The following is a 142,609-nucleotide window of genomic DNA, read 5'->3' as shown; positions in this document are numbered from 1 at the left end:
AACTCATTTTCTCTTACATGGTTTGCACAACAACAATGCCTTTTAGTCCAAGTTAACTTGAAGAATTCAGTAAGGAAAACTCCTGCTTAAGTGTAGGTATTAATGACTAGTAAGAAATGAGGACTTTGCAAAACCAGTGAAATAAAGTAAGATGGGACAGTTTCATAAGCTGAGCTACATTCAGCATATTCCTCATAGTGAGGGATACTTGAGACCTATGGACCTACATTGCCTGAGGAAATAGAGCACATGTTTCATAGGCAGCTATGGAACATATACTTTGCATGCCAATGGTTGACAGATTTCACCTCTAGTATCTTAAAATGATTTTGGGCAGAAGACTGGGGGAAAGCCTCGACCTGGGACCTTGAAGCACTGCCAGCTAGAGTAGGCAATATGGCTATAGTAGTTTGCAAGTGTGGAAATGTAAATGAAATTGAGCTGTCGTTGTTAGGCTCCAGTATTTCAGTCTTAATCATCTAGTTGAAATGCTAACTTTTGTATCACTTTAAAATATTGCTTCATGAAAGAATAATCAATAAAGAAGTAATATCCTTTAGGGCAGGCATCCCCAAACTGCGGCCCTCCAGATGTTTTGGACTACAATTCCCATCATCCCTGACCACTGGTCCTCTTAGCTAGGGATCATGGGAGTTGTAGGCCAAAACATCTGGAGGGCCGCAGTTTGGGGTGCCTGCTTTAGGGCACATATGTTTCTAACCAGGGAACTGACCATGGTACTGTATGCACAGTCAGTTTCTCTGATGTGACAACAGATGTGAGGAAAGAGCCCCTGATTATCCAGGAACTCTTTTCATCTGATTTCCTAGATTCAGTGATGGAGGGCGGGCAAAGAGCAGGTGGGGGCATGGCTGGCGCATGTCCCGGGGGCGTGGTGCGTGTCCTGGGGACGTGGCATGCTGCCCGCAGGGCACGCAGCGCGGGGGGCAGCCATGATGGCACCCCACTTGGGTCGTGCCGCCAGGGGCGGTGCGCTTCCCCTGCACCCCTATTCCTCTGCCAGTGCCTAGATTTGGTCAGATGGACCTTAGAATTGAGAGAAGAGTTCTTTCAAAATAAACGATCTTGTAAACTCATTCTAAGGGATCCAGAAGTTGTAATCATTGTGTAAATCTTTCCACAGGAAAGAAAATGTAACCACTTGGTTTAATAATAATAATAACAGCAGCAGCAGCAGCAAACAACTCAAAGGGGAAATGCATATTTAAATAAATAAATAAATCCCTAGACTTCTGGTTTGAAAAACTATTAGCTGGAAATAGAAAGTTGTAACCTGACATGGTATGTTTAATAGCAATCACTTGGGGGGAAAATCTAGTTGAATATTTATATCAACTGAATATATTATATCATCAAACTAAAGCCTCATTGCAAAACAAATGAATGGGGAAATAAAGTAGTATTATTGGACCAAGCCACTTGCATGAGTAATCCCCCTTGAAGCCAATGGGGTTGTTATGAATAATGTATGTAGAATGAGCTGAATTTCAGTCAATCTCCTTTGCTATTTTGTGATATCGATAGATAATGGTAAACATGTGTAGTTACTTGTATTGTTCTCTCCTGTATTAGTCCCTACAGCCACTGCAGGTGCTGTAACTTTCCAACAGTTTGACTTCAACCCCAAATCCAAATCCAACCCAAACTCCTCCATTGTCTCCCAAGACAGACGGATGCCAACAGAAATGTCTTGTTCTTTTACAAGCCAGTCCTAAAACCTGGGAGATACGATTTTCATACTGAATGACAGTAGGGTATTACAATCTGGTGTAAACTCTCTAGACATTTGATGTTATACTTACTCCAGGATGTCAAAGGAGATATTTATGCAGATGTTTTTTGTTCACTTGGCCTTGTACACCTGGCTTCTGCAAAGCCTATGAGCTCCATAAACTAGTAAGTTTCAGCCATAAGTATCTTCTGTTAGCTTTGAGGTGATTCAGAAGAAGGAACAGGTAGGACTCACAGAAAAGAAGACATATTAAACAAGGAGTTTTAACTAGGTTTCCCAACTGTCAGAAATCCCTTTGACATGGACATGAAACATATTGGGATGTAAATCTCAGCGGTTGTGGAAGCTGTTCTAGTTCTCATGCAAAATCTTGGCAATAGAACAGAAAACTTGGAGATACTGCGTATTTGCTTCTAAAATGAAATGTAGAAACCCAGGAGATTAAAATGGGAAATTCATCTGCTGAAACAAAGAAAAGGGAAGCCAAAGGCAATGGCATGGAGTTCAGATAGATACCAAGAGCCCCTCAGCTGATGTCTTCTGGCACCAAGGGAAACATTTCTCATTGGTATTAATGAACCTGAGGGCATGATGGCAGATGGAGGACAGATTAAAACACACACACACACACACACACACACACACACACACACACACACACACACAACCAAAATCACTACATGTTTCATAGGGGCAATTCAAAAGAAGGTAAAGATTTGCTGTGCAGCATTGGCAGCAAAGAAAGAGTCACGTAAAATATTTCTTATGAGTTGAGTGTTCAACCATATAATCACAGTGAAAATGAACATATAGAATCAGTTGCTATCAGATTTAGGGCATAGTAAAAAGAAATTGATTAATTTCTGGACTAGATTAACTTTCTACAGTATAAAATGGAGAAAAGTCTGAATAGCCCAATTCTATGCCTATTCACTAAGGAGTGAAAAACTAAGTTTTAACTCCTGTTTCTCATCTCTGAATGCCATACTGTATATCACTATTTTACTATTTCGGACATAGGGAGGGTATAAGAGGCTGAGCAGCTTGGATAGCGTATGGTTCTGAGAGAGAAAAGTTGTGGAGTCGATAATCTCGTCTCCATTCAAACATAAACCTACCATTCTTTGCTTTCCTTCCAACTCACACTAGCCTGCAATTATTCTGGGTACTCTGGAATTCTGCTGGGGTCCTGGATTGGGCCTGTTATGAAGCAACCTGTAAGCTGAATACAAAGCTTCTTTTGAGCATGACCTCAGCTGGTGAAAGGATAGTGATCAGTCCCCATTATGCAAACATAGGTTGGACTTTTCACTACTAATCAAAGTTCACCCATTACTCCACTTATTGGCAGTTACTCCTGTATTCTAATCTTGATATATGGAGAACATTAAATCAGGCTATACACCATAAGTTAAATGCGCTTTGAGGGCTTCTTGACTTCGTGTACATTGAGAGGTTTGAGACATATAAATGTGTGCAGGCACATTTGAAACAAGCCAGATCTGCTTACTTTTCCAACTTAATTGCAGAACGGGCAGACTGCCCTGCTCTCCTGCAACTTTTTAATGTAGGGAAACTGTCAGACCTGGCTCTTCCTCTTTCAGCAGAAATGTGTGAGCTGCTCCCATCCACTTTTAGGACAAAATTAAGATTACTGGTGCATTTTTTAAAAATCTGGTACACAATGATTATATAAACATTATCTGTAGATTTTAAAATGCGGGCACATCATGAGATGCTGCTTTTAGGACACCCTTGAAAAACCAAAGATGCTCTTCTGTTCATGATAGGGTTTCTTCTGACCATGCATAAGAGCACTGGGTGGAAACATGGCCCTGAATCCAAAAAAGTTGTTCCATTTGCACAAGATCCTGCATAACACATTGCACAAGGCTTTTCTGAAGACCCTTTTTTGGCTCACTGGGGTTTATATGTTGCAGCCTGTGTCATTTCACAGGCCCAAAGCCTTCCTTTTCTTACACTCCCTGCAAAAAAAAGGGAAGGAAAATATGCTACTGTCATGGATGCTTTATTTGAGATTTCTGCATTACAGAGGGTTGGACTAAATGACTCTTGGAAGTAACTTCCAATTCTACAATTTTATGATTCTATGATTGCTCAGCCCAGAAAAGTAATTGGTTCACTTAATAATAATAATAATAATAAGGGACCCAGGTGGCGCTGTGGTTAAACCACTAAGCCTAGGGCTTGCTGATCAGAAGGTCGGCGGTTCGAATCCCTGTGACGGGGTGAGCTCCCATTGCTTGGTCCCAGCTCCTGCCAACCTAGCAGTTCGAAAGCACATCAAAATGCAAGTAGATAAATAGGAACTGCTACAGCGTGAAGGTAAACGGCGTTTCCATGTGCTGCTCTGGTTTGCCAGAAGCGGCTTTGTCATGCTGGCCACATGACCTGGAAGCTATACGCCGGCTCCCTCGGCCAATAATGCAAGATGAGCGCGTAACCCCAGAGTCGGTCACGACTGGACCTAATGGTCAGGGGTCCCTTTACCAATAATAATAATAATAATAATAATAATAATAATAATAATAATAATAATACACTAGTTTTCTTCAGTAGGACAAAATGAGCTTAAAGCTCAACTGGTGTCTAAATTTGCTTGCTTTCTTTTTCTCTCCTAATCCCTTTCTCCTTTTGTGTCATGTCTTTTAGATTGTTAGCCTGAGGGTAGGGACTGTCTACTTTGAAAGCCACTCCAGGACTCTTTTTGTCAGAGGTAAAAAAAGAGCTTTTAAGTAAATAAATTGTTTGTGAATATACTTAAAGTTAGGCATGAAATGTTGCATTTACACCCACAGGTATGTGAAATATTTGTAGAGCAAAGTGAACAAATGTAAAGATACAATAAATCAGATATTACAGGACTGCTTTTAGAACCCAAATGTTTTAAGATTGATAATCCTGTTTAGCTCTCCAAATCCCATTGGTTCATTTACCATGCTATTAATAGACCAAGTGATTGCCATCATTAATATCTCCCACTTATGTTATCCATAAATATCCAGACCCATTTAAAGAAGTTTATAGCCCCAGGAGCAGAAATTAAAAGCATAGGTTCAGAAAAATATATAAGGTTCAGAAATAATATACAGTATATATAAAATTCAGAAAAATATAGGAAGAAACACCTGTTGAGAGGAGGAATAAGTTCAATCAATCAATATAAGTTTATTGTTCTAGCCAAAGGCCATGACAGACCTTCAGTAACAGTATCAAGAAAACAATATAGATCATACAACAAATAAGACTAAAACTATGTAAGGATGAGAAGCATGGACAAAAAATATTTTGAAATATGGTGTTGAATAATATTGTGCAATGTGGGTTGGCAAGAAGGGTACCGGTAACAATAAAATAACTGCATAGGTTTTAAAAGGGATAAGGCCTGAAGCAAAGTGGGAAGAAGAATTACCAAGTCATATAAGGAAAATTGTAACCACCTACATAAAGCAAAATGAATAAGACAAAATGGCATGCAAAAGATAAAGAGAAGGGTGTAGAGTTGTTGGAAACCACCAAGCTGTGGATTTTTTAATACATATATTTTATAGTAGACATCCAGGCAGCTAAACAAAGAACAAATAGGTGCATATATTAGAACAAGAAGCAAAATCACACTGTCACCTTTCTGAAACCTGTAAGAATGAACTATTAATTTCAGTGGAGTTGGGACTATACTTCATACTGATTCTCACAGCCATGTTGAACTAAAGGTAATTCGGTTTCTTCCCCAATGGTTTTGTTTGACTCCTTCCCAAATCCAGGGATTCATCCCACTGAAAAGTAACATTTTGACATACATAAAAATTGTCATATTTGGAGGTCTCCCATTTCAGCTGTGCTGATAATCATATTGAGCTTTAACATACCTGTGTTCTGCTTTTAGATTTTACAGATTTGCAAAACCAACTGACCCAGTTTGGCACACCCATTCAATATATGTACAAATATTTCCCCCAAATTCTCCCTTCCACTTAGGGAGCCTCCACTGAATAAAACTGTATGCAATAAGAAAAAAGGCATTTTGGATTCTCCTTGTTAAGCATCCAGCAGTGCAATCGTGCACATCTTTACTCAGGAGTGAGTTTCACAGTATTCATTGGGACTTACTCTATAGTAAATGTGTTTCGAAGTTCTTCAACCTTGTTTTCAAGTTCTTTACTGCCAGGTCATCTCATGCTGCAGTTCTGAAGGAATCCCTCTCTCTTCCCATGAATTCTTTCTCTTGGTGTATTCCATTTACCTTCACTACAACTTGTTCCTTTACCCCTGTCTTGGGTATCTATTTTGCATTTTCTTTATTCTCTTCTCACAACTGCATGTTCCTGTGTGTTTCATTGTACATAAGTTTCCATTCCTTTCCACAGAGGCAGCAAATCTGTCTGCACATGGATCAGATGTCTAAGTTGAAATAAATGTGAAAAACCATTTTGTGTCCTGGGGGACGTTACACATACACCTGAGTTCTTGCACCGGTAGGAAATGTGCAAAAATCCAGGTCTATCTACGTGTAGGGTTTTACCATTTGTCAATCTCATACATTGGAATCCTATACATAAACGGAGAAGTAAGTTCAGTGGGACATTCTCCAGCAAGTGTGTTTAGGATTGCAGCCATTAAAAGCTAATTTCCTTATTTGCATTCTTCCTAGATGATTTTGGATTGACCCTGAAAAGAGAGTGCAATTTTTTTTGGGGGGGGGAATCATTGTGCTACAGACATTGAATAGGTAAGAGATTTAGATTTTCTCTTCCCCCCACCCCTAAACTTTTGGAATTGGTTTGTACTGTGTGTGTTTTTTAAAGAGCTGCCAAAATGCTGATTCATTCCACTTTGTAGATTAGATTATTTTAAATGTCTTATAGAGTCAAGCCCTCTTTATGTCTTCCTCAATTTGCCACAATATTTTGAAATTGTCCGGGACATTCCTATAAGTGATCTGAGTTTCATCAAGCTGAAAATGAAGTCACCAAAGCAAAGCCATTTCAGTGTTCTTTGGGGTTTTAGGTTTTGCCTTTCTTTTCCTTTTTTTAATCAAATCACAGTTCCAGCCAGGTTGTTTCATTCTTTCCCATACATACCACAAAGGATACACAAAGTTAATCAAGTGTGGCCAGATGAAAAGCTGCTTATGTTGTGTGTAGGAACTGACATCAAGCATTATTTCAGTGACATCATGAGAGATTTTTAGAATTGGCAATTAAAAGGGGAGAAAGTGGTTCTAAATAATTCTGGAAAAACGACATGTGATGTCGTTCTTTTTTATAAAAAAAAAGTTGGTGTTTCTAGGTCAAATTTGCCAGATCTAAAATTACACAGGCAATTTCATTGCACCCCCTTTTCACCTCAACCGATCCCAAACTTGATATTTGAAAGCTAAACTCTGCCTTCATTAGGCACTAAGCAAAATCCAAAGAAAGCTAAATCAGATTAAGGGTGCTTCTAAGTGGGAAACCGCTTAGGTAGGTATACTGACTTAGCACACTTGATACATGCAAGTCATTCATGCAGACCAAAGAATTAGCAGCAGGACTGTACCAGTGGCACGGCACTGCATGGGGGAAAGTGTGTATAAGGTCCAGTGTGATAACTGGTAGGGTAGCATTTTCCTTGTACTTTCAAAGAGGTAATAAAACATGGAGCTGGTGGTCCTGAAGAACAATATATAGCTGCATTTTGAATGCCCATGAAGCCAATAGCTTCAATCTTAAATTGCTCCCTTTCATGTAAGGAGAGCACCTATTCCACAAACACCCACTCCATCTGCATCCCCTGCCCCGCAACATAACCCAAGCATTTGGAGGGGCAGAGGGAGCTGGTGAGTGCGGTGCAGAAAGCTGTATCCTGAAAAAATGAACCCAGTAATATTCATGGGAAAAGTTAAGATCAAAGCCACTTAATTTCCTCATTCAAACTTAACTTTACCTGTATTGTGTCCACCCTCTATAAAATGTAATAATTGTTTAGTAACACCAACTTAGTTTTAAAATACATTTTTTGTGCTCATACTTGGAGGATACATCCTTTTTGCTCTTCCTCATGTACATGAAAATGTTTGCAGATCTTCCCTTGGGCCAATTGAAGAAGTTTGAAATGATTTGCTAGGGAGACCGCTTTGTAGAAAGACACTCTCAAGTAGAATATATATCCTCATTTTGTGATATAATCAAGTGAATGTTGACAATGACTTTTAGGCGACTGATCCTGGTCACTGGTAAATCTCTGACTTTTCAGAGAGTTACAGTACATTTGTTTGGGAGATATTCACACAACATTTACAAGAAACTGTGAACATTAGCATGTGAATAATCAAATTTGGACATTCACTGTATATATGTATGTATGTGTGTGTGTGCGCGCACACACACATCTGTAGCTGCCAACTAATGCAAGAATGGGTTATATTTACATGACTCCATTAGTTTAACTATAAACAGCTGCTTTAATTCATACCATATTCTCTTCAATTCAGAATTGCATTAGTTTTAAGGAGATTAAATGGTCGCAATCCAGAGAATCAGCTCTTCACAGACAAACAGGTGTCTGCCAACGAGTTCATGAGATGTAAGAAGGGAAATCTGCAGTGCTTCAGACACCCAGCAATGTTTGTGGTGTTCAAGTTGTGCCTGCTTATAAGTACATATTGTCCAAATATTTTCTCCTTTTAAGTTTCTAGGCTACAAAATCATTTATTCTGGAGCAGTACCAGTCCACTAATAACCCAGTCCTTGTGACACCACTTCAGAAGTACTTAGGTATATTATTAATAAGTTTTCGATAGATGCACAACTTCCCAAAGATGACATTATGCTGGCATTATCTGCATCAAGGCAGATAAATTTAACTGCAGTGCCATATTTTCCAGTCTGAATTTAATGCGACTGCCCTTTAAAATGTTATTGAGCTAATTGACATGATTCTGTGGTTTTAGGGCAAAAAGAAGCAAAGCAGATGTGTATTATTAATCCTAATCTAAAACATTGGTTTTCAAATGTTTTCTTACTTGTAAGCACCAAAATATCTCAGAACATATAATAAAACAACAAGAAAACAGAAATCTGAGATGGGAGAATGGAGTTGCTGGAAACAGACCTTTTAGCAGAGCAATTTTCCTATACATTAACCACATTTTAGTGATAGATAATGTTAAACAGGCACAATTGTGGAGGGAAAGTACAAAACAATGGATTTTAATAGATTCCCTCCCACAAGCAAACTGATAGGTGAGTTAATTTAAAATCATGCTGCTCATAGAATTTCTATAGTGGTTCTGGCTACATTTCTCTGACCAATGAACTTCTGGGAAGGCTGTCTATGGGGCTTCCCAGATTATCAGGGTTAGTTCAGTAAGGGCATGATTTACACATGTCCCTGATGCATGGGCCATTTTCTATCTAGTTTTCACAAGTGAGCCCTGGCAAGGCCCAGACTTACCTGAAATCCAAGCAAATGCTCTCTTTCTGCAAAAGTGGCTATAACTACCGGTAGTAGAAAGAACCATGATAGCCTCTGGCTGGATACTGGAAATCTGAATAGAGAAATGCTTCACAGACTGCAGCTTCTATATTGTAACATACTAGCACAACCTTCACCAATCTGGTGCACTCCATATGTTTTGGATTACAGCTGCCATCAGCTGATAGGGTGTATAGTTGAAAGTAGCTGGAGGGCACCATTGGTGAAGGCTGCATTAACATGCGATCTTTCAGCAATCATTTCGTTAAAGTGGTCCGCTCCAGCGTGGTTACTCTCACAAACTTGCAGCAATGCACCACTGTTTTGTGGGATATTAAACTCATGTTTAATATCCCACAAAGGTCCGTATAGTTAAAGCTATGGTTCTCCCAGTAGTGATGTATGGAAGTGAGAGCTGGACCATAAAGAAGGCTGATGGCCGAAGAATTGATGCTTTTGAATTATGGTGCTGGAGGAGACTCTTGAGAGTCCCATGGACTGCAAGAAGATCAAACCTATCCATTCTGAAGGAAATCAGCCCTGAGTGCTCACTGGAAGGACAGATCCTGAAGCTGAGGCTCCAATACTTTAGCCACCTCATGAGAAGAGAAGACTCCCTGGAAAAGACCCTGATGTTGGGAAATATTGAGGGCACTAGGAGAAGGGGACGACAGAGGACGAGATGGTTGGACAGTGTTCTTGAAGCTACGAACATGAGTTTGACCAAACTGTGGGAGGCAGTGCAAGACAGGAGTGCCTGGCATGCTATGGTCCATGGGGTCACGAAGAGTCGGACACGACTAAACGACTAAACAACAACAACAAAACTCATGTTTTGCCAGACAGGTGCATGAAGGGGCTGAGGCTCACAGAGCTTTGCTGGTGGTGCCTCCTGCTGCTGCCACCTCCAAAAGTGGGAGAGTGCTTTGACCCCCTCTGCAGGAGGAGGAGGAGGAGCTGGCCACGGAAGCTGTGCCGCACTCAGCTCCGCATTTGGCATCTTCCTCCTCCCCCTGGTCTTTTGGGATATGGGGGGCCTGGCCCCTCAAAAAATATGGGGGGGATGCCAAAAGGGCTCAGCCCCCAGGAGTTGGCAGCCCTGCTTGAGGCACAGGTAGTATTGGTGGCTAGTAGTCCCTTTTACCAGCTTCAGTTGGTAAGACAACTACAGCCATTCCTGAACCAAAAGATTCAGCCACAATATTTTTGATGTGGATAACCTCAAGATTGGATTACTACAAAGTGCTCTATTTATAGCTTCCTTTGGGCTTAACCTGGAAGGTGCAACTGGTGCAGAATGCAGCAGTGAGATTGTTGACTGGGGTAGCCCACCACACCATATAACCATATAACACCCCTGCTGAAGGAACTGAACTGGCTGCCAACGGCACAGTTAAAGGCCCTGCTTTTAGCATTTGAAGCCTTAAATGACTTGGAACCAGGATATCTAAGGGGCCACCTTGTATACTATATCCCTGCCCGACAACTGCTCTTCTCGGATTGAGCATGGCTGAGAGCATCATATGCCCCAGAGGTGCACTTAGCCTGCACTAGAAACCAGACTTTTAGTGTTGCAGCTCCAGTTATCTGCAATAAATCATCAGCTGAAATCGGACAGGTGCCTAGCGCAATGATGTTTAGGTGCCTACTGAAGACATTTTTGTTTAGGAAGGCTTTCCTTGAGGTGCAACCCAGTCATTTATGGATGATCAATTTTATATCTGATGAAATGGTTTTGCTGTTTTTAGAGTCTGTATGGATGGTTTTATTGTTTTAGAGTTTGCGGAATTGATGTTCTTGTTCTTGGAGGCACTTGTGTTTCAGTATTTGATTCTCTTGTTTTCTTTTTCTTTTACTGTGTCCACTGCTTTACACAAGCAAATGTGTGCAGGATTGGGGGCAGCAACTGCTTTGACAGCAGAACAGCACAATCTGTGGCTTTGCCAAGCAAAGATAAACCTGTATTTGGCAACAGTGCATAGCTGATAGCCCTTATTTCAATATACTGTAGTATTGCAGTATCAGGATTGCCATGAGAGTACAGAAATGGGAAGAGGTGGCAAGCCTATAAGGTAAAAGGTAAAAAGGACCCCTGGACAGCTAACTCCAGTCAAAGGTGACTATGGGGTGCAGTGCTCATCTTGCTTTTCAGGCTGAGGAAGCTGGCATTTGATCACAGACAGCTTTCCGGGTCATGTGCCCAGCATTACTAAACTGCTGCTGGTGCAACGGGACACCGTGACGGAAGTCAGGGTGCACAGAAATGCCAAATACCTTCCCACCACAGTGGTACCTATTTATCTACTTGCACTGGTGTGCTTTCGAACTACTAGGTTGGCAAAAGCTGGGACAGAGCAACAGAAGCTCACCCCATCTTGTGGATTCGAACTGGCAACCTTCCGATTGGCAAGCTGAAGAGGCTCAGTGGTTTAGACCACAATGCCACCTGCGCCCCTGGAAACCTATACCTATACTCAGAACTAAGTCCCACTATCTCCAATAGTGGGATTAACCCCCAGTGAACATGTGAACATGTGAAAAAGGCTGTGTACACATAAGTGGCTTAAAACACAGATCATTCTTTTTCTCAACTTGGAATACTGTGTTTTGATATGGTTTTCCCCGAATCAGCATCAATACAAATTGAGAAAAAGAATACCCTAGCTGGGTTTTAAGCCATTAATGTGTACACAGCCACTGTATTTCATGAGAACCTGCAGGTTAGATACAGGATAGATAGGGATTATAGCTAACATTGTGTGTACACTTCTTCCCAAACCAGTAGTGGGAGTGCACTGAATGCAAATTAAATGACAATGTGTGCACAGCCAAAGTCCCAGGGGCTTAACACTGAAGTAAACATGCATAGAATTGTCCTGTGCAAGTCTTTTGGCCTTCTCCCCCCATGCAAGTCAGTTATGTCAGTGAAACACTTCACACCTGATATATCGTTGTAACCTTTTTAAAAAATGGATTGCCACTAGAGAGCTGCATAACGAGATGTGTGTCTCTGAATTTGGAGACACACCATTTCCCAAAGAATTAAGGTGGTTCAATAGAGCCTACATTGCTCATAGTGCACACACTGTGATTTATTTTGCCATGCCATAAGCTCTGGTTGAACAGTTTGCTTTTCTTTCAAGTACTGCAAGAACGTGGAAAACCTGTTTGATCAGGGATGGGTATGGGACAGAAAGAGAAATGAGTGCATGTATATGTTACAAGCAACAGTGAACATCAGAAGAGACAGCTAGATCACGCCAATGGCCCATCGAGTTCAGTATCCTGTTCTCACAGTGGCCAACTCATACCTCTGTCTCACACCATCTCTCGCCAGCCTCAATTGCCTTACATAAGATGTTACTGAAATTAAGCAAGCGAACTCAATGGATACCAAGAGGACTAAGCAGCAGCTATAGATTCTCAGTGCAATTAGTTCTGGCCAAGTTTCCTTTAACTCCAGAGCCTGCAGTTAACTTGCTCATATCCTGAGCCCCTGCTCATTTGCATTGTCTCTTTGCCAACTGAAGCAACGAAGAGGACGAGAGAGAGAGAGAGAGAGAGAGAGAGAGAGAGAGAGAGAGAGAGAGAGAGAGAGAGAGAGAGAGACCTTTGCAAGTTGCAAGGATTATGCCCTTAAGACGTGCATGTCTGATCCCCTCTTTGCCCACTTTTAAGACTGCTTTATCTGTTGTCATCTTTTATACAATGTGCTTTTTACTGCTATTTGTTTAATGCATTGTATTGCTGTGCTTTTTTATATCCTAGATTTTGATTATGTCTCAGAAGGATGGTGTATAAATGTTGGAATCTAATAAAAAATTATTTGAAGATAGTTTTCACTGAATTTAGAGCCCTGGTTCACACATCCATTTTTGTCTCTTGATGACTACAAACATGTGAAACAGCCATCATAGATGAATCAAACCAAAAGGAGGGGTTTTGTATTGACTACCGTACTTCAACTCAATACTTTGCAGTGGAAGCAGTTCATACATTCAGGTTTGTGTCACTGAGTTGTGAGCTACCAAGTGATGAACATGCATTGTGTGAATAAGCCCTTAAGAGTCCTGATTCTTTGAATTACGTGTTTAGGAACATCATGCTGGCCATTATTTATAAATTCAACTACTGTTCCTCATGGTTTCCACAGAAACTGAGTCAGATGACCAAATTCAACACATTTTCATCAGGCCAGTAAACCTAGTGAATGGTGAAATACTTTTTCCCCCTTCTGTGAATCAAAATAAAACAAAATGTGTTATCAGTGTGTGGTTGCTATTCCTCTTTTGTGGGCAATTATACTATGGGGAAAAGGTGTATATAAAAAGTAATGATGATTCTGTCATTTCTTTAGGCCATTTTGTTTCAGCTAAGGAGACATTTCCCTCCTATTAAATTGCTATTTTAGGGAATTACACTAGTCCCCAGGCATGACTTAAGTCTCTATTAAAATGATTTCACGGTGCTTGTGTTTAACTGTCTGATACGTGCTTTTCAAGTCTACAGTTCTCTTGTGATTCCCAGTTAACGACAAAAAGAGAGGAAAAATATATGCTTCATTAACCTATTAAGAAGGCAGGGTTTTTATTTTATTTTTTATTGTCTTCATGAATACTGGGCAGGATCAGCAATATGTTGCTTTGGCATTCATTGGATAGGATCAAAACCAGCCATCAATATATGTGCTGTTAGTCAAGAGAGAACTATAATAAAGTGTATCGTGCAGGAAAAAGGAGAGACAATTACACAGCAATTGGCTCTTGGAGTGACAGTGGGGACATGCAGTGCTAACTGAACAAAGATATTGGATCAGTCTTTGCCAGCCTAGATGCTGTGGACAACAACTCCAAGACTGATGAGCGTTATGGTCAAAAAAATCTGGAGGGCACTAGGTTGGTGAAGGCGAAGGCTGCCAGTTTCCACACCCATACTAGCATTTTTTCCCTTTTACTTCCAGGTACCTACCTGTTCCACCCTAAAATAATCCAGTTGTAAACCCTAGGTATGGGCATAAGGAATAATTTTGGATATGGGGAAAAACTGAAATGATAGATGGGCAGAAGTGTGTTTAAGATAAAGTGCAAGGTTCTCTGTTCTTCCTTTTCAGGTGCTGTGCTATTGTTAATGCCTAATGTGTCATTTTTAATGACATCACCAGAGCCCACCCATGACATCACCGGGGCCTGCTCCCAGGTCTTAGGTTTGCACCTGGAAATATCAGGATCTGGGATGCTCCTGACCAGAAGGGCTGTGAATCGCAGCACAGCCAGGTCAAGCAGGTGAGGGCCCCTTCCAAGCCACTAGGGCACAAGTTAAACCGTATTGTCAGTTAGATAGATTTTCTAGTAATCCAGATAGGTCTGGACAGAGGGAAGGAATTAATCTAGTTTTTCCAGATAAAGCACTGAATATTCCTCCCACAAAGTTCTGTTACTTTTCCTTCCTGACATCAGCTTCCTCTGATACCTCTCCTTTCCAGGCCAGCAAGTGGTTTCAGAAGGGGGGGGAAATACAATTATGAATGTGGAACAATATATAAAAGATTAGTTCTACTATTTTATCATTTAAAGACATGCCCTAGTTACAGCAGTCATCAATTTCCTGTTACTGGCTGCTCCCTTATCACATAAAACCAGCCATTTCAGAATTAAAACAATATTTGATGCACTGTCACAGAATCAAGAACTATAACATGACAGAATCCAGTCTCCACAAAGCATATTAATAGATAAACACCCCAAAAACTGCTCTTCTCATTTGAACTCAGTCAACCTTATTTTTTTAAAGTAACCTTTTCCAAATTCTTCAAGATGAACTTAACAGAGGGACACCAGATACCTCCTGCTGCTGTCAGTAAAATTCCTTTTGCATGGCTTTTTGAATATTCTCTGGCCTTCATTTTAAAGGTGGTACTCTCTTGAGTGTGTACAGATGCTCTCCCTCTCTGGTGCTTAAAGAGATGCTAGCAATTCTTTTGATCATGCACGCACAGAATATCTGCAACAGGGTTAAAATGTTTGCCGGACATTATTCTGTACCAGAACCGTCCATGGTATTCCTGGATATTTTGCAGTCCAGAATCTCTCCAGAGAGAAATGTTGCATTAATGTTACTTGCCCTGTCTAATTTAAGTGCAATATTTTGAAAGGCAGTCCCCTGAGGGAAGCCTGGAACAGATTCTTTCTCCCTTTTTTGCTACTGTTGGGGTTGTTTTCACATGAAGATTTGTGAGGAGATTCTGGAAGACAGAATCCGTGAGAAAATTCAGACAAGGAGAACTGAATATTAGGGAAAGAAGAAGAGCCACTGGAAGAGATTGCAACAGCAGTAGCCTTCTGCCCTCACAGAGCATTCATCCTCCAACAGCTCCACAGCCAGAGAGTGACAGAGGCCCAAAGGTGCATTCCTGTCCCACACTGTGTCACAGCAGACAGCTAATTGGTCACTTGCAACTCCTCCCCCCCCCAAAAAAAAACCCTATTTGATTCTTTCCACTTCTAATTTTGTTGCATTTAAAAACTTTTCTTAAATGCCACATTTATCTGAAATGCTCCTCTTCTTTCTTTGCTTCCCCTTTATTTAACAACAATTCCTCGTTGTTTTCGCACTTTATCAAATTGCATCCTGTCCTTGCTTTCAGGAAACATGGAGGCTGATTGGTTGGAAGCACTACACACTATTTGGGAGACAATATTACCCCCTGTCTCCTAAGATCTCTCAAATGTCTATAAGTGTTCAGCTTCCTGACACTAGATTGCCCACACCCAGCTATGAAATAGAAACAGCTAAGCAAATGGCAGTCAGAAGAGACATGCCTCCTCTGTCTACACAGAGCATATCAACCACCCCATTGGATGACAACCACGTGTTATTTATTATGTAACTAATAGAACATGGTGATTTTTACCAAAAGATAGAAGGTTTACCATTAGGTTTGATTTGCACAGCGCTTAAAGCTTGCTTTTGCTCTCACTCTCAGAGATTACTTTCAATGCATCCCTGTTTATGCCAATAAATCTTCTTAAAATGATAGTTTGAAGTGAGTAACTCTACTTGGGGAAAAGAATACTGAAGAAAGCTGGAATGAAATATTTAAAGTCAGTGCTTCAAATCCAAAATAATCTTGATTGCCAAAAACTCATTGGATAAAGTTCCTGTGTCTTTAAAAAACAAAAACCCTCAAATATATTGTTCAAACATCACAGGGTTATCAGATTAGATGGCTTACCATTTACTGTATATTAATTGTATTCATCACTTAGATTTAAGCTGATAGTTTTCCTTGTTGGGATCCATGAGTCAGATTATTAAATTTATCGTAATGATAAACACTGATATTTGAATCTGGTAAGTGGTGGCCAAGGGACTTGGTAATAAGATACATGACCTTTCACCCCTTGGGTCACCGGATCACATCCGTATTAGGTCAATAGTGGCAGAAAGTCATTACTTGACTGGCATCTGTTTGGTGGCCTTTGTGGAATCAGTTGACAGATTCAGACCAGTACCAAGTGAACAGGTGCTCTTCGCATAGATGCTGTACAAGGCATCCTGCAACTCCTTGCAAAACTTCAGAGTCCTTGCTTTGCTAACCCATTGTTACAAGGCATAGCACATTTATGCTGAGAAGATACACAACGCAATCATTTCGTGATTGTACTGCATGAGATTGGATTGCCTCTACATTACTATACAGTACAGGCAAAGAGGATGAAGCAGCTAAACTACTGTTGCCTGGTTCTCACAAACAGTATTGTACTTGATAAGCCTGTTTCTTGGCTGTACCACTTAGTGAGAATTACACCTGAGACATGAGAAAGATAAATCTTGTGGTCTGATGTGGAATATTTCCTTTTGGTTTGAGTTGGGATGAGGAACCCTAGAGTTATATGCACACCCAACAAATCTTGTTTTGCTTCCAAATGTGAATTCTGAAAATGTTGCATGATCTCTAATGTTTAATTCCAAGGACTATGCATCAGTCATGTAAAGAGTTGGGCAGCTGTCCCTCTATTAGCAGACAATATAGCGGGAGTCCATTATCCGATCACACATCATTAGAAAGGATATGGAAGAAAAATGAAAGACTGCTTCCAAAACTGGAACCAAATACCTGATATTAAAAAGAGCAGCTCCATGAGGCTAGCTTGTGCCATTATTGTAAGGAATCATAGTCAAATATGTGAAAATAAATCCTACTGCATGCTTTCTCCTCCCAATTCAGTTGTTGCTATGTGCCTGACCTAGAGACGGAATGCTGGATCCATAAATGTGTCTGCAAATGCATTTTACAGATCATTTAACACACTTCTCAGCTAGCAAACAGTAACCAGATTTTCATTAGAGCAGAATGATTAAAGTGTGCTTTAAAAGAGGCAAGTTTACCTCTCCTTGCAAAGTGCCTTTCATGGGACTTTGCAGTCTCGACAATCACGTGATTTCATCACCTGGTGTAATTGTGACATCAGGTGATCAACAGGTGGGTGGCCCTGCCCACCTGTCAAATCTGGCCCAGCAGTGATGGACTCTGGGCTTTCAAATTTCAGTGGCGCCCTGTACAATGCCAAAATTTGGTGCCCTCTTGCCTCTCACCTTACGTTTTAAATCATTACGGCACCCCTGCAATACATGTACTCTCTTGGCTCGGCACCTAATATGGGCAAACCGGTCATGCTCCCCTAAATCCACCTCTGGGCCCAGGGGTGTAGGGGAGATAAGAAGCTAGCCTACCAGCCAGATCCAGTTCCCCACCCTTCTCCAAGCTAATAGGGGCTGATAGAATCATACAGTTGGAAGGGACCCTGAGGATCATCTAGTCCAACCCCCTGCATTGCAGGAATATGCAGCTGTTCCTTGTGGGGATTAAACCTGCACCAAGGACAGCACCAGGAATTACCAGTATGTACTGTGATCTTGCGTATATCCCCTGAACTGCTGTATTCTAGCACAATCCTAAACATGTTTACTCAGAAATAAGTACCAATGTTTTTAAGAACTTGCTTCCTAGTAAAAATGTACAGCATCACAGACCAGCAGTGCAGTCCTCTACATGTCTACTCAGAAATAAGCCCCACTGAGTTCAGTGGGATTTACTTTCAGGTGTGTACAGAATCCTGTGTTCATTTATTTGTACACCTTGTTAGGTAAAAAGGTACAGTAAAGGTAAAGGACCCTTGATGGTTAAGTCCAGTCAAAGGTGACTATGGGGTTTGGCGCTCATCTCACTTTTCAGCCCAAGGGAGCTGGTGTTTGTCCACAGATAGATTTATCATGGCTAAACTGCTTCAGGCACAAGGGGACACTGTGGCAAGTACCAGAGTGCACAGAAATGCTGTTTACCTTCCTATCTCAACGGTACCTATTTATCTACTTGCACTGGTATGCTTTCGAACTGCTAGGTTGGCAGACCTTGTTAACCTTATGAGGAAAGGACTTGTTAAAAGTTGCTTTTTCACATGGCATTAAATGAACTTTTTAACACAAATGTAAAACACTCTGCTTAGAGACAGTCAAACACCATTTAGAGATTATTCTAAGTAAGTGGTATTTAATTATCCAAATAAATAAATAAATAATATAGATTAGGTAGAATGCATTGATTGGTTTTAAAAAGTCTTCATTCCACATAATAATACAGATCGTGTCATGAGAAAAGCTTGTAAGAACTTAGCATATTGTCTGAAAAAATTAATTGTAATGTCGCTTTTAAAGGTGTTTTTTTTTACTCTTTGGGCCATATGTGTATTTGAGAAGTGTTAAATATCCAAGATAACCTGATCAAACCTTGTTATTAAGTATAATATACAACTTATTCAGAACAAGGCATTCAAACTGTATTTTCTCATTTGTTCCAAGCCAATGTTGTTGTGATTGTTGCTGCTTAGCTGATAATACTGTCAACTGCAATGGGAGTGGTCCATGCAAAATACTCTCTGGGTAAGAAGTCTTATGTAGAACAATTTCTGTGTTCTGTAAAGCATCTAAATTGATGCCTAATATGTAGTTGTTGTAGCAGCAAAAGAAAAAGAAAAACCAATAGTTGTAAGTACAGTAATAAAAAGAGTAGTAAAGCAGTGATAAGTTGTCCTTAACTTCTGGTTATGACAAACACTTTGGAATCAGAAATGTCATCTATCTAAAATTCGCGTGCACGCCCCAGCCTCTCATGCTTCTCTCTTGCGGTGTTTTTTTGTGCCCCCTGCAGCGCAGTGCCCACTGGTCACGCTACCCTAAAACAGCCTCTGCTGTTGGTATTACCAGCCTGCTGCTACCACATGACAAACTTTATTCGGTTACCCTGTGCCCTTAAGTCTGCATAGACAACCCGGCTGTTGCTATGAATGTTGTTAACCCTGAGAATAACAAACTGAATTTGTCCAAGCCTCACTGCATAAGCAGCCATGTATTTGAAAGCAGACAATTTGGTGGGACAGCACCCCTGTAGCCTTAAAGGACTAGCCTCCACTGTGTTGTGGCTCACAGATAATCAAGATGGTGAGGGTCAGGTTCACGCTGCTTGTTCATCCCTTGATGACAACATCGAGTGATAACTGGACTGTCACAGATATAGCACCACAAGCTGCATTTGTTTCACCACTGATGGAAGTTTCATATGAGGTGACATCAACAACTCAAATGCAGTGCTGTTTAACAGAATAGGCTGCCACATTCAGCTGTCAGTCATCACGTGTCCAGTAATTAAGCAATACATATTTATATGCATGTGTGAACCAGTCAGTGTTAGAAACTGAGATATGAAAGCTAGGAGCTAAATGGCACCTTAAACCGAGGTTATGGGTGCAACAACAGAATGTCTAGGTGCACTTTTTATAACAAGAATACAAAGCTGAAAATGAATGAACTGCAGCTAAAATGTTATGTTCATTTTTCACATGGTCAAGTCCTTCCACTTCCCACCCCCCTAGTATTCTTAAGAGGGTCTCTTCTCCAGTCTTGAGAGAGTAGCTGGCCTGGAAGTGGGGAGGCAGAAAAAGGTCCTCCTTTCCTTCCACTCTGCAGTTTCAGTCTGAAATCTTAGGTGCAGTACTGCGCCCAGAGCTCAGAAACTTCTCGCGCTGATGAAATTCCCTGCTGCAAAATGCGCCTAGAATAGTGGGAGTTTCGAACACTGGAACCAGTCTACAGGTTAACCTTTGAATTAGATTCCACAAAGGATTGGAGCAGATTAGCAGTCTGGTTTGGACCAAGGAGGACACTCCCATGATCCTAATATACAATACAAGATACAATGGTACCTTGGTTTAAGTACACAATTGGTTCCGGAAGTCTGTACTTAACCTGAAGCGTACTTAACCTGAAGTGAATTTTCCCATTGAAAGTAATGGAAAGTGGATTAATCTGTTGCAGACGGGTCCAAGGCGTACTTAAACCGAAAGTACTCAAACCAAAGCGTACTTAAACCGAGGTATGACTGTACACCCTTATAAGGTTTTCACTCCTTTTTAAAAGAGTGAGAACGGAACGGAAAGGGAAAAAGTGTTCCTGTATCTGAACAGTTGTGTCAAATAGCAGATTTTTGGAGTGTGCAGTCGGATGAACATGTAGCGGCAGAATTTCCCTCTTTTCCTTAACTCCATTTTTGGGTTACTCTCCTCTATGTAACCTTTTCCTGTTGCAGAATTGTGCACTATTTCATTGATGGTGGCGACTCCACTGTTACTAGATGACTTATATGCCTGGATAGCTCGGTTGGCAACAGCGTAGGGCTGATAACGCCAAGGTTGCAGGTTCGATCCCCGTATGGGATCCCCAGTATGGGACAGCTATATATTCCTGCATTGCAGGGGGTTGGGCTAGATCCTCAGGGTCCCTTCCATTCTGTGATCAGGACGTGCCACATTAGAGGGTCCCCGTCCTCCTAACCCACCAGTTGAAGACAAGGGAAGTTCGATCTCTCCGTGGCCATTTAAAGTACGGTGCCTGCGAGGGAATGAGGCAAGCGATCCTAGATGTGCGCCAGCCGGAGAGGGAGCGGGGCTGGCTTTAAAGCTGGGTCGACGGTCACGTCTGTATGGGGTGCTGAGAAGGACCCGGCATCTTTTGGGGGGCGGGAGTTCTTATCTCCCCACATACACACACACTCCAGGTCCTGGGAGTGCAAGAAGAGTTTCTCTCCCCTAACAGCCGCCTCCTCGCCCCTTCCCTCGAAGAAAACTACCTCTCGGCAACGCTGCGCAGGGGCGCGCGGAATGGGTCGTGAATCGCTTCTGAATAAATGTCTCTATTAATGAATTATTAGCTCGGCTCTCCTGACCTTAAAAGTGGGATGAAGAGGCGCCCAGGGCAAGAAAGAAAAGCTGTTGGAGCCTTTATCGGTCTCCTGTCAGAGGCGCCCGACCATTTGTCTTCCCCCTCAGATTGCAAGAATTAATTAATATGAAAGGAAACTTTTTTAATTGTGTGTCAAACGAAATCAGATAGGGTCTCCGCCCCTCCCAGATTCAATATATATTCTTTAGGATCTTCGCTTCTTTCAGCTTATTTTTTTCCCTTTTCTTTCACAAGGAGAAAGTGTAAGAGGCAAAAAAGGGGTAATGTTGGGGGCGGGGGGGCGGTATGTATGTAATATTCCCAAGGAGGAAAAAATGATGAATTTGGGGGTAGATAATTTATCGATCCTGGCTCCTCTTCCCACTTGTTTTATTTTAGAGGTCATTAATCAATGAAGAAAAACACACCACCGCGTCTCACCTTTTTGCATGTAATACAAACACTTTCCCCTTCCTTATTTATTTCTCTGGGAATGGATTCCTAACAAATATTCGCCGATCGATCCGGTGGAGGGGGCGATGGATTTTTATCAAAGTTTGACCGCTCGCGAAACCGATCGATTTGATTTGTTTCCAGCGTTCGTCCTATAAATAATAATCTTTTTCTTTCTTTTAGGGGAAAAAAATCAGATGAGGAAGACAGCGCGAGGAGGCCAGGTGCGTGCGTTCGTGTGCGTGTTGTGGGCGGGTGTTTATAGGATATAAGCTTTTGCTGCCTCTTTAAACGCAGGAACTAGCGAGAAAGTAATAGCACGCACTGAGAAGAGGCGCATAAAGGAAATCAAGAAGAGGAAAGCGAGGCACAAGGCGCGCACAAAACAGTCTGGCGAGGCAGATGCAGAGCGAAAAGGGTCAAGCTCTGCTCGCGCGCCTGTAGCTGAGCATCCGGACGCAGAACCGGCCTCCTGTTAAAATGTGCGTGCGCCGCCAGGCACTCTCGCTTCAGCGCTGACCCTAACAATCCTAAGCAGCAGTGTGTCTGTGTGTGTTTCGCGTTTTCTCCCCAATTCTTGGGGTGGAAATTCTTGGGGATCTTATTTGGGTAATTATATTCCATAGCTATCCCTTGCCCACTTTTAAGGAGCGTGGATCACCACACCGATTGAATTATGGACCTCTCTGTGCAAAGTAAGAGGGAAAACAATCCCCTGGGCAAAGCGGAATCGATCTCCTTGTCCCTCGCTACATGAATGACAGCGGGAAAGTAGGGAAGGTTGGCTCGGGAACCGGGAGACGTCATCGGGGTCCTGGAAGGGACACACGTGGCCGGTGCAGGACAGATCCAAAGCCGCCGCAAACTTTCACCAGAGAGAGCGGAAAGACCTACACGAATAATTGTAAGCGCCGTCGGTTCCGCAACGTCCGAGGCCTTAATTCTTAGGGAAATTGGGAGGAGGAGCGAAGGGTAGATTTGCACTAATCCGTAATAAACCCCTGTTTAAAGTTCGGGTTGAATGGTGCAGGATCCCCGAGGGAACCCTGATCACCGGCTAGGAGAGCGGATTGCATCCCGAAAGGATGATTCGTTTGATTCGTTCTCGCAAACTGCCTCTCTGCCTCCTGCAAACAGCCTGTAAGACAAATGCAGCTATTGACAATGCATTTAAGCACAAGGAAGGGCGATGAGCAATCCTGCTAGTAACTTGGTGGGTTTTTTTTTCTCCACTCCCTCCTCCCGCTTCTTTTTCTCGCATATGAAGGGTTATTAGCCAAATTAAAAATAAAATAAAAATTACGTGTATTTATGGAAGGAGAAGGCCAATAGTTGGGATCAGAGTGAGAACTGGACCCGGACCTAGAGACCACCTATGGGCCTGCCGTCATTCTTAACGCGTTAAATTATAAGTGATTAAAAGTGATATAGTTACAAAGGAAATGCAGGCAAAAGAAAAGTTGCTGATAGTTCGAATTTGCGCCTGAGTAGGCTACTGGGCAGGAAGTCCCATTCTGCTTCTTCAGTCACTATGCCTAGGATCGTTGCCTAAAAGCGGCTACAGAGTTTAGATCAACGCAGTAATTTTGCGGGAGCTCTTCGAATTATTCCTGGTTTTGTAGCTTCATCGACTATTTCACACTCGAGTTTTAGAAAACTTGTTTTCGTGGGTCCCCTCTCCCTTTCCTCCACCCGCGTGCTTAAAAGAGCAACAGATCAGAACTTTTTCTCTTTAGAAAATGACGACTTAGAAGGGTAGTAGGAGTGGAAATTCGTAATATTCGAGGCGATCGAATTGATCAACGGCAGCGAAAGGACTTTGACAATCAGCCAGTTTAAAATTTCAGAAAATCAGAGACGCTGGTTCCTTCTCGCATCCTTCTCCCTCCCTCCGTCCGCCGCCCCTCTTTAGTTGCGTGTTTGCCTTTAACTTAGGTGTTATCAATCTGTTCCGAAAAATGACGAATGACCTTGTCACAGTGACGCCAGTCAAAACATTCTCTCGCTCTGCCCCGCCGCCGCCTTTTGTCCTAGCAGTTCTGTTCAGATTTGTGTGAAAGTGTATTGCCTTGGACACAGACGAAAACTAAACAGCATCGGCGTTTCCCAGGCTCTCTAAAAAAAGCAAGGAGTGTGGAGCAGTGGGAAGGGGGGGGCAGGAAGAGACACGGGTTCCGCAAACGCTTGCGTGGGTTATTATTCATTGCTAAACGAGGAGCGTGGAACATGTGTCCTCGGACACGCGTGGCGCAGGGAAGCGGGTCTAGAAGCGGAACCATTCATTTCTGTCTGAGCAGAAGCGCTTTTTGACAGGCTGTGCACACTAAAGCCGATCAATGCCCCGCGCAATATATCCGCCTTGCAAAGGAAGCACAGCAGAAGTTGGTTGGAGAAAGTTTGTCATGTGTTTTCTTTTTTTCCTGGGTTAGGTTTACACGCTACACGCAGTGTCCTCATGCTCCGAATTATGAACAACCAAAGGAAAGCGCAGGCTGGTTGGGGTAGAGGAAAATACGTTGACCTCGCCTGAAATCCCATCGTGTTTAACTTAGCCAATGAGATTTTAAGGGGGCAGAAGCGTGTTCGTCGGTGCACACGACCGCCAGTTCCTAACTGCTAGGCGTATATGTGTTGTTTTGAGCAAAGGCCCGGCGACTGCACTTCAAACGCTTAGCACGTTGCTGCATGAGTTATTCTGTAAAAACTGTTTCATCCTGGAGACAGGAGGAATGGATGAATAGATTAGCACCTTCCCTTCGGAGCTGGTCTTGGCCAAGTGATAGAATAATAGAATTTCAGAGTTGGAAAGGACCCTGAGGATCATCTAGTCCAGCCCCCTGCAACGTCAACATAATGGCGGAGTTCACAAAGCGCTTTCTTAGGTCTTGATGCGGCTCGGTGCAGGTTCTCCTGGCACCGACCCAAATGGCTTGTGAATCGCAAAAAAGGGTTTGGTTTTGAAAGAGACCGTGTTTAATTCCCTTTTTCCAACAAGGGGAAAGTTATGAGCCAATGGTTTTATTCGGCAGCTAAGACCTGGGGGATGGGGGTGGAAGAAGGAGAAAGGTGGGACGGGGCGTGGGGAAGTGTCGAAAACCAAGCACTGGAATACCTTTGAGCCGACAGTGACGTCCAGAGGCCAGCAAGGCCGATCTGTCTGGAGGGTGGTGGGGCGGACTCCAAAGCGTTTTGCTCAATGGAGGCTGGGCTCTGGGAAGGGGCTCGCCCTGGGAGACTTTCATTTTTTGTTGTTACGCACCAGGGGTACCAATTTGAATCAAATACAGAGGGAGCATAGCTGTCGAGTTTTCCCTTTTCTCGCGAGGAAGCCTATTCAGCATAAGGGAGTTTCCCTTTAAAAAAGGGAAATAATTCATCACATAATTCATCACAAGACACGGCACACCTTTTGAATGGCCATCCACGGGGGGGGGGCACGGCCACCCCCTCAAATATTTTATTGGGGGGGGGGGGCGCGAAGGGACCTCGACCCCTAGCAGTTGGCTCCTGGGGACGTTTCACCCTCTTCCGGAACCCAGAACCCTGCCCCTACCGCAGATCTTTCCCTTCCCTCCAGCCGTCCGGCAAACGACGGAGGAAGCAGCAGCAGCAGCGTTCTCGCCCTGTTCAGAACCAGGCTGCTCTGGACTTAACCTACGCGAGGTTGCGCGCGGCGGGGAGGGTTGGGGGTGGTGCGAGTTTAACCAGCGCTCAGATCCGCCGCTCTTTCCCCCTCCCTCTCCTCCCTCTCCCTCCTGCCTCCCTCACACGCTTGTGTTTAGTGCTGTCGTAAAACCCACGTGTCTCGCCCGAAGGCTGCCAGAGCGCCGAGCGCAGCGGAGCCCCGCCGCTCCTGCCGTAGAGCGCCGAGGCGAGAGCCAGCGAGGAAGACGCCGGAGATCTCCACGCGGGACAGCCTCCCCACGTCCGAACCCCGCTCGGGCGCCTCTCCCGCTGCTTAAACTTAGCTTTTCTGGAACATCATCTATCCAGCCGCCCCCACTTTCCTTCCCCTCAACGACCCTGGATCTCCTCGGGGCGAGAAGAGCCCTGTCCGCCTTCAGATCCGGGTAGCCCACAAAGAGATCCAGGTAAAGGAGAGGCGGCCGGGCGGGTAGATGGCTGGGGGATCAGGGTATGAGATCTGGCGGGCTCCTTCGTCTTCTGCTCAAGTTACCTCGCCGCTCGCCAACTTCTCTCCGGGACGCCGGGGAGAAAAAGTGGCCTGGCGCGTTTCCCCTTTCGCTGTGCGCTCTTCGGTCTTTGGAAGTCCGTGGGACTTCCCTCGTCCCAGAACTTGGCAGTGTGGGGTGGTCCGGGGTGGGGCGGCGGAAGAAGGTGGGTAGTTCAAACGCGATCCAGAATATTACTGGCCTGGGAGCAATTTGGGAATGGGGTGGGGATGCCAGATCCCTGGCAAGAGGGGCCCTGGGTGCCCCGGGGTCGCTTTCCTCTCCACTCCCCCCCCCCAAAAAAACGCTGAGCCGTCGGCGGGCACCAAATGCGTGTCCTCTTCCTCGCGGAGTGGCTGCTGAGAGGGTCGAAATCCGTCGGGAGTCGCATCCTTGGCTGTCTTCAGACTCTGAGCCACTCACCGCCGGATGCCTTGCGGAGCGCAAAGTCTCGACTGCACCTCTCACGCTCTTTCTCTCCCCTCTCCCTCTCCTCCTCTCTCTCCTCCAGGCTCGCAAAGATGCTGAAGCCCGGCGATCCCGGTGGATCGGCTTTCCTCAAGGTGGATCCCGCGTACCTCCAGCACTGGCAGCAGCTGTTCCCGCACAGCAGCCAGCAGCTCAAAGGCGGCGCCGGGCTGCTAGGTCACCTCCAGGCGCCCGAAAGAGCCGTCGAGCCCCAGGCTGACAGCCTCCGCCCGCTGCCGGCCTCCCTCTCGTCGGCGGCGTCCTCGTCCTCTTCCTTGTCCTCTTCGTCGTCGTCTTCCTCCTCCTCCTCCTCCACGCCGTCGTCCGCCCCGTCTTCGTGCGCCGTCGCCTCCCTGGCCAGCTTGACTGCGCTGCCGGTGGCGCAGATCCCCGTCTTTGGACCGATCCAGAGCTCCGAGTCCCCGACGGGAGCCCCGGTCGCCCTTCTGCAGACCAAGGACCTGAGCGGAGGCAGCGGGGTGGCCAAGGGCGGCGAGAGGGCGCCCGCCAGGTTTCGCTGCACCGCCGAGGAGTTGGACTATTACCTGTATGGGCAGCAGCGCATGGAGATCATTCCGCTCAACCAGCACACCGGGGACCCCAACAACCGTATGTACTCCCCACTCAACCTTCCCGACGCGCGGCAGGGCACGGCTACTTTGGCTAAAGTTTGGGGTGTAAATGTTTACTAGGGGGGCGGGGAGAGAAAGAAGGACCCGCGCTCAAAAGTGAGAGAGCCACTGAACTCAAGAGAGCTTATGGAAGGAGCTTACGCCAAGGAGATGAGTAACTATATAACCTTTAGAAGGCAGCCCTATGGGGAAGCTTTTAATGCGCAATGTTTTGTTATGTTTTTATATATGCTGGAAACCGCCCAGAGTGCCTGGGGCAACCCAGTCACATGAGCGTGGTACTACTACTACTACTACTACTACTACTATTAATAACAATAATATTAATATTAAGTCCTTGACTCAAAACTAAGCCCTGCTTAGTCACAGAGATTTTGTGTGCATGAGATTGCAGCCTAAATTAAGGGCACCCCAAGCAGAATTGGTCATCCAACACACGCAGACTCTCCTAGAATTACCGGTACTAATTGGAACTAAATAAAACACTTCAAGGTGCGGCCTTTAGGCGCCTTCTCGTTGCAGAATGTCCCCCAGTGATCGCTGGGAAACTTTGAAACTTCCCCCAAAGTCTGAAGAGCACACACTCCGAAATAAGTCCCACTCCCAACAACGGGGCATTGCCAAGGCAGGACTTTGTGGTCGTCTGAAGGACTTTGCGCTAGAGCAGGATTGGAGAGTGACCGGCTGCATACCAAATGTTTTCTAGAACTTTACTGAAAATAGGGTGGTTGTTGTTGTCTTTAAAAATTGAACATCTTTTATTTTAATATTGTGTGAAAAGCTAAAATGCGTGGAATATGTTTTTCCTACATTGAGGGGGAAAAAAGTTTTGCTTTTTATAAGGGAACTGCTTTTTTTGCCCCTTTAGAAATACCGTACCCTTTCCCCTTCGGCCCTTGTGCATATCAGTAGCACAACGCCACTGGGTTTGCCTTCCCAGCGTCAAAGGCGAGGCACATTCGTTCCATAGGAAGTTTGTTTTCAAAAGTATAAATGTCAAAAGCCTAATTGGGTGTCAAAACCAATATGCTATGGGGGATTTCAGAATTACTGAAACCGCCACAGTGACCTTAAAATAAAACAAAACAGGGGAGTCGAAAAGCCCACCTTCGTGAGATTTAGGCTGCAACCTCATGCACACTTACCCTGGTGTAAGTTTAAACGGAGTAGGGCTTATTTTTCAGTAGACACATCTAGGATTGCCCTGTTACTTTTCTTTCTTGAAGTGTGGATTTGACCAAATACCCTTTCCCCAATCACAGCATGTTCCTTTACTTGTACGCCTTTGGAATTGCTTAGAATCTTTTCTGCTGTCTTAAATAACATTATGTATTATTATTGGCATAGTTACCAGAAATCAACCTTATCAATAGCACATGTGTAGTTTTTAAACACTATTTCGCCTGGTGAAATAAGTTTTTTTTAGAAAGTATTTTTGTAGTTTCACGAAATATGGTTAAACATTAATATTTGCACTTGAATGAACTTACAACCGATCCTCACACTATTTGTATGAAAACAAATGCTATGAAAACGAGGAGATTTGGAGTAAATGTGCTTTGGGATGAAAGAGGCAAGCGCAGAGACTTTGCAAGGACTGGCGGAAAGAAAACCGCAACTTGTTTAAGCAGAAGTGCTTGCAATCTAAACCTTGCTGAACCTGGACGTAAATGGGCTGGAAATCGGTTTAAACATAACTAGTCCGGTTTAACTTGTCAGTGCATGGAGCAGGAAAAATGCAATTTCAATGTAATTTAGAAAGTTTTTATATATTTTTTTCCAACGAGTTGAGGAAACTTCCCAGTGCTAATGGTAACGCGGGTGGTTCTTTTTAATTGAAACAATGTCACGAAACACAGAGTTCCTTAGCAATAAGCCGCACTGAATTTACTTATCTGTGTTTTGAATCTGGCGAGGATCCGTCGGATCCTATGCACTTTTACTCGGAAGTAAGGACCACTGGTTTCAGCGCGGATTAAGCCCAGGTGAGTATTCATAGGACCAGAGCCCTGCATCAACATCCTCCTGCTTACTCGGCCTCAGAAACCCTAAACGATGCTACCAAGATCTGGCAGGTATAGGATTGCAGCCTTACAGCGCAATCCTATATGCATGTTTCCCCAGATGTGAGCCCCATGGAGTTCAATGGGGCTTACTCTCCAGTTGCAAGCGTATTTAGGATTGCAGCCGGAACCTTTCACATTAAATGTGACATTTAACAGCAAAGTGGGTTTTCGGTTCGCCCCGGTGTCGCAAAGCGCAAAGGTTTCGCGATCCCGCTCATGGACTGTGGGATACCTGAGCGATTCAACGCATCGTTTGCCTCCAGAGCCGACGCAGCCCGTGTTTTCTCGGGCGGAGAGAGAGAGAAAATCTGCTCCCATAAATTACAGACTCATAAATTAATGGGCTCTGAAACGCGCTTTTAATGGCCTACAGTACGCGGCTTACTTTTCAGAGACAGAGCTCGGTAAATCTAGAAGATAAAGGGCTTGCAAAAGCGCAGGAAAGGTAAAACAAAGGGTGACCTCAGAAAGGGCAGGGCTGCTGAGCCAATTCGTGCTTCCCTCCCCAGCACTTAGAGAAAGAGCTTTGTAAAGGCCAGCGGTAAATTACTCCACGTGGTCCACGCGGGATCGCGACGCTGCGAGGAACTGTCGGATTTGCTGGCGACCGCAGCTCCACGCGGGTTCAAGCCCTGTGCGTGCCAAGGAACTGGAGCGCGCCTAGTTCTAGGCTGGGCTCCTAATCTGCTCCACAACCCCAATGAGCCCGTCCCGATTTTTTTGGAAGCAGCGCCGAACTGAGTTCCTTCCCAGTTTCAAACGCACAACCTCAGGGTTTGCCCAGACCATCTCGCCCGAGCTCCAAGGGCTCGGGGCTGTGTCGAGGGGTGGTGGATCGAGCCTATTGTTAGTGAGCCCGCCTGTTTCTCCTCTCCCCCCCCCACCCCTCCACCCCCTGGATGTGCCACAAAACCCTCTTCCCACGCGTCTTGTGGTCTGGTATCTCTCGTTTCTGTCTGAGAACTGAAGTGGTGCCTTTCCAGAGTTCACAAATAAGGAGAGGAGGATCCTTTTCAGAGGATATGGGGACGGTCAAAAGATAAAAGGATTCGGCACGGGAAAGTGGAGATCCTTGGCCAGAGAGTGGTTTGGGACTAGTTTTGATTTGCAGCGGAGATCGCTGGGCTATGGAAGCAGTTATTTGGCCAGGGATGACTGCAGCAGAGGCTAAAGAGAATCATAGAACTGTAGTCCAGCTCACATTAATGCGCCTTTGGAGTTCTTTTCACAGGCTGCTGGTTGTGGAGAGTTGGTTTTGCTTTGCAATTTCGCGCGCCTCCTGTTTTGAATGTGCCCATTGGCTAGCTGTACACGCGACGTGCCCGCCGTAACAGCATGCACAAGTGACGCATTCTACACTAAAGCGAGCTCTCAGCCCTCATCTTGTGAAAGCGCGCTGGTTTTTGGAACGGGTTCCCGAAATTCTGAAGTTCTGCGCCAGAAACAATAGCAGATCTGGAAGGGTGGGGGTGGGAAGTACGGAACACGATGACCTGTTGGAGTTGATTTTAGCTCCATTTGTCCGACCTCGCCTCCCATTAATTTCATGTTGATTGACCAGAAACTCTCTCACATTATTTAAAAAGTGGAGAGTCCAGTAAATTAAAAATGCACAGTTTGCCCTTGTAATCGAACTACGGCAAGTTATTGGATTTTGCACTCTTATCTGAAGCACATATACACATTTCCATGGGTCTCTTGTCCACTGAAGGTTCCAAGTAAGGATAGCAGACTCAGCCTCACTGGGCCCAAGTCGTTTGGCTTAACTGGGACACCTAACTCGATGCTGGTAAACCTTGTTCAGTCCAGATGCCCTGTGGTCCGAATATGTACCATAATTTTAAAGGATAATGAAGTTTGTGTCGGAGACATATAGCTTGCTGAACTGTATCTCACATAACCAGATTCCGTCAACCTTTGACTATCATTATGACTAATATCGACATATGCTAATTGCAAATGGAATAATGCAGAAGACTATTAGTTTCCCCTGAATATCTTTTATTGTATAGTACTGTTTTAAAAGTCATAAAGTAGAGATGATGAGCATCCTAGTGTGAGAATACCTGTGGACATTCCGATATGTACCACGAATGGCTATTTTTTTCTGAATTCATATTGTGCCTAAATGTAAAGCAAAATATTCTACTTTTTCACTGTGTGTTCTGTTTGGGTAGAGTAGGTTTTGACTAATTTAGGACTCCTCAATCACAGATATAGATTATTTGAAAGAATATTCAATAGGTACTAGCCAGGAGTCAATTTTCAAAGAGGATCTGTTTGAGGGTATTTTTTTTTAAGGGAAAAAAAAGGAAAAGTGATTTATGTTATTGTTTCAAGTGGAGACATTTCTAGCTAATAAATTGTCACAGTCTGACTCATTAGGATTGGAAATCAAATGGGATTTTGCTTAAATAAAGCGGCAGTTGTGCATTTTAATGGCTAGATTCACGCCTATGATCCTGACCAAGTTAGGGCGTTTTCACGCCTGAAGCTTGTATTGGTCTTAAAGGCGACTGCCAAATAAATCTGTCTTCGCCAGAATGCGCCTTCCACTTTAAACCTCTTTTTAAGCTTCTATCTTGTATGAACAAACTTCACACGAGGCACAAAAAGAGGCTCAAATGCTTTTTGTGGTCATGTGTGATATGCCAGATTTTTTTTTTTTTTACTGAAGGCTGACATTCAAATCAAATAACTCCAGCTGGGATTTGACGTCAAAGTCTTTGAAATGTCTCGCTCCTACTCACTTTAGGGGGTAAATGTTTCGATGTTTCGATTCTTACCTATTTTTAATTCATTTTTAAATCTCGTGACGTGAAGAATAAAGGATGAAACCTACTCCGCATTAATTAATCCGGAATGGAACTATGACAGTGATTTTGGGTTTGAGGCGACATGATCTTTAGGATCGCAACAGAGACCAGTGTTTTATGTCCTTACGCTGCAGCTTTCGGAACTGGAGGTGGCGCGCCTCTTCTTCCTCCCTTGCATTGAAACGCCGACAACAAAGAAAAGGATCTTTCTGACCCTAGCTGCTCTGAATCGTGTCAAACTAATGCAAGAGAGCAGTTGTATTGTCCGTCCTATTGGATCGAACGACAGGAGCGTTTGCCCGCAGCAACGCTCTGCGAAATGTGGACCGTCCCCTGCCTTTTACGTTTTAAATCCGCATTTTCCCAAATTGCTACTAACGCCTCTGATTTAGCTACTTTCCATCATTCGTTTCGCCGGCGGCGGCAGCAGCAGCAGCACCCTTAAAGAGAGCAGCTCGCGGCCCATATATTAGATTGAGGTTAGAAAAGGTGGTGACTGTTTATTTAAGGTGATAAAATGGTCCATCAGCAGTAATCTCCATCGATATGTGCCACAAGGAGATGAAGGATGAGGGGACAAGGCACAATTAATTGCCCTATAGTTTTGTAGGAGAGAGTGGAGGCAATGCGGCCCTCGCTTCGATCTCCTCTCCCAAAGCCCATTCATCATCTGCACATTGTATATGGGGCTCCCCCAGGGCCAAGGGGGTGCAAGGTTTATCTACACACAATATTCTCCTAACCTTCTGATACCTGACACCGAAATTTAATTCATTCATACGCGCGATCGAAGGAGGCGAGATACACACACAAAATACACACGCGCTCTATCCACACGCATTTCCCCAGCATATCACATGGCTTCGCACAAAAGCCGCTTGAATCGTGGTCTCTCCTCTTCTCATTCATTTCCCTTCCCTTATCCCCCCCCCCAGTAAAACAACTACGGTAAGAAACTAATCAGATGGTTCCTAATACAGTATATATGCACACACTTAAACGGAGGCAGTGGCGTGGCAAGCGCGCAATGGACCCCCCACCCCCACCCCCACCCCCGTTAAGCATAATGATTTAATTTCCTGAAATGGGAAGGCTCACTTATGTTAAAATTGCTTCTCTACATTGCAAATCATCAGCATTTATTTTGATATGCATAACAGTGCCCACAAAAACTTCTCTTACAAAACTTCTCTTGTGTGAGCTACAGTACTCGGATTTGGAGAGAACCCGTCTAATCAACCGCATCTGATGGGCAGCCCGATCAGTCGGTACGGCGGAGGAGGCTCATAATAAAACAGGGCAGATAACTCCCCGCTAGATAACCGACCTTTTCAGCCCAGGGGTGCTGACTTGAATAAAATATTGGGTGGTGGTGGTGGTAATAATCACATAATCAAATATTGGGGGAGAGGTGATAATCGCTCCGCATAATCGATCACAAGAGGCGGCGCGCGCGCACTATTTTTTTTGGGGGGGGGGGGCTCACATATTTCATGGGGGGCCTCCTATGGATCTCTTTCTTCTTTCCTGGGAAAATGTGAATTTTGCATCGCCCATGAGATTCAGGGATCTCTTTAGGATTAGATCTACACCACCTGCGCTCTCCCCCTTCCCTGCCTGCGCGCTGCTTCCGCGGCAGGCCACGAAGCGGGGAAGCACCTGGGGCTCAGGTGGCCAAGAGCAGCTTGACCAATAAGGATCACGTGCCGCCGCCTCCGCCTCCAACGCGCATTCGGCGCGCTCCTCGCGCGGGGTGACTGAGGGAGAAGCCGAGCCGCCTTTCCGGGGTCCCTTCTTCGCCCCTGGGCCGCTGAGCCGGGCGACAGAGTTTCCCCTCTGAGGGCGTTTCTTCGGGCGGCGCACAGAAGGGCACGAGGGCGTCCCCAAGAGGAGCCCAAAGGAAGGCCTGTTTCCCTCGAAAAAGCGGGCCTTGCTTGCGTTTGGGCCTCCGAAGAGGCCTAATGACTCGGCTTTCCTGCCTCTGTTTCAGGTAATGGGGCTCCTCCTCAGGTTTCCCAGAACGGGCCTCCCTGTCCCGGATATGTGGGGCGACACACTGGGGTGCCTCTTTGCCGCCACCCCCAATCTTTTTATTATTTTTATTTCCCCTCGCCCTCTTTTTTCACATCAGTACAACAGCACGAGACGCAAAATAGAGAAGACTTTTTAAACCACAGGTAAAGGTAAAGCGGCAAGCCGTAGGCTCTGTGGTTTAACCCACAACGCCACCTGCGTCCCAAAACCACAGGTACATAATAATAATAATAATAATAATAATAATAATAAATAATAATAATAATAAATTAATTTATTATTTATACCCCGCCCATCTGGCTGGGTTTCCCCAGCCACTCTGGGCGGCTTCCAACAGAATATTAAAATACAATAGTCCTTCAAACATTAAAAGCTTCCCTAAACAGGGCTGCCTTCAGATGTCTCCTAAAAGTCTGGTAGTTGTTCTTTCCACCACCTACATCTGGTGAGAGGGTTGACCTGTTATAAGGTTTGTGTAGGTGTAGGATAATTGCTTTTTTTAGATGTTCAGGGGATGTTGGCCAACCTTGGGCCCCTTCAGACGTAACTTGAATATCAAATTATAAATAAATATCAAACACCCGCAAGTGCAAAATATCAAAGAATAAGAACATGTTGGGTTCCTGTAGTTATTAGCTGGTAATGCGTTATTACATTGCCGTCCGATGGTACCTGAAAACTTTGGGTGGTTTGTAATTGCAAAAAACAATATTGTTGTATGTAGTTGTTAGTCAAGTCATGTATAGGAAAAAGGAAAAACCCATCCCAGATCACAAAGTCCTTTTGAAACTTCCTCAGTTTCAGAAGTTGGTTGGTGATAATGATATTCAGGGTGGGGACTCCTGTTTGAGAAATAATAATTAAAAAAAGAAGCGTCCTTGAAGGCTTGGGTTTTTTTTCATTTACAAGTGATTCATTGTGATTTTTGGAGTCATAGTTTTTCAACCAAATATTAGCAAGTGAAAATACCCTAGAGGTATGAATTGCAAATTAAATCTCTATAATTATCTTAAATCTCTATAATTATCTTGCCATTTTTTGACTACAAGACACATTTCTGGAGATAATCTTGAGTTAACACAGCTAGTACAGAAAACTTATTTGTTAATAAATTGAAAGGCAGGCTAGCCTCAAAGTTTACCTCTTACATAGGGCAGGACTTTGGGAGAGAGGGAAGTTGTTCGGTTTAAGAATTGGACAGTTTGTGGCAAATTATTTTCAACTTGACTGTTCAGAAAAGTACAGTACAGTACATACAATCAGGAGTATGTGTTTGAAGTTGGGGAGCGCTGAGTACAATTCATAAAAAATAAATGAACACATGACACTCTTTGGCTGCTATTTTTGGGTGGGATTCAATCACATTCAGGTTGTGAAGTTATAGTTGATGGTTATAGTCTTGGCAACAAATCTGCTTCCCCAAAAGATCAGACTTTTAGGAATAAGGAAATTGACACCAAGATTACAGGTTCGATCCCCGTATAGGACAGCTGCATATTCCTGCATTGCAGAGGGTCAGACTAGATGATGCTCAGCATCCCTTCCAACTCTACAATTCTATGACAAGTAAAGGCACTGGAGTAATACTTTTTGATTGCAGCATCAGTTAACTGCCCTGCAAACAAGTCAGAATATATTCTCAATTAACAAGTTCTCTCATGAATATGAAGTGCTAGGTATTTGCTTTCTGTGACTAGTGAATAGCAACTTCTTTATCAACACGTTTTAGCAAAATTATCCAGGGTAAAGGAATATGCATGCATACTATCAACAAGGGGGAAATGCACAAAGAATACATTAGTGGCCGTAGGTCAAAGATTTACAGTATCCTGGACCTAAGGGCACCTATGCATTTCTTACTTTTTAAAGACAAATTCAGATTTCTTTTGAGCAACATGGCACATTATCAAGAGGTAACTGGAACACTCTTTTCTTGTTTTCATTTTTTATGGCTTTCACTTTGCTTTCACTCCTTAGTATTGTATTTATGTTTAGTACCGTGTTGAAGTTCAGCTAGTGAAAATCAGATTGCCCAATTCGGGCAGAGCTAGATGATACTTGAAACGTGTGGTTGCATTTCATATCTTGGTGTTTTTTTGTTAGCTTGTTTAAAAAAAGAAAGAATAGACACAGGGGTAGATCAGCTGAAAAACTGTAGGAAGACAGGTCACCAGAAACAGCTCAAGTGAGAAGGTCTAAATCTGGCATGGGGAACCTATGGGGTCCTTCAGATATTGTTGATCTCCAACTCGCAGCAGCCCAGCCAGGATGGCCAATGGTGAGGGATGATTGGAGTAGAAATCCAGTAATATCTAGTTGGGGGGAGGTTCTCCACCCTTACTCTATAGCAGGCATAGGCAAACTCGACCCTCCAGATGTTTTGGGACTACAACTCCCATCATCCCTAGCTAACAGGACCGGTGGTCAGGGATGATGGGAATTGTAGTCCCAAAACATCTGGAGGGCCGAGTTTGTCTATGCCTGCTCTATAGCTATGTCAAGAACAGACACTTCTTGTCTAACACAGTTCCCATGCAGTTTTGTCTTACAAAAATGTATACTTGTGAAAACTAAAGGAGGAATCGCTGATCATCTGATCCTATTGATGCTTTATATAAAAATACCAAGGTTGTTTTGGGAGGCATGATTGAAGGTTTCATTTTGTTTCAGAAGCCGTCTTGCCCCAGATGTCTGACCCTTAATGTTTCCAAAAAGTTGTGTACCCAGTTTTATTAAAAGTAGGAATTGTTCGTGCCCCAAGATGTGATATTGTTTTGTATATTTTGTTTAGTTTTAGCTTCATATTTTATGTACGTTTAAGATAACCTGGCTTTTTGTGTTGAAAAAACTCAACCATCTTTTGCTCAAGGTTTGTGTGAGTTAGAAATGAAGTAAATATATAGATTTCAACCAACTCTTTAGTGTTGAGCAGTTATACGAACTGTTCCAGTGTCTATTAAAAATTTACCCATAAAATTCATTTAAACTTCACAGATGGGACTGAATTGAATTTGCTTTAATTAATACATAATGTACCGTATAAGACACCCCCTACTTTTGAGGACCCCAAATTTAGAAAATGGGCATATGCACTATCCGTGTATAAGACACCCCCAGATTTTTAACCTTATTTTAAAGTAAAAAAACCTAGTCTTACACACGGAAAAGTATGGTTAATATAAAATACACACTGAGTAAAAATGTGTGTTTGATTTTGCTTTCTTTCTTACCCTGACAACATTCATACATGGTATGAAAGAAACTCAAAAATGTAATTTTTTTTGAAATTTTTGTGTAGTATGTGAAAATGCTTGATTGTGTATGTTGCCATAGATTAGCTGACTTTTGTATAACACAACTTTAGATGCCAAACTCTTTAAGATTTAGTGAGTGGTTGGCTCGTTGCATAGCAGTATCACAAGTATTTTCCAAAGGCAGATTGGGTGCTGGTTTCCCTGCACTGAGCTGAGGGGTGACTGCAGGGCATCACAACTATGATGTAATGCACATGCAGAACAGAAGGCGAGAGGTTGGGGGGGGCGCCAAAGTTTGACCTCGCACAGGGAGCTGCTGAAATTCAAGACCAAAGGCCGCCCGTATATTTAGATGTTTTTATTTTTATTGGATGATGGTCTTTATGTACTGTATTGTTGAAAATTGACTGTTGGATTTGAGACTATTTACTGCTATTTATTTGTGCAGGTATGTTCGAACAGTTAAATAACAGATAACACAAGGCATTCCTTGTTTGTGAAATTGGGACGGTAGAGAAACACATTTTAAGACGAAAGGGATAAAACTATTAATGGATAAGAGAAGTTAACATATTTTAAAGGTAAAGGTACCCCTGACCGTTAGGTCCAGTTCAGGTCATGTGGTCAGCATGACTAAGCCGCTTCTGGCGAACCAGAGCAGTGCACGGAAACGCCGTTTACCTTCCTGCCGGAGTGGTACCTATTTATCTACTTGCACTTTGACATGCTTTTGAACTGCTGGGTGGGAAGAAGCTGGGACCGAACAATGGGAGCTCACCTCGTCGCGGGGATTCGAACCACCAACCTTCTGATCGGCAAGCCCTAGGATCAGGGGGTTAGACCACAGCGCCGGCAGCTTTATTAGTTTTATTAGTAGCCAATTCAATGACTTCTAGTGTTGTTGGGTTGTTTTTAAACAAAAAGCACTGGCCAACAATAATGACTTCTATATATATTCTTATTGTAAAACCTTGCCGGTGGGAAGCTCAGTGGAGAGCACCTGCCTTGCGTGCAGAAGGTCTCAGCTTCAATTCCCAGTATCTCTAGGTAAGGCTGGAAGAGAACCCTGCCTGAAACCCTGGAGAGCTACTGGCAGTTGGTGAAACAGCACTGAGCTAGATGGACCGAATGGGTCTGACTCAAATTATGTGGGGTCCAATCCACCTATTGTTTTTAATTCTGACATAGTTGTTATGCTGCGTTTCTAAGCAGTAAAGTATGTAGCACAAAAGTTTGTATGTTTACTGAGAAGTAACTTACACTGAGTTCAGTCAGACTTGAGTTTGGTGGATTGCAGCAGTCCTTTCTTGGAAGTAAAGCCTGCTGAACTCCATGGGATTTACTTCTGAGTAAGCATGCTCGGAATCATTGTGCATATCAAGAACAATTTTTTATTGTCATTAACTGCTATGATCTCTGTTGAGGAAGTGTAATGTTTACTGCATCCAGTTAATTAATTGATTAATTGGTAAAAAAAAAGACAGTTAATCGACTAAAAACCTCTAATTCACTGACAACCCTAATGTATTTGGGTTTTTGTTTTGTTTTGTTTACAACTGATTCTTCCTAAGAGGATCATGTAAGAAACCTTTGTTAACAGTTCCCCCAGGAAATGATAAATTTTCTCTCTCTTTTCATTCTCCTATTGACACAATGTGGGGATTTAAGGAAGAATAATGTGAATTCCTTTTAAACATTTTGGGATATTCCCCCCCACCACCAAGTGATCTTCGATCAAAATCCCCATTTGTTTATGCCAGTAATGCCAATTCACACCAGCAAAATTACTCTTGAAATAAATATATAGTGGTTCATGGCTTTAGTCAAGGCTGCAATTCTATACACACTTACTTGGGAGTAAGCTCTATTGACCTCAGTGGGACTTACTTTTGAGTAGATATGAATAGGACTGTGCTGTAAGTGTAAATTCTTGCATGAGACTTTTGCAGTGCAATTCTGTCTACTCAGAAGTGAGTCTCATTCAGTTTGATGGGAAGTCATCCCTAGGAAAGTGTGTGTATAGGATCGCAGCCTTAAAATGTACCATGAACCCCATTCAAATGCTTGAACTGCAACTTATTTCTTAATTTACAGAGTAATTTCCCCCCAAAATAAAAGTTGCCACTATTTTATTGTCTATCCATATATTGTGACAATCTTCTACCATTTCCTCTTGCTGATTAGGAGCCTGTTCAAAAAGCCTACTGAAGTAAACAGAACAGCTCCTTCTAGTTTCAAGAATTAGTTCTGTAGTCAAGATACAGTGGTACCTCGTGTTAAGAACTTAATTTGTTCTGGCGGTCCGTTCTTAACCTGAAACTGTTCTTAACCTGAAGTACCACTTTAGCTAATGGGGCCTCCTGCTGCCGCTGCACTGCCGCCGCATGATTTCTGTTCTCATCCTGAAGCAAAGTTCTTAACCCAAGCAGGGGCGTCTTGCCCATAGAGGCAAGTGGCGGGGGCACCAGGGCGCAAAGTTCTAGCCGAGTTCTGGAGGGCGCCTGGGAAGAGGCGGAGGCTGGACACAGTGCCTCCTGGCATCAGCTCACTGCTCTCACCTGCCGTGCCGAAGCAGTGCCATGCCCGAAGCCTCCACCTGCCGTGGCGACCGCGGCATGGGCGCCAGGGAAGAGGCGGAGGCTCCAGGCGCGGCACTGCTTCAGTAGGCGAGGGTGCCGAGCCCAGAGCCTCCGCTTCTCCCCTGCGGTCAGCAACTCTGGGAAATGGGGTGGGGCGCCAGAGGGATCTTTGAACCACGGCGCCAGATAGGCTTAAGATGGTCCTGAACCCGAGGTACTATTTCTGGGTTAGTAGAGTCTAACCTGAAGCGTCTGTAACCCGAGGTACCACTGTACAGGGAAGAAGCAGTTCCACATGTCTCTGATTCTTTGTTGCCCTTCATGACAGATCTTCTGAAAATATCAGACTTGTTCTGTTATTTATGTCAAAGTCACAGTAGCAATTTCACATGCACCTTAAGGAACCTCAATACAAATATTCTGGTTTCAAGATTCTTGGATTTCTCTACATCTAACTGCAAGTTTGGACTATTAGAATTTTCTCTTGATAAATGCAGTTAATCAGATTGTGGCCTGTGTTGCAGTTTTCTCTTTATAAATGATTATTCATACAAACAGATAGATTGTTGATCTCTTCCTTTGTATCACTTTGTTTGCTTTGAAATGTAGGTCCCCCCCATTTCTATTTCCTTGGAAATGAGTGGTTTCTCCCTTTTCTTTTTTAAAGGGAAATACTAATCTCTGTCCTGAGCAGTGTATAACGTGTAGATTCTAGTTTCTTGTAAATGGACCAGGGAGCAGATAAATTGCACATCTTTCTGATCTGTATAGCTGTAGCCAAAAGGCTAATTGCACCATTTACACCAAATGTATTTTGTTTTTTTATTTTGAAACAAATATTCACATTGCAAAAAACAGTCTTTATACATCAGGTAAGGAGACTGATTTCAGTGGAACAGACTTATACACTGTGCATGTTAGATGTACATCTGTATAGTTTCTTAGTGCACACTGCTTAGAAGTAGTGTTAACTAAAATTAATACAATTTTTATCCATGCTATGAATTGTGTGATGCAAATTCTACTGAAGGTAATAGGAGCGGCTACTTTACAGTGAGTGGGACTAGGCCACCTTACATTTAGTTTTCAATTAATCTGAATGAAATGTATGCATAAACTCATTTAGAGGTATGCTTGACTCCTAAATACTTGAGCAGAACTATTTCAGTTACTTCCAAATAATGAATTTAGGATTTGAATAGTATGCTTTTTTAAAAAATAGAACATTGTGGTCAGCATTTAAACAGCATTATAAATACTGGGGACACAATAAAAAATAGTGTAAAATTCAGTTTTACAAACCTACTCTGAAATCAAGGCAAACATATATTCAGAAGATAATTATGTACTCAGATAATCTTGGAATGCCTTTTGGAATATAGTAGAATTCAGCAAATTGTAAAGTTGGGTTTATATTACATCATGAGTAATGCTTGTTGCTTAGATAGTGTTCAGAGTAAATAGCCTAGACATTTATAATAATTTTATGACTATATATGCTAGCAATTCTGGCTACAGAAACCGTGTCAGTCTTTCTGGATATGCAGTTTCAGTATAAATAAGGAAAATGCTTAAAGCAAGCACATTCTTTACATAAGTCAAGCAGATCACTCGTTTATTTGTTTATTTAAATTCTATTAGCATAGTTTCCACAGGTGGAATCTACTCTTAGAGCTGTGAAACAATTGGCATTTATGTAGTTACACCCCCCCAAATTGTAATACAGTACTCATCTTTCTTTATTGTACAGGAAAGGAGCAAAGAGTCCCCCCAAAAGCTATTGATTCCAGCATGTATACCTATCTCATATTTTTATGTTTTATCAGAGGTTCTAAAACCCTCATGTATGTGTAAAAGTGAATGATGTTACATATCTAGTGGCAGAGTGCAGAAGTTTGAGCTTAAAGCTGCCTGGCTGGAGTAAAAAAGATGCTTTGGCTTCATTTAATTGAAGCTGTTCAGTAGACATGGTGTCTCCAAGAGAGCCATTAATAATCAGGAAGCTGGGAGGAGGTTACACATCTAAAAGATTGTCAGCAGGGAACAAATTATTCGAGAATCAAGGGTCTGCTGTGAAAAGTAACTGAAATCTTGATCAGTCATTTCCTAAATCTTAAGACTTTCCAACAAGACCCCCCCCCCCAAGATTCATACAGTAAAAGAAATCCTAAACAGGCTATAATGAAAGGTTAGAGGGAGGGTTTTTTTTTGGGGGGGAGAAAATGGTTACAAGTTTAGTTTTGGGGCTAGCCAGCATGAGTTCATTCTTTATAAGGAACAATCAATTGAGCTTATTATTGATTTTGCTTAAAGACGATTAGTATAAATCAAATGATAGTGCCAAGCTTTCCCTGACCCATGAAACCAGGATCTGTTTTTATTTGTTTGAATTCTCTGAAACTCTGTTTATATGCTTTTATTCTATTCTTTTACTGGTTTTATGTTATATTTTTGTTTTAATGATATTGTTTATTGCTCTTATGTTGTATACTGATTAGAGATTTTTAAAACTATTAAGTGGTTCATAAATGCTTTCAAACAAATACTGTAAAATTGCATCCCCCCTCCCCATGGGGTAGGCTTCCTTGAATTTCCACCCCTTTATAGTGGAAAACATGTTATTGAGCTATTTTCCTATCTAGGATGGTGTCCACTCTGGGCTGCATCTTTCTCATCTCACATTTCAATTACAGTGCAGTCCACAAAACACTTAGTTTTTTGCATATGCTCCTCTGTTTTACACATACTTACTCAAAAGCAAATTGTATTGCTTTCAGAGGTGTAAGGATTGATCATGTAACCAAGTGGTATAGTTTATAGAAGGTAATGGAACTAAACCAGGATTCAAGGATCCTGGTTTAATTGATTTCAGGATTGTAGTCTGGCATGTAGTAATGATACCACTAGCAAACAATTGTCCTTGGAACCAGGGCGGGTGTTATCATTAGGCCAACTAGGCAGCTGTGTAGAGTACAGACCTCAGAGGAGCGCAGTACTGACCTGGGGGGCACAGTTTTATACAGATTATTTTTTGTTATACTGTATAACAAAAAAAGGCTAACTTCAATTTCCAGAAACGCATGTTTTGTAAAAATTATTCAATATATAATAATAAAATATCAGAAATTTATATTTTGAATAATGTTATCATTTCTACATGACATCAGTTTTTGAAAATCGAAGTTAGCAATTTTTTTTTGGGTGGTGTAAGGCTTGCCTAGGGTGCAAAATAGCCTGATACCAGCACTGCTTGGAACATTTCTATGTCTGTGTGCTTTTTCAAATATATTTGTGTCATACCTGAAACAGGGTTTAACAAAAACAATGCATATATGTAGTGTTTATATGATATTTTCCAAACCACATCCTATATAATATGCTTCCAAAATAAAAGGAATGGTCCATAGTTTGAATGTGTAGCGGATATTCAGTAGTGAGAAATTTTAGTTTTACACCTGTAAAACCATATCTACTACTCTATGAAATGAAAGGAAAAGGTTATGAGGGAAATAGGAAGAAAGTGTAGACAACAGCCTATCTCTTCTTCAGAAAACATTAAATAAATGCATGGAGCATTAATGCCACTTTTATCAGCGTTAGCTTCTGTGGTTTTCTACAGCACTAGGGAATATATCTGCCTGTATTAACAGGAATTATTATCTTGATCCAAAATAATTTCTAGGTACAAATAAAAGGATTTAAGTAAGCTTAAATTGCATTGAAGCCAACAGAATTAAAGTGATTTCAAGTAGTTCATCTGAGGATGGGATAGGATTGTATATAGGATTTATAATCCTTTTGACCACAGCCAAATGGCTTGTATCTCTGTGGGTTGGTTCATACATAATGTTTCTAGTCCAACAGATTATAGTTAGAGTGGGAGGAAAGCAATGAGTCTGAACGCTCTTTTTATCTTTCACTTTCATACACCTGGCTGCAGAAGTGACTTCATGATTTGTTAAATCACAGTTCGCTCAGGGTGTCTTGACCAGGAATTGTGTTTAAGTGCTGCCTGCAATCCAAGATTGCAGAGCAATTTCAGTTGTAGGCAGTGCTTAAACTAGAGTTTGTCAGTTTGGATGCCTTGGGGAAATGATTTTTTCACAAACCAGAAAGTCTCCTCAGCTGGACATGTAAAGGAAGGAGGAAAGGAGGGAACACTCAAGCTCACCACTCATTCCTTCTTCAACTGACAATACTTTGTTGGGCCAGCAATATTACACCTGAACCTGGCTTTTAGCTGGAATCCCTAACATACTCACTTGAAAGTATGTACCACTCCAAGTAGACCTAATACAGTACCAAGTGATTGTCCTGAATCTAAATAACTATGTCATAGAATCTTAGAATTGGAAGGTAACTAGTTGTTTGTGCCCAAGAATCATAGAATTGTAGAGTTGGAAGGGAACACAAGGGTGATCTAGTTAGTGTATCCTCTGCAATGCAGGAATCCTTTGCCCAATGTGGGGCTCAAACCCACAACCCTGAGATTAAGAGTCTTGTGCTCTATTAGCTGAGCTGTCCCAGCTTTGGGTTCACGTTTCTCGAACACTAGCACCCAGTGTCTCATGGCAAACTGCTGTTGAAACCTAGCACCTTAAAAAAGTAATATGTATAGAGATCTGCTGTTCAAAGAAAAAGTCAAAAATCCCATTTTGTATGCTGCAGTATACTTCAATCAGCTTTTTGGCCAAGGTGCTTAACAGCTGGAGGATAACTGTTTTACTTTGCTGCTTAATGCTGTATTCCTTGCATTTCAAAGGAATCTTCAAATTAACTGTAATATGTATATTCTGATTTACTGTTCATCTAGATGGTTGTAAAAAAAGCATGTAATTAATTATGAGCCTTTGAGCAGTGATAAATTAACTTGAGCAGTGATAAATTGCACCTAGGTGCCATAATATATGTGTGTAAGTTATCAACTGCAGAAATAGAGGCTGCATTTTAGTTATGTGACTCATAATCACATTGAATAGGTAGAAACTTTTCTCTGAAAGATTCTTACACAATATACTGTATTGAAGTTTACCTAACATAAGAGGCAAGAAGGCCGTGACAGTCCTGCTGGGTTTATAACCTGTGGTTTTAGGCTGCTTACTTATTCCAGATTTGTGGTTTAGACCACCAAATCCCTAACCAACTGGTGAATATTTTTGTTTTATTTTTAGCTGCTGGATGTGTATGATGGAGAATTATCAGGGGGAAAGTAATTGCTGTGTAAATAATGTAGAACAAGTACTACTTTTTGAAAATATTTCTGGAAAAGAGTTGCCTGAAACCTTTAATTGTGTTACAATGTACAAAATGTGCCAGGAACTGTAATTGATTCAAAGGGATTCATTTTTATTTTTGTTGCAAAACATATTTCTGAGCATGAACTGTTCTCTTGAAATTCCAGAACCTTCATGTAAAGAATATGTAAACCATTAACATGAAACGGAATAAAATGAAAACTTCTGAAGTACTTTTTATTCATATAAGAAAAAAAGTAAATTTTTAATGTATCATAGGGATGCTATGCATTAGTTACTGTATGTACACAACATTTTCTGGTGTCAGTAAAGATTAGAAACTTATAATACTGAACTGAAATTGAAGGGGCTGATAATGGCACTATACTGTAAGTGGGACATGCACATGGGGAACGAGCTCTGCTTGTACTTCAAGACTTGTCCCTCACTCTCCTCCCCATGTGTGCCCCCTAAACCTGTTATAGGGGTTCCCCGAGCCTTCCAGGGCATGTTTAGGGAGTGCAGGAAGAAACTCCTATTGCATGAGCAGGTCTCATTCCGTGCGCACAGCTTAGTAGAATCCTACCCTGAAATAAGAACGGTCAAAGGTGTAGTTTCATGAATAGCTTGCCATTCATAATGTTCGCATAAACATAACATGCATTTACATTTTACTGTGGTCATGAGTAAACATTTATTCTAAAGTAATTGTGTGAAAATTATTTGACTAAAAGCCTTAAGCGAAATCATGGCTAGCGAAAACTTGGAGATTCGTATTTCTGTACCTTACCACAGTCACTACACATCTTATTTTCATGATAATTTCAATTAGTCATCATTGGTTTTGTCAGGGGGATTCCTTACAGGGACCCTCCCCCAGTCATCCTGACTAGCACTTCGCCCAGTGACAGCACTAGCAGCGGGTCAGGAGGAGGGAATGAGGAATGGAGCAGGGTGAAGAGAGGGCTCTCAGACCCAGCTGGCCAGAGGGGGAAGGACAGCGCAGCGAGGTGCCTGAGCCTCTGCAACGCTCCAGCCGAAGGACGGGAGAAGGAACGTAGCCCCTTCCGGTGCCTGAATTGAGGCGCGCGCCCACACACAGGGCTAAGGGGAGGCTTTGGGGTGCCCAGGCTTTTATGCTGGCCGAAGAGCCGGAAGCAACCGTTGTCGGGTTCTGAATCGGACTAGGCAGTCATGTTTTCCGATATCTCTGCACTGTAAATAATATGCACAATAAAACTCTGAAAGACAGAGCGGACTGGAGCGTCTTTACTCGAGAGTAGCCACAACAATCCCCTGACAGGTTTACTTTGTGCACTACTTTTCCCACAGAAGACTGTGCCCAAAGTATCTTACTTAGAATACACGAGAAGCAAACAAATAATGAAAACAGAAGCAGTTAGTAAAATATAAATGTTGGCATATCAAGACAGTTTACTGTGTCTCATATCAGGACAAGAGTATAGCAACAACATATCAAACATATTAACAAATGCAATAATGCCTTCCATATCAATAACATATTTAAATATTTATGTGAAAGGATGCAGTGTAATCCAACACCCCCACAATATGGATTGCTGGAGGGGGGATGTGTTGAATGGCATGTCGTTGCTTTCTCACAAGCCTTCATTGGTGGCAGGATTGGCACCAGGTGGAGTGGTGGAGGCACCAGCAGTGCCTGTTCAGGTGAAAGCTACAATTTGTGGTTTCCTCAATGGCAGTAGCCAGTAGAAAACCCTGAAATGACACGTTTCAGAGTAGTGGCAGGGCACCAGTGGGTTTAGATCTGCTGGATCCAAAGTCATCGGGATCCCTCAATGGGCTGGGTCCTCAGCACCCTCAGGTACACCAGCCTAGAGCTGGTGTAGCAAAATATGAAGAAAATAAACAAATGTCCTCTAACCTCCTGCTTTTGTTGGTGTGGTCCAGCATGCATTTGAATGTGGTGGTGGGTCCACTGTTTGCCTCAGTCAGGATTGCTCTGTCCATGAACTGATAATAACAATAAGACAACAAAACATAGCAAACCCTAACAAATGTTTGAAAACATGTAAAAATAATGCATTTAAAGCATTATTAACTAACTAGTATCTTGAAGCCCGTTAAATTAACGGGTGCTAGAACATGCAATTCCCCCCGCCCATTCCCCCCTCTCCCCCTCCCTTCTTTTCTCCACCCACACGTGCCGGGACTCTCCTGGGCTGCCACCGTCGCTGCTCCTCTGTCGCTGCTCTGCCTCCTCCTCCTCCGCTGCTGCGGTCCATGCCTAGGCAGGGGAGGGGGGAAGGTAGGGGCAGCCAGGGCCCTCTTTCCTTCCTGCCCTCCCCCTGGGCTCGAGCCTGCTTTTGCGAAGGGTTAGCGGGGAAGAATGAGCAGCATCCCTCCGCTGCCACCGGCTTCTTGCTGAACGCAGCGGAGGCACGGGGTAGCAGAGGAGATGCTTTCCCAACCCACTCAGATGCCACACGCCAGGTGGGGGGAGGGGTTGGGATGCGGCAGTGGGGTGGGGGTGGGGAACGGCGGCGGCGGGAACATGAATGCCCCGGCGGCGGCAGCGGGGAACGCGCGCTCGCGTCTCAATCCCTCACAGTCCCTTCCCCTCTTCCGCTCGCGCCATTAATCGGGAGGCGAGGCGCGGAACGGCAGTTGAGGGAGAGAGAACCGCATTCCGCTCCCCCCCCGGCTCTGTGTGCGTCCAGTCTCTGCGTCCAATCCCTGTGTCCGTGGGGCACATGCTCAGTAGCGCGGAAAACGGGACACACGGAATCTGGATGCAGAGACACAGGGACTTTATTATATAGGATTTTAACTGATAATTCGTTTATTTTTTAAAAAGGATAAAAATAAAGTTTCAAACATAAATGGATGAATACATAGCCTATAAAAATGCAATGCTTATGTCATTGAAGACATCTGTAGAAAATGTAGCTAGAAATTGCCAAGCTGAAGGACAGTCCATTGACTTCAGGATAATGCAGTTTAGGCAGATAAAGGGAAATAGAAGATGTGTGTTAGATATGGAAGCAGTAATGAAGCAAAGTAAAATAGGGTGCTTTAAACAATAGTAGTAAAAAGTGGCACAAAATACTGCCATCACCAGAGAGCCAGTCCACAAGTATGAGAATGGCAGTGGGAGGGAAGATCAGGAGGAACAACTGCTGGAGGAGGCCAGAGGATGCTTCAACTTGGTATCCATGGCCTGACTCATCTACCTCCTTTTGCCTAATGGCAGGGCTGGCCCTGTGTAGATTGAAGTCTTGCTCATTGTGAGCAACGGAATAGAACGGAAAGGTACCTTAAAGTGGCCAGAATGTGAACCTAAGCCAGGGGTCCCCAGACTACGGCCCCCGGGCCGGATGCGGCCCAATTAGCCTCCCAATCCGGCCCGCGACGACCCCCGCCGCCCGCTCTTACGGCGCGCGGCACGGCGGCGATCTTCAAAATCGGCAAAAAGTGCATTTCCGATGCACTTCCGGGTCGGGGGAGGCCCATACGCATGCGCACAAGCGATTTTCGGCGATTTTTTTCCGACCGTGTGCGCACTCCCCCGCCCTCCGGTCCGCTGCGCATGAACTCCCCTGCTCTCCGAAGCCCGGTAAGTCTGGGGACCCCTGACCTAAGCCAATAATAGTTTTAAAAGCCTATGAATGCATGTGAATGTGTTCAGGCTTCACTTGAATGAACCTTCTGTACACCTTCTAATGTCTCAAATAAGTTTTCCTTGGGAACATGATGCTGTTTATGCATATATGTATTATAACGGTGGTTGAGATATGAAAGATAAACACGCAACAAGAGTATGTTTATATGTTCCTATTTTAAAAAATGGTGGATTAATACACATATCTCGGCCATGAGATCTGATGACAGTAGCCCAGCTGTGAGAAGCTAATTCCTTTTTTTTTGTCTTTGCTCTATAGGATGTGACATGTGTGCAGATAATCGTAATGGAGAGTGCCCCATGCATGGCCCTTTGCACTCTTTACGCCGTCTGGTGGGTACTAGTAGTGCCGCTGCTGCTGCCCCTCCACCTGAGATTCCTGAGTGGCTTCGGGATCTGCCCCGGGAAGTGTGTCTGTGCACCAGCACTGTGCCTGGTTTGGCCTATGGCATCTGTGCTGCTCAAAGGATTCAGCAGGGCACCTGGATCGGGCCTTTCCAGGGAGTTCTCCTTCTGCCAGAAAAGGTGCAAGCAGGAGCAACCAGGAATACCCAACACCTCTGGGAAGTAAGTCACAGTTCAAAACATTTTGGTTTTTAATGTCTGATAATGCATTCAATATTTGTTTCATGAGATTTTTATCAAAAGCTCCCGCTATAGCTTTGAATATATAGCAATGCAGGCATATAAATGTTCCTCACATCTTTTCTGTTTGGATATGTCATTAGTAGCAAGAAGCTGCAACTTCCAGTATATATATTTTTAATAAAACAGATTCTTACAGATGTTAAGAAAGATGTACAATAATATTGTTTTTAGTTCTGCAGAACAACTGGAAGTAGGTTTAGTTGAAATTAGTAGGACTCCAAAGCAAACACGATTATAGGGATAACAATCCCTTAAATCTTAAAAGTCATAATTTTTATAGAGTTTTACAAATCATTTTGTTATTAGGCTGTTTTTTTACTATCTCTTCTGACATACCGTAGTGTGAACCATCTGCAGCTAATTCAAAAAGTGAAAAAAGAGTAATTTTTCTATTAGCTTCTGTTTTAGCTGCCAAATGAGGTACTAGTCCTCTGTTGTTCGCTGAAAGAAAAATCAGCTTAGTTCATAAGCCTGTTTTAAATAACAAAGGGTTTTACAGAGCCTTTTTTAAATGTAACATTTCTAGCTTTGTAAACTATAAAGCTGAGAATCAGGCCCACTCTTTCTTCCCCACCTCTCTAATATGCTGATTATGATACTGGATTCCTGGGCTTTTAAAACCACAGTTTCCTGCTTAATGTTGGTTTATTAAGCAGCACAGGATCTTAAACGATGTTTTTATCCTGATTAGTAAACCAACATAAAACCACAGATCCCCTATTACTTTGGAAATGTAGAACCATGGTTCTTGGAAAGCATACACTTAGCACCCTAATCAGTTGACTGGTGCAGAAAGCATGTCTTCAAAGAAAATTGCTGTAACCATTGATCAGCTGATTGGCTGTTACAGCAACTGCCTTTGAACTTTCACCTGTGTCAGACAAACACCTGATGTTGTTATCCCATCTGTTGATTGACAGGTCAGTGATCTGCTCACCTGTTAAGTTGACCCACAAGGATGGGGAAGGATCTGGTGATCCGTCTAAATCGAGTTCCCCACTTCTGCTGTAGCTGATCTGAAAGCTACTCAGGTGCTCACTAAGTGACAGAAAGTGTAGGGCCATGGATTCCCAACTTTGGGCACCCCCCCCCCCCACAGGGGGGCAATTTGATTTTTAAGGAGGCAATTCGAGAATGAGTTATTAACAGTTAAGCCTTTTAGGCTTCCTCCATGTGAATAGGAGTTCACTTTTTGAATAATAAGAATTATATGTCACGGGGGGGGGGGTGGATCAGGATTTTTGAGTTGCTTAGGTGGAGCATGGCCAAAAAAAGGTTGGGAATCACTGGTGTAGGGGGAAAGACCCATGCACAGGGAACACTCCTGATTATAGTTGTCTTCAAACATGTCACATCCTATGAAGTGCTAAATACAGAAGCAAATAGGGAAGCAAATAGGAAGCCATTGTAGCGATTAAGGGATGAGAGCCTCGTGATCTGAATTAAAAGAGTTGAGTTTGTTAAACGGAGAAGGCTGAGGTGTGACAACAAAATTAGAGACACAATTGCAATACTAAAGGCCAGGCAGTTTACCAAGGGGGAGGGGGTATAAGAGGCAGTGGCGAAGGAAGCCGCTCAGGCACCTGGAGTGGCACCCAGGGGCGTGCACCCGGGGGCGGGGCGTCACTATGCAGCGCGCATGTGTGGCATCACCACGCACGACGCATGCGTGCTACGCACATGCATGCTATGCAGTGCCGCTGCCGGCAAACCGCTCCAGTCCCGCATGGGGACAGCACCGAGACCCTCTGCCCACGGCTGCAACTGCGAGCAGAGGACCCCAGCACCATACGCTGCTTGGCTTGGGAGTTGCGGGGGGCGCCGCCGAGTGTCATCCCCTCCACGGTGGTACCCTGGACTAATCGCCCCCATCGCACCCCTTGTTACACCAGTGATAAGAGGAACAGCTGTATTTTCACAATGTGGTATAGAAAGAATCACATGACTTCAAAATGGACTATACATAGCAAAGAAGAGGAGAAAACCAAAGATAAATCCAAAGCTTTGTGCCTGATTTACAAGATGGATTTTGAAGCTGCCAATTAATGTAGAGAGCAAGGGAAGAGAGGAATAATTGGGGGAAATGAAGAGTTTGTTCTTAAGTGTGCTAAGTTTGAGGTGCCAATGTAATAAATATTAGACAGGCAGTTGATGTATTGGATGGAAAGAGAATGTTCTTAGTCAGAGAAATGGAACTAGATACCATCAGCATAAAGCACAAGATTTTTGTGTGTAGAGAGAATAGCAAAGAGCCAAGAATAGGTCCCTGAAGCCCCACAACAGAGAGGAGGAAAGCAGAGGGAAAAGGTGCCCTGGGTTGAAATACTGAATGAGTGATGTTGGAAAAGCAGTAGATGAGAAGAGAATCGTGGACACCAAGGTATAAAGGTAGTTAGCCAGGATAGAATAATTCAAATGCAGCGGAAGGTAGTCAAGCAGGATGAATATCATTTCAGTGCAGTGCAGATGATGGAAGCCAGATTGTAGTGGGTCTAAAGAGGATTTTGAAAAAATACAGGTGAAGCAGTCGGAGTTTGTGGCAGTGGTTTGGAGGCAAATGGTAGGAGTGAAATTCTAGAGTAATGTATATGGAGGGACAGAATAAGTCAAAGGCTATATTTTTAAAATGAGGGTCATTGTTGCAATACAGTACATGTATAAGAGAGCAGAAAATGGCAGCCCAGTTGTATTTATGCTATACAAACTGGTCTGTTAAGATTCTCAGCAAAATCTGTTAAGATTCTCAGAATGAGGATGTTCAACATAATTGGTGCACTAAAGGAGCATCCAGCTTCCTAATCATAGTGCTGTTTATGCACTCTGAAAATGCTGATTCTGAATGGTCCCATAGTAATTTCCAGCATGAATAAAAAACATTGAAGGACCATTGCAAATACAATTAAACACCAGTCCAGATGTGGTGCTCTTTTATTTGCTTTGCTTTGGCAAACATCTGGATTATTGCATTTGATGTATAGTTGGACACTTTGGACATATTTTTTGGCATGCCTGTGTTAGAGCTCCTGCCACACATTCAGTGTTTGCTTTGTATGTAATCCATACAGTTCAATGTACAGCAGTTTGAAGTAAATTAAACACCATTCCATTACCTCACGACATGGCCTGACACCTATGGGTGTTCATTGGGAAATTATACAGTTCTTTATCAATCAGCCAAGTCCTTTTTATAGCTTACCGAAAAGATCATCTCTTTTGAAAGCCAAAAATATGAATCATTTTACTTGTGACTCCTTTAATTTTTCCTTTCGCCATTTTTTTAACCAATGCAGAATTTGCTTGTGTGTTATGAAAATACAATAAACACTGATTTATTTAAAGCAAAAAAATATTGCTGGGTTTAGCAAGTAAACACTGTTCTTTCTAAGACATAAATTGATTCCATCCGAATTCAATAATATTTCTAGAGTTTGTTCATTCCAAGTTAATGAAAACAATTCTTTCCTAACCTTGTTGCAAAGAAAGCAACCCTTTAAAAAAAGAAATTGGGGCTTATTGATGAGAATGAGATAATTTTCTCTTAATGTGTTTTCTAATAAAGAAGTGAAACTGCACTCGCTTCCAACATATATGAAAAGATTATCTCAGTTATTAATGTGTCTTTATTCCCAAGAGAAAAATTAATCTAGTTGCGTAAGGTTTCCACTTTCTGTTTAACATCAAATTGTAATAAGACTAGACTTAAGGAATGCATAGAGGCCACACTTTAAATTCCATTGGAATATAATGCAGACATTTTAAAAGCTTGAATGTTCTTGTTACTGAAGTTTTTCAGACTTTAAGGTTTTAGTAAAATAAAGATCTGGAAAGCTGTGAACGGCAATTTACCCCCCCCCCAAACATTGAGGTAGGGAATTGTAATTGTTTAGAGCACAGAGATGAAAACGTTTGCTGAAGTTCCATTGACAGGTCTATGGAAGCATAAGATTCTATTGACTCTCAATTTTTATGGTCATAAATTGTTCACCTAAGTCTTTGTGCACCAGAAATGAGTTAACGCTTTCCCTCTCTGTGAGATATTTAAGAATCTCTTGTAATGTGTGGCATTTTATTAGATTGCAAGTTTGCAATCAAGGTCTATGTTATATTTAGTCTTTGAACAGCTCCCAGGAAACTTGTTATAGTAATAGTAGTTTTAATAATTAATAATTTAGTAATTAATAATTTAGTAATAATTTAGTAATTATAACAACATCAGCAACAATTCAGAATGTTGGAAGTGTTTATTTTCCAGTACAGTATGTTCTTTAAAAAGATTATATAGTATGTTTTGTCACCTAAAAAAAGTAAAGATGCCTTTACATGGCTGTCTAGATTTTATAGCTTGGATCCACAGATAACTTGACTTGCGTGAAAGTACACCTCCGCTTGTGTAAGGCAGTGTTTCTCAACCACTGTTCCGTGGCACACTAGTGTGCCGCGAGACGCTGGCTGGTGTGCCGCGACTTGCGGCGACGAGAAGGGCGATTTGCATTGTCACGTGCCTGGCGGCCGCCAATAAACACCACTGACCAGCCGGAAAGCAATATTTCTCCTCCTCTTTCCCAAAGCTCAGTGCAAATGAGCCTGGCGGCCGCCAATTCACAGCACTAACCCGCCGGAAAGCAATATTTGGCAAGTGTTTCTTACAGTCATAATTATAATATAGGGCGGCACAGAGTTAAATTTTTTAACTTTTTTAATGGTGGTGTGCCTCGTGATTTTTTTCACGGAACAAGTGTGCCGTGGCCCAAAAAAGGTTGAGAAACACTGGTGTAAGGAAGCTTCACTGAATTATCCCAGTTTCTTAGTTGCACTTCATTCCCATGTGTCCCATTAAATGTAAGGATCCTTTAACTCTCAGGAGGTGGGTGGGGCAGCCAGGAAAGCTCTGCTGTGTGAGTAGAGTTCCGCTTGTCTGTCTCTGGGTCCAACCGAATGGAAATTAAATCAATGGAATTGTGTTTAAGATCTTAACCTGGCACTTGGAATCTAAAATTCAGAGGGAGCGCTCGTTATTTCTGAGATGATTAGTTGTGCTTAATCCCTACTGAAATCCGTGAAGCTAGTTTTCACAACTAACAAATCTTTTCAATTTCAAAGGCACTTAAATACTATTAAAGGCAGACCCTTGTAGTCCCATCCAACTATGGGGGGGAAAGAGACACAGAGGACATTTAAAGCATATTAGTAGTAGCATGAACACAAATTTGTGTTCTCATTATCTCCACTACACTTAAAATATATGCATATTTTATTTTTTATGTATTACATTAATTTCCTACCTTTCTCTTTCTCCCTATGTTATCCTCACACCAACCCGGTGGGGTAGGTTGGGCTGAGAGACTATGACAGGCCCAGGGTCGCCCACTTAGCTTCATGGCTGAGCAGCTTTTTCATCTACATTCTATACATGTGAATATTAAGAAAAGGTGCCTTATTTTGATCAGGGTGCATCTCTCACTTATTGAGTGAAAGCAGTTGAATACAATAGAAATAAAATCAGCTGAGGCAGGGGTCATAAAAATACATTTAAATCCTAGGGAGCCTACACGTTTGACTGTACTGTATGGTCATACCTCGTGTTGCGTCCACTGCGGGTTGCATTCTTTCGTGTTGCGAATGCGGCGGATCCGGAAATTTACTTCTGGGTTCCGCCGCATGCACAGAAGCGTGCTTGTATTCTGCGTGCTTCGCGCAAGCTTCGCTCAGATTGCAGACTTTTTTGGGTGCGAACGGCACCCCGGAACGGATTGGGTCTGCAACCCGAGGTACCACTGTAATTAAATTGGCCAAGGGTCCATTTACACGAAACATTTTCAATCTGCTTACTGTATAGGAAATTTGAGGGTACATTTCTCATGGATACAAAAAAGAGCTGCAATCTTTACCTTTACCCCCTAGTAAGGAGCAAGTTCCAGGTGTACTGATAGATTTGCCTCAAGATTCCCTAAGCTACATTTAAGTCTAGGTTTTTTATGCAGGAAAGCACAAGGGGATAAAATTATGTGCAAACCATAGCTTTATTAAGATGAAAATTATGTTTCTCAGCAATCCATCATCTAGAATTCTAGACTGCTTGTCAGCTCTGTTTCAAATATGTCATGTTCATGAAATTCAAATAATTTTGCCCTGAAAATAAACCTTAGTAATGTTATCATTACATTTCTCAATATGGAGAGTAAAAGAGCTATACTTTATGCCTAATATAGTGGGAAAATATAGTCTTACATGAGACTCCTCTTTTATTACATTTTTTAAAAAAAATGTCTGAGTATTTTGGACTTTTATGTAGATTGTAAAACTGATTCTGCTAGAAACATTTCTGTTCTCTAAGCTGTTGGGAAATTAGTTAGAGTTGGGATGCAAATTTGGTTCAATCTATAGTCTAACACTGTCTACTCAGAAGTACGTCTCACTGAATTCAGCGGGGTTTATTCCCAAAAAATGCATATGATTTCAGCTAAAGTACCATTTCCGTTTCAACATCTCTGCAGGAAAGTAAGTAGTATAGAAGTAATTTTTTGTAATGCAGTTTGCTCCACAACCATTTTAGGGATGGTTGGAATTCTGTTGACCAGATACCATGAGTATTTTAGTTCTCTTGCTTATCTGCAACAAATGAACCCTATCTTATTAATAGTGCAATTTTATGCACATTTACTCAGAAGTAACTCTTACTGGCTTGGATCCTAAGTTGTTGCTTGGTTCATGTAAAGGAGGATGTGATTTTTACCAACAACCCTCCATTGTCAGTCCTGCGTCCCATATTCCACATCAATTTTCATTGATCTGTATCACTAAGAAGCAGATTTTTAGGGGCAGAAGGGACTGCAAAGGGGAGGGGGAAGGTCCTGCTCCATCTATGTAAAACAGTTCAATCTGTGTAGGGAAAGCTAGACTGCAAGGCAATGTGTTGAATGGGACTTGCAGTTCCCAAGTAAGCATGTAAAGGATTGCCTGCTTCACTTGTTTGTGTATGTTTGTTGTTAGGCTAGTATGCAGTTTGAAGGTCCTAGTCCAGAAATATACATGTTTCCATGATCAGTGCATTGCTTTGTGCATACACTTGCGCACACCCAGTTACTTAAAAGATGCTTGACACTGTCAACTGTACCAACAATGGTCACTCATTTCAGAGGAATGGGCCTGCCCCACTCCTGTTACCAGAGATCAGCTTTGATAAAGTTTACTACACCAGCCATATGCTCAATACTCCATGTGCAAGGTCCAGTCCAGTTTGCTGCAACATATGGACCACATTTGTTTGGATAAAATGTGTGTATAAGAGAGTTCGATTTAATTAAGCTTAATGTTGAATTTAAAGGGAAAAAACATTGATACTTAAATTTATATTTGTGTTTTCAGATATTAATGTGATTTAAAACCTAAGGTATTTTATTTGAAATAAGTAAAGTTATTTTCAGAGACAACGCACTGCCTCTGTATCTGAAAGAGACAGTACTAATTTATATTCACTTTATTTTTACTTCAGTTGGCTTAGGTGCACTCTTCTAACAGTTGAAATATATAACACAACAGTGGATCCCTTTGTTTTCTTTCTAACAAATGGGTGATCTTGCATCAGTCATGTAAACAGAAGCAAGATTGAGTCTCCCTAAAATCTATTTCCAAAATAAATAATTTACTTCTCCATTGAAATCCCATTTTCGAACAAGCATGTTTTACTTACATGGGTACTGCAGTGCTAATATACGATTCTGTATGTTATATAGGTGAACGGTCATCCCAGAACTATAACCAGTATTTCAGCAGCCCATGACTCCTCTCATTTATTTACGATTCTCCTTTTGACATATCTCTTTTAAAGCCTTGAAACAATGTTGTTCTGCAATATATTATTGCTCATAAATATGAGTCTTGATACTGAATAAAACCTGGCTTCAAAAGCTTAGAATTATTCCCCACCCCCAAATACTACATTGAATTATTTTGATTTCATCTGAAAGACTAAAGGCGGCACTTTAATAAGATGTATTAATGCCTAAAATAGAGTGCACATCTGATGTCAGTATGCTATTGATGCGATATGCTGATAAAAACCTGATTATTGTGCTGAAATGCCATATAAAACCTGCCATGCTGAAAACATTTCAGAGAGTTTCCTTGCTCCTTCATTATCCACTTTTACATCGTGGGATTTTATGGCCTGCAGATATTCCTTGCGTGGTGAATTTGAATGTACTGTATATGCTCTTGAAGAACAACTTGCACACGCGCACACAGAGAAATATAGTCCAATATTTGCTTTGCTTCTAAGCCAATGCCATCTCCCATCCCCCCACCCCATAAGTTACAGAATTCCATTATCCAAATTGTTACACATGTGTGACAGAGGTTGACCTTTAGTCATGTCAATCCTTTTTGTGTAGGCCTCAGGCTCCAGCTTAATAGCTCAAAGCCTGATTTACTCACTGTAATAGGGGCAGAAGGTCGAGCAATTGTCAGCCTGCCTCCTCATACCCTTCTCAGAGCCTGGTTGAAGGCTGTTAACACAAAGCTTTTCAAAGTGAATTTACAACCACCACCACTGACAGAGGCCAATCAGTACACCATAAATGTCAGGTTAGTGAGATTGAGCAGTAAGTAAAGTACTGACAGCCCACCATTGGCTGAAATCAATTGCTTAAGATTTAACTGAGAATAGCAATCTACGTATAACCATGTCTAAATATGTAGTGAGAGTTCCATAGCAGATTTACGTATTGGCAATACAAATCTGCTGTAACCTACTTTAAAGTATTTCTCTTATTTCAAGGGAAATCTTCTCATTCCATGGTATTGCAGCTTTGCAGAACATAAAATGTGGGTGCCAGAATAGATCAGATCCATAGGACAAATGCCATAGTGTAGCTCCACGGTGCCTCTTAGATTTTTGCATTTTTATCAAGAAACCCTGTTTACTGCACTGAGCTTTTATAATAGCACCATCACCTGTTTGTGATGGGGAAACAGTTCATAGCTTGGCTGTTATATTTCCTCCCTGTACTTCTTCCACTTTTTCTTCTCCTCCTAATTTAGTACATAGCTGAAGAAGGGTGAAGGAAAACAGATACAGCACTGCCAGAGAAAATATATGATGGTTTTTTATCTTGCATCAGTAAAGCTTAATAATTTTCATCTATTAAGTGATACACTCAAAGCCTGTAATTTGATTCACTGATTTGGTCTAAGCTTCATTTGGAAGGAAACTGTGACTCTTCATCCTGCTATTCTGTAATGGAAGACTATCATGAAAGTCGAAAGTCACTAGTGAGTGATTACATTCTGAGGGTTTGAATATCCATGAGATGTAGTAACTAACAAGACTGAATGTTTTTATCATTTTGTGCAATGACAGCTTGGACAACAATTCATTTAGCTTTGATGGCATCAGCATTAAAATGTAAGAATCCATTAAAATGCTGTATGCAAGGATTTATAAATTAGGCAATTTCCTTGATTATTGCAACCATTTACAAAATTGATTGTCCCAGTGTGGCATAGGCAGATTCCAACAATGATCATTGACAAGAGGCATGTACTTGAATATCTATATTCATTGTTCACTAAAATAGGATGCCTCTCTACTATTGCACTTCTCTCCATCACAAGGTCAATCATGCTCTGAAATAAGTCTCTTAATGTAAGAGATCACACATCTTTAAAGAAGGCTCACATGCTATTTATAGACTAGTCAAGATAGCTAGAAAGCTTTTTTTCTTTCACCCTTAATTTGCTTGCTTACAGTCTTAGACATTCGATACCATCTGTACTGAATATTCTCTTTACAGCCTGTTATTGAGAGGTAAATAATTTTTGTAAATTGCAGTAGTAAATATTTATTTGATTAAAGATATAAAAGTCAATAAAGTGTTTTATTTGTTTCTTCTTAAAGTTCTAATTAACCAATAGATATACTGTATGGTAACTTGATCTCAGTCAATTTTTTCCAAGAAGACATAATAAGGATATTATGTCACAAAGTGAGTATGTTCATGAGTTAAGTTCCCTATTTTAGAACCAGTAAAATAAATCTTCTAACTACATAGGCATTAACCACAAAACCACAATTTTCCTTCAAATATGAAAAAGCAGATGTGTGCATAATAATATTTTTTGGGAAAAAACAGTTTTAAAATATCAAACAAAGTCAGGTTTTTTTCCAGACACATGTGGCAGGCAGTAAATGAATATGAGCCAGACTCCATTCACCTTATGGTCATGATATGGACCACTGTTGCAGCTGTGGTTTACGCAAAATTCTTGTACAGGATGGTGCTACGATCTGGAATGGGCGCTTACCCAGTCTCCAGGTGAGCATCAGTTGTGGCCTGTTGTGGCAGTCCCTGGGCTCCACAGAGCAGGAGGCCTTCCCATCGTGAGACCAGCATTTGGGGAATCCCCCCAGCTGGCCACAAGGGAGGGTAGGATAGCCCACTATCTGCTTGATTGCAAACTGGCTTATTAAGTGGCTAGAGGGCCCAGCTATAAAAGGACAGCTGCACCCAAACTAATAACAGGTCAGGGTGAAATGGTTCATCACCCCTATCTCAAACCGGTACGATCACAAGGTGCCCCATTAGAGGGATCTAGTGGGAAGACTCTTTCCAGAAGCCAAGTGTGAGGGCCGACGGGCCATAGAATTTCTGGCAGTGGCTTCAGGGGGCCACCGAGGCAGACCTGTGTCTTGAGGAGGTCCCCTAATCCCTTGAGATGTTCCTGAACTCCTGACTCCCATTGTGCCGGACCATTGTCCCTGCTTTGCTGTGGCTGATGGGAGTTGTAGTCAATTAACATTGGAAGGGTCACAGGTTCCCCACTCTTGATCTAGAGAGATATCCTTTCAGAATATGGAGATGAATTTTTCTGCACTGCTTGAGCTACCTTAGCCTGTTCTTTTAACACTTCTCATATGCTTAATTTTCAATATCTGTGACTTCTTGGTGAAATTGGTAGAGCATTGAGATTTAGTACTCTATCTTTTTACAAGTTTCACATTGCTTAATCAATGCATTGCTCTTGAAAACACTGTATCTAAGGAGGCTTAAATATATTGCAAAAAATGTTTCACTAAAGTTTGTGGATACAAATAGTGTATTTCCAAGGAAACACGTTATTTTGCCCAAATTTTACTTTTAAACATCCCCCTTCTCTCCCTGATGCTGATGAAATATTTAACAAATGTCATGACAGCACAAAACATAAGGCCTCAATTTTTTAAAAAAGTTCATCATTTTAGCAGTTAATTCAATTTGAATTAAGTCACCTTCAGAAGAATGACTCATGCAGGTATTATCAAATTTGTATTTTAAAGAATGATGGATGAGAGCTAATTCTCTAAACATGGTTTTGATAATGTTGAAAAGTTTTCATAACAGGAAGGTTGTTTTATATCTTGGCCACATCTTGTGTTCATCTCTAACAAACCAGGTTCAGAATAGCAGATGATATTTAATTAGCCACTTAGAATGTTTGCTAAGATATTGTGCCCTCTAAAGTGATTTTTTTTAAAGATGGAAATGCATATAAAATGCTCCACCTATGTGTAAATGGTAATTAAAAATTACTGCACAATAAAGAAGACTAATTTGTATTTCAGCTCCTTTTTTTGAAAACAGAAATGGTATACAAAAGAGGCAATTCTGATCTGAGTACATAACTTCTGATCTAAGAAGTTCCACTTAGTTGTCTCAGTCCTGAATATTTCATACAGGTGAAGCTCCTGTGTTCACATGGAATAACCCCATCAGATTTTAATGGAGAAACCAATTCCAGGTTTACATTCTTTAGGGAGGTCATGCACAGAAGTCTGTGACTGGTGTTTAGAATCAGGCTGTGAAGCTGCAAGCTTCTGGAAGCCTAAAAACTCTATGTGTGCTTTTCTACCCGTGACTCTCTTTCTGTAAGCGCCATCCACATGAGTGTCACAAAAAGATATACACTGTCTGTGAGGGACAGGGGATACCGGGAAGTCCCTCCCCTCTTAATTTCCAGCCAATCCCCAAGCGCTGGGGAGAGCAGGGAGAGCTCTGCCTCCAGCGGAGAATCAGGAAGTGGTGCCCGAGGCTCAGGCAAGGTTGCGGAGCCACTGACCCAGGTGGGACAGGAAAGGGGGAGCCCGGGGGGGAAGGCCAATTCCCCCGACGCCGGAATTGCGCAGAAAACGTAGGGGGAAGAGGATGGGTCTCCCAAAGCTTCTTTGCTGGAAGAAAACGCGCCAATCTCCATTCGGAGGTTCTGACACCTGACCGAAAGCATGTATATAGATCGCTCTGAGCACTGTAAATAATCAGCACTTAATAAAAGTCTAAAAGGACTATGCTGCGAGGAGTCGTTACTCTAGAGTAGCCGCATCAGCGCCTCTGACACTGTCATATCAGATAGAAATTGAGTAACTTACCGTAAGTTCTGTTATCAGATAAGGGTTGACACTATTGCTCTCTTGCTTTCCAGTCTTAAATGTATTGCCCAAACCTGATCCAGAGATATTGTGTGTTTTTCTGAATATATGGTCCTGTAGTATGGTATGTATGCTTCTGTGGCTTTCATGTACCTTGTTCAGTCTAAGAGCAATTCCATGTGCACATTCTTCCTCCATTAGAGTGAATGGAGAAGCTGTTGTGACCAAAGGAGCTATCCTAAAGTTTGTCCTACTCCTCTTCATATGAATCATTTGCAGACCATGGAGATAATTACATTTGGGATGGAGATTTCATGTTGCAGTTTGTTGAATATATTTGAGCATAGATTGTTCCTGCCATTAAACTTGATCTTTTTTTAACACAAAGTTTAGGGGTAGAACTTTTTTTAACTGGGATTTATTGGCATACATAATGCACCCCAAACACATTGCTCACCAATATAGAGTCCCCCTCCCCTGTTCTTCAGTCTTTCTATTTCCATTTCCTGAAACTTGGGAACAGTTCAGTTGAAACCAATGAGATTTGCTTCAAATAACATAGTAGAGACTTGGGGAATTTTAATGATCCTCTCTTAATTTTTGTTTTCCATTTTGTACCTCTTTATTTTCCAACCATTGCTTTTAAAGCAAGCAATTATGCCCCCATTATTATGTTAATTCTACTGTTGTAGCTGTAAATTGGGTTGCAATTTAGTACCGTAGTTTGAGTGGTACTAGGAATAGTTGACTTCTTTAACATTTGCACACGCAGTCATAAAAGTGTCTGCTTCTTCTTCACCCATGCAGGTATGGCTATAAGACTAATTATGGCACCAGGCCAGGTGGAATTACATTTGCTGCATGGCAGATCCACCAAAGTCAGTGGGAGTTTTAGTATACAGCAGGTGATTGACTTGTTCAATAACCATAAGAGAGTTCATGGTTATCCAATACGCAACACAGTTTTGTATTTTGTCCAATAGATGGCAGTGACCCGTGTGCACATATGCCTGAACTCACTCACATATGGTCAAGTTGCCATTTAAATTTGATAAATCCATATGATTAATGAATGTTGGAAATTGGATACTGTGTCAAGAAATTGATTCCCAAAGTCCTAGTAACCACACTGTTTAAAACAATCAATGGCAGTACCAGCTTCTGATCAATAGGATTATCTTTCTCCGCTGCACATGAAAGATATAAATAGTATATGGATATGGCCTGATCTTATATAGAACCAGTGCCCCTTTCCCTGTGCTGAGCCTTTAGCTATTTCCATTGACTTCTGCTAGGCACTTCATAGTAACTTACATACATTGTGCAGTCCTTAAGATGTAGATATTAATTCAGATTCTCTCAGAGCCTTATATTGCCACTGAAAAGCAGAAGTGCATTCCATTGAACAGTGCATCTATTGGGAAACAATAAAACCAAAAACTCTGCAAGGTCTGCATAGGCTGCCATTCTGTATCCACTTCCCTGTGAGTAAGCACCATTGAATTCACTGGGTCTTACTTCTGAGTAGGCATGTATAGGCTTGTGCTGTTAAGTGGGGAAGGGCCATGGCTCAGAGGCAGAACATCTACTTTGCATGCAGAAGACTCCAGGTTCAATGTCCAAATAGGGCTGAGAGAGACGCCTGCCTAAAATCTGGGGAAACTGCTGCCCGTCAGAGTCAGCCATACTGAGCTAGGTGGCCTGTCAGCTATGCAAGAGCACATTCATCAACTGTGCCATCTCCGCTGCACCTCCAGCTCTTGCGAGCCAGAGGAACAGAAGGACTTGGTTGACCAGGTGTTCCCCATTTTCGGGTACCTGGCACACGCAAATGTGGTGTTGCCTGTTAATTTTTTGTGTGATTTTCTAAGACTTTATTCAAAAGATAACATGCCCATCCACACATTTATGTTGCATTTGACACTAGTAATTTACAGCAGCTAATTAGGAAAAATACTATTTTGTTCTTAGTTCCTTCAAAACAGAGGCAACATATTTTGATATGTGAACAACTCACTGTATTATGTACAAATCTGAATAATGTCTCACTTGTGGTTTACTTGGCAGAGCACTGAGAAAGGAAGACAAGACTTGGAAGCCTGTTTTGGCTTCAGTTTTGTTTTGACTTAACTGTGTCAGTTTCCCAGTATCCTAATTGTATTTTACTGAGACGGAGCTTACAGTTTTATGAAGAGCTTTACTGTAGGGTAGTAATCATAATAAAAAAAATGACTTGATTACATTTCTTGAAGTTTGGTGTTGACTGTTTTTTGTTGATCATGCTTTAAGAACAATTAACACATTGGAATGTCACTATCGCTTTTGATAATTGAAAGCTCACTTTTGATCACAATTTAAATGAAAAATGTGAAATACTTTAGAATGTGGAATCAGTTAGAGTATAGCAAAAATTATTTTATAAACAAGTCTGGGCAGATCTTTCTTATCCAATCTTCAGGTATTTGTAGCTCTGTAATAGAATTCACAGCATGTATCTTAACAATCTGGATAAAATTTTAGCATTAACTAGAATTTATTTATTTATCCACTTAAGAATTCTATCTTGCTCTAATTGCCTCCTTATGGTAAAGAACATGTAATTTGATTTCGTTTTATCACATTATTTTAAAGACTAGTTGATGCAATAATATATAACATTCCACCACTCCATGTCTCGTTATATGTAAATAACATTCTAATCTCATCAAACTTTAAAACAGGGAATAGTATATAAATAATGGTAGAGTTGTAAATTTAAATGTGTGTACCTCTCTTAATAGCCTAGAGATAAGATAGTTCTGCAGCTATCTGGTAAAGGGATTACTCCTTAGTTTAAGTGATAAAGGTCCATGATTTTGGGATCAGTCTCTATGGATAATACATATGTACCCTTTAGAACATATTTAAGTTGTGTTACATCAAAATAATAGAGGAATTCTGGGAACCATAAGTCAATATGGCAAAGTTGATGTGTATTAAAATCAATAATATTGCAATTAAAATGTTAAAAAGCAAATTCTCCAAAACTCTACCAGTGCAACCCAAATGGTAACAAATCACCTTGAAGAAATTTTGAGGGGTGGATCTTGTATTTCTGTACCTACAAATTCCTTTATGTAACATCACATTTGGATTGGTGGGGGGGATAAATTAATTGATCAGTTCGAGTCCAAAGATTTCTACCTAGAATTAAGTTCCCTGTTAATGTTGTGTGTAAATACATATTTGGCTAGTAATAGTTGACCCTTGGTACCAGTATCAGAATAAAAAATTGCAATGCATTTTTAGAGCAGTAGTAAATTGTTCTTTTTATTACTATATTTCCATTGAAATAACAGTGTGAATGAACTGTGCAGCTATTATTCAGCAGCTGCCACAGCTGTCACTTTGGTGAACCACTTGATAAATTGGATCCTGATATTTACAAAATCTATTAAAATATGACCCATCATGTGTTTGTTTATATGTTGACAAGATGATGTACACACTGCAGGTCAAGGGTGAGGTGAATTGTTATGGTGTACTTGTCAAGGCAGCTTTTAAAATAAAGAGCATTTAAATAATTTGTGGAGAATAGCAGCTCAGAAAACAGTTGAATGGCAACCTACTGAATACTTATTTAGAAAACAAAACACCTCTGTGGATCTGACACAAAAACCTGTGATAGTTATCAATCAAAATACTTCTATAATATGTTTGGCAATTGGCATTTCAGATAGAGAAAATAAACAGCAATATTAAACAGAAGGTTATTGATTTAACTACTTGGGTGGTTTCCCCAGGACCACAAATAACTTTCCATTCTGCCTGGTCACTTGCATACCTTCCCTTATCTTTCTTTCTCCAAACCTTTATTAGGCATTACAGATATAGACCATCTTAAAACATCCGTATACAAAAAGTTTAAAACATATACAAAGAAACAGCCATATAAGATATATAGTAGCAGAAATTTTCATTGGAGTGTCTTCCCGCTAAACAGTGCCATTCACCAATGTAAGAGATAAAATTGTTAGAAACTCAGCCTCCCTTGCCGCTACCTCCAGGTTGATGTCAGACAGGTAGAATCTGATATTTTCATTGTGCCATGATGTTAAACTACAGCATATTCAAATAACACCCGCAATGTCTAACATTTCTAGGGAAGTTTAAATATCTGCCCTTAACAGAAGCCGGGCTAACATAAATGCACTGCACTTTACACCTTCCCTTATCAACTAGGCTTGTCAACTATACAAGTTTGAGATTAGTCTGCAATAGCAGCATCTAATTCAGAGTCGGTCTATCTGCTTATAAAATAGACTGGGTGGGTGGGAGGTTGTGTGCTCTTGATGGGCTTACCCTCACTCAGAAGGAGTGGGTATGTAGGAGGACTTCTGGATCCTTTGCTGTCACTTGAGGATTTGGTGGCCTCAGTGCTGCAGTGTCTTTCATCCGTTTCAGCTGGTGGCCCAGCTGTGTCCCTATTTGGACAGGGATATGGGTGTAGTTTAACTTCTGTCGTCTGTATTCTGGTAAACTCTGGGTTAAATTACTGCAATGTATTATATGTAGAGCTGCCCCTGAAGACAATTTGGAAACTTCAACTGCTGCAGAATTCAGTGGACAGGCTGCTTTTGGGGGCTAGATGGTTTGAGCATTTTACATGACTCCTGGCCCAACTGCACTGACTGCCAGTTGGTTTCCAGACCCAATTCAAAGAGCTGGTTTTGAGCTATAAATCCTTAAATGGCTGTATTACATCAAGGGCTGCCTCTCCTCATATGAACCAACCATGGACCATGCGATCATCATCTGAGGCCCTTCTTCATGTGCCGCCTCCACAAGAGGTCCAGAAGGCGGTGACATAAGAACAGGCCTTTTAAATGTGTTTGTAGTGGGGGTTTATTGGTTTATTTTTGTTTTATTATGTATTGTGAGTTCTCATTTTGTATTTTTATGTTCTGAACAGCCCTGTGATCTTTGGATGAAGGGTGGTGTACAAATCTAATAAATCTAATAAATAATAAATAAAATGTATTTATATATGTCTTATCTATTTGTGTGTGTGTTTGGTTTTAGTCTCCTTTAAACAAGGAGCAAAACTGAGAGATTTATATGTTAATGCACCAACTAGTTAACAATCAGTTAAGAGTCTTAATTGCTCATGAAGTTCTGTAGGATTTATACTGAGGTATATACACCACAGAACAAAGAGCACATTTTAAGTAAAATGTCCTTGTTGGCACCAAATTCTTAGGGAATAGCACATGGTTAGAAGAAAACAACAAGGCAGAAGGACTAGTATAGCGGGTGTTAACCTTCTCCAATTGTATATGCTTTTTATATTAAATGAAGAATACTTAGATAATGCATTTTGAATGGCAACAAAGCACTAGTCCTATATTTTGAAAAATGGATATTTAATCAAGCTAGGAATATGATTTTACTCAAGAGGAAAAAAAAATTTCATGTATAAACCAAACAGAAAACTAATTTTAGAAAAAAACCAAAGTTCCACAAAGGTTTTTAACAAAGGGAAAGAAGGTTTGGAAAATCTCATGTTATCTGTGCCTAATTTTGCTGTTTTACTTTAGAAGCTAATCCCATTATCCTGAATACGAATTGGACGGGATACAAACAAAGTGAGAAATAATGTTTATAAAAGTTTTCTGGACTCTGCGTAAGAAGATGTGTTGTGGGCAGAGATAAGGGAGAAATTTCTTTACATTTAAAGGTGAAACTATGAAATCCACACTCTCCAAACAAATACGCAAACTAGAATACCAATATCCTTTAAAATTTGCATTTTTCTTAATAATTTGATGCAGTTTCTTAAGCAAGAATTGTATACAGAAATATTAGGGTAAAGTGTGCATAAGAATGTGTATATTAGTGAAAATAACACAAGCTGGAACTTATTAAGGAAAATGTGTAAATCAGTCACATTAAAATGTGTATATTGGGAAAAATTCACAATAAAATGTGGAATTTTCATGAGGATTCCTTTTAAAAAAATGGCAGTGGAAATGTGGAGAACTCAATTTAAGACTGAAGAAATGAGAAACAGAACCCAACTTGACAGATGCATTCATCCTTAGTTGTAAGTCAGGGTATTATGTTCCTAAAACTTTATTCTGCGTCCAGTCTCACGGTAGAATCACAGCACTTCATAAATGAACTTATAGTGAATACTGTGAATCTCATAGATCCAGAAAATTCAAAGTGGAGTTTTGGAGTGAAACATGACAGGAGGAGATCTCCATTACCTTATTTAAATGGAAAATATTGTTCCAATTCTGCTATAATGTCAGGAAACTGAGTTCACACACCAGATTTCACTCCTTCCTTAACAATTTCTCCCATGACTTTCTCATACTTTGACTGTTTCTTGGACTTTGTATTTTGTGGTTTGGTAATAAATTATTATAATATGATACTGTGAGCAAGGCTTTGAATGTATTTTTTGGCAGGGGCAGTGCATTGTACAGAACTTTACAGCTCTGAAAGAAAAGAATACATGAATTTGATCTGTTGTTTAAAAAGTAACTTAAATAAAAAATTCAAGCTTCTTACATAAAAGTTTGGATGAAAAGGTGCTTTGCAGCAGGGGCAGGACATTTAGGCTCATGCAAGGTGTGGGCTATATTCTCCCTATTTCTCCCTTCCACTGTAGCTTTCCCTGACCATCAAGACTAGATTAGAATATTAAGTCCAAACCATTGCGGGATAATGGCTGTTTCCCCCTTTCCCGAGTGGGTGGCAGTTGACGCCCCTTGCAGTCAGTCGCCATTCCCAGCAGCTGGAGCACACAGGCTCAGCTGGCCATTGAGAATCTTTTCAGGTGGCTGTGCTGCGGGATGGGGTTACCTGCCAAAAGATCTCCCATATCATTTTCTATAACCATAGCAGGCACTTTACCTCTTCCATTGTCTCCTGAGACAGACGGATGCAACCCAACTGTCAGTTAAACATATTTAAGGCTGGTGTGTGATGGATCAATTATAATCACAAGTACTTGGAAGTAAGTTTGACAACTTTGAGAGGAACTTATTTCCAAGGCAAGAGTACTTAGAAATGCAGATCCCTTTTTGTAACTTTTAACATTTTAAGTATTGGTTGAGCAATTGTCAGCAAGTTCTAAAAAGTCTCAGTATCTCACTGCTTACACTTGATGGGTCATAACTGAAATTAAAATATACATAGTATACATTTTAGGTTTTATTTGTGGTTTAAATAAAAGCACATGGCTAATGAATACATTTTCCAGCACATATGCTCTTGTGAAGTGTATGTTTGTGTTATTTGAGATTACACTGCTGGAGTCTGTGTTGGCTTATTGAAGCAAAAACATCACTTTGGCACTTTGACTAACACATTAATTGTGGCGTGAGGTGGCAGACCTTGGCTACATTTTTTAAAATGTGACACATGATCCTTTTAAGTTTGTACGGGCAATGAATTCCTGGGAGCTGTCTCAGTCTAGTATATACGTGTATTTTATTAAAATAATTTGTATACTTTCATTTTGAAAAGGCATACAAAGGTGATTCACAAATAAATAAAACACTGTCACAAAAACAGATCAATAAAATTATTTTTTTTGTATGTAATCAGATTTATATCCTGTATTTCAGCCAAAATTGATTGAGGTTATACCATGAAAAATTTCATGAGCTTGTTTGAAGGTTCTAGCTATCATATAGTTTGACCAAAGAACAGTACCCTCCTTCTGTCTCCAGTGTCATCATCCTTCACTGAGCAGACAGTTTCATGAGGGATGCAAATGGAGTGGGGAAGCAGAGAGGGGACGCCCATCTTCCTATGCATATCTGCCGAATCAACCCCAGTGATAAATGGGGTAAACCAGCTTTCTAAACTTTTCATGTTGGTGACACACGTTTTAGACATGCATCATTTTGCAACACAGTAATTCAGTTTTACCAGCAAACCAGAGGTTAAACTAACCCATTTCCAGCCCAGGGAGGAGTGTTGAGAGCGTTAGCATGACACACCTACACACTGCAGCTGACGCACTTAACGTGTCACGACACACAGCTTTGAAGGCTCTGGGGTAAACAATGTCTCAGCTAGATGATACTGACATCTGCCAGTTAAAATCCAACACAAAGATATAAGATGTTAGAATCAGATTGGATATAATATGGGGTCAGGGTGGAGGAGGACAGATACTTACATGAACTACACAGCTCTTTGTATTAACAGAATTGTGTTTTGTTACTTTGAAAGCGCTGGACAAGCAAGGTTTTGAAATGAGTATTTCTGTTATATCAGAATCATCAGCGAATATGATAGCAAAATGGCTACCACAGTCTCTGAATCTTGCTGCCGTCTAAATTTGAAGTGATGGCCTATGGTTATTCAGAGTTAAACTAAAGTGCAAATAGCATTTTATGTTTTCTGAGATTGCAGTGCTATCATTGATGTGAGCCATACGCTCGCATCAGTTTGTACTGGTATAAATAAAGCGTATTAATGTAAAGCAACACTTAAAGTTGGTTTTACAGCAGCATACACAAGAGTAGAATGAGGTCTGATATCTACCTTTGATGATGCATACAACATGTCCACTAGAATAAATTTGTATAATTTAAACAGTCTCTGTTTTACAAATCTGAAGTCACAAATATTTTCCTTACAAAACATTTGTTCCCAATTTTAGCCTTTTTTATGCAATAAGGTCAGAAAAAGTTCAAAATGACATGATGTAGTATTTCTGCCTATTTGGAAAAGCGATCTCACCCATAATATAGGAAAGACACACTAAACTCTTTTTGCCTATAGCAATTTTTTTATATTATTGGATTTCTTAAGGCAGCTACAGAATACTTCAACTTTGATTTCCATTTTACAAGTCATGGGCTCTTCCTGATTTAAGTGTGCATATGGGGTTGGCACAAGTTGATTTTTCACATCAGTCCCCTACAAACATTCCTCCAAAGGTCAGGAACTCTGCTGAATGGAGTGGGCTGTGGCATGGGAACTGGGCAGGGGGAGGGGAGAGAAGGGGAGACCCCTGTAAATTGGGTAGAGGCAACTTCCAGCTTCACTTATGGAAGATGCTGCAGCAGATTTTTTGTATTCTCCCTCAATGCCCATGCCACACCTTCTCCATTCAGCGGGGTCCCCTGACCCTTGGTAGAGTGTTTGCAGAGGACTGATGTGGGAAGGTAGGAGTAGAAAAGTCAACTTGTACCAGCCCTACTATGTACACTTACTTTTGGACCTAGCATATGAATTGTAAAATGAAATCCTCTGTCATTCAGTGGAGTATTGAGGGGAGTATTTTTCCATGGAAATAAAGAGCAAGGAAGGAAGCTTGCACCCCTCACCTTATGCACGAAACTCTGGATCCAACCCTATGTCGTTGTAGATTTTCATTGGATGTACCAGCACATATTTAGTTGACTTTTTTAAGCTGAAAAAGTAGGAATAGATGGATTGTTCTCACAAAGCAGTGTATACCACCAAGCTGTATAAGAAGTGGGATCCTCCAAGGATCTGTAATAGGGCTAGAGCTTCTTAACGTGTTCATAAATGGCCTAGAATCAGGGGTGAGCAGGGGTGGCCAAGTTTAGTGGCAGCAGGGAATTATTTAGAATGATGAAAACAAATAGTGAAGGGGCTCCAAAGGGATCTGTACTAAATGAATGGAAAATAACATGGTAAATGTGGTTCAGTGTAAGTAACTATATAGTGATATACATTGTGCAAAAAATCCTCACATATATTCTACATGGATGGGATCTGAGCTGATGGTGACTGATTGTAGCATGTGGATAACAGGATGCTGAAATTCAGAAGTTTATTTTTTGTGGGGATGGGGACGAGAGTTCCTTATTTGTGTCCTTCCTCTACACAAATGAAAAACGAGTCATTTTATTTTTGTCATGAAATGTGAGATACATAAAATAAGGTTGTGGGGAAAAGTAATCAATACTGTAAATATTACTAAAAGCAAATGTAGCTTTGTTAGTCCATAAGAAAAAGACCCACAAGTCACAGCTGAGAAATACCTTTATTGGAATTATCCAAAATCTCACAAAATCGTGGTAGGTTTTTGAGACGTTAGGCAATATGTTAACTCTTGGAATCACCTTTTAGGGGTTCTTGCTTTCCTCCTGTTTGTTCCACAAATCAATACGATTGTTTTGCAAAGGTTTAATTATTATTATTTCATTTTATAATTTACATGAAACAGAGAGTGCAATTATAACAACAGACAAACCGCAAAAGATGAAAAAAGGATCTAATAAAATAGGCATGCAGAATGAGTAGTTGCACATGAGTTAAAATAAGAAAGTCAAAGTAAAGACTATGAAAATTCTCAGATCAAGTACAGTTCCAGATTGCCAAGCTTGTGATGAGGGTTGTCTTGAAAATGGTGGTTCCACTGCGTATGTCACAAAAGAATTCAAAATGTTATAAAAAGTGTCTGGAGTTTCTAGTCCTTGTTGAAATCTCAAATTATGTGTCATTTTCTTTGTTCTTGCAAGATTCCAGGGTGAGTCGTAATAAGCACCCACAGTGTTAGATTTTGGGCTGTTTTCCATTGAGTTACAATCACTATTTGGGCTGCCAAGATCATATATAAGACCAATTGTTTTGATGATATACAGGTATTTACATTGGCATCATCAAAAATATTCAGCAACATTAATTTTCTTTTGTAATATTTATTATTTCTATCAATATTAAATTCCAAAAATATTGCACCAATTGACATTCCTACAATAAATGATAATATGTACAAATTTTATTCTCTAATCCTTAGGAATAATTTATGTGCCAATATCTAGTTCCCATATCTTTTTAAGGGGTTCCATATATCCATAAGCTACATCAAGCAAAATGGAGTAAAATTTAGAAACTAATCCTTCTGCTCCCTTACCCATGAATTTCAAATTGTGTTAAGGGTCTCAAAGCTTGTACTTTTACAATAAAACAATGAATTTGATTAAAATGGATCCAGTTTGTGTTAAGATTTGACAAGGTCCATTTTATTTGGTTAATAGATATAGGTTGCTTATTGGTATAGAAATCTCATAATGGATTCCTGATGTTCAAATTGCTTCTGTCTTTCTTGCTGGAAAAAAATCTGGGTGATATGATCTTCCCTCACCCATCAACATTGATGCAGGGTGGGTGGGGGGAAACTAGGACTGCTACTTCAGGATTTGTTTAACCCAATGAAAAAATTGGGATGTGCTTTAGTCTTCTAGACCACATTGGCTTTAAATGGAGAGTGATTTTTCACATGATTATTGGAGTCTAGCACCATGCTTCATGTGAATTGCATTTGTAAACAAGTTGTAGCTCTGAGACAAAATAGGAAGAAGCAATAGGAGCCCTCCTACTATAATTGGTTTAATTTCTGCATGTTCATAAGTTGAGCTAAAAAGGTGGATATACTGTTAAAACGTAGATCAATTGCTAGTAAAGCAGGCTAGGGTTTTTACAAGTAGCTAATGGGTTAATATCCCTAAATATTCATTTGAATAAAACAAAAACAAAAACAGAAAAATGCTACCCTGTTAATAAGTTGATTTTCCCATCACATTTTTGTGCTCTTATTTTGGATAATTGTATTTTGGGGGGGGGAGATACAAAACATATTCCTGATATTTATTTAGCAACATTAAAACTCCTTGCATCTATGTGTTATTGTATGGTTAGTTGTTTTGGCAAAATAATTTACAGTGTACCAATATGCATCCTCTTTTACGTCATTTTGTTGTCATTTGATCAATGCATAAAACAAGCGAAGAGGATTAAGGGTTTGTTATTTTTTGTGGTAACAGTATAATGTATTACAATACTTTATATAAAATTGAATGGTAAGGAGAGATGTATTGCTACAAGATCACTTGCTCACATAATACAGTCGTACCTTGGAAGTCAAATGGAATCCATTCTGGAAGTCTCTTTGACTCAAAGTGCAGCTTCTGATTGGCTGCAGGAAGCTCCTGCAGTCAATCGGAAGCCGCAGAAGCGCCATCGGACGTTCGGGTTCCAAAGAACGTTTGCAAACAGGAACACCCACTATTGGGTTTGCGGCGTTCGGGGGCCAAAACGTCTGTGTACCAAGGCATTCGGGATTGAAGGTAAGACTGTATTCAGCTATACAGAATACTACAGATATTGTGATACATTAATTTGATGCATTAATATTCAAGCAATGATAAAAGTTTCTAGTAAAGGAACAAAGTGATTTCTATTGTGAAATGAAGTCATCTCTACTCCAAATAGGGCGAACAATGACATGTTGATCTATTTGTTCATTAGCACCCAAGTCTCTTAGACTGTGGTTAAACAAGTTTTAGCTGTCCAAAACGATAGATTGGGGGGCAGCAGCAGCAGCTGTTGCAGTGGGCTGCTGTTCCAACAGTATCTTATCTAAGCTGGCTATGACTCTTGTAATAATCAGGGACTCCCTGGGACTGGGACTTCTTCATAGTATCCTCTCGCCTTCTCTTGAGACCCTGACAGCTGTCTTTAGGTTTATTCTTGCTGGATGGAGTAAGCTGAAAAGGCTACCAAAAATAAAGTTTACAAGCATTTCTAGAATAACTTTCAAATGTTAAATTTATGCTATTCATAACCTAATGGAGGTCAGTTTGCCCCAGATACAACCAAATGTGCTTTGTAGGGGGTTAGAAAGAGAATGTAGTAGACTTTTGAAAACATCATAATTTTAAAAGTGACACATTTCAACAACGAAATAAAACTGTAGGCAGTACAGAAAAGAAGTAAGATCCTTGAAAACCATTACTTCATTAGGGCAAATGTTTAATGTGTGGTGGTGTGCCCCCCCTCCATTTTTTAAAACAACTCCTTATTGAAAAAAGTTCCAGCACATTTCTCTAGGCTTCCTCCCCACTTTTTGAAGCTATAAAAATGTTACTTAAGAACTAGAGGTGGCACATTATTTATGACCAGAATGATTTCTGCTTTGTTGGGCTTTGAAAAAAAAAAGAGATGGAGGGAGGGAGAGAGAGAGAGTAGTAGACTTGTAAAAGGGGACCTTCTTCCATATTTGTTTATGAATCTGATTTGAAAGGATGGGTCTCATATCTATCAGTGGTATTGAAAAAAGGTCTGAGCGATGTCTTTATATTATTATTGATGAAAATAATTTTGGAACATACATTCGTGGAAATGATTAAAGCCAGTCATGTAGCCTGTATTGCATGGTTGACACAGATGAGAAAACAAGTCAAATGCTGATTTGTCAACATACATTTAATGAAATTTTTACATTTCTAATTTTTTTAAATATATGTATATTTAAACAGATTTGGTACACAAATCTGGTACAGACTCACATTCAACATGAAGGAGAAGTTATTTCCTACTTCTGAAACTAAAATTCAAAAGGAATGTAAATACAATTTGTGTATCTAGTTGTTGCAAGTGAGCCCCCTACTATGTTGTGTCCAGCACAAATAAAAACAGATTAAAAATATCCATAGCTAGGGATAAAAGGATCTGTCAATTTTTCTCTCAGCTTCTCATTTTTGCAGATTTAAATTCAGTTCTCTACATTTCTGCAGCAATTTGTGACTTTTTTAAATTAAAAAAAACCTCATGAAAATTCTTCAACCTTTTCCTGCAAATTTCTCCTAATAAACACATTTTGTATGTACTTTTGAAGCAATTTCTCCTAATAACATACATAGTTGTATGTTACTTTCACTAAAATGCATGTTTCCTGTAATATATGCATTTTGGAAAACCTCATCACAAGGTTTAAATAAGTGAGCATTTTGAAGTTTGGCTGTGTTTTGGTTCTAATTGTTTTGGAAAGTAAATGCAAACTGAATTGAATTTCTGAATTAAACTGTTTAAACCTTTATTTGTGTTAAACATAAAAGAAGCGTAGAAATAATAAATAATAATACAACTATAGAAACAGGTCAATGCTGTTTTTTCAACAGCTGCTCAAACCATTCATTAGTGATGTCTGATGCTTCTAAAAGTATGTGTAGCAAGGCCTACTCTTGTTGTCACACCTTTCCTTAGTTCTGTTTAAAGTTGCTGGATTTTCTTCACCCCAGCTCTGCCCATGGAATCATCTCATATCAGTCATGATTTAAATGCCAATGTTTACCTCCCAGTCACACACGCTTCTGACAAACAGAAGAACAGTGCTTTCCTCCTACCCTTCTTTATGCTTTCCAGAGATATTTAGTTGATCACAGCTGGAAACAGAGTTCTAGACTAAATTGGAACCAGTCATGTATCCAAGACCACAAACTAAGTATAAGGCAGAGGTGGGGCTCTGAATTGTGGGAGTCTTTTAACAAATAAAAGGAAGCACTTATCCACACAGGGTGAAATTTGTTCCTGAAGATGGCCACCACCAGCTTAGATACCGGTAGTTTTAAAGTGAATCAGACAAATTATTCCTGCATTGCAGGGGGTTGAACTAGATTACCCTTGGGGTACCTTCCAACTCTACAGTTGTATAAAATTCATGGAGGATAAAGTGACCAGTGACTACCAATCATGATGGTTATACTAACTCCAGCATCAGAGATGATATAGCTCCAAATACTAGTTGTCAAATATCCAGGCCACCCCTTATTCCATTTTCGTTTTTTGCATTGTATTAGAAGGATGAGTATGAGAGAATGTATTCCAAATTGTTCTCGTTATTCTTAAGATAAATTACAGGACAGAAATAAAGTGAGTATTTCAGGGCCTATGAAGCAGTGATCAATATGAGTAAACCTCGCAGCAAGAGGGAAGAGAGACAAATAAAGTTGAAAAAGAAATTGGAACCTGTTGTGTCTTCTCCACCTCAATAGATGGGAAAACACTAATGATGTGGCCTATCCTTAATTTACAGTATACACAACTTGTGACAGGAGTTTTTATAACTCTAAAAATTGCACTTAATAAATATGAGAAGATACAGGTTTTCTTGATTACTTAAACCTAAATGTTTACTCAAGCTTTCATGAGAAGTTCATCTTAATTTAAACAGAACTGGGTCCTGCTGAACTAGAGCCATTTTTTTGATGTGGACTCAAGTGCACATGAAACAGTCTTAATAACATCCAAACGCGTTTCATTTGTAAACGAAGTCTGCACAGGCTTCACTTTGTGGTTTGGGTACTGTAATCAGAACTAAAGTGTAGTTCATTTTTCTTAGGTAGATTTTTTTTTATAAAAAAAATCCTTATATTTCATTTCATGTACCATGAAATGTTCAAAACAGTTTCTGGTTTAGATATTTTCTAACAGCCTAACACACACATTCACACAAGAGGAACATGTGTAAATATTTGTAGTACAGTCCATGGATATAAAAAGTATTACTTGTATTTTCCTTTTGGTGTTGATGTTATATAGTGATGTTGGACACATTGTGGGCATCATTGCTGAGAAGAAGGGAAAAAGATAGATTTGAAACACAGCCTGAAAGGTGGCACTTAGCCAGGATACTGAAAAATGGCAAACATGTCACATTTTAACAGCTGGATGCAGAAATATTTCTCTTTAATTTGGACGGATAACATTTTTTTCACAGTAGGGCACTCTCAAAAGACTACAAGATCAAAGAGGGTGGGTCTCTCCAGTCAAACATCATCTGGTTCCAGGATGGAGCAAAATGAATGAACTGTCAGACCTTTTTTCCTGGTGTATACACTTTGGCCAAGTAAAAAGTAAAATGTTGAGTGACTTATTCTAATCACAGACCAAATTCTAATAATGGAAAGTGAATCTCCCAAAGTCTTACTCTGATGTCTGAAGAAGACTCTGGATTGATTGATGGTTTGCATTGTATTGATGCCCTCTGCCACTTTTAGAGATTAGATAGGCCAAATGTTGAAAAACTCCTTAGGACTGCTGCAGTTTGAGCATGGACTAATCTAACATTCTTCAGAAAAAAACAAAATCACCAGTCTTTATAAACTTTGCATGATGCTTAGCAATATGTAACCTAAATATACATTGATAAGGGATGGAGGGCGAGAAATCCTTTCATAGGTAAACACCATTAAGGGAATATGGACTTCTTTATTAATGACAACTTTGGTTCTAAAAAAAACCTAGGAAGCATATTTAAGGGTTAGCTGTATATGGAAACATTAGCATGCTGATTTTCTAGTCCTAAAATCTAATGAATGTGAACTGTAGGAACACTATGGCCATTTATCAGTATGAAAACATGGCTCTAGCTTTTACAATCATTACTCATTTGTTTTATGGAGAATCTCAAGCATAGTTTGTCATACACTTTATTACTTGAACTTTTAATCATCAACTGGGGAACTTGGCATTTCACCCATTTCAAAATACTCAAAATGGTTTTTTTTATGTGTTTCATTTTGGAACACTTGCATAAAGAAAGAAATATAATTCAATTCGCTGATGACTTAGCAGTTGATGCAGTGATACGATTAGGTAATTTTAGCTTCTTGAACTTTTAAATTCAAAGGGTGGTAAGCCAACTGTTCTGTGTTTGGAGGCCCTCCAACTCATTCTTGACTTCTCTCCCAAAGTTCTGTCTTGATGGCACACTGCTTGGATGACTAGAAACATGAATACCCCCTTCAAAATTATTGCCTAAAAGATTGAGTGATATCCAATGTTTGTTAGAGTTGTGGGCATCTTATCTGTCTTGAGAGACAATGGAAAAGTGCACCATTGGGGGATAAAGTCTATCTGTTGTTAGAGTTACAGCGCCTGCTGTGGCTGTGGCGCCCAATACAGAAGAGACATGTTTGATTGCAGCTGGGTCAGATGAAGGTGTCCGATTTTGCTGCTACAGATGCACCATGATGTTTCTTCTCTCTGAGCTTCTCCCAGCGGTCATTTCTCCTCTGGTCACAGCCTGTCAGTTAGTTAGAGTAGACCCATTGAAAACAGTGGACTTAGTCCATTGGATGTCACCCATGAATTATTAGAGTAAAGCAAAAGAAATCTAGGCTTCACTAGGCTGAATACTTCATATAATTTACTCCATAGAACAATTTACAGGCCAAATAATATCATTTAAGATTTCAGATTAAATTATTTCAAGATGTAGTGTATTCTGAAGGAGTTCAGAAAGTCTGTTCAGAAAGTCTGCAGGCTGTTCATAGTTGACAGTAGTCCCCATTTGAGTGCTTTGGATTTGTGTGTGGACCATGGGCAGTGCTCACATAGAGATCCATTAGTGTGATCTGGTACCTCTGTATGTAGACTGTGTATGAGCTGCTGAAATTTGCATGATGATCCCAGCTTGAACAAGCTCTACAACAATACAGGCTCCAAATGGAAGGGTCAGTACACACCAGTGTACTGCATTGTAGTGCTTATAAACATGAGTTATTGGATGGAAAGTTCTCAAATCTCAAATTTCTGGGATGTCACAGGCAAGCTTCTCTCATCTTAGCCTACCTACTGCACCACAGTGATAAATGCTGTTGGCTTAACTTTATTGTTAACTGTTTTACTATTTTATTGTTTAACTGTTTTACTCATTTTGAGCACTATGTAAATATTGAGTATTATTATAGTAGCAATAATGCAAAATTCAGATCAAGTTAAAGGCCCTCCTTCCCCAGTGATATGTTGGTGGCAAAGGAAAGATGAGCCACTCAGTCTTCATCTACTCCTAAAATGGCACTAGGGGATGGATTGGGCTTCAAGGAAGTGCTTCCTTTGAGGCTGAACAAAACTGGTGAACTGATAAAGGGACCAAGCATGGGTGAGCATGCTCTGATTATCTCTGTACTCCTCCAGTCAGATGACGTTTGTAGTAGTCATAGGGGAAGCATATTCTCTAGTAGTGGAAGGGCAAGATGGAGGCACAAACATGTCACATGTGCAATTGATCAGAATCAGTGTTGACCACAGCTAGTTCACAACTGACAGAAGTTGTAAATTTTCCTCAGGAGGTTTACAACTGCTACCCTCTTTGTATTGAAACGTCTTAGACAGGAGGTGCCTCAGGAAATACAAGTTACCTTTGGGCCAAGGTGGATGCAATTGAGAGCTGGAATTCCTTCTTCACCATAGGTGAACCTTGTCCTGGCTCCTCTTCCTTGGCCTTTGTTTAAGTATTCCTCATGAAGGGTGATCCGGCATGTGGAGCCAACAACCCTTGGACTGTCAAGCACTCCCCTGCTGTGTAAAAGTAAAATAAAAGCAGTGCTCATGTAGTCTTTAAGGTCCTCTCTCTCCTCACCCCTACCTGAAGACACACAGCAGTGCCTCACTTTCGAGTTCCCAGGATTCTTTTGGGAATCCATCTGCTTTAAATGTATGGTGTATGCAGTCAGATATATATTCCATACTTACATGCAGAGAATGCATGGGCCATTTAAAAAAAACGATTGTTTTTCAGAGTCTTGAAATCTTGAATTTGGAAGTGATGAGTTAGAAATTTGGAAGGAAGAAGCACGAAAGAGCTTACTGTCCAGGAGAAGGGAATCTTTCTATAGTCTGGCTGGTGGCACTACCTTTGGGGGCACAGCTTTGACACCTGTAGTTGAACCTGTTCTGCGCTTATATACCCTTTACATATGGAAAATTATCAGTTGGCACCTTCCAAGTATCAAGGAAGGTGGGAATTAAATGTTGCTTTGTTTTCCTTCTGGTTTACAGATCAATTGAGAGGGAGGTTTCTGTCTGTATGGGCCAGAAAGTGTGCCTGTATTGTGTACATGCTTAAGACAAGAAGGAAGACTGGAGCAAACAGGACATCTGACAGGAAAATGGAAATTCTTAAATAGGCAGGCTCTGAGGCCAAGATGTTTTCTGTACATCTCAGACTTTAGTGGGTTTGCGAATATTTTTTGTGTGGGGTAGGGATGGGCATTTTGACAGTGGATCAGTCTTACTCTTCCTGATCTCTGGTTTGCAACCTTGCATGTCCACATCTGAACATGCAGTTTCTTCCTGACATCAATAGATTTTAAATGGTGTTTGTAGGTAGCATCTTCACATGTAGTATAGCAGTTGAATGACAGGTAGAGAAGGGGCCTAGACATATAAATGTGTCCTAATTAAACCCAAATATGTACAGACTGGAGAGAAAAAGATCAGATTATTATGTCTCTCTGCTGGAAGTCCTTGTCATTGGGAATTACTTGAGATATATTATTTGAAAAAGTCAGATGTAAGTAGTTATGGGATTTCTGGACCTCTTTGCTGTTGCCGTTGGCATCAATCACTAGTGAGAATATTTGTAATACTATCAGAGAATGATTACTCAGTAAGAAGCTGTTAAATAACCTCTGTCCTGCTCTTAAAGAGATGCGCAGCAAAAGACTGCCATCGTTTCACTTGTTTAAAAAGACTTACCAGTAGTTGAAGACAAGTCTGAAATCAGTTGTGTTTCTAATGAATGAATGTATAATGAATTGGTATAGTATAACTTATTTGTGTCAATAGAGAATAGCTAATTATCAGATGCATGATTATGCTGAAATAGAGAAAGATGGAAAATTTTCAGTAAAGGCAGAAACTGGTATTAAATCATTTCCTGATGCAAGGGCCGTGCTTATAAAAATATGCATGTGTTGTTGTTTTTAAAAGTTAGGGAGCTGACTTTGGCCTATTTGTCTTCCTGTTGTGATTCTACTTATTTTAGACTCTCTGAACCATCCAGTTGTTAGCCCTCTTCACACATTTGCTAAATATGTGGAGGGTTCATGCATGCTCTTGCTCTTCCTAATCTTTTATTGGATTATGTGAACAGGCTATCTACAAGCAGTTAGGAACCCTGCTTTTTCGGGTATATACTGCTATTCTGCTGTCATGATCTCATAGTCTCCAGTCTGCAGGCCAGGGTGGGGAAGCCTTAGAGTCCTAGAGCAAATGTGGCCCTCCAGGCCTCTCTGTCTGGTTCTAGCCACACCTCTTTCCCCAGGCCATACCCTCCATCACCCCTGCTTTGCATCCTGCTGGTGTGTTTTTGCCTGGCTGGAATGTGTGTTTGAACTCTGATAATGGCTCTTGCTTGCCTAGATAGAGTATTTAGATGGGCATGTGAGTGTGTGTAAAACTGGCTTACAAAGGGGAGTAAAAATAGCTCAGTTGGTTAGAGCAAGATGCTGATAATGCCATGGTTTCAGGTTCAATCCCTGTATGGGACAGCTGTGTGTTCCTGCATTGCAGGGGGTTGGACTAGATGATCCTCAGGGTCCCTTCCAACTCTACAATTCTATGATTCTAAAGCTAAAATTCACATTAATTGGTTCTGCTTACTTTTGCCTCTAGGCCTGTCCACCACTGGAATGTGGCCCCCAGAAGGCTGGCTACATGTTAGAATAAGAACTTTCGGAATACGTTTTCTGGTAGGATTTGGTGTGCAGCATTCTTGATATATTCTGGAACCTGGCTTTTCTACCTGGCTTCTCTTGGTAGTATTACTGGATAGTTCATCTACTGTGTATCATCCTATTTTAGTATATTCAATTCCCCTAGAGACGGTGAGCTTAATTTATATTTTTTCTATGTCGTGCACAGTTAACCTCTAGAACTCTTCAACAGAAGTAGCAATTGCCAATTGCTTAATGAAGTTCAAAAAAGCACTAGAAAATTTCTTAGACGACTGAAAGAATATCAACAGCTATTGCACAAGATGCTAAGGGCATCCATCGTAATACTTAAGGTGCTCCTAATACTATAATACTTTAAACAAAGTGACTTGTAACATACTACAGGGACTCTATTAACAGCCGAGGTGGTTAAAAGCATCTGCATCTGGCCATTAGTGGAGACAGAATACTGGGCTAGATGGTCATTAGTTTGACCCAGAATAGCTGTATTTATATTCTCATTTAGTGTAGCTTAATATTTGCAGTGTGCAGTGGTTTAGATAAATGAAAGTGGGAAACAGCTTCCACAAGGATGTAACTGCCTCATCATACTCCATCCAAGCGCTCTTGTGACTGGTATGTAGGGTACATTACCATCTTCAAATAAATAAACTAAACTAGCAGCATCTTTCACTGCTCAAGGATTGGAATTACTGAATCAGTGAACCACAAAGCCTGTTAAACCTATGGAAAAAAGGAAAACATGCAGATGCAACAACCTTGCATTTGTTAGCCATTAAATAAAGACAAAAACAATTCCCACCAACAGATCCTATGGCTTGAGCAGCTTAGAAAATTCAGTAAATCCACCACTGCCAGGTGTTTTTGTTGGTACCGTAGTAAGCCCCCAGAGAAGTTGTTTTGAGTGAGAGTGGGGTGAATGAGAGGAGGCCTAGTATCTGAGGCCCAAGCCCCTCCATTTCTCTGATAGATCCTAGAATCAGCCCTGTTAGGTATACCAGCCTGGAGCTGATACGTTGTTGTCGTTTAGTTATCCAACTCTTCGTGACCCCATGGACTAGAGCACGCCAGGCACTCCTGTCTTCCACTGCCTCCCGCAGTTTGGTCAGACTCATGTTGGTAGCTTCGAGAACACTGTCCAACCATCTCGTCCTCTGTCGTCCCCTTCTCCTTGTGCCCTCCATCATTCCCAACATCAGGGTCTTTTCCAGGGAGTCTTCTCTTCTCATGAGGTGGCCAAAGTATTGGAGCCTCAGCTTCATGATCTGTTCAGTCTTCAACTGAAAAAGTCAACTTAATGCACAAACAGTGATGATTCAGGAGACTGATAATCCTTTCCCTGTGTGCTGTTTCCCTGCCAACCCCCAACCCCCACTTCTGTTATCAGCCCCATTAGGAGGGGAAAACCAGGTACCTGCTTGGTTTATGTCAGATAGGAGACACAGCAGGGGTGGGAGAATTAAACACCTCCTTCTCCATAGTTGCTTTACTGAGCAAACTAGAAGCTCCACAAAGCTGTTCAAAGTAAAGAGAAAGATGTGGAAAGATCTGTTTTGATCTCTATACTGGAAAGAAGGGTTGTGTGAACTCACTGTAAATGAAAAACAAAGCATTTCTGAAAAACAAATATTTGTAGTGGTTAGCAATTTGTTATGGGTGGTGAGGTTCAGATATATACTCTGTAAGTGTTGCCCCATTTGTTCCAGTTCAGCTGACAACCATGCAGCTCTTTGAGCTGTAATGGATTGGTCAGCTTACACAATCAAACCACGAAGAGTGTCTTGGTGGCTTTTAATCTATGATTTTGAGATGATAACAAATCCATTACATTTTATTTTCTAGCACAAAAAGTAAGAAATTAAGAGTGCAATTGCAAGCAGAATTATAATAACATAGTTTGTTTTCTGTTTATTTATTAAAATTCTATACTGCCCTACATCTGATGATCACAGGGTGGTTTACAATATAAAAACACAAAAATACATAACATGTAACAAACAAAAACAGTAACCCCCTCCTCAGTTTAAAAGACCATTCGCATTTTCCAAAAACAAAAAGCCCTTATAAAATTCATCATGTTAGTATGAATTTCTCCTAATATATACACAATTTTTTGGGATACAGTTTCCCCTAACCATGATTTAACAAGTTTTTTCACTAATATATACATTTTTTGCACACTTCCAGTACAAGCATTTTTGTGTTTATTGCTTGGTTGGAGAACATCATTAAATTCATCAACGTGGTTTTTGAAGAATAGTTGTGTTTTGGTTCATATATATTTTGTGAACAGTGAATTATGTCGGTTTGCACTAAAATCCAAATTGAACTGAATTTCTGTTCTATCCCTAGTTATAAGTGATTTCCTATTATAAAACTGAGTTCTCTAAATTTTCAAGTGGAATAGCATCTGATGTGCTCTAAGAAACGGTAAAGGATTATTCAGTATAAAAGGCTTTTTCATTCCAACAATGCTCATTATTTAAGTCATTGTGGCCTGTCATGTTTACATAAAATAGTAATTAAAATATTTTAAACATATTTTTTAAATGTTTGGAAATATTTGAAGTACACTACTAACAACAGGTTTTACTTAGCAGTGTAGCAAAACTTTTAATATAGTTGGAACCCACAATATTTATTCAAAAAGCATTAAACCTTAAAAGTGTTGAAATTAAGGAGTCCAGTACTCATGAAAGCACCAGACCTGTGTTCAGTTGCACACAGTTAATTTAAAAGGGTTATAAGCACATGTAATTGGAGATAGAATTTAAGCCTAAGCATTTAAATTAAATCTGTCAACCAATTACAGTTTGATGTTTGCTTTTATTGTTAGTTCTTCAATATTTATGCATGATCTGATTAAAATAATTATACTAGCACTAGATTCTCTACACGAAAGGAACATTTTCTGTGAATAAGCTGTGGTCCAATTCACATGTGATGTAGAAGTTCCATGACTAGATCTCTTTTTAAAAAAATACTCCAAAACAGGCATTGGGGGCTTCAATGCGGTCAAAGCAACGGCACTGATTAAAGTAATACAGTACTCAATTTTTCCCTCCCTATATGAGTTTCCTGATTTACCACTGCTTTGATCAAAAGTTGATAGATCTGTTGATGGATCTACCATGTCATATATGGTTTGGCTAAAGATTTATAATACTGTATCTGGAAATTTTGAAGCCATGGGCGGGGTTGGGGAAGGAAATTCTGCCTTTTTCCTATCCCGGGGTTTTGGAGGTAAATGGAATTTTGGGGGAGAAATTGAAATACATCCCAAACTTATACTATTTGGCATGTTTAATTGACATATTTAAAGAGCACCCTGTTTCCTGAGAAACAAGACCTTACCCTGAGGTGTGGGGGGGCGGGCGGGCGGGGACCAGACAGTTGGAAACACTGAAACAACCATGAGATATCTCATACATTTTATGTTGTTAAAGTAAGATAATAATAATAATAATAATAATTTTTATTTATACCCCGCCCTTCCCAGTCAAGACCGGGCTCAGGGCGGCTAACAACAAATAATATCAACACAAATATAAAAGAAACAATTCAGTTAAAACAACAGAATAATACAATGTTAAAATTCAATTTTAAAATTAAAAATCTACGAATAAGATAAAACCATTATAAATAAAACCTTAGGGGAGGGTAACCGTGGGGTCAGACTGCGTCAGTCCGAAGGCCAAACGAAACAGCTCTGTCTTGCAGGCCCTACGAAAAGATGACAAATCCCGCAGGGCCCTAGTCTCCTGGGACAGAGCGTTCCACCAGGTCGGGGCCAGTACTGAGAAGGCCCTGGTCCTGGTCGAGGCCAGCCTAGCCACCTTGTGACTCGGGATCTCCAATATGTTATTATTTGTGGACCGTAATGTCCTCTGTGGGTCATACCGGGAGAGGCGGTCCCGTAGGTACGAGGGTCCTAAGATAACTTTAGGTTTGATAAAAAATTAAATATTTCACATATTTCTTCCCCCCCTTACATAATAAGGATAGCACACATTTTGAGAGAGTAAAAAGTTATTTCTTTCATTCCAAAAGGAGGTTTTTTCCAGTATTTCCCAAAATTTTTAGTTTTTCCATTGGAAAAATAGGGTAAGGGGAGTCCTTGTGGAAACATTGGGTCCTCTCCCAATTTGCCCCCGCCCCTGGGCCTTCACATCTCTTTGTCTCATATTGCTGGACTAAAATTCCTGCCATTGGCTAAGCTGGCTGGGGCTGTTAGTCCAAAAACATATGGAGGCCACAAGCTCCTTATCCCTGCTTCATATGAGTATGAAGTTAAGCTTGCTTACTGATGACGCAATAATATCAAGGTATTTTATATCAGGAAAATAACAGAAGAGAATAACTGAGAGCTGTGTAGTTTCATTTTGTTGAACGCTCTAGATACCAGTATTTTTCAGCTGAATATCACAGGGCTTCACCGTGTTCATTTGCTTTTTGAGTTAACTGGTTACCCAAAGGCACCACAAGTAGCTTTTTAATGAGCATGCATGGTGTGGTCAGTTCTGAACAGGTTTGGGAACTTTACTTTCTCTTATTTAAGGGATAAGTGCATTTTCAGCTTTTTCCAAACTGGAACAATGAGCCCTAAAGAATACTTTTGTTTTGTTTTTTGTTTAGCTCTTGTTTCTAATTCCCTAGAGAACCAAAAGCACATGAAATAATCATGAGAGTCACAAAAAGAAAGTATTAAACATTCACAACCCTCATAAAGATTTGATTCTTTGACCTTGGTAAAAGAGCAAGGCTCAAAAGAAAAGGTGTTAGTTAAAAATATAGTAACCTTTAAACTGTGGTTCTCTTATCCCCATAAAGAATGTCATATTTTAAAAAGTACACTTACTGTTAAATAGACTGTTCATTCTTCATTTGAAGAAAAATAAAGAAACCCCTGTACAGATGAAGGATCTAAAAATAGTTGTTTTTCTTCCATTATAATTAACTTAGAAGTATGGATTTGCTCCCCAACACACCACAATCATGGGAACATGGTTCAGTGTAATATCACATGTTTTGCATGCCGAAAACCCCAGCTTTAATCTCTGGGTTCTCTAGATAGAAGTGAGAAAGGCTTTTGCCTGAAACTCTGGAAAGCTGATCCCGGTTGGTGTGTAGATAGACTAACGGACTGGTTTGGTATAAGACAACTTCCTATGTTAGTAATGCTTACTTCATCACAGAGGTTGCCATACCTTTTGTCAAGTTCATTTCTACAGATTGATCTTTGTATGAGTGGCTTTGCCACCAGATAGTTGGGCTGAAAACCCAGTACAGTGGTACCTCGGTTCACGAACTTAATCCGTTCCGGAAGTCTGTTCTTAAACCAAAACTGTTCTTAAACCAAGGCTCACTTTCCCTAATAAGGCCTCCCACCGCCGGTGCCCTTCCACTGTTCGGATTCCGTTCTTAGACTGAGGTAAAGTTCTCAAACCAAGACACTATTTCCAGTTTTGCGGAGTTTGTAAACCAAACCGTTTTTAAACCGGACTGTTCTTAAACCAAGGTACCACTGTATAGTATTCAGCATTTCCTGCACAGATTGACATTTGATTTTTAAGTTGTCTGTTTTATTTACATGTTCAATTAGGTTTGCAGTTCTGCACAAAATGGCAAACATTTCTTCCAGCATGGTTGTTCCTTACATTCCTTTCCCATTTAGCATTATGCAAATAACTTTTTTGGGAAGTATTTGGTCAGTGAGAGGTTTTGGTGCAACAGCAACAACAAAAGAATCCTTGCTTTGAAAATGTTGATCCTTGTTCCACTGTAGTTCTTACATCCCGATTTCTTGATGTTTGTTTATCTCACAGTTCATTATTTAAGGTTGGTCTGTCAAAGTCGGTTAAATATTCTTTGGGAAACATGGTTACCTCTTTGATATACCAACAGTCTGTTAAAAATAGGAAAGATTGGCCTGATAAGAGAGACATGATAAACTTCCATCACTAAAAATATTTTGTTATTTGTTCCACTTGGGTTTCTAAAAGCATCAATAAGCTGTGAAATCTCATTGCTATAAATTTCTAGAACAGGCGCACAGAAACACTGGCAAAGCAGTGAAAATGATTGCTGATGATTCATTCTAACTACTTGACCTTCTGACCTCTTTTACAGATATATGACCAAGATGGGACACTACAGCACTTTATTGATGGTGGGGAACCCAGTAAGTCAAGCTGGATGAGGTATATTCGATGCGCAAGGCACTGTGGGGAGCAGAACTTAACCGTAGTCCAGTACAGGTAAAGTGTGCTTCAGTTTATTCTCTGAATATCTGTTTACGGTATTTTGCTGTGATAAAAGCATTCCCAAAGAAATGTGTGTTAGAAAACTGTAAGGAGCTGAAAATGGGAGGGCTTTATCTGATGTAGCACAAGATGGTTTTGTGAGAACAGGCAACTGAATCCCAGGGATGCGCTTCTGTTCGTAGAACACATTACAATATCTACAACCACAAGGGTTTGCACAACATTTCAAAATGGGTACTTCTGCTAAGTTGTGCAAAGTCTTCTGCTATTTTGCAGAACAGTACCCCTGCAATAAATTTCTTCTCTTGGCATATCTCTGGCATATGTCCACTGTCCATTTTACATAAAAAGGTCTGGCCTGGTCTTATTTAGACAGAGGAATTCACATTTAAGCCACGAGCATAACAACACAAAATGACCTAAAGTTCATTTAATCTAACTTCCTGTTTCTACTGCGGCCCACTATATACGGTATTTCCAGGAAGCCCATAAGTCTGAAGGCAACTGATTTGCTCCTCACTAACTTTCTCCAAAACTGGAGCTAGCATTTAGCTATCATGGCTAATCCTTACTAAAGGATTTGTACCCCCAAATGTGTCCCATTCCCTTTTATAGTCCTTTGTAAGAGTAACTCCTTGCCATCAGCTAACTGGCTTCACATAATATGTTTTTCCTACTTGCTTTCTCAAAATGAATATAGTGAAGTGGCCAGAAAACCACATGTGTGAATTCTGAGACACGTGTTGCTGAGCTCTCTTATTACAAACTGACACCACACCCTCCTGAGTGCTGTGGTCGTTGGAGGACTGACACCTGCAATATACACCTTCTGTACAGCTTTTAAAGGCATAGTACCACTCACCTGGCTGCCAAAGTTTACCTTGAAATCGGGAGCCAAAAGCACAGTTTTCCAAAAACAGTACATGCTGCTTATTCATCTTTCAAATGTTTGGTCTGAAAATATTGGAGCAGTCAACTTTATCCACAGATAATCAGATATTTTGTGGGATAGCACCTGCCTGAAAAGAAGACCAGAGTCTATAGTCAGCTAAGGAACCAACATGAGAAGTTGATTTTGGATATATAAGGTGACAATGAGCTTACATTTACAGTCAAAGCTGCTTATTAAACGTGCTGCGTAAATATATGGACTCTCAATGATAAATAACTGTTTGGTCCTAGCAGTATGAAGGAATGGCCAATTTGGAAACTGCTACATTAGCTTATTATTCTGAAAAAATAGCCTCAAACTTTAATCTTTTTAGTGTTTATTTATTTAAAAAATCACATATGAAAAGGGGGGCATTGTAGTTTTTGTATTATACACCCAGTTTCATAACTAGACAATCATCAAATTATATTTCTTTGGGTTAACCATCAAAATAGACAAAAGCAGTTCAAAGAGAGGGGGAAACACTTGTCAATTTGTGTCACTAATCCAAGTGCAACAGCAGAGACTTTGATTTTTAAAAGAAGTCAACAACAATTCTTCTGAACGTCAGCAAAACAGTATTAAATTGGGAAATCAAAGAATTGTTTCTGAGATCATAAAGAACACTTTGACTAGTAGTCAATGATTTTTTTTTAATGTCATGGGCATTTATGTAAAGTATTCATACTTAGATTTTGCTCTGATGCAGATTTTTGAAGGCCTTTGTATGTATATCCAAGAGGCCTGTATATGCTCATCCATGCGACACCTCTGCCTACCAAAAAGGATGCATGTGTAAAGTTGTCCTTCCATTAAAGGAACCACCAGGGGCGTAGGAAGGGGGGACGATAGGGGCGCTCCGCCCCGGGCAGCACGATCCCGAGGGTGCCATTGCGGCTGCCCCCCCCCCACGCTGGGCACCCCACCCCTGTAGGCGGCAGCCCCCGCCCCCAGAGCGTGCACCGCACCCTTATGGGCAGTGCGCCACGCCCCCAGAACGCACGTCAGTCCCACCCCCAACTGCTCTCCACCCTCGGTGCCGGAGCATGAAGCTCTACCACTGGGAACCACAGGTAGTCCTTGCAGACAAGGGAGGTATTTACACCCATTTACACCACTATGTCTGCAGCAAATCACTGGATCACTATGTGTGTGCATATTTGGGTACATGCAGGTTAAAATCTCAAGCAAAATGAGACCATGAGAAAGTCATTACACATCTGTCAATATTAAGTGGATTTTACAATTCTCCTTTCATGATGGAGCTGTTCCTTAGAGTTCCCTCTGTTGATCTGTTTTCGATTACTTTAGATCTTTTAAAAATGAACTACAAAAACACAATTAAAAAAACAACAATTGGCATCTATCACCAGGGACCACGTCCAAGTGTAAGAAAATAGAAAAGTTGGACACTGAAAAACCGTCTTAATTTTTTATTGTACATGGACGTCTTCCTCACTGAAAGTCAGCTGTTTCAAATTCATTCTGTTATGATTTGTAATATCTAAATGGAATTTTCTTCAAAGCACTCTTGATTGATTGACCCTTAGCTGAACGTTTTGTTTTTATTTTGAAGCTGACAATAATGTTTGTTGGCATGTGTTCTGCTTCAACTGCGTTGGGACGCCACAAAGCTATCTTTATGAGTCATCCAACCACAATACTAAATACATGTCAGCAAAGGAAATATTATCCGAAAGAGGAAAAATCCCTTTGATGTACTTCAGCATGCAGAGATTTCTGCAAGTTTTGGAAGCTCTATATGCTTGTAAGGAATCGTGTATGCTTACACTCCCCCCCCCTTTTTTTGGCCTACTCCAAGCCTTAGAGACCACCCATTGCTTGAAAACAGTTCAGCTCTTTCAGCAGCAAAGTGTGTCATTGGGTTTTAGCACATTCATTTGCTGGGCTGCTATGTTTATGTTAGGTGAAGCCAAACAGAGAGATGAAAAGTTACAAGGGTGAAGTACAAAGTAGACTTTTTTTTTGAAAGTCAGGAGATGCGGGTGATTTATAGCACTGCCCTGATTTTGATTTTTATGTAATGGTGGAAAGAATTAATAAAATGTACAGCTTGGGTGGAAATAGATGGAGGGGTAGGGAGAGAGGGCAGGAAAGAGACGAAGGCAGGAGTTTTTGTCAGATATTCATAGAATGTTGGGAAAAAGCATTATGCTTAGCCAGCAGTGCCCTCCTGAGACAGGGTGGCAGTAAGCGAGGAAAATAACAAGATAAATGAAATTTTTGCAGCTGCTTGTAAAATATTGAGAATCTGCACTTTTTTATTGATCTTTATGATCCTGTTGCCAAGAGCCACTTTGCGGTGACAAAATATGTTGACAAGTGCATATCTCACTGCCATGAAAAATGTGGTTAAGGATTCTCCTTATGTCGGCAGTGTTATACAAGAAACAAATTGCACCGCTACAGCCAATTCTTCATAGAGAGGCTAAATTTAAGGCCTACCAACCCTGCACACTTTTATCTCAAACTTCAGGCTAATATTTGTAGCAATTCTTCATTGCAGAAACCAGTGGAGATTCAACTTTTTTAAAAGTCCATTTATGTCTCCATACTTTACACAAGATAATGTAAAAAATTGTCATTTCTTACTACAATGACTGTATAATTCTGGTAGGCAATATTTCAGCCAGAATGGAAAGCTTGTCTTGTATTTATTGAATTACTATCCATCTCATATAAGTATGTTTTACTTTACTATAACTGGCTTCAGCGACAGCCACTCCACAATTATTTTTGTTTTTATTATTTTATCTCTTAAAAGCCTGGTTTCACATTGGTTTTACCAGCATGTGGGGTTTCATATAATTGTTAACCAATTTTAATGTATCTGCTTCAACAAATTTTGAATCTCAGCTCCATGATAAGATATTAGCTAAACAGAAATATGGATTTACTGGTGAATAGATAAATGGGTAACTGTTACTACAACCATAGGTTTAGTGGTGAGCCATGCATAAGCCAAGTACAGACCTTTGGTGATAATGCTAGGGAAATCTACCCAGGAGTAAGCCCCACTGAAATCAGTGGGAATTTATTCTCAGTAAATATAGACAGGATTGTACTGCATGTTGTTTTTATTGTGGAGATGCAGCACTTCAAAAGGATTCACAGAAATTTTGGCATCTGGTCGCCCAAGGTACAAATGGGCTGGGCTACTCGCTAGAAGCACCAGTCCAAGGAAAGGATTGGGTTACATATTTTACAGGAATATATGGCCCCTGATCCAACTCACCCTCACAAGTTGACCACATTCAGTTATCAGAACTGCCAGAATGGCCAGACGTCACGCCCAACCAAATTAAGAGGCTAATCATAAGCCAACTAGCCAATAAAGCTCCAGGAGAAGACATGATCCCAGCAGAGATTTATAAGATAAGACCGGATTTCTGGTCACCCATTTTTGCAAAACTGTTCTCATATATTAACAGTTCAGGTCGCATACCAGAAGGGTGGAAGCTGAGCATAATTGCCCCAATATATAAAAAGGGTGATAAGAAAAATCCCGCTAATTATAGACCTATTAGTTTGCTAGATGTAGCCTCTAAATTATATGCCAGACTCCTCCTTGGGAGACTGGAAGAATGGGCAGATACAAATAAGGTGTTTTTATTGTGTTTATTATTTTTCATGAAGGTGTATCAAAAGCAAAATAAGATTCCTATATATTTTTTCCTTCTTTGGTCTTTGTTGGTTGTCATTCATGTTCACTCAATATTTGTGATTCCTATGAAATAGCAATGATTCCCCTATTCGTACTCTGGGGGTTGGGTGGGAAGAGGTCGTGTTCTTTCATTCTTTTATTTCCAAAATTTCTATACCACCTTTCATCCAAAGATCTTAGGGCATGGAGCAGTAAATCTTCGATAAAGAACAATAAATGCCAATAAAAAACAGGATACATAAGCCAGCAGTAAAACAGCCATAATAAAATCAATCACAGTTTCCAAACACCTATCTAAAAATAACATCAACATAGATGCCTGTTGAATTTTGGGGCAGAAGGAACTCCAAAGCTGGTGTGTCACCAAGGAGAAGGCCTGACCGGTGTATCTGCATATTAATTTATTAAAGTTATATACCACCTTTCAAACTTAAAAGGTTCGTAAAAATTCACAGTAACCACAAATATCACAAAGGATGCAATCCTATGCATACTTACAGAAAAGAAAGTCTTATTGAAGTAAGCCCCACTTTGGAGCTTCTTTTGAGGAAACATTCTTAGAGTGGAATGCCATTTTCTATAGAAATGTATGTTCATATTCAGCAGAGGTTAGCTAAAGCTTTGAGAAATGTACTGTATTTCTGTTCTAGGATAAAAGCAGTGTAAAGAAATGTCAGGTTATTAGTAACATTTTTATTTTAGACCTAAATCATTTGTTTACTGTGTTAGGAACAAAGAAAACTAGCTTCTCTATGCCAGAAGTAGACTTCAGGCTTGTGGGATCTACTTTAGGTTTGGGGCTGTTTTTTTAGGGGTGTTGGTGCTGGTTTTATTACCAGAACCCCAAGGTCCCCCAGGCATTTAAACATTTCATGGAAATTTGAAATATTCTTCCATCATGGCAATGATTTTCTCTACAAGCATATTTTAAGGATGCTGGACCCAGGTGGCGCTGTGGTTAAACCACTGAGCCTAGGGCTTGCTGACCAGAAGGTCGGCGGTTCAAATCCCTGTGACGGGGTGAGCTCCCGTTGCTTGGTCCCAGCTCCTGCCAACCTAGCAGTTCGAAAGCACGTCAAAATGCAAGTAGATAAATAGGAACCGCTACAGCGGGAAGGTAAACGGCGTTTCCATGTGCTGCTCTGGTTTGCCAGAAGCGGCTTTGTCATGCTGGCCACATGACCTGGAAGCTATACGCCGGCTCCCTCGGCCAATAATGTGAGATGAGCGCGCAACCCCAGAGTCGGTCACGACTGGACCTAATGGTCAGGGGTCCCTTTACCTTTACCTATGCCAAAATTATATATTTGTATTCATCTATATATTCAGAGTTCAGATGACTTTGGCTTTGAAATACAATGTACTTTGTTCTTCTGCTTTACATGGGCACCACTTAGAATTCTTTCATCCATCTGTCCATTTATTCATTGTATTTGTGCATTGTCTTCTAACAAAAACAAACCAGAGCAAACTCTGCCTATGTAAAAAAACAACAACAATACCAATAATACATATTAGGGTTTTAAAAAATGATTTGTAGCAGCTACCTTCCTCGCTTATCACAGGCTAGCTGCTTATACCAGCTCTTTTCATACTCCTAGCTACAGTTAGAATGGTTTGTGCCTTTTCTCTTCTTCCGCTCAGGGCAAGTTAGTTCTTCCTTAAGTAATCTTGAGATAGCAAGTGGGGTATAGATAGGGGCCAGCTCTGTTAGAACCACTAGGATCTGTATGGAGGGCAGCTTTCACTAGGCTTTTCTATTTCTTCCACTGATGAGTGGATGCTCCTGAAGAATTATTGCCCATCCATTAATTCTTTCTCCCTTTGCTTCTTATGACCAGGTCAAATATATTCTACAGAGCTTGCATGGATATTCCCAGGGGCACAGAGTTGTTGGTGTGGTATAATGACAGCTACACATCTTTCTTTGGAATCCCGTTACAGTGCATTGCACAAGATGAGAACTGTAAGTATCTTATTTCATCTCCGTATATGTTGGTTTCACATTTTGTTACTACAATTAGTTCTTTGTTCCTCTTAAAATATGTGTAAATTTAAATATGTGGACACTCAGTTTGCATTAAATTATTGTGAATTTTTCCAATTTAGTGATTTTAAGATACTAAGAAAAAACATTTGACTTGATAGGGACAGAATTGAATTAAACATAGAATCCAGGAATGAAGCTTGGGCTGTTACTCAAAATGGCACTGCTCTGAAATTGAGTCTGTAGATTGAAATAATAGGCAAAACAATGAAAATGGCTACAGAAAAACATTTAATGAAAATGTTTTGGAACCATGTTATGAGGGATAATCCACATCAAGCACAGTACTCGAGTCCAGAGCACAATGAAGGTTGTTAGCCAGCACCAGTTTTCCATGCCGTTGTTGAGAGCAGTGATCAGCAGAGGGTGCAGAATTTATGTCTTGGTCCAATTGCAGTATGACACATACTTCACCCTCCATATAACATTAAAATATATGACTTTCCCCCTGTATTTCATGTAGAGTTATCACTGTCAGCATCTTTAAACCACCACCATATGATTAGATAATTCACAGAGAATTTTTAAAATATTTGATACTGCTTATGGACCCACCTGTAGAGCCGCTGCCCTCAGAGGGTGAAACCCAGGCAGCAACAGGTGCAAAACAAAACAGACAGCAAAATGTTGTAGGATTAAAATTGGCTACAACTTTTATTGCTTTCAGATATAGGCTTTGACTCATGCATTGGGTATATATCCATTTTCAGCTTCCAGATGGGCTGGTGGTCATGCCTGAGATGGAGAACCATTCAAGATGCAGGTCTACTAAGGTGGCCCTCACTAGGCTGCCCATCTGCCCCATGCTTAGCTTCTGGTAACCTCTGAACTAGGGCTGGGCAATATATCAGCATCTAAATACTATGATATGCTGATATATATTATGATGTCTGGAATGTATTTTGGCCGTTCCTTCCTCCCTACCTTAGTGGTGGAAGAAGCAGCCAAGATACATCAGCTAGCCCTACACAGTGTGCAAGCCCCAATGCCTCTATGGCTTGTGCTCAGCTGGGGGGAAGGAACTCCACCCCAGCCAAGCGGTTCAAGAAGGCTCTGATGAGGCATTAGGGTACCCTCAAAGCAGGCCTGAGTTATCACTCAGGAGATCAGGAGCAGCTTCGCTCATTGGTACATCGCTGGTGAAATTCCCACCGCTCTTGAGTTCCAGTGTCCAGCAGGTTGAGGGCGAAACAAGCTACTGGAGGCAGAGGAACTCGGGAGCGGTGGCAGTTTCACCTGCGATATAGCACTGATGAGACCGCCATCGAACTCTGCAGAGGGAGAAACAAGCGGCATCAGTGAGGTGCCGATACAGCTTGTTCCTCCCTCCACTTCTTTAAACTGCTTGGCTGAGAAGCGTGCTGCTGCCCTTGCCTCAGCCAAGCAGTTTTATGGAGCCCTCGACCTGCCAGTGATGGGGGTTCCGTTAAAGTGCTCCCCTTCCCCAGCTGAGAGAGCCCTGACCCACTAGCACGCAAGTACGGTAGGAGTGGGAACGGGACTGCTCTGTTACACTTCTCCATTGAGGGGGCACAGATGCACACCCCTCAATGGAGAAGTTTAAAGGAGCTCCCACGAGCCAGAGGTGAGGCATGGGCTCCGGTGAAGGCAGCCTTGCTTGGCTACCACCTGGCTGCCTTTGTCTGGGAGGGTGGGCTGGCTTAGGAGCCGACTCTCCTGGTGGAAGGCAGCCAGGTGGTGCAGGGACTCCTTGATGCTGCCTTGATGCTAAAGGGACAAATTAGAACATCAAATAATAAAAGCTTCCCGAAACAGGCCTGCCTTCAGCTGTCTACGAAAGGTCGTATAATTGTTTCACTCTTTGACATCTGATGGTAGGGTGTTCCACAGTGTGGGTGCAGCTTCCAAGAAGGCCCTCTGCATGGTTCCCTGCCAGAAGGCCCTTAGAGCTGGACCTCAGTGTCTGGGCTGAACGCTGGGGGTGGAGACGCTCCTTCAGGTATATAGAAAAGATTGCCACCTAAGTTCTGGCTAAGGAAGTGTGAAAGGAACATTGATATTACCGTATTTTCCGCTCCATAAGATGCACTGGACCATAAGACGCGCGTAGTTTTTAGAGGAGGAAAACAAGAAAAAAAATATTCTGCTGGTCCCGCCGCAGCCTCTCGCTGGGGCGGGCACAGGAGCCGCAGTTGAGAGAGGCGCTGCGCTACGCCTCTCCCAACGGCGGTTCCTCTGCCTGCTCTTGCAAGTGGGAGGGACGAGCGGTGAGAAAGAGCTCCTTTCTCGCCGATCTTTCCCCCTGCGCCTCTCGCATGGGTAGGCAGAGGAGCCGCCATTGGGGAAGGCGCTGCGCTGTGCCTCTCCCAATGGCGGCGGCTCTGCTTGCTCTTGCGAGCAGGAGGGATGAGTAGTGAGAAAGGGCTCCTTTCTCACCGCTGGTCCCGCTGCCGCCTCTTGCAGGGGCAGGCTTGGTAGCCGCGGTTGAGGGAGGCGCTGTGCCTCTCCCAACGGCTGCTACCAAGCCTGCTATTGTGAGCGAGAGGGACCATCGGCCCAAAAGGGCTCCTTTCGGGCTGCTCCTCCCTCCGACCTGCCGTTGGCGGGGGCTGCAGAGGGGGCGGGAACAGCCTGATTTCGGGCTGCTCCTCACCCCCACCTCCTGCTGCTGGGGGGGGCACGGAGGTGGCGGGTACAGCCTGATTTCGGGCTGCTCCTCTCTCCCCCACCACTGGGAGCCATGGCTCTGGCGACAGAGGCATCCCTCCACTCGAGGGATCCCGCTGCCATCCGTGCTTTCGCTCCATAAGACGCACAGACTTCCCCTGTCGTTTTTAGGAGGGAAAAAGTGCGTCTTATGGAGCAAAAAATACTGTATTTACAGGAACTGATTTTATATCACTTCCCCTCTTTTGACAGATTACATTTGAAGGCACAGAGCAGATTAAGCCTGCCAAATAAGGTTTTGTGCGGGAACTAAAAGATTAATTTACCTCCAGAATCCATTCTTACCTTCATCAGGCCAACTAAAACTCCAAAATCCATGTTAATGTCTCTTGTTCTTCCTTTCCTAAATAAATAAAATAATTAACAAATGGTCAATGTGTGTTCTTGCTTGTACATTTTCTTTACACATTTGCAGCTTCACACTGGCCTTGTTATGCTGGCAGGTGATGTCATCCAGATAGGCATTACAAAATGAGGCTGTCCTTAATACTGCCTGTGAAGTGCTGAAGATTCCCCCCCCCCTTCCAAGCAGAGCAGTGGACATTTTTTTAAAACAAATAAGTGTTTTAATTTTTGGAAAAGAAATCCCTGCTTTGCTTTAACTAATAATAATAAACCAGAGCTCTTCAGTGAGCTGCAAGTAGCCTCACTTCTTGCAAAGCCTGGAGTAGAGAAACATAGAGACATACAGAAAAAAACAGTGACAGAGCAACACAAGGCTTTGTGGTGTCTATGATCCAACTTGGCAGGTTTTATTGACACTGTAGTTCAGGGAGTAGTAAAATTACCCCAAGTCACATTATTTGGCCATAGCACAAAGTGGTTGCACAACCCTAATGTATGGCAATTAAAAAATGACAACTCTAAGAACTGCAGCAAACAGCTGTAAAACTGGAGACTATGTCTGACTCCTGAGAAATCATTGTTGCTATTCACTGTTCTCTAGTCTATACCTTATTTAGTACATTGCAAAGATGGGAAACTAAGTGCAATAACATTTTGTATGGAATACAAATATTATTTATTTGTATAGTGTATATTTGTATAGTGAATATAAATTTGCAAAAGAAGAAATAATGAAAGATGTAAGGGGTTTCCCACTTCAAAGTAACTCTTTAAGCTAAATTTTAATGATCTTAGGGCCAAACTGGACATCACAATTGTTACGTGAGTGAATATTTATTTAAGTAACAACAGTCATGAAATAACCGGATCTGGACTGGGACTGCTTCTAAATGGAGGGGCTTTTTAACCCTTTGCCCCTGCTGTGGTCCCAGTCTGAAACAACACCCTCGTGTACCTGCTACTTGCTTCCTGTTCTAGCAATGCAAAATTGAATCTCCCATCTGCTGTCAGGAAGTACACCTTAGAATTATGTCACCTCATTCAGCTGCATGAGTAGACCAGGCCTGAGATCATTACAGTACCTTGGATCTCAAATGCCTTGGTACTTAAACAACTTGGAACCCAAACACTGCAAACCTGGAAGTAAGTGTTCCGGTTTGCGAACCTTTTTCAGAAGCCGAACGTGCTCCGTTTTGAGCAGGGGTCAGCAAACTTTTTCAGCAAGGGGCTGGTCCACTGTCCCTCAGACCTTGTGGGGGGCCAGACTATATTTTTTGGGGGAAATATGAACGAATTCCTATGCCCCACAAATAACCCAGAGATGCATTTTAAATAAAAGGACACATTCTACTCATGTAAAAACACCAGACAGGCCCCACAAATAACCCAGAGATGGATTTTAAATTAAAGGGCACATTCTACTCATGTGAAAACATGCTGATTCCCGGACCGTCCGTGGGCCGGATTTAGAAGGCGACCGGGCCTTAGTTTGGTAGTTTGGGGTTTTCAGTGTTACACTTCCTATTTGAGTGTTATGCTGAGGTCTGTCTGTTTTTGCTGTTATGTTTTTTGTTTTGTTTTTGTGACTGTGTGGAACCCAGTCCAGCTACTGATGGATTGATTGTGTGACTGCAGTACATTGTTTATTGCTTTCATTTTATGGATCAATGGTCTCATTAGATAGTAAAAATCATGTTCAATTGCTGTTTTAGGGGTTGTTTTTAAGTCTGGAACAGGTTAATCCATTTTGCATTACTTTCTATGGGAAAGTGTGGCTTGGTTTTGGAACGCTTTGGTTTTGGAACTGACTTCCGGAATGGATTAAGTTTGAGAACCAGTGTACCACTGTACTAGGTTGGCCCATTTAATGTGCATCTTTAGTAATAAACACTTGCTCTAGTCAGTAGGCGGAAGGCAGATGGCATGTTTCTTTAATGTTTATTCAAATTGTTTTGTTTTTTTCCTATCTCTGAATACTTCATTATAAGAAAAACTTTCTCTTCCCCCACCCTCTTCTCTTAGTGAATGTCCCTTCAACTGTAATGGAAGCCATGTCAAGACAAGATACCGTGCAGGCATTTAACAAAAGTAGCAAACTACCCTCTGCCACTCCACAGCGGTCCATTGTATTTCCACAGACTCCGTGTAACAGGAATTTCTCTCTTCTGGATAAATCAGGCTCTATTGAATCAGGATTTAACCAGATCAGTGTAAAAAACCAGCGAGTCCTTGCGAGCCCTACATCAACAAGCCAACTAAATTCAGAGTTCAGTGACTGGCATCTTTGGAAATGTGGGCAATGCTTTAAGACTTTCACCCAAAGGATCCTCTTACAGATGCATGTGTGCACACAGAACCCTGACAGGTAAAACATGGGCACTCTTTATTTCTATATCTTCTGATAGTAAGATCCATTTCTTTTTGCTTTATCAGGCTGTTACCCTTTCCACCACCAGACCATTATTAGGAGGAACCTGCACAATGCAATTCATCTGCTGCTGTACAAAACACATAGATAATGGTGGACATAGCTTGGCTTTATAATTTGGAAAAAAACACGGGGTACCTAAACACAGAGATAAGAGAAAATGACTAAGAATATAATCTCGGCTTGGTACATCTGTTAGAAAGGGGGAACAAAGTAGAAGGGAAATGTATGGATATCACAGATGGAAAAAAGAGGTCAAGATAATTAAAAGTCATTCTATCTCTGAAAGATAATATAACTTGCTGCTCAGCAGCTGTCATAGTCATCTCAGGGTTCACCTATAGTGTGCAATGTGTATGAACTTAATTAAGTACTAAGAGGTAATGAATTGGAATTTTTTGCTTAGTACTATTTTTCTTCGGAGCATGCAAAGCCATAAATCGTGCAAAGCTGTCAAAAGGAAATACCTACCCCACCAGTGATGTGGAGGAAAACAGATGCCACTTATTCAATAAACTAATATCCACACAGAAGAAAAATGTTGACTAGATACCTCAGAGTCAAAGTTGGTTTGAAAGTTTGTCAATACGGAATTTTATGGCCATGAACTGAGGATGAAATTTAGCTGAACAAGTGAATTAAAATTTCAGGTACTCTGACCAGTGCCCCAGTAGAGATAATGGAACTATTATTTATAAATCAAATCTAGTTTATTTGACAATCTTGATAGCTGGCAGCACAAAAGACAAAAATCAGATTAATTCAATAAAAAGACTGCTTCTGTTTTTGTCTTTTCCTTTAGCAGCAAAGAGATGCTTTAATAAAACAACTAACACTCTCGGAATAATCATTCAGGCTGCAATCCACGAAGTATTGCTGCTGCAGGATCTCAGTGATGAAAGCGGACATTAATGGACTAGAATGGAGCTCTGGAAAATATAAGAGTTGTGCCAAAACTCTTCAATCATGTTCACGGATAAACTCAGAGCTCTACTACAACATTCCAGGAACTGTGGAAAACATGTAACCCACTTTCATCACTTTGCATCCTTAGTACATTTCAGTGCAAATTTCATGTTGGTCTTGTATCACATCGCTTGCTGGTCTTTTTTATTTTTTACTAGAATCCCGAGCTTCTTCAGCCAAGGCCAGGTGGAAAATAGTGGTTGAGCCATGCAGACTTACACTAAAAATTAAGGACTCTGGTGCTTCTGAACACATGCCTCAGCTCTAGATCTGGTAACCACTACCAGAACTGGTAATTTATATCAGTAATCAGCATCAGAACTAAGCTCTTAAACATTTTCATGCAAAAATCTAGTCCTGGTTTTCTGCCAAGCATCCCTCCCCATCCCCAGTCTCATTGTTTTGGCATGGGGCAGGGGAGAGGCTTTATAGTTGGGAGTCAGAAACCCTTGCAGATCACCCAGAGATCTATGAGTAGATACCAAACTATTTTTTGTTCATCCCTGCTGCATAAGATTAGTTGAAATGAATGGGGTTGCAGAGTAGACCCATTGAAATCTATGTGACAGATTAGTAATGGCTAACTTAAGTCAACTGATTTCAGTGGCTGTAAGCGTTAAGTTTGACAGCACACTACAAGTTGGATGCAATCTCACTGCACTGAAAGATTCAAAATGCTAGAACACATCTAAAGGAATCCACAAAATTCCCAAAGATGAAAGATAGTAAGGTTTTAAGAGATGAAATGATGTCATATGTATTTCTCATCCTTTGGGGTTAATGTTGGTGGCTAGCAGGTTCCATTGTTGTTTACTATTCTCATACTACAATTTAAAAAGTACAATAGTGCTTCCTATATTTTCATGGCAAAAACTTGTAACAGCATTCTCACCAATAAATGTGCCAATAAAATGCAAGCTCTCAAAGTTCTCAAAACATGTATAGGATCTTAATCACAAGAGCCCCAGTGCTGTGACTCATGAACTAGACATTCAGGCAACAATAAATGAAAGTGTGAGGGTGAAAAACCAGGCTTGGTTTTCTGACTGAATCTGAATTAGAAAGATCTGCTTAATTGAAAAAAAAAAATCAAACCAAGTTATCCAGCCTTGACATAGCACAGATTATTCATTGTGTTGGGCATAATATGAAATGACACGTGTACAAAAGTTCCTCTTTGTTTTGTTTGTGTACGTGGGGATTCCACATATACTGAACATCTTACCCTCCTGCTCTCATTCATAGGAAGGAATGAGGAAACTCTGTGATTCTCATAGTTCACTGGCATTAGCTGCAATCTGGCACAGCTATTTATATTCTATTTCTGACCCCCTCCAATGTAGATGCCATTTTGAAGCACTGGCTGGTGCTCTAGGTATGTGGGTGAGGTTTCAAATGAAAGTTCAAAGTCCTTCCATTTGCCAAAAATAAAATGGAACATTTGTAGGTAAGGAAATGGGACGTCTGAAAAATCTGAATTGCGTGAAGATTATCAGAAAGCAGAATTCTTATCAGCAGCTGGTAGTTATGTCACACTCACAACTCTGCATTTTTCAGGGTCATGATAGTGTGTATCATCTGTGATCAAGTGGAAGGATATGCCCTGCAAAAAATCCCTTAGCCTAAAAGATGACTACGCTATCTGTTATAGGGAGGTTGTGCCTTCTTTCAGTTAGATGCCTCCTCCACCCAACATATTGGTGCTAGGAATGGTTTTTTTTGGTGCTTTCAGATGCGTGTTTCTCGCTGTGCCCACCCGATCTCATTAAGAGAACAGCTGAGTGTAGATAGTATTGATCTAGATCAGGCACCCCCAAACTGCGGCCCTCCAGATGTTTTGGCCTACAACTCCCATGATCCCTAGTTAACAGGACCAGTGGACAGGGATGATGGGAATTGTAGTCCAAAACTTCTGGAGGGCTGAAGTTTGGGGATGCCTGATCTAGATGATCTACCGTAGATTGATCTAGAACAGCATACTGTGTTGTATCTGAAAACAGAACCTAGAGACCCTCTCTTTCTGAGTGCCTCATTACCATTGTCTATGTAATTACAGTGGTACCTTGCAAGACGAATGCCCTGCAAGACTAATTTTCCGCAAGACGAATGCATTTTGCGATTTCAGTGGAGACTCGCAAGACGAAGTTTCCTCTGGCGTGCTTCGCAAGACGAATTTTTCGCTATACGAAGCGACTCGCGGAACGAATTAAATTCGTCTAGCGAGGCACCATTGTATCACAATGCTGGTCTCTTGGGAAAAGGGAACAAGTAGGATGTAGCTGGGTCTTAGGTCCCATCCTTCTTCTACATAGATAGGAATATACCGTAGGTAGTATTTTTCTCTCATGCTGCTTGGGGAAAAACAGGATCTCAGCCACCTCTCTTTTGTGATATGGCATGTGCATAATTTCATGACTATACACTGTGCTGTATGCATTTTTCAATTGAGTTAGTCTTGCGCACATAAATGAAGCATCTTTCCTGGATTCCCAGGAAGATCTGTTTTTTTATGCAAAGTCTCTTATGGCGAAGGACATGTAGTAGATTTTTAATAGGGCTGCTGCTTCTGTTCGAAAATTGGGGCTTCTGGAGTCATGGAGCTGAAAACTAGATTTTGGGGCAGTTTGACAGTTTCTCCTCTGGTAGGTCACAAGGCCTGAGTCAACACATGTAGAATGATCCATGTTCATATAGGCATGGTGTAGACCAGGCACCCCAAAATGTATAGTATTTTAATTGAAGCTATGGCAGTAATATTTAATACAATATAAAAGAGTCAGCCAGCTACACTAATATTAACTAATCCATCTGGATTAGGAATTGAGTACATGCAGGTTTGTATGCACATTTTGTTTGAATTTGAAATTAATTAGGGTTTTTAAAAAACCACTTTTGATCATTTGGGTTACATTTCCTCTTACCCTTCAATGTGTTTTTTTGTTTGTTAAATCATTTCATGTTTTTCCTGGAGACAATCAAAGGATGAATATAACTCATCCAAAATTAATTGGCCAAAGGATGTTCCAAGTTTTTTTGTTTGCTTGTTTTTTGCCCAGCCATTTACAAACTGACCCACTATTCCTTGAACCAGGAGTCAGAAATCCCTTTTCTCTTCTGTTTTTCTGCTGCAGAAATACCCAACAATCCCATTTGGGGGGCTCCAGAAAGGGGTAAGCGGAAGCCTTCAATAACAGTGAATCATTAAAAAAACTATTTCATTATTTTTGAACTCAAAGCCAATTCTCATAAAGGACAATTTGTTTACATTTATTTTTCTTTCTTTCCTTAATTGTCATGTGCAGTATGCAATGTTTAATAAATAGTATGTGTTTTGAGTTTCATGAATATTTCCCCTGACAGTTTCATATGCAGTTTTTTTTTTTTTCATTTTTAGCTTAGTTGTAAATAGTCATGTGCATAAGATGTTGTGAGGTGGTAGACATGGCACATGGGAGCATACCTAGAAGATATGCTAATCAGTGCTTAATCTTTCTATTTCCATGCTATATATGAATGTAGAAATAGTGATTTGATGTGCAGTTTAAGCAGTTATTTAGTACTGTAGTTTGGGACTTTTTTATTAGTCTGTTGACTTGCTTAAATCTGTGCTTTTCTTAAAACACTTTAATCTTCCTCAATCTAATTTATAACCTGCAAACCTTTAATCGTAAATTTTCACATCACACAACATACCAAAAAATAGCTTAAGTATTGTATTGAGTTTTGTTTTCTCTCTATTTATACAATAACTCTGGAATATTGAAACCAAATCAAAACAGTAAACTGTATGCAGAAAATTATTCTTGCATAAAAAATTTCAATAGTTTGCAGATTAATTGTTTTGTAGTTCAATTTGCTACTCATCATAAATCAAGTACTTTTAAAGCAGTGTCTTCAAGACTTATGCAATTTTGCAGTGTTTGTATCTTTTAGCAGTATTTACTGATGCTTACATTTCTGTTGTGATACTAGCATGAGTGACTAAGCATAAAAGACCTGCAAAATCACTTAAGTAAATACAACATCTGTGTTCTATATCTAAATGATGTGCAGGCAGCATTAATTGCATTGGGTTCAATGGAGCGTAGGATAGATTAGAGCTAATGTACCGGTAGCTGTGAATGAATAAGGTCCCTGCCTTAAATCTTATCTCTGCCATGGGCTCACTAGGTGGTCCCATCTGCAGTAGAGGGTTAATAAAATGAAGATACCTTACTATGCCAGTATATATGATGTACTTTAAATGTTCCAGTATTTAGAACATTCAAAAAGTGCTACATAAGTACTTATTATAAATGTTCAACTAACATCCTGGTGCAATCCTTGTTTCAGACCACCAGCTCCAATTCTGAATGAATTAATGTTAACTGTCCAGAACCTTAATTTCTGCCATGTGCTACCACAGAAATCTGTTTCATGGCCATTCCCTCATCTGTTGACCTTAAATTAACCCACTTGGGCACAAACCAGAGAAAGAAGGAACAAGCTTCATGGGATTTAAGCGATTAACTGAGTAGGAATTGAAAAGCATTCGGCACTCTTATCTTTCTCTGAATTGCACTGATTGTACAGGAAAGAAAATGTAGGAAGACACTAATTGCAGGGAAAAGGAAGTGGGATATCCTGAGGTGCACAATATATATTTGTTACTGATTCCCATGTGTTCCGACCTCTGTTCTTCTTCAGAGTGTTGCATGGGGCCTCCAATAATAATTTACTGTCACAACACAATTATGCCAACAGATTGTGAAAACTGGAAAATTTCAAGTTTGCAGATCTACTTTGTTCTTACTAGAACCCTGAGATCCATCAATTGGATCCAGGTTACAAAAGGTGTCATCCACTTGGAATTAAACAATTTTGAGCCCAGAAATTTGTTCCGAGTACCAGAATGAAATTAAATTCACGTTCCTTCACAAAAATCTACTTCTGGGGAGTCCTCTCCCCCCTCCCCCCTTCATTTCAACAGTATAATTTAGATGAAGTAGCAGAATTGATGTCATTGTTTAAAACTGAGAGCCAGAAATCCCTGCCAATCTACTTCAAATCACCCAGAGATCTACCACTGAATCCCAATCTATTTTCTGCCCGCCCCAGTATATTGTATGATGGTTGGTGTATGGTGTGTGAGAGACAAGACAGACAGAAGCAAGGGGGGGGGGATACCTGCCACATACTTAGCACTTGACTCAATTTCTACAAGGAACAGTTTTTCTGTGAGTCTGTTAGGCCTTGGAATCAACACTATGTCTTGTACTTCAGGATTTTTGAGCTCTATATACTTCCTCAGATTGTCTCCAGCTCTTACAAGAAACATTTACATGCCTCTTGCTTGCTCATGCATCTGCTTAGGGGCATGTCTTGAAACATTTGCTATGTTCTGTCTCTTCTTCTTCAACCTCTACTGACTGTGTGCTAGCAGTCTGGTTTTGACTCCAGTTTCCCTGTAGTAATTAGGTTTCAAACTAGCCCTATTAAATATCTTCCAGGATAACACACACACACACACACACACACACACACACACACACACACACGAGAAAGAACTCATAAGTCACTTACTTACAGCAGCTAGAAATATCGTAACTAGACAGTGGAAGGACCTATCAGGAATGAACAAAATGTATGGGAAACCGCACTACTAGAGAAGTTAACCAACAAACTCAAAACTATGGTAGCACGAGGACGCCTTCACCCCAGTATGGTTTCCCTGTATCACATCACAGCACAACAAGACAATGACCTACCCCGCCAAACAAACAAGCCACACTGCAATCAACAGAATGCAACCAACCAAGCCCAGGACCCCCTAACCTCTCGCTTCATCACTATAAATAAATAAATAAATAAATAAATAAATAAATAAATAATCCACAGGATGATGACACAAACCCCATCACTAGAACAAAAGAACAATACTCCATCTCCCCCCCCTCTTTCCGCCAAATGCAAGATGTCTATGACAAAAATGTCTCTCACTAAATGCTATTGAACTGAGGAAAGTGGAACTGAAAGTGGAGACAACAGATAGATGTACCTTTTCCCGTATATCTGTTTTTATTGCAACAGAAAAACCCCTCTAATAAAAACCAATTAAAAAACCCTGCTAATTGGGAACCACTGCCATGCATAAAGCCTATGAGGTACCAACTCACAAAAGACCTGCAACAGGCATTCCTTTTTCTGATGCCACAAAGGCAAATCGTGCCATTACACATCAGTGGAGGGGTTGCCAATTTCTTTAGGCCCATGAGCATAATTTGATTTTTTGAATAAATGCTGCAGGTACCACCAGCTCTTTCAATTGATACACAGAACAGGAGTAGATAAAAAGTGCACATGCACAGACTTAATTTTTCCAAGAGATCTGGATAAATGTCATCCCATGGAACTGATCTGAGCCTTAGAAAAAGCACATAGAGGTGGGAGACAAAGTGGGGGAAAGTGTCACACTTCAGCTCTATGTACGGTATTTTTCTAGAGAGAAAAGGGTAATTACCCTCACCATGTCATGATCCAAGGAGGGCGAGTGCGCAGATGCTTTATGGGCACCAAGAAAAGACTTCAAGGTTGCTGTGTTTTATGCCCATGTATCTGAGATTGAGCCCCATTGTATCTACTAGCCCTGTGTAGAAAAGTATACTTATTTATTCATTACTTTTATTGAGCAAAATGTATACTGTATACTGCTTGTTTGTTTAAGAAAAACCTCTAAGTGGTTTACAAAAATTAAAGATAAAACATTACAATTATTGATAAAATACTAAAAAAAATTCAAAGGGCAATTAAAATCAAGTGTCACTAAAAAGAAACTAAACACGTGGAACTTTTACGTCTGAATAGGTTTCCATGAACAGAAATGCTTTATGCAGGTGTTGAAAAGAGTGCCTTGAAGATGTCTTCCTGATGTCGATAGCAGAGTCCCACAGTGTAGGTACTCCCACACTGATCTCTTGCAAATGCAAAATGAGTTATTATGTGGCACATGTTCCACAGATTGAAGCGGTTGCATGGGGCACATATGGGGTAATGCAATCTTGCTGCTAAACTGCTTCCAAGCTGTTTGATTATACTATATTATTAGTATAATTTATATAATTTATATACTAATAACAACACCTTGAACTTGGCCCGGTAGTAAACCAGTGCAGACCTCTGAGCATAGGTATTATTCCTGTTAGCAACCATGCTACAACTGCAGCTTCCAGGACAAGTGCAAGGAAGCCCCACCTAGAATATATTGCAGTAACCCAATCTCGGGGTCACCAGTGCCTGAACTACTGTGGTCAAAGCTCTCCTAGTTTTAAGAAATTTCCTATGTTGTCCTCAAGCATCAGATCATTCTGCAATATTTCTGCATCATTAAGTACGATTGCTACATCTGTGGGCTCACTCGCAGTGGTGCCATTAGGTCCAGGAGCAATAATGGCTCTGTTTGATACGGGTGCAAACAAAGGCCACAATTTTATTTGGTTGCAGAGCTTAAGTTTGGTGAAGCATAGGGCAAGACCTTCCATTGAGCTGCCTGAAGACCACTGAACTGATGAGGTGGTCAGGGGGTAGCCCATGCTTAAGCCCTGGGAATGGAGCAGACTGAAGCCTCTAATGCAGGCATCCTCAAACTGCGGCCCTCCAGATGTTTTGGCCTACAACTCCCATGATCCTTCTCTAACAGGACCAGTGTTCGGGGAAGATGGGAGTTGTAGTCCAAAACATCAGGAGGGCCGAAGTTTGGGGATGCCTGCTCTAATGTGTCTGGTCCACCCCGGTCCCACCTCCTAGAGCAATGTTTCCCAACCTTGTGCCTCCAGCTGTTTTCGGACTACAATTCCCATCATCCCTAGCTAGCAAGACCAGTGGTCAGGAATGATGGGAATTGTAGTCCGAAAACAGCTGGAGGCACAAGGTTGGGAAACACTGTCCTAGAGAGCCGAGGAAAACCTCCTGTTGGCTCCCTTCCCTATGTACAGCCTGCAACGTGCTATAGTTGTGATGATGCATGCTCCAAAAGCCTCTGCTCGCTGCCCCATCCCATGTGGGACACAAATCCAGGACCTTGGTTAGTTATTCCACCCGCTCTCCGTCCCAAAGGTTTCTCCAAGTTTGAAATTTATTTTGAGATGAAATCCTAGAATCAGGCTGTTCCTAACAACGGGAAGAGGTGAAATTACTCTTTATAATTACAGGTGGTAAACATTTTGCATGGGGGTTCTGTTCCTGGCCCCCGTATGTGTTGGTGGAGCATGCATAAGCTCCGTCATTACGCTCCTGCTTTGTCGGGCCCTCTTTCGGGTCCAAAAGGACTCTCACATCAATTGGACACAAGCAAAATGGTCGCTACCTGTACTATTTTATTTTGTCCAATTTGAAGATGGAGGAACTGCATGCTCATCACCCCTAATGTAACAAGCTCTAGGAAGTAGATGCCCATGACATGCATATTCTTACCAAAAAGAATTATAGTTTGAATGATAAGAAAATACTACTTTTATTATTATCATCACAATTATTACCACAACTTAAGTACTACTGCAGGAAAACGCAACTGTGCATTTCTTCTACTTTAAAAATGAAGCCTTGGAAAGGGTTGTATTAATTTGCCATTTTCATTGTAGGTTTTAATTATTTGTTCGTATTTTGTTCCACATATTTCAGTTTGGTAACTATTTGCAAACAAAGAATAGCATTATTTTGCCGAATAAAAAATTAATCATGATGACCTGTCTTTTTTAAAAAAGAAAAAGATTAATTGGTTTTATTTAGTGTCGTATTTGTTTGTTGTGGGAGCTGTTAAAATAGATAACCAGGGGCTAATAAATGTTAATGATCCCACTCACTCTTAGAAAATCAATTGGTCATGATTACAGCACATCTCAGTGTATTGTTTTTGACTGAAATAATTAAATTCTTAAGAATATTTTGAGAAGAAACTGTCCTTACTCATCTTTGTTTTATCATTGCCAGAATTTTCATGTCAGTTTGATGAATGATTTCTGCGTAAGTGAACAATTCCTTTGAATGAAGAATAAAGCTGAAAAGCATATCCCTCTTGTCCCACAGTAATGACAGTAGTTATAGAGTAATTATTAGTGTGTGCCTTTGAGGTATAGGATTTCACATGCGCTCACATTTTATAGGAAATATGTGGTCCCAAACTCTGCATGCTTTGAGCTCTGTGTTAAACTGGGGTTCTCCCCAATTCATTCAAGGCTTTGGAACATGCTCTATATGTGCAATGATGCAGAATCCCCATTGTGAGTCTGGTAGAATATTTTTGGTTCACAGGACGATGCTTCGTCTGCAGCTGTATATGGCAGGTTCCCCACATGCACACTGCAGCTGCTTTGGATAGAGTGAAAGATCAAATGGAGAAAAAAGTGTTTACACACATACACACACACACAAAATACTTCTATTGTGCAAGCAATCCAGTCATTACAGTGGTACCTCTACTTACGAATAACTCTACTTACGAATGTTTCTACTTATGAATGGAGCTCCATACGCCATCTTGGATGCGGTTTAGATAGGATTTTTTCTACTTACGAATTTTTAGATAGGGTTGCTTTGACTTACGAATTTTTTCTCCCAATGCATTCCTATGGGATTCGACTTACAAATTTTTTCTACTTACGAATGTGCATTCAGAACGCATTAAATTCGTAAGTAGAAGTACCACTGTATTTATTTAATTTATTGAGGCTATGGATGTCCATTGCAGAGAAGTATATAAGTTTAGCATATGCTCCTCCTCCTCAGGAGGACGACAAAGCTCTCGGCATCTTCAGATCTACATAGATACTCCACAGTTATCAATGCAGATCCAAGGGCTTACCTCATACCTCTCCTATACCAGTGTAAATATACCAGTGTAAGCAGTAATGCACATGGGCAGGAGGAAGGCAAGTGAACTAGAGTGGAAAACCTACGTTACAGGAAGATGAGAACTTTCGTTCATTCATTTTAAACCGTATAATCTACATCTTCAGATACTAAGACATCGATACTAAAATGATCCAATCCAATGATTTCAGTAAAACCTTAATATCACAATTAATTGTTCATCTTACCAGCCTTAAGAATCTTATCAATCACCTTCACCATAATCCTTTCAAGGGATGTCACAGTGACTCCCATTTTACATGCTGGTGGTGGTGGTTGGAGCTCACTAGGAATTTGGGGGAATCAGACAAATTCAGGTAGAATAAGGCTATAAATGGTCACTAGCCATGTCGTCTATGTTCTGCCTACACCATAGGTTGCTTCTGAATACTAGTTATTGAATACTGCAAGAGGGGGGAGTGTGGTTGCACTTAGTTCCTTTCTTGTGTGCTTCCTGTAGGCGTCTTGTGGTAATAGGATGTTGGCCCAGATGGGCCATTGGCCTGATCCAGCAGGCTCTTACGTTCTTTTGAAAATTCAAGGTCAATGCCTGGAGCTTAATCAAGGCTCCATAAAGGGCTCCGTTGTATTGGCATATCACAGCTTTAGAACTTTCTCTTTGAAACTTGTTGGGAAACACTAATCAAATATTTTATAATGTGAGTAATTAAAATAATATAATATTGAACTATTGACCAACATAAGGCCATTAGTCAAGCTAAAAAATTCTACGATCATTGCTCTGAAGCACTGTGAAATAATAGTATTGGTGATCAGCGATGCAAGTAGTCACAATTAAGCAGTTCAGTTGACGAATGAGGGAATACACTTTATTTTATGCTTAATTGAATTGCTGTACATGCTTGGTCACCATTGTCTCCTTTCCTTTAGAGCTTTGGATTCTAGCTATTTAGAGGCGCACATTTGTAAAAGAGAGAAAGCAATTAAGACTGCATTGTCGTATCGGCTCTAAAAATGCAGACAACGTGAGCTGTGCCTTGGGCTGCTCCTCGCTATTAAAATCATTAATATGCCTAAAGATACAATCTTAATTTCCTTAAAACACTAATAGGAAACTAAAAACGCATCTCCCTGCATTAAAAATATCCAGATGGGTGAAGAGGCTCGAGAGCCTTAGAATATTTATAGTGCAATCCTGCTTATGTCTACTCATAAGTAAGTCCCATTGAGTTCAATAGGAGTTGCTTCCAGGAAAGTGGGTATAAAATTGCAGCCATCTGCAAAGCATAACGCTGTATGTGGAAAATCTGAAACATACAAGGGGGGAAGTCTATGATCATAAACCTCTAAGCATAAGTCTGTGATCGACAAGCATATGTTGGGGCCAGGGCTAGGAGATAACATCTTTTTCTTTGTTTGCATAATATCTGACAAGAGCATTAAGCAACAGCAGTAAATGTTCTGATTCTTTCCATAGTAGTTTAGCCCAACATATTTAGGTGTCCCAGACAGAGTCCCTGTCTTGCAACTGTCATCACTGTGCTTACAGTGGGGGCCTGGTAGTGGGAACAGTCCTGCTCTTTGCATTAGCTTACCATACTTAATAGATAAAATAGATTTCTTGAATACATTGTTATGCTTTCCCATTCTATCACTTTTTCATAATTAGTGTCTTTTGTGTTTTCCTTCCCTTCGTTTTAATGTTCACACATTACATTGGTTGTTGGGGCTTACAACATTATGAGCTGTTTCTAACAAACGGTAACATCGTGCAAAATGGGGTGGGTGGTGGTGTAGGATTTTAGAATTAGACTATGTGAACCACTTAGGGATAGTGTTACTAATGGAAAGCAAGCAAGCATAATTGAAGTATCTTATGTTTAAGATTATCTTCATAGCAAAAAAAAATCTATTGCAAGGAGTTTGTCAAGTTTGTCATTTATGTCCTGGCTTTGCTATGTCACCAGTGTCTTTTTATGCAAACTAACAGAGTGCTTGGGAAAGTTACAGGCAGAATTTGGTGTCCATTGATATAAAAACTAGTCCCACTGAGAATACATCTCCATGAGAACTGAGAGGATGAACATCACATTTCAGAAGTAGCTACGATTAGGCCTTCTGCAAACAGCTGTGTTGTCTTATATTTAATTATGGTTTGGTTTGGACCAAATTTGGTTTGAGATATTAGTCTTGTGGTATTGGATTTTGCATGTGTACCCTTTATTTTAAATATCGACACCCACACATTGGGTGCCTCATAAGTGGATAACCTTGCTGTCCTGCCAAGCATAGGACATATATTAGGGAGACTGTAGTCTGATATGGACCACTGAAGACCTTGACTAGCCTCAGTTTATGCAAGACACCGTTCAGCTGTTGGACACATAGTATAGAAATGATTATCCAATAATCACATGAAAGAGAAAAGCTCACTATAAGGGCAAAGTTCACTAGACTTACTCTTGTATATCAAGCTCTTTCTTTGCTGCTGGTTATAGAAAGCATTTATTTGCTGTGGGTGGAAAAATAAAAGCATTATCTAGTGGCAGTCTTTAACATGCACTTACTACATACAAAACAGCGGTTTGTTTTGTGTTTTGGTTTGTGTGTGTGGTTTGGTATCAGCCATGCATAGGTATTTCCAAAATGTAATTACGGTACTGTACATTAAGTTAATGTGTGTTTTTAAAAATTAAATAACGTGCAAGAGTGTAGGATTGTTTTAAGATCACAGTGCATAGGGAGGGGAGGGTTTTTAGCCTTCCTACCCCAGCCACAACCTCCATGAAATCACAGAGAGAGAGAGAGAGAGAGAGAGAGAGAGAGAGAGAGAGAGAGAGAGAGAGCGCAATTAGCATTAGAAAACAAGCTCCTATTGCTGGGGGGGGGGGTTTACATATATTGTAGCTGGGAATCATGGGTGCAATTATCCCCCCCCCCCCGGTATTTAATTCTTAAAATCATGTTAATATGCTTACTGAGGCCCTGAGTCCTTACCATGCTGAAAGGCAACACATCACTAAAGGGGAGCTCAAGTAGGCACTCACATGCACACCACGTAACAATAAAAAAAAACCACCACAGCTCATAACATGTTAAATACATGCCCCATGTTATCCCAAGAGTGCTCTTAAATTAGTGAATAATAGAATTCAAAACTGTTAATCTAAATCTGCATTCCATCTGAAGTTCTCCTTTTCAGTATAGAAATGATATTGTGTTTTAGACATTGACAAAACTCAGCCAAAAAGCACAAATGAGGCCATCTCCCAAACCCTGATTTATCTGGAATGAGCTGCCTTGGGTACTCAAAAGAAAAGAGGAAACACTGGGTGTGCCATCTTGGATTCTTTTGGGTACGTGCACAGCCTTAGAAGAATTAAAGACAGCCACGCTCATGTCGCTCATTTTAGCAAAGACCTCCCCAACTGGTCTTGCTAACCTGTAATCTGTAAAACAGGATATGCTGGAGATTCGGAGATGGTTACAATTTGACTCTGTTACCTTTTATCTTAATAAGCTGCTACCGTAGTGCAGGCATCCCCAACCTTTGGCCCTCCAGATGTTTTGGACTACAATTCCCATCATCCCTGACTACTGGTCCTGTTAGCTACAGATCATGGGAGTTGTAGGCCAAAACATCTGGAGGGCCGCAGGTTGGGGATGCCTGTAGTAGTGTATGAGAGAGTGGGGAGTGTTCTCCAAAAGAGCCCTTTATGATATACTTCTTTTAAAGGATTGGACTTTACAGAATATAGTACAGCATCTTTATATGTTCATTTTTATTATTATTATTATTTTTTCAAACGACGAGAGAAACACAACAACTTAAGAAAGTCCACTAGTACATTCCCTTGCGGAAATTAGCATTCCAAAGCTCAGCTGCACCACCCAAATTATTTTCCATTTGCTTCAGTAAAAATAAGTAGTGATCACATTGGGTGTTTCTATTTTCTGCAGGCCCTATCAGTGTGGACACTGCTCCCAATCCTTCTCCCAACCTTCAGAGCTACGGAACCACGTAGTCACCCATTCCAGTGACAGACCTTTCAAGTGTGGCTATTGCGGTCGTGCCTTTGCTGGTGCTACTACACTCAACAATCATATCCGGACACATACAGGGGAGAAGCCCTTTAAGTAAGTAATCAAAGGACCAGAGGAACAGGAAGGCAATTTAGACAAAAATCAGTAAATATCCTAGCCCTTGGAATAGGTCTGTTTGGAATTGAAGTTCAGAATACCCCACAGTCCTCTAGGCACCGCTCTTGAGCGAGACCAATTCGTTTCAATAGCATTTGTGCAGAATCAGATCTTTGTTGGTTGCAACCAACCCATTAAATGTCTCCTTAAAATCGTAAGATGAGGATCATGCTCATATATATAGTGAACGTATGTCAAATATCTGTAAGCAGTTCACTAGGGAGAGCTTGTTGTTAATGGGAAAGCAGTTTTCAACAGCAGCCTTTCCAGTAATTTTATCTGAAAGTATCAAAGGATGGCTTTATCTGAAATTTTAAGCGTAGGACATCTAGATTGTTGAACGTCAAAAGTAGGGAGACGCCAATACAACAATTGTAGTGCATGTGCTGATTACAAAGAGGAATATTTCCGATAGAGAAGATGTGGCATGGGCAAAAAGTCATCATTTTACATTGCTTTAATAAGCAAAATTTCTGAGTGCTGGATAAGGACCAACAAACTGAAATTGAATCCTAACAAGATTGAGGCACTGGGGATGGATGGTTCTTGGATACAGGAAGTGCATGTCTTAGGCAGGGTTGTGTTCTTTCTAAAAGGGCACATGTGCAGTTTCAAGATGCTTATATTGTCTCTAGAGAACAGGTGGCCTCAATGGAATGAAATGCCTTTTATCAGCTTTGCTTCATTCACCAATGAACGAAGGGATAGTCTGGCCATGGTAATCTATGCTCTGGTAACTTCATTAGATTATTGCAATGTGTTATATGTGCTGCTCTTGAAGGTGCTTCAAGCTAGGGATCATGGAAGTTGTAGGCCAAAACATCTGGAGGCCCGCAGTTTGGGGATGCCTGGTCTAGTCCTCAACACTTGATCCTTAAATCCCATTTTCTACTGCACATTCTTAGTGGGCAATGTGGAATTCCATACTAAATTATAAGTGGTTTAACATTATAGTTACCTTGCAAGATTTGGTGATGGAATCTTTAATGCACTTCTCAGGCTAATATGAGGATGTAAACAAGGCAGTTTATTACCTATATTTAAAACTAGTTCAGGTAAATCAAGTAATTTTAAAAGATCACCAGTTTTCTAAACCCATGTGACCACAAGTTAGTATCATATTCTGTTCCTATTTGGGGGGGGTGTAGAGCAAAGAAGTCACTTAAACAGGTTTATGTTAGAGGTAACAGCATCAGATCATATTTTGCAGTAGAAGTCAGGTTCAGAATCTGGCTTCAGACCCCACTTCTAGAAAGGGCTTGCTCTATGGCTTTGGGTAAGAAATTATCTGTGGCGCTCAAGTCCCAGTCAGTCTATAAAATACTAATGGTATTACCCCCTATAGACACATACACACAAGGTTACAGAAGAACAAAACACCATAAATCCAGTAATAGCAGTTGCAGATCATAAGAATATAAATGTCTGGCAGCTGTCAAAATCTGTCCCATGTTTAAAAAAGATAAAAGTCTAACATTAAACACTGCATATGCATCTCAATCCTGTGCAAAATGATTTTCATTTAAGTAAAGCTAATCTGAGCTTTTTTAAAAATTACTTATTTCTCTGCTGTGGTTGGGGCACAGGAAGACGCCATTTAAAATGGTGTGTTCCATAACAATCATCAACTTCTTACTGAACTTGATTTTATTTACCAGGTATTTTAAATTTGGCAAATGTAAGAGGATATCTGTCACTGTGAACTATCAGAGACATTATGAACGAGCTGTTTATGCAAGAGATAACCACAATGGTTGCCTAGCCTCCATTCAGGACGTGTCTGGGCACCATGCTTGTAAGTGTAAGATAAAGCGTGGAGGTGGGGAAGAGGAGCCCAAACTTCGCAAAGGCCAGCACAGTCAGAATTCAAATAAGGACTGCCTGAAATGATACAGTTCTACTGTGTCCACTAATGGTGCCCACAGAGCCATTATGTTGGATTAATAGAGCCAATGGAAAGCAGAGCCAAAACCAGTGCCAGCAATCAGATTGATTTTATGTAGTTGCTGTGTAAATAGATTTTAGTAATTAATTGTGGAGGTTTCCGGGTCAAAATGGAAAATAGATTTCTTTTAATGTTAAGGTGTTACTTATGTGTAACCTTGTTGACTCCACTTACATTCCCCCCTTAACATCCTGTTTTTGTCGTGTTTCCAATAAAGCTGCAGTTTGCCCCATTTAGAGGCATTACTACTCCCCCCTTTTTTGTATTGTTCTTTTTCTTTCTTCTTTTGTCTCTTTTTTCCAAAAGTCTAGTGTAGTTACAACACAATTCCATTCAGAAAATAGAGCTATATCAAACGGTTGGCATGTTAGCTACATATGAATCAAATTGATATTGGTGTGATCTATGGTCCATGGGGTCACGAAGAGTCGGACACGACTAAATGACTAAACAACAACAACAATGCATATTCACTGAATATATAGGATTATTACCTATAACATAGAATTGTCCAATACCTAATGTCTGTATTGTAGCTTGTGCAAATACAGTGGTACCTTGGTTTACAAACTTAATCCATTCCGGAAGTCCGTTCTTAAACCAAAGGGTTCTTAAACCATAGCTTTCCCATAGCAGCGGGGGACTCAATTTAGTAATGGAACACACTCAACAGGAAACAGAACATGTTCTGTTTCCAAAGCAAAGTTCACAAACCAAAGCACCTACTTCCGGGTTTGCAGCGTTCTTAATCCAAGTTGTTCATAAACGAAGCTGTTCTTAAACCAAGGTATCACTGTAAGAAGCAACTGTGAAGGATTGAAATATAAACTATAGTTATAATACGGAATTTAGAATAGTTTGGTGTGAGACAAAGACTTTGAGTAAACCAGTGAACAGTGAATTTGTTTTATGAGAAATGTGGGATTTGTTTTAATACAGGTGTGAACCGTGCATAGATAGGAGTGTATATTTCATAAGATCGTCACTGTGTTACAGAACAATCCTAACTCTCTACTGGGGAGCAGCAGCAGCAGAACAGAGTGGCAGAGTCACCACTGCCTTTGAAGTCATGCGGCTTATGGCAGCCAGGGCACAGAAGGGCATGCAGTTACTTTGAGTAGCTCCAGAATAGTGAGGCATGGGGGCCCAAACTAGGCCCCTCACCTGGCCGGTGGGCTAGATTTGGATCATACACTGTTTGCAGTGGTTATTCTGGTCACTGCCTGGGGGAACTCTGCGAGCGGTGTCTTTTACAGTCACAGTGGGGGCTTCCACAACCGTGGAGCCCTACTACCACCACCGCCACCGAAAGAGCAGTGGAACCTCATCCTAATCTTAGCCTTAATATAATCACAATAGCCAATTACTATCCCTTCTCCGAAGTGACACCAACCTAAGATATATGCAGTAATATTTGTGTTTCCCTACAAAATGTTTCTGTTGCCTGCAAGACTACAGGGCAGACCAGAAGGGCAGCGTGGGCACTTATATGGTCCATGTAACTTTGTTCCCTGGGTACCACTTCTTCAATAAGTTCTGAAATGTCTGACTAGCAACAGAGGAAGCTCTTTTATGGGCATCCCCTTAACTCTGATCTCTATGTTGTTATGAGTATTTAATGGAAGCTTCTTGAAACACATTCCTTATAACTCATAGACAAGCCCTTTCTCATTACCATCCATTTTTTGGTGGCTCAGGGGTCCCTATGATGTAAACAAATTAAGTAATAATACTACCCTGTCTGTTCAGGCAGTGATGGTTAGGTACTTCTTGGATTTGAAATATATGTTTAGGATGCACAAATGGAATGTATTGGACATCTTTAGCTATATATGTAGGGAAAGGAAATTTCAACTCCAAGGATAGCTCAGTGCCTTACATTGTATAAGCTAATCCAAGAATTGAATTGATTTCAAGGCCTTCATGATAAAAAAAATATCATAATTTGCAAGTTTGTCAAGCAATGAAAGGTAGTATATTTTGACACACTAATCCAGTAACTAACAGTAATCAGTTTTCTAATAAACAATCAGCAATACACTAATGTGTCATCAGCATTTCAGGAACTCTGGTGAGAGGAAGATCTGCACATAGATGTTAATGAATACACCAAAAATCATTAGGTGATCAATACTTCTGAGTTATTTTCATTGAGCTGATAGGTCTGATACATTAGAGCTGACATTTTACATTTGTCAAGATCACAGTGCAGTTTTTAACAGTAGAGCAGGCTGCTAAAATATTCCAACAGAGACGATCAAAGAAACACAACTTAAAGATGTTGACATCCTAGGCAAGAACTAGAGGTGAGATGAATGAGTATGTAACATTCAGGTCATGGGTTCCTCAAACCATAATTTCCCTTAAAAATAATTAACAGGCACTTTATAACATTCTGTAAATGTGTATGCATGTTTGTGAAGGGTTGTTCTTTTCCAATGCAATGATTACAATTGAAGAAGCAGGGGTACAGAGAGGGTTAGAACCTCTTATTTTTCATAGGGATACTTTTTTTCCATAGGGATCTTCTCAGATGTTACTAGGCATTACACAGCACCATTTAAAATCCAGATTATTCCTATGAGCATTACATTAAAGCTCTGCATAGTCTACAAGACTCTTCTTTGCTACGGGACCTTTGCAAGATGGGGGTGGGGTGCTATTGTTCAGCTTTTACTCATTTCAGTGGGCCCTATCCAGGGCATATTTCCTGTCACTTCCCTGGCTGACTTATATCCTATAAACTTGTCAGGCATCAGTGTCACGCATTCGAAATGATTATGAAGAAGTCACCTTCTGTTAAAGCACTAGAATTTGGTAGAGTACATTCTTATCTGGAATAGGCGCAGATTACACTCTCTGAACTACACATGCCCTGTGTCAGTCCCTGCAGAAGCCCTACATCTTAATGCATTCATTATCTTGCCATGCCATTTAAATCAATGGAGGGAAGGAGGGGTAGAGGGAAGCCTTTATATGACAATGAAAATGCACTGGTGAGTGTTTGACTTTTCCAACCAGCCATTTCTACTCAATATCAAATCCTGGGTAACATTTTTTTTATTTTTTTTTAAAAAGCTTAAAACTATTATGAGTAGTAACTACAGCCTCCTTAACTCAACTGCTTAGTGATCTCAGACAAGTATGGGGGTTTATTCTGTTGCTGCAAAACAAAGTGATCATTGTTCCATGGCTTCACAATTGCTCCAGTAGGTAGGACTCCTGATTTTAAATTAGCAGGAGGTGAAATTCTATTTGTCATCAATTTCTCCGAGGGATTACAGAGCAGAAAACTGCAGACAAGCTGCTTCTTTGATGGCTCACTCCTAAAAATCTCTTTTTGTTCTTTATCTATTTGAACTGACAGTGATCAGAGCTGCAGCAGGACAGGCCTCTCTGGAGAAATCACCTTCCCCCTGTCTATTGACAGATTCCTCTGTTCTGAATCAGACAGGCCTTGTCCCATCATAGGCATCAAGGCCTTGGAAGTAGCCACCAATTAAACCTCTTGAGCCAGTAAAATCTGAAGCCACTTTTGAGTGTCTGTTCTGATTAGGCAGGATAAGACGAAGCTTGCCGCCCGCTCCCCCTTCCCCCAGAGCAGCTCCCCACTCTCAATTTTCTCTCTTGCCTTCTCCAGGTGCGAGAGGTGTGAGAGGAGCTTCACACAAGCCACCCAGCTGAGTCGACACCAGAGGATGCCCAATGAGTGCAAGCCAATAACAGAGAGCACAGAATCAATTGAAGTGGATTAACTGATTGACTGGTTGGAATTAAACTGCAAGGAAAGTCATGATTAAATGTCACGGACACTTAAGCAAAACCAAAGATTTCCTCTGAGCAACTTTCAATCAGTCCCAGAAAACCAAGAGCAGTAATAAAATAAGTAAGATGTTAAGAGATATTGATCCTGGCGTGGAAGTGAAACCAGGAAAGAGATTATTTATTTATGACTAGGAATGAGACTGATTTCCATGGACAAGGAACCCGGGCCTGCTAGCATCCTAGCCTCCCACGCCACCATGTATTGCTTTATTTCTAAAAGCTTTTATAATTGTTATTTAATACCAAAGCCACAAAGATCAAGGGTTCTTCAGCCCATAGCTATGGCTATGAATGCACATGGACTTGTTTATGATTGCACCTTTTCCTCTAGCATGACTCAGTGGACCCAGAGATAATATTGTTTCCTTGGTCCCGTTGGGTTGCATTGCTCTTGACTTGGCTGTTATTTTTATTTTTAAAAAAGTGGTCTCCGAATGACAAGAGAATGAAGAAGATCCAGAACCATCTTTGTGTTGGTGTCAGAAGTCCTCTGACTAATGGACATTTTCATTCCCATGATTTCAGAACTCACATTTCGTGCACTTTTTTTGTATAAATGTTTTCATTAGCCAGTGTTGCATTGGCCCAGGAGATCCCAGAAATGTTAAATAAACTTTGTCCTATATACATATATGTATAGATATATCTGTAGATGTATATGCTGTTAAAACAAAACAAAACCCTCCAATGCTGTAAGGAAAGCATTTGAAATATGTAGAATTTTCAACTACTATACCTCTTTTATGAACGGCATATTATTCATAGGTAATGAATAATAGTTTCAGTGAAACATTAACACTTATCTAAAGGTATCATGCTTGAAAACATAAATGTTAAAATGGGATAGCAAGAGACGGAGTCTTCAGTTTGATGGTAAAAGTTAGAAACCTTTAAAAAGAAAATGAAAAATCAACAGAAATCATCCAGGTTTAAAATGTGTCCAGGCATTCACACAACATAGAAGAAACTTCACATAATAGGGGTACGTCACATGAGTAACTGTTCCTATTTCATAATGTGCAATATCCTTTAAGAAAGGCAAACTAGATAGCTGTAATGTGCTATATAGCAATAATATAGTTCCTGATTTTCTAAAATGAACTCAGTAATTTGATCCCCCCCCAATTATCTCTTAACCAACACACTGGGCCTGGGAGCCAAAGCACTGTACTGATCAAAGACTCACCAGATCTAATGTATACACAGCGCTTTCAAGTAATTTCCCAGTTTTCTGCAATGCAGAGCACAACTCTGAGCCCCTTGGGAGTGTTGCAGCAGTGATGTGCAGCCAATTCTATGCATATTTACTCAAAATAAAGTTTTGTGCTCAGTGGGACTTGCTTCTGGGTATGCATGCATAGGATTGCAACTTTTAGGTATACCAATTTTCAGTTGACCATGAAACAGGGAGTGTGGCGACACCACTTAAATATAATTTAAAACGCACACTCTGAAATTAAAATTGGAGGTAGTATTTTAAGCACCAGTTCCTCCTATTTTTCTTCCTTGTCCTGTGTTTCTGTATCTTTAGGACTCGTACGATATTAAAGCTTTGATCTGCAATGCTGACTTATAAAAAACAACAACTTGTAACAACCACCTGGTGTCCTTATGGGCTACTTCTTAATTTTTTTACCTTTACCTTCTTAATGAACCTTAAAGTGACATTGGGCAGGACTCTGAGTCCCGTCAGTGGAAGCGCTGTGCAAGGATTACTCTTGTGCAACGGGGCTTCTTCCCTCTCTCCTACCCCCTCCCATGCCCCCCAACATTGAGATAGAGTAATTCTAATATCTAATCAAAATAAAATTGGTCAAAAACCAAGCACTTGAGACGGAATTCAATGTAGCGCTAAGGAGGTTGCTCTGCTTGTCTGCTGGAACAATCTCTGTTCTGGTGGTTCTTCTGATCCCCCCCCCAGCCAATTGGAGGGCATGTATGGGGACAGGAGCGGAGAGAATCCCCACTTTGTTATTGGATGTTCTTCCATGGGCTTCCAATTAGTTGAATGCAACCCTTTGAGCTTTTTAACGGCTTTGTAGAGGGTGACCTTGGTGCTTCAGCAAAAGCCCCCCATCCACTTCAGCTGCATCACCTTCACTTGAGGATAAGACAACTTGATAGTTTGTTGTAAAGCCTCTCAGTGGCTATTCGGTACAAACCAATTATGACGACGTCATTGGGACTGTATTGCGTTAAATCCTAACTCGCTGGCATAAGTAGTCTGTCCATTGGGTAGTTTGTGCCATTTTTGCCTTTGAAAAACCTACCTCATTGCTTCTCTATTGGAAACTGATTGTAGCATTCATAGAACCATTCAAGCTGATGTACTTTTTGACTAGGCACCTATGGGCCATTAAATGCGTGGGATGACACAGTCAAAACCCTTTTATTTCTTCATCATTTCTGCCTATATGAAATGCACTTGAAGCGTGTACAGAAACATAAATATTCCAATAACAAGAATAATTTAGGGCAGGGGCCATAACTGAGTGGTAGAACATTTGCTTTGCATTCAGAAGGTTCTAGGTTCAATCCCTGACATCTCCAGGTAGGTCGAACTGAGAAGGTCCATCTGAAACCCTGGAGAGCTACCCCAAGACCATGTCGACAGTGCTGAGCTAGATGAACCAATATGCTGACTCAGTATCCATGCATCATTCTTATGTTCCTATGTTATAAAATGCCACCGCTAAAACAATAATGCAGTAACAAAATGTAAGCTTGAAACAGCAAAAGCAGTTTTATGGTTTGGCTTTGCCTGCAGCGAAAGGAGGACACAGTCTGATGGCTCTGATCTGACTCTCCTCTTGTGGTCTTGTCACTGCGGGCCCAAGGAACCTTGCTCAGTCCTACACATTTTGAGAATGCGAGGGAAACTGCCCAATGCCTGGTTTTGCTATATTGAGGCCAGCCTCTTACACTTCTGTACTTCTGAACAGTGATGACAAGGAAGCCTCACAGTGTTAACAGGCTGTTTCCCAGGTAAGTGTCTTGCATCCAAAGTGGGCCTAAGAAAGGTCTCAAGAGAGCGCTTGCATGAAGCATTCCACAAACAGGTAAACTTCTCTGGGTTTGGGATCACTTTTCTCCAACAGCGGTCTTCTGCTAGTTTAAAGACAACTTTGGATCCAAGCCCAGGTAATGCAAGTTAAATGCACACATGGAAGGAAGCAAACCGAAATGCTTTTGGTGCATTTCCCCCTAAACAGTTGTTTAAAGTTAAATCCTGTTGATTTCAACCAAACTGGTATTGGAAAGAAAGGAAGGAAGCCACATTCCTTTATGGAAGTTGTTTGCTGTATGAATGACAGCAGCGTAAATCAAACTCACTTATTAACAATGCTGCTTGAATTGTTCCAAGTTACCTAAAATTAGGCAGACTTTGCTTGCAGATTTTAGGGAAACTTCCTGTAAATGAATGAATGAATGAAATGTTGCAGCACCGGAGACACAAGACAAAGAATTCAAAATAACTGGCATTTAAGAAATGTGAGTGATTAATTAAAGGGATAAAATCAACTGATATCCTAGTGGTTCTGCTTTGCTGATAATGCCTCAAAAAGTAGCCTGCTAGTTCACATCTGGTGGAGTAAAATTCAGTTGACTAGTCATCTTCTGTATGTGGAATGGGGAGAGGTGCCATCTTGTCCACTTCAAGCAGTGTAACAGAAGGTAAGGAAGCTATAATTTCCTCCAAATCAGCTTGGTTCATGTTGCAGTGTAAAGGCACAGGTAAATGGGCAACTCTCTGCACTGCCAATTTATTCCTAGGGTGTTAAACCATATGCAGGTGGGTCATGCAAGAAAAGTATATATGGTAAGCAGTTTCCTTATTTTAACAATGCTCCCCAATGTGGAATTACCATAATGTGCCCTGTAGGGTTTAAAGCAGGGGTCAGCAAACTTTTTCAGCAGGGGGCCGGTCCACTGTCCCTCAGAGCTTGTGGGGGGCCGGACTATATTTTGAAAAAAATAGTAATGAATGAATTCCTATGCCTCACAAACAACCCAGAGATGCATTTTAAATAAAAGGACACATTCTACTCATGTAAAAACACGCTGATTCCCGGACTGTCCACGAGTTGGATTTAGAAGGCGATTGGGCTGGATCCGGTCCCCGGGCCTTAGTTTGCCTACTGATGGTTTAAAGTAAACTGAATGTACTTCTGAACCCATTAATACCAATTTGTGTCCTACAAGATGGGGAAAACTCTCTGTGATATAGCACTGCCCAACAACATTACAGTGGTACCTCGGGTTAAGTACTTAATTGGTTCCGGAAGTCCGTACTTAACCTGAAGCGAACTTTCCCACTGAAAGTAATGGAAAGTGGATGAATCCATTCCAGACGGGTCCGCGGAGTACTTAAATTGAAAGTACTCAACCTGAAGCGTACTTAACCCAAAGTATGACTGTAGTTGAAATTATTACATATGATGCCATGGGACTTTTCACATTACTTGGAGAATTGGCCTACCTACATTTCCCAGCAATCCAGGAATGAGTTAAGAAATACAATTTTTAAAGAGTCAATTATATAGGCTGCATATTTTCCAAGTGTTTGTGTGTGTATTTATATCATGAAGGGGGAATGACAGTATCTCCATTTTGATAACAGCACTACTTGTTTTTGGGATTTTTTAAAAACAAATGCATTAAAAGCAACTGCTTGTCACTTAATAGCCATGTGCCCTTCATATCTTATCATAGTACTTGACAGTACATAGTACAGTTACTGAGGAAGTCAGTTTCTGTTTTTTCATTCACTGTGGCAGCACTGTTAGTTTGGATCTTGGAGGGGAAAGCTCATTAAAGATCTGCAACAACTTAGGAAAGTCTTTAATTTTCAGAACCCTGACCATTTTTCTGCATGAGGCAAGATGCAATCACATCCCATTAAAATGTGCTACGTGGGATCCTGAAACTTCTATACTGAGCTCAGGATCAAGACCAGTGTATTCCCATCTTCCCCAACCACTGTTACTGTTAGCTAGGGATCATGGGAGTTGTAGGCCAAAACATCTGGAGGGCCGCAGTTTGGGGATGCCTGATCAAGATTCTCAGTGCCCTTATTCACTGAAGTACCCCCTGCCCTAAATCTGTGGCATAGGAGGCTTGGGGTATTTTTAGAGGGAAAGGAGAAGACTCATAGCTGCCACTGCCCTTTTGCAACCTCGTTTAATGAGATGAGTCAACGGCTTCTACCTCTGGTGCTGCAACATGTAGTATTCAATTAAGCTCCATTGCACACTTTGTCATCATGCCGTGGCATCTCCATGCCAGGGCTAGCCCTCTTGTTGGCATGGCGATGATGATGAGAGCTTACATAATCCACTTAGATAGATAGATAGATAGATAGATAGATAGATAGATAGATAGATAGATAGATAGATAGATACTTTATTGTCATTGTACATAGTACAGTGTTACCTCGACTTACGAAGATGATCCGTTCTGCGGCTGTCTTGGTAAGTCGAGGTTTTCGGATGTCGAAGCGCCGCTACTGGCGCATGTGCGAAGCATTATTTTGCGCATGCGCAGAACGCGCTCGCCGTGCGCGCGGGGCAAAAGGACTTCTAGGGGTTGTCGACTTCAGAAGTCGAAACCTTTGGAAGTTGAAGCAAAGGATGTTGAGGTATGACTGTACAACGAAATTGAATGCCATTCCATAAAAACAAAAACACAATTTCAGCCACAAACACACATACATACAGACCCATCACAACTCCCCAAGATAATATTATTTAGTTACAGCATTTAAGATGGTTATAGCTCTTGGATAGAAACTGTTTTTTAATCTATTCATTCTTGATTTGATTGTTCTGTATCTCTTGCCCGAAGCCAATATCCAGGATGAGATGAATCCTGTAAAATATTATTTGCTTTTTTAAGGCAACGGGAACTGTATAGTTCTTCCAGAGATGGGAGAGGATGACCGATAATGTGGTTATGACCTTCTGGAGCACTTTCCTACTCATGACTGTGCAGCTGGAAAACCCATGCACAGATACAGTATGTAAGAATGCTCTCTATGGAGCCTCAGTAGAAGGACACCAGCAGTCTCTCACTCAGCTTGTTCTTTTTTAAAAGCCTGAGGAAATAAATTATCTGCTGGGCCTTCTTTACCAGAGCAGTGGTATTAGCGCTCCAGGTCATACCCTGCTCGATGGTAACACCCAAGAACTTAAATAAAGCCACCCTCTCCATCCGGTCCCCGCCAATATACAGGGGCTGAATGAGGTGCTCCCCAATGTGCTAGTGCTAGATTCATAGACTACAGTGGTACCTTGGTTCTCAAACTTAATCCGTTCCGGAAGTCCATTCCAAAACCCAAGCGTTCCAAAACCAAGGTGAGCTTTCCCATAGAAAGTAATGCAAAACGGATTAATCCGTTCCAGACTTTTAAAAACAACCATTAAAAAAAAAAGATTCCTTCAGTAGCACCTTAAAGACCAACTAAGTTTTTATTTTGGTATGAGCTTTCGTGTGCATGCACACTTCTTCAGATACCTGAAGAAGTGTGCATGCACACGAAAGCTCATACCAAAATAAAAACTTAGTTGGTCTTTAAGGTGCTACTGAAGGAATTTTTTTATTTTACTTCGACCCAGACCAACACGGCTACCTACCTGTAACCCCTAAAACAGCAATTGAACATGAATTTTACTATCTAATGAGACCATTGATCCATAAAATGAATGCATTAATCAATGTACTGTACTATAAAATAAATAAGACAGTATTGAAGATGATAAAAATAATAAAAAAAAATTTTCCTTATCTGCACTGATGCTAGTCATTGTTTGGATGGGGGAGGGGGACTTTTATCCATTTCCGCAGTCGCACAATCAATCAATCAGTAGCTGAACTGAGTTCCACACTGTCACAAAAACAAATGAACCGAAAAAGCCTCAAAAACAAAATCACAAAATAGAGCAAAAACAAAAGCGCCATACTTAATCCGTTTGACTTCCAGAATATTCAAAAACCAAGGCTCAGCTTCTGTTTGGTGCAGGCGCCCCCGAAACAATAGCTGACAGCCGCATGGGATGTTCGGCTTTCAAAAATCGTTGAAAAACCAGAACACTTACTTCTGGATTTTTGGCGTTTGGGAACCAAGGCGTTTGGGAACCAAGGTATGACTGTACTAGAATTGTAGCGTTGGAAGGGACCCCAAGTGCCATCTAGTCCAGCCCCCTACAATGGTTCCCACAAGATACACATAATGTGCAGATCAGTGCTCAAGAGACTCCGCTGCATGTTTGTCTGAAGGCAGCCCTGTTTAGGGAGGCTTTTAATGTTTAGTAGATTACTGTATTTTATTTTTCTGTTGGAAGCCGCCCAGAGTGGCTGGGGAAACCCAGCCAGATGGGCGGGGTATAAATAACACCAGTAAATAATAATAATAATAATAATAATAATAATAATAATAATAATAATAATAATTGTCTGTTTCACATATGGAAGCTGCTGCTTTGGGTTACAGTCATTTGATTACACAATCATGTTTTATTCAGCGCTGAAATCCCAGTTTATTTCTATTGTCATGCCATTGCCCAGCCTCAGTATGTGAACTTGTTAGGCTTAAACCTTGCATTTATGTTGGTAATTGGTAAAGTTACTGTGAGGTTTCTGCTGGGAACTTGGTAGCGGGAACTACCGTACTAGAGAGGTTTCCAATAAAAAATACAGCACAGCACCCCATAGGCAAAATCAAGGTACATCGGCATCATTTGATTCAGCCTGTTTTTGTGTGTATATAAAACTGAATAAAACCGGCTAAGTGAGATTATCCTGCAAACAAACATCACATGGAACTATTCAGAAATGTTAAGTTATGAGATTCATTCTCAGCAGTGAAAATTGGAAAGATTTTTCTTCTAGTAACTATTTATATAAAAAACAAACACGTTTACAACATCTCATTGTGTAGAGAATTCCCTGCAGTCAAATATCACGATGGCTTGTTCCATTGATTAAAGTGATATTTTTATGATGGGCTCAACACTTCTAGTAACTTCTTCCACATTCCAAATAAAATGGGAAGCATCCAAGACTGGCTGTGGACAAATCCATGCAGCTGGTGAGCAGCCCTACGCCTGCTTAAAGAAAGCAGGACACGCCCTCTGGCCGACCCGATTGACCGGCCCTCCAATGATGCAGGCAGGAACCCTCCAATCGCTCAAGGGGCTGAGCTCTCAGCCCCTGCGCGCGTGTTCGGGTCGTGACACCCACAACTCCACCTCCGACACAGGCGCGGAAATGGTTTTCTTGCAGATAATCTGAGTGCTACTACAAACAGAATTGAATTAACTTGTTTTATGTGTTGGCAACCCCAGCACCCAACCTTTTAGTATTATGAGCACGTGTACTTGGATCATGGCCATTGTGCGTTTTACTTACATACAGAATTTGTATAATACAAAGTGAGACCTCTAAAATACAACTGAGTGTGATGAATACAAGTTATTTTTCTTAAACCATCACACCTTCCATTATAATATGGCACAGATGGAACAATCTTAGAAAGGACCTGCTGAACCAAAGCCTGAAATTCCTGCTCAGAATAATGAGTGAGCTTCTTTTTGAGCACAGACGGAGTAATTCTACCTGCTTTTAACTCACTATACTGAAGTCATAAATAAGGTGTGGTTTCTTCATCATTTTGTTGGCTTTCTATGATGCTATTGTCTCACTCACCCCAATTCTCTGAGCTGTAGGAACTTCATATTTGCATTTATTTATAAATATACTGGCTTATCATAGGTAGAGGCACCACTTTAACACTCCAAGAGATGGCAGGTGTCCACTGTTATCGCAAAAGATCTTCAGTCTACGGTGGTGACTTTTAACCTTTTTGGGGTCACAAACCTATTGAGACTCTGATGAAAATTATGGACTTCAAACTCCCCCCACCCCAACCCTTGGCCAAATGCACATAAACACATATACAATTTTTTACTGCATTGGGGCAAGGGAAAATGTCTTTTGCACCTGTCTCAAGGACCCCCTAAAGCCAATAAATGGGTTTTCTTGGCCATTTGGAGCGCCAATTACAAAGAGCTGTCTGTCAACCACTAACAAAAGGAACTTGTTACAGGTAGGTAGCCGTGTTGGTCTGAGTCGAAGCGAAATAAAAAAATTCCTTCAGTAGCACCGTAAAGACCAACTAAGTTTTTATCTGAAGAAGTGTGCATGCACACGAAAGCTCATACCGAAATAAAAACTTAGTTGGTCTTTAAGGTGCTACTGAAGGAATTTTTTTATTTAAAAGGAACTTGGCAATTGTGGATGCTTATATATTATACCTTAACGACATATTCAAAGCACATCCTTTCCCTGAAAGAATTCTAGGCGCTGGATTTTACCACTCAAAGAGTTACAATTCCCAGCAAACCTTAACAAACCCAGAATTATTTGAGGGAAATAATGTATTTTAAAGGTATCATGGGCACAAACTCAAGCACCAGGACTATTTAGGCAGTCCCATGACACCCACACACTTGCCAAACCCATCTAACAGATACTGGGATCTTGGTTAGCAATATGTTTGGAGAATATATATGTTTTATAAAGGTAAAGGGGCCCCTGACCATCAGGTCCAGTCGTGTCCGACTCTGGGGTTGCGGCACTCATCTCACTCTATAGGCTGAGGGAGCCAGTGTTTGTCTGCAGACAGCTTCCGGGTCATGTGGCCAGCATGACAAAGCTGTTTCTGGCGAACCAGATCAGTGCACAGAAACGCCGTTTACCTTCCCGCTGGAGCGGTCCCTATTTATCTACTTGCACTTTGATGTGCTTTCGAACTGCTGGGTGGGCAGGAGCTGGGACCGAGCAACGGGAGCTCACCCCGTTGCAGGGATTTGAACCGCCGACCTTCTGATCAGCAAGCCCTAGACTCTGTGGTTTAACCCACAGCGCCACCTGGGTCCCTATATGTTTTATAGTGCAGCAGAAAAGGATATGCATTGGTATTTCCTCTTAGCAAACACACAAACAGATATATATAGGAGGGGAGAAGAAGCACCAGCATTCACTTGCCGAAGGGCTGAGGCCTATACTTCAGAAATGCACCAAAATGGTAGTGGCGACTTGAGGTGAGATGGTGAACTGCACCACTCCAGGTTGGGCAGGGGAGGGAGAGAATGGCAACTTTTTAAAAAAAGAATCTACCCCTGTAAAATTAAAATAAAATAAAATAAAATTCAGGGGGAAGAGCTTTAGCCCAGCCTGCTCTCTGTTGTTTGTTTAAAAGAAAAGCATTCAGAAATGTGATCCTTCACATACAGCGTACCCTCCAACATCTCTCCGGTGAAAATAGGGACGTCCCATTCCATAATGATAATTTTTACTATTTATACACCACACATCTTAATGGGTTGCCCCAGCCACTCTGGGAAGCCTCCAACAAATAAAAAATGTAAATAAACATTTTTAAAAAGCTCACTTCCCTATACAGGAATGCCTTCAGATGGCTCGGATGTTGGATAACTCCATATCCTCCAACATCTGTCCAAAGCGGGACATTCTGGGATCAAATCAGAAACCGGGACGGCTTCTCTCAATCAGGGACATCCCTGGAAAATAGGGATGCTTGGAGGGTCTGCTGCAGTTAGAAGTGGTCGTACTGCACGTTCTATAATTTCATTACCATCTGTTGCCTATGTAGTTTTGGTGCCTTCTGAACTGCTCCTTATCAATACTCTGATTGCCCAACACTGTAATGGCTCTTGTTTAAAAGCAGCAGCTCTCTTCCTCCAGTTAAGGTACTTTAGACTCTGCTTTGGGGGTGTGTGCATGTGATCACACTCTACACAACAAACGTGTTTTCCCGACGTGGACTGCAATGAAGGGGAATGTGTGGCTGTTACCTGCTGGACACTGACATGGACTGAAATGATGGCATTTGCTGTGTGGACATGGTGAAACTTAACTGCATCCAACACGAAGGAGCCCGGAGATGTGCTATGCAACCCTTCACATTTCTATTCAGAAGTAAAGGTCACGTCTGCACCATACATTTAAAGCACTCCTATGTCACTTTAACGGTCATGGCTTCTCCCAAAGAATCCTGGGAACTAGAGGCTCCGAGTTCCACCCAACATTTTTTGGGGGGGTGCCTTGTCTCGTGTATGATGTCATATGTGATGGAGATGAGGTCATGGAGATGAGGTCACAAGGCCCACTGCTACTGAAGGGAAGCCTGACGGGGTCCACCGCTGCATGGAGGCCCAGCCCATCAATATTGGCGGGGGAGTCAGCCCTGTTCCCACATACATTGGGGGTGCTCTGCCCCATAGAGTTGACCTCCATGCTGGGAACTGTAATTCCCTTAATGGTGCCAAGGAGAGCCTTATTCTCCCTGGCAGGAGGAAATGATCGATAAAACTATTCTGATATGTTCAGCTCTGTGAGGGGAACAGGGGACTCCCCTAACAACTCTCAGCACCCTTAAGAAACTACAGATTTCAAGATTCGTTGGGAGAAGCCATGACTGTTAACGTGGTAATGGATTAAAAAGTTTGGTGTGGATGTGACCTAAGTCCCATTGAATTAAATGAGGATTACTCCCAAGTTAGTGTGCATAGAAATGCAGTCTCTAGCTGACAGTCTCTTCCGAACTTGGCTTTGGGTTTTGCTGCTCTTTGCTGACATTTGTAACTTATCCATTCTAAGGATATCCTTCGTTTATTTAATAGGAATCCCTGGGAAGGCTTTTCAAATAATAAAGCAAGATGTACTCACTAGAATATTGAAAGAATGTGCAAATATAACACCGTACAAGGGAGATGCAGCTGTTTTATCTTGAGCTTGATTCATGGCTCCTGTTCCTTTCAACGGGACATCTGCCTGGTAGTTTGTGTGTTTTGTGTTTGAGTTCTTCTTTAAACATATACATGCACACAATACAAGAAATCTTTCTTGCTCATAGCCATAAAGGTAAAGATAAAGGGGCCCCTGACCATCAGATCCAGTCGTGTCCGACTCTGGGGTTGCGGCGCTCATCTCGCTCTATAGGCCGAGGGAGCCGGCGTTTGTCCGCAGACAGCTTCCGGGTCATGTGGCCAGCATGACAAAGCTGCTTCTGGCGAACCAGAGCAGCACACGGAAACACTGTTTACCTTCCCGCCGGAGCGGTCCCTATTTATCTACTTGCACTTTGATGTGCTTTCGAACTGCTAGGTTGGCAGGAGCAGGGACCGAACAACGGCCATAGGCCATTGCAAATAATGCATATAAAATAGTCGGTTGACTCAAGCACAAAGCATGGGCAAAAATATACTTCCTCTTTAGGATAAGAACAAAAGAAATTCTGGAAATATCGCGGAGTTACACTTCCTTTTCACTTTCTGGAATTAATGAATCATCTTTACAATCCACTGCCATTTGAGTCAAAGTACTCACTTGAACTTTCTTTGCTGCAATTACAAATAATTTGACTGGGTAAGCCATATTCATCACATAATGAAAAAGCCCACATTGCAACAAGGAGTAGGGTTATTTCTCTCTAGGACTGGCACAGCAGTACATAGCAGGCTAAACCCTTTATACAGCCATTTCGACAGGTCCATAAGCTACATCTGCACATGAATTCAATGGTAAATTGCCTCCCCTCAATTCTGCATAGTTTCATCAGATTGTACATAAATGAGCACTGGACCAGAACAAACCCCTTGGGCCAAACAATGTTTGTCAGCCAACCTACCTACCTCACAGGGTTGTTGTGAGAATAATGTGGAGAGAGGAATCTCACATTGAGGGAAAAGGTGGGATACAGATATAAAACAAGAATAAGATCAAACATTCATGCAGTAGTTGAATAAAATTCCAACAGGCATAAACTGTTGTACTAAGACTAACGGCATTGTGATTAGAACGGTAACATGGATCTTTAAAATGTGTTCTTTTTTATTATTGCAAATGGCCAATTAACATCATGCATGTTGTAATAATCTTGTGCTTTAAGGTGTAAGATCACAATGAATTTTAACTAATGGGGGCACACTTTAAAAGGGAAAATACGATGTGTCGATATATTAGATTAATAAAATATTTCAATTATTACGGTTCATGGTTTCCTTCTTATTTATCATAAATGATTGTCTAAAATTCACAAGTTTCAGGGGGAGAAATAAGATGGCTATAGGAACAAGTATTAAATTCAAAGTATACCAGTAAATTACCGTACTTTTCTGTGTATAAGACTAGGGTGTTGTTGTTTTTTACTAAAAAATAATGTTAAAAGGGGAGGAGTCTTATATACGGGGGGCAATCTCCCCCCGTTTTCTTAATTTTGAGTCCCCCAAAATAGGAGGTGACTTATACACGGGGGCATGTTATACATGGAAAAATATGGTAATCAATGGTATATGTGCAGAGGTGCATTTATTTTTTGGTCCTGCATCATTTCTTCTGGAGAAATGCAGCTGTTCGGGTAGCTATCTATAGCATTATCTTTTAGCTAAGAAGAAGTTCTGCTAAATTTTGCATCTGGTTAACTAGAGTCAAAGCAAATGTGTATAAATGGGAAAGAGGGATCACTTCCAAAATTGAACATGGAAAGTTCCCTTATGGTCCCTTGGTCCACCTCACTAAATATTGTCTGCACTAGGAATGGGTAACTATTTTGAGCTGATGACGAGGCAGGGAACAAACCTGCTTTTTGCAGGCAGAGTGCCAAGCATCGGACTAGGGACCAGCAAAGTCTTCTTTCTCCCGTCAGCTGATTGGAAAGGGAAAGGAGTCTGCCTTTTGCAAGCATCAGGTTTGCAAGGAACCCCCTCTTGCAGTTGAAGCCCATGAAAGAACAAGATTCCTTGCTCTGGCTGCACATGCCTGTTTCCAGCAGTGAAAAAAGCACAGAGCCAAACTGAGCCGGATTAAAACTACTCTGCTGATTTGGGGAGGGTAGAGTTTGAAGCCTGCTGCTTGGGCTGCTGGGAACAGATGTGCAGAGCCAATGCAGAATTGAACCCCATCCTCTTGCCCATCACGAGTGATGACAGCTGGCTGGCAGTTGAGCATGGGTTGGGGAAAGTGGCCTCATGAACCAAACCAGATTCCTCGGCAGGCAAAGATGAGCATAGAATCATATAGTTGGAAAGGATATTGAGGATCATCTAGTCCAACCCCCTGCAAGGCAGGAATATGCAACTGTCCCATACGGGGATTGAACCTGCAACCTTGGCATAATCAGCACCGTGCTCTGACCTAGTGTTTCTCAACCTTTTCCTGACCAGGGCCCCTTTCCGACCTTGTTTCCTTCCTGTGGCCCTCCTGTCCTAATGGTAGGAAGGTAGCTATTTTGTTCGTAAACAGAACATGTTTTATTCATAATTTTGGGGGCGGCTACCAAGACCACATAACACCGGTCCTGAAAGACCTACATTGGCTCCCAGTATGTTTCCAAGCACAATTCAAAGTGGTGTTGACCTTTAAAGCCCTAAACGGCCTCAGCCCAGGATACCTGAAGAAGCGTCTCCACCCCCATTGTTCAGCCCAGGAACCAAGCAGAGGGCCTTCTCGGTAGTGGTGCCCACCCTGTGGAACGCCCTCCCATCACATGTCAAGGAAATAAACAACTATCTGACTTTTAGAAGACATCTGAAGGCAGCCCTGCTTAGGGAATGTTTTAATGTTGTATTGTGTTCTGTTGGGAGCTGCCCAGTGTGGGTGGGAAAACCCAGTCAGATGGGCAGGGTATAAATAAATAAATAAATAAATATTATTTCACCTGTGGCCCTCTTGGAATATCTGGGGGGTGGCCAGGGGGCCATATGGCCCCCAGTTGAGAAACACTGCTCTAACCAACTGAGCTGTTTCAAGAGTTTCCTGGGCTTCAAGAGGCAGGGGTTTCTCCCAGCTCTACCCAGAGATGCCAGGCACTGAACTTTAAATGCACAGCTTTGCATTCTGTAATTTTTTTTTCAAATCTATATTCAGCCTCTTACAGCTCTTTAACCTGTCTGATGGACCCTAACTTACAAGGTTCCCCACCTAGTGGCCCAAGGCAGAATTTCACACAAAGCTGTGTTTGATATCTGATCTCAGACATTTAAAACAAAACAAAACCCTGAAACCAAATCTGAAAGCTCTAGCCATGCTCCCGCGAGGGACCTTTGCCGCCTTACAGAACCTCATTTCACTGCAGCCATATATGTCAAGAAACAATGATTACCGCATTAACTCACCTCTTATTCCACTTGAAAAAACACCACTTTAGCCTGTGAAAATTTTGTCACCCCCCCACCCCCGTTTTGTTTCTCATGTTATATGACCTTTTGTATAAGCACCCGAATCACTGTGGTAGAGTAATTGCGTAAAACTACTGTACTTGAGAAAATACCCAGGTAATTGGCCAACAGACTGCCTGCTGCTTTACAAGTAGCCTGGATAGTCAATCATCCCAAGGAAGGCAAGCTTCCATTATGCCAGGAAAGTTCTTTAAAGCAAGAAAACGCATGGAGTCCGGCTGCATGAGATTATACCTCTCTCCCGCCAACCTGTGTAATCTGTCATGAACTAATGAGACACAAATGTTTCCAATAGGAAGAAAGAATCGAATCCTTTCGGGTCAGGAGCCTCGGGAGAACGGTGAAAAACGTAGATTCTTGACTTCACCTTCTCACCTTTTTAAAAGCAGGAAGGGGAATGGACCTCTTAATAGCAGTCGGCTAGCCACAGATCTTTGGGCTGAGGTCCACAGGTAGCTAATGTGCAACATGTGGATCTAAACTTGTTTAGGGTGAAATCTTCGAGTGGCATTTTCCAGCGTACCCATGGGGCTATTAAAAAGGAAACAGTTTAAGTATTGCAACTTTAGCTTCATTGCTGAAGGTGGTTCGAATAGTACTTCTGCTGTGACTTATAAGTGTGCGCGAACTCTTCTCTTCCTTTGCACCTAGGCAACTTAGTGCTTAATATTATAGCAAATATTATAGTTTAAATATTTAATATTTCTCTATTCCACTTAGCACAGCTTTTGCTTAGTTACCATGGCACCACTAAATCTTCCCATTTACTTTCTATTCTGTGCAGTGATGTGCATGTTTAATTATTTTTTTTATCTTTGCAATTAGAGGAATGCTTCATTTCTTTGCAGTCAGGAATTTATTCCTTATTTATTGAAATTTAGCTGTGGAATAGGGATTCATTTAGTTTCTGTTTTTTTTAAAAAAATATCGAAGCTGATATATCAGCTTTGTTTTTTCACCTCCTTCATGTTGCATTAAAGCATAAATCTGACACTTTAACCATTAGGAAAATTCCAAACAAAAGTTCCCCTACTGCTAGAAAATTCTTATTTTTGCACTGTAAGCTACAAGCAGAATGGCAATGGACTTTTCACACATAAAGAAGCATAGCTTTTTTGCAAGTGGATCAGGAAATGGACAGGGAAAGGACACAAGTGTTTGTATCAACAGGAACTTAATAAATGTTAACAACAACATATTAATATTATTATTGTAAGGATTATAATAATGATGATATAAACATTACAGATAAATTTTGCCACAACTGGTCTTTTGACAGTCCTGAAAGTAACTACAGTATTCATTTTCCATTTCACTACAAAGTAATTATTTCTAAAGCAAATCTATCACAAAATTAACACATATTTCAGAAATAAATGACAGCGTGGTAATGGTTGCAGCAAAAACAATGCAAAGGAACCGATAAGCCCTATATGTTGTGGCTTTTACTGGCCAGAGTCCCTAATCCTGCACATGCTTAAGTAGAAATAAATTTCATTGGGTCCAGCAGGATTTACCCTGAGGTAAGTAAGCATCCATAGGATCGCAGCCTTAGACGCAATTTATGAATCAGAGAGGGGAAAGAATGCACAAAGTTTACATTTCAGGGATACAAGGTCTGCTTCAGTGATGCAAGAATTTTAAGATTATTTGTGCTTGGCTTTTATTGTATCTTCTCTTGGGACTCATTATCAGAATGTTGTGGCCCTGAAGGTCTTGGTAGCGTTATGAGTCAGTCTGCGTTCTCAGGTTCCAATTTTCCCTGCCTTAAGTTCTGTCTTCCCCATTTCAGTACTCATGAAAAGTCATCAGCATTTTGGTGCAAATTTCTCCTAATGTACATATTTGTATGCAATTTTGTCCAATATACACATTTCTGCAAAGCAATTTCCCCCGAATCAATGCCCTCTGGGGCCTATTTCCACATATATTTTGATGGACAGTTTTCCCCAATATATGCAGTTCACTAAACATTACTTGGCTGCAAAACACTGTTGCAAAATTCAGAGCAGTGCAGAATTGGAAAGGTAGCCCTGTTTCAATTCACATACTGTTTTTGGACTGTTTAAGTGTGAACTGAATAGAATTTCTCCTCTATCCCTTGCTGCTGTGCTGCCTGTTCCTAGACCCATTGCTCAGCATCCCCATGCAATGCTAAGAGAGATTTTGAGCCACACCTCTCAAGATTGCAAACGAATCAGGGGTGCCAACTTGAATAAAACTTTGGGAGGGGGAGGCGCAGGTAAGCTCTGCCCCACATGATCAATCACATGACATGGTGCACACACACACACACACCATTTGAATGGCAATGCCCATCAACTTGGGGGGGGCTGACCCCCTCAAATATTTTGGGAGGGCCAAAGGTAACTTGGCATCTAGCAGTTGGCTCCTGTGCTAGGAATCCTAAATATATCAATGCTCCAAGAAACTGCTTTTGCACCACTCTGCTGGTTGCCTGTACATTGAAGTTGGCTCTAGCAGCTGTAGAGCAAGGGTTGTTAACATGGTGTCCTCTCAGTGCTGCTGGACTACAACTACCAATAATGCCTTAGACATAGGTGGCGCTGTGGTCTAAACCACTGAGCCTCTTGGGCTTGCCGATCAGCAGGTCGGCGGTTCAAATCCCCGTGATGGAGTGAGCTCCCATTGCTCTGTCCCAGCTCCTTGCCAACCTAGCAGTTCGGAAGCATGCCAGGGCAAGTACCAGTAGATAAATAGGTACCGCTGCAGCAGGAAGGTAAACGCCATTTCCATGCGCTCTGGTTTCCATCATGGCATTCTGTTGCACCAGAAGCGGTTTAGTCCTGCTGGCCACATGACCCGGAAAGCTGTCCATGGACAAACGCTTGGCCTGAAAGTGATATGAGCGTCACAACCCCAGAGTCGCCTTTGACTGGACTTAACCGTCCAGAGGTCCTTCACATACTGTTTCACATACCTTACCATCCTTTACAATTGGCCACAGCAGGAGTTGGGATCATATAAAATATGGATATAAAATTTACAGCATGTTATGGGCTAAGAGAAAATTACATGAAATTGTTATATTGATGGTACCTAACACTGAGTAAAGTGGCAAAAATGTATAAATCAAAATCAAATAAGTTTGGGAAATGTAAAGAGAAAGAAGGTTCTTTTTATCATATGTGGTAGTCTTGTAGGAAGGTTAAAGCTTACTGGGAAATGATATATAATGAATTGAAATAGATGCTTAAAATAACGTTTGTAAAACAAACAAACAAACCAGAATCTTTCCTTTGGGAATTATAGGGACAGAACTACCCAAACTATATAGAAATTTATTCATGTATGCTACTACAGCGGCAAGAATGTTACTTGCCCCAAAATGGAAAGAAGATGTAGTCCCGGTGAAAGAAGAATGGATACAAAAACTTATGGAATATGTATGCAGAAATGGTGAATTTTAAAGGAAAAATAAGAAATCAAGATAATAAACTTTTTTAAAAAAGAATGGAAATGGTTTATTGAATATTTACAAATAAATGGTAAACAGATAAGAACATTGGCACGATTATTGTAATAACCTGCAGTTTTATAAGAGTATATATTTAAAGTAGATGAATAAATGAGTAAATTAAGTTAATTTGGAATATGCAGGAAATATATAAAAACAAATTTAAGGAACCGCAGAAAGAGGAGGAAAGAAGTCGAGTTTTGAAATGTTAAAATGATTGTAAAATTATTGAAATGTATAAAACTGAAAAATCATAAATAAAATAATAAAAAAGGAGTTGGAATCAGGCTGATAGAAGTTGGGATCACACATAAATGAAGGGTGCCACATTGACTACCCCTGCTGGAGAGTATTAGCCCTTTGCTTGACTCCTCCTGCAACCTACCCACCCTTTACTCTCACCACTGCCACCCATTATATTTTGATTTTCCCCTTCATCCCTCCCATGTCTCTCCCGGGCCTTCACTACTTTGCACAATATCCCTCCCCATTTAGTTACATCAAATGAACTTTCCAAGAAAAGAATTCTCTTTTGTTTGCATTGGCACAGGAAGTGAGCTGAATAAATTTTCCTCTCCAAAATCTAGGCATTGATGGCCATGACTCATGCTATAATAGTCAACTAAAACCCGAACCTGGGTCTTTTTTCTTTTTCTTCCTTCCAGGGAGCACAGTATGATTTGGCCACCTTGGGTTAACAAAGTGATGGAGCTGTCATGTTGAATCTATTAAACAGTGTTCTTCTCCTGAATAAGTGGAAATTATTTGCAGGGGGTTTGTGGGGGGGGGGTTGAGGGGAAAAAGAAGAAGCCATGAGCCACTAGAAAGACAGGAAATTCAAAGTTAATGTTCCACTTAGAAAGTATAATGAAAGGAAAGAGAACACACAGCTATAGTCACTGAGCAACCTTTGCTGTGGCTTCTGTCCACCTTCAATGTTTTATTTCCATCACTCATCTTATATAAAGATGAAAGCGCTAAGCCAGATGCAGACAGTATGAAACTAAATAGCTCCACTGAGATCAAATAGTGGCCACCAAGCTAAATCCACTGCAATATGTTCCACAGTATGGGTTCCAGGACCTTACAATATTTCGTCAAATTAGTTACTCCAGAACAATCTTGCTGACTTGGACGAGATCCAGTGCTATGACAGTAAAGACCTGCATAACTGGTAGTTTCAGGACGTAGTATCTGATATCTCCCTGCTTCTTGGGAGAAAAGCAATGACAAACCTAGACAGCATCTTAAAAAGCAGAGACCTCACCTTGCCAACAAAGGTCCGTATAGCTAAAGCTATGGTTTTCCCAGTAGTGATGTATGGAAGTGAGAGCTGGACAATAAAGAAGGCTGATCGCCAAAGAATTGATGCTTTTGAATTATGGTGCTGGAGGAGACTCTTGAGAGTCCCATGGACTGCAAGAAGATCAAACCTATCCATTCTTAAATCAGCCCTGAGTGCTCACTGGAAGGACAGATCGTGAAGCTGAGGCTCCAATACTTTGGCCACATCATGAGAAGAGAAGACTCCCTGGAAAAGACCCTGATGTTGGGAAAGATTGAGGGCACTAGGAGAAGGGGACAACAGAGGATGAGATGGCTGGACAGTGTTCTCGAAGCTACGAACATGAGTTTGACCAAACTGTGGGAGGCAGTGGAAGACAGGAGTGCCTGGCGTGCTCTGGTCCATGGGGTCACGAAGAGTCGGACACGACTAAATGATTAAACAACAACAACAACAACAACATCTGATATCTATATATTTCCAGATATAAGTATATTTATTGATGAGAAGCATGCCCCTTTCTGGTGACAGGTGGAGTCTTAAAGGTAGGTAAACTGCTCTTGTACAAGTTCTTTTTTTGCACATCTACCCAGAGATACAAGACACCATTTTTGGGCTTCAATGGCCTGTAGATAATCCCCTCTTGGTTCCACACTCATTTGTTCATTCCTATTGCATGTTTCCTTGTGCCCTCTTTATCCAGCCATTGTGCCTCCCTGATTGAACAGCAGAAGCTGTGTGCCCCTTGCAACATCACCAATCATTTGGGTCTCACAAAGTCTCTGGGCTGAGATCCCAACTGGAAGCCTTGTGAGACCTCCTCCTAGCAGCAGCTTGATGAAAACTTTCAGCTGGACACAAGGCAACCCTCGTGTTCTCCTGCCAGAGATGCGCACATATGTTACTGGCCAATGCAATGATGCAGTCCTTTGTTTCAAGCAAATCATGTTAGCATACAAATGAATAACCTAATGAAAACAACGTAGAAAGACGCATCATATTAGGAGGAAATGTTTTCATATATGTGTACATTTGTGAAAAATGCATACAATCGTGTGCTTACTGGGATAATTTTGCACTAAAATGCTGAATAATTTTCACGAGGACTTTCAAAGAAAATTGACAAATTGCTGGAGAGCTGAATATGAGATTGGAGAAATGGAGAGAACCAAAATGGACAGATGCTTCCATCCTAGTATCTCCAGAGTAGAGGTCTGCTAAG

The 142,609-nt window shown here is 41.0% G+C and overlaps 1 protein-coding gene across 3 annotated transcripts; it reads left to right on the top strand.

The window, feature by feature from the left end:
• The first annotated feature begins 25,802 nt into the window (after positions 1 to 25,802).
• Positions 25,803 to 125,070, top strand: PRDM6 (PR/SET domain 6). 3 transcript variants are annotated; one of them, XM_035099522.2, is made up of 9 exons: positions 25,803 to 26,046; positions 26,639 to 27,204; positions 49,134 to 49,441; positions 88,331 to 88,458; positions 94,922 to 95,046; positions 100,183 to 100,525; positions 104,686 to 104,724; positions 115,358 to 115,534; positions 121,183 to 125,070. In XM_035099522.2, exons 2-9 carry the CDS (start codon positions 26,649 to 26,651, stop codon positions 121,295 to 121,297), a joined length of 1,791 nt encoding a protein of 596 aa, XP_034955413.2. In that variant the 5' UTR covers positions 25,803 to 26,046; positions 26,639 to 26,648; the 3' UTR covers positions 121,298 to 125,070. The 3 variants fall into 3 exon arrangements, with proteins under 3 accessions (XP_034955413.2, XP_060136118.1, XP_034955414.2); XM_035099523.2 differs by lacking the exon at positions 104,686 to 104,724 and having other exon boundaries at positions 25,804 to 26,046; XM_060280135.1 differs by lacking the exons at positions 104,686 to 104,724; positions 115,358 to 115,534.
• The last annotated feature ends 17,539 nt before the right edge of the window (positions 125,071 to 142,609 follow it).

This window comes from Zootoca vivipara, chromosome 11 (genome assembly GCF_963506605.1).
Source record: "Zootoca vivipara chromosome 11, rZooViv1.1, whole genome shotgun sequence".
NCBI classification, from domain to species: Eukaryota; Metazoa; Chordata; class Lepidosauria; order Squamata; family Lacertidae; genus Zootoca; species Zootoca vivipara.
This window is presented reverse-complemented; position numbering and strand designations above follow the sequence as displayed.

Excerpts from the sequence above, each read along its gene's own strand:
- PRDM6 (XM_035099522.2), top strand. The coding sequence starts at position 26,649 with ATGCTGAAGCCCGGCGATCCCGGTGGATCGGCTTTCCTCAAGGTGGAT. Across the intron at positions 95,047-100,182 it reads CATTGCACAAGATGAGAACT|TGAATGTCCCTTCAACTGTA; the intron begins GTAAGTATCTTA and ends CTCTTCTCTTAG. Across the intron at positions 100,526-104,685 it reads TGCACACAGAACCCTGACAG|AAATACCCAACAATCCCATT; the intron begins GTAAAACATGGG and ends TTTCTGCTGCAG.